Raw genomic sequence first — 102,545 nt, 5'->3', positions numbered from 1 at the left:
TTCGTGACCCCATGGACCAGAGCACACGAGGTACTCTTGTCTTCCACTGCCTCCCACAGTTTGGTCAAACTCATGCTGGTAGCTTCGAGAACACTGTCCAACCATCTCGTCCTCTGTCGTCCCCTTCTCCTTGCGCCCTCCATCTTGCACGGCATGGTTCATAGCTTCTCTGAGTTATTCAAGCTCCTTCGCCACAGCAAGGCAGTGATCCATGAAGGGGAGGCGGGAGGTAAATAAATACAATAATAACCTAGTGCTATGGGTTTTGTGATGGTAGTAAGTCCTTGGCTACAAAGGAGATTCCAGTTTAACATCAGGAAGAACTTTCTAACAGTAAGGGCTGTTTGGCAGTGGAACAGTCTCCCTTGGGAGGCTGTGGACTCTCCTTCTATGGAGGTTTCCAATCAGAGGTTGGATGGCCATGTGCTATGGATGCTTTAGTTGAGATTCCTGGCATTGCAGGGGGTTGGACTAGATGACCCCTGGGGTCCCTTCCAACCCTACGATTCTGTGGTTCTATACAATTAGGTAAAATGCCCCCGTGTAGCAGAAGGGCAGGGCGGGATGAGCTCTACTTGCCACTCCTGGAACTGCTTTTTGAGCTTATTACAGTGGTACCTCAGGTTACATATGCTTCAGGTTACAGACTCTGCTAACCCAGAAATAGTACCTCAGGTTAAGAACTTTGCTTCAGGATGAGAACAGAAATCATGCTCCGGTGGCGTGGCAGCAGCAGGAGGCCCCATTAGCTAAAGTGGTGCTTCAGGTTAAGACCGGACCTCTGGAACAAATTAAGTACTTAACCCGAGGTACTACTGTACTGGAATTTCCTTTTCTACACAACCATTAGAAAATCCCTATGATTCTAGCATCAGCAGGGGTTTAGGCCAGATTACCACTGAGGTAGTTGATTAGACCAGTGTTTCCCAACCACTGTTCCGCGGCACACTAGTGTGCCGCGAGATGTTGCCTGGTGTGCCGTGGGAAGAATTTTAAAATTTGAAAGATTTTTTTTTTTAAGTCAAATTTTCGATTGGGGCGCCGTCACTAGATGACCCCTGGGGTTCCCTCCCTCCCTCCCGCTCTGCGCCTCCCTCCTCCTCCTCCTCCTCCGGGGAGGCCCTTCCTGGCTCTCGGCCAAGGCTTGGCAGCTGCCACTCACTCACTTGCTCGCCCACCCGTCCCTCCATCCCTGCACCCGGCCTCTCCCCCTCCGTCCCCGGCGCGGGGGCTGCCGGGATCCATAGTCCCCTCGCCCTTGGGCTCCACGCCCGCGAGGGGTGCGCGAACTACGTTTCCCAGCGTGGCCTGGCGGGCCGGGCGTTTTGTTTGAAGCGCTCTTCTCCCGGCCATGGAATGAGCACAGCGGCGGCGGCCGGGCGGGCAGGGGCTCTTCCGCGCAGACCCCGCGCAGCCTGCCTGTGCCCCCGTGGAGATCGGGCGGCAGGATGGAGCCCAGGGATCCCCGCGGAGGCAGAGCGGCGGAGGCTGCCCCCCAGGTAGGGCTGCGTCGGGGGGGGGGGTTATTTTTGCAATGCTGCATCCGCGCCGGAGGGGACGCATCGGACCACGGGGAGACCCCTTGGCGGGCGTGCAAGGCAATGCATGCGTGCAGGCATTGCATGGAGTGCAGTGTAATGCAATGGCAACGCGGCGCCCTGCATGCATGCATGCAACTTCCACCGGCGCTCTGGACTTGGCAGGTGAGGGGGGTCCCCAGTGGGTGGCAGAGAGAGCCGGGAGGGCGAAGGGGAGCCGGGGGGGAGCAGCGCTGCTCCCCGAGCCGAGCCCGGGGGGAAACTTCGGCGTCGTTGCGCCGGGTGTTGGAAGCGGAGGCTGGCGGGGGCCCCTCACCTGCAAAACCTGGTCGCCTCTCATATATTTCGTGCATTGCATTCATCGCCCGCTTTCTCCTCCAAGGAGCTCCCAGGGGCGCGCGTGGTTCTCCCCGTGTTATCCTCGCAACAACAGCCCTGCGAGGTGGGTCAGGCGAGTGGCCCAAGGGAGCACCCAGGGATTGTCCTGGCCAGGTGGGGTGATTTGAACCCTGCTCTCTGCCCGGTCTTCGTCCTCATTTAGCCCCCACATGTGCATGACTGTGCATGACTGAGGTTTTCCCCCCTCGTCTTGGCTATGGTGTGAGTCTGTGCTGTTAATTAATGGGGTTCTGCCTTCGGAGAAGATGAGCCAGCCCTCAAGGAGGTGATTATGTAATTTGCTAGCAATTCATGTCCCTCCCGGCGTGACGCTGCGCGCTGACGTCACGGGGCTGTAATGGTGGTGTGCCTCGAGATTTTTTTCATGAAACAAGTGTGCCTTTGCCCAAAAAAGGTTGGGAAACACTGGATTAGACAAGTTCAAGGAAGTAAAGGCTACCATTGGCTACTAGCCATGAGGACTATGTTCTGCCTCCACAGTCAGAGGCTGTATGCTTCTGAATATCAGCTGCTGGAAACCACAGGAAAGGATAGTGCTCTTGAACTCGGGTCCTGCTTGCAGACTTACCATAGGTATTTGGTTCGCCACTGTGAGAACACGATGCTGGAGAAGATAGGCCACTGGCCTGATCCAGCAGGACTCTTCTTATGTTCCAACTCTACAATTCTATCAGATGATACTACGCCTGTTCTGTAGACACTGCCCAACAGTTGGCGAGTGAAACCTAAAGCTGGCAACCCCTGGAATAAGTGGACCATCATGAAACTCAAACACTTTTATTTTAAAAATCATGACATGGCACAGAAGACTTTGATCTAATCAATATCAGAAGTTGTTTCTCAGCTTTAAAAAATTACCTTGTGGGTCCCACCCCTTTCATATTTTGGTAACTAGGCAGAAGCATTTTAACAGGATTAATATTACATCTCGCTTCAGTTGCAAGCAAGATTGTTTAGATAATTGGTTTATTAAATAAAACACACCAAGAGCAGCTGTTTTCATTAAGCAGTTGAATTGCAATGCATTTCACACTCTGCAGTTCACCTATTGCCAAATACGTGTGAATGCACAATTAAAGCCATTCAATTTAATATCCATTTCCCCCAGAATTAATGCTAATTTATTCACTTTCCAGTTAATGTCTTGCATTAGAACAGATTGTTGTTCTTAACAGCTTAGCAAATCCCTCCTGGCATAGACTAGGAAAGGCTAGCTCACAGCATTCCAAGAGAATCTCAAAATGCTTAAGGCCCAATCCACTGGGTACTTCTCTCTCATTAAACTACATTGAATCAATAGCGCTAAACTACATATTAATTTAAGCAGGAATCTAATGAATATTAAGAGATGGAGCATGGCTCAGTGGCGGCACATTTTCTTTGCAAGCTGAATGCCCCAGATACAATCCCTGGCTTCTACAGATACAGCTGGCAGAGAAGCCTTCCTTGGAACCTTGGAGAGATGCTGCCGGTCAGTGTAGACAATACTAAGTTAGATGGACAAATGGTCTAACTTGGGAGAAGGCCACTTTCTATGGTTCCTATTGCTTTTGCATATGAAATTACTCCCAGATTGTGCTCGTTTTAGGCAGGGAAATCACTTCGTAAGCAAAGGAGCATGCATTGCACCAGTTTAGATCCAAATAGTTGTATTTTATTATTATTAAAGATTTTCTTGTTGTGTAATGTCTCTCGTATTTTTCCATGTAACATTTTTACAAATCATAGAATCATAGAGTTGGAAGAGACCACAAGGGCCATCAAGTCCAACCCCCTACCAAGCAGGAAACAATCAGTTTCATTTGTTGAGACATTGGGGGGGGGGAGGGGGGAAGATGGGGGGGTCGGGTGGTGATGTTTCTATTTTGCTTAATGTATGTAGGGTTTGGTGTCAGCGTTGCTCGTGCTGTTCATTTGTGTTTCTTTGGTGGCGAGAGAGGTTGGGGTTGGCCTAGGGTGTGGCTGTTCATTTGTGGTTGGCTGTGGTGGTCTTTGTTTTCGTGTGTGAGTGGGGTGGGCGGGTGTTTTGGATCAGATTAGCCATACTGATTTGTATGCTGTTGGTGGATTATTGTCATTGTCTTGTTGGGCTGTGTATGTGATAAAGGCATCTTCTTCTGTTTGTCCTCGTATCAGTTTCAGGTTATTGGTTAATTTTTCTAGTAGGGCTGTTTCCCATACTATTTGGTACCATTGGTCCATACTTACTCCTGACAGGTCTCTCCAGTGTCTGGTTACGGTGTTTCTGGCTGCTGAAAGTAGGTGGGTTATGAGTTCCCAAATAGTTGTAGTTGAGGAATTGTTGTTGTTGTTGTTTAGTCGTTTAGTCGTGTCCGACTCTTCGTGACCCCATGGACCCAGAGCACGCCAGGCTCTTCTGTCTTCCACTGCCTCCCGCAGTTTGGTCAAACTCATGCTGGTAGCTTTGAGAACACTGTCCAGCCATCTCGTCCTCTGTTGTCCCCTTCTCCTTGTGCCCTCCATCTTTCCCAACATCAGGGTCTTTTCCAGGGAGTCTTCTCTTCTCATGAGGTGGCCAAAGTATTGGAGCCTCAGCTTCACGATCTGTCCTTCCAGTGAACACTCAGGGCTGATTTCCTTAAGAATGGATAGGTTTGATCTTCTTACAGTAGTTGAGGAATAGATCATGTTAATCATGAATTTTGTTGGCATCCATCTCTCTACGGAGACAATGGAATGTGCCTCTGGGAGTGAAGTCAAACTGCTGCCTTGGCAGCACTGAAATGACCTCCCGGGAGGACAAGCCTGAGCAGTGTCTGTGGAGGTCCAAGACCCCCCTCTTGGCCTCGCTGATGTGGTCCAAAGAAAAGCGGAACAATCCGGTTTGGCACCAGCTTGGCTGCAGGAGTTGCTGGAAGGAAGCGTACAAGGCACTGTCCAACCGTTTTACAGATTCCACTTGTGTGCAGCTTGCTCCTTAGCCTTTTCTTCTCCAGAATACAGTGGTACCTCGGGTTAAGTACTTAATTCGTTCCGGAGGTCCGTTCTTAACCTGAAACTGTTCTTAACCTGAGGTTACCACTTTAGCTAATGGGGCCTCCTGCTGCTGCTGTGCTGCCAGAGCACAATTTCTGTTCTCGTCCTGAAGCAAAGTTCTTAACCCAAGGTACTATTTCTGGGTTAGCGGAGTCTGTAACCTGAAGCGTCTATAACCCGAAGCATCTGTAACCCGAGGTACCACTGTATATCCTGCAAGGCTGTCGAGGTTTAGGACTAGAGTTTTCCTTCTACCTTCCCAGGCTGAGCAGCTTCATCTGCCCCACATACTATACATAAAGTAACTGCAATCCTATGCACGTTACTCAGAGGTCTCAATGAGGATTACTCTCTAGCAATCGGGCTTAAAAACCTGCAGCCAACGAGTTGCGGATTGCAATTCCACGCGCGTTTACCGGAGAGGAAGCGCCCCAGCAATCAGCGGGGATTCACTGCCGAGTATACGCGAGTAGATTCGGAAATCGAACCCCGCACTTTCACCTGCAAAGCGGATGAAAGCGAGCAGCAGAAGTGAAAGCGACCCCTCCTTTCTTTCTGGCTGGCGGAAGACGTTCCCCTCTCCTTGGCCCAAGCGGAAAGGCGGCGCCTCCTCTCCCGCAGCGCGTCGCTCGATCAGCTGACGGCCCCCATCTCCAAAAGGCCCGAAGCGAGGGCGAAGGATCAGCCATGGCCGGGCAGCCGCAAGCCGAGGGGGCACTTCGGAAGGCGCTAGAGGATCACCTGCACAGCCTGGGCATCCAAGCACTGGCCGTGGAGCACCCCGAGGTGAGGGGAGTGCGCGGATCGCGGGCGCACGTGGAGGGGGAAGAGGCAGGGAAGAGCAGTTGCCACGTGGCTGGCTCAGATTAGCAGCCTCCTGGTGCTTATGCGTCCTGGCCAAAGCGGGTGTTTGGAGGAGAGGCGTGGAGAAAATCGGTATAAAGTTTTTCTCCCTGTTTCATAGGACGAGTGGGCACCCAACCAAGCTGACTGTTGGACGATCCAGGGCAGATGAAATAACAACTTCACGCAACGCAGAGTTTTAACTATGCAGAACTCCCGCAGGGCCAGCAACCTGGATAGAGTTAAGAAATTGGAGAAATCCAGGGAGGCGGCGGCTAACATTGCCTGCTGACCAGGATACCTATGCCCTGCTTCCAAGATCAGAGGCAGAAACCAAGGGCGGGGAGAGTGCTGTTGTTTCCCACATTTGGTTGGCCACTGAGAGCAGGATTCTGGACCAGGTGGGTCTTGGCCGGATCCAGTAGGTTATGACTACAGTCTGATGTGGATGTCCTGCTCGGAGCATTTTTCTTACAATACTCTCCATTATCAAGTTTACAGCTCCAAAGCAATAAAACCATTGTAGACACATTAGGATAGAACAGCTCTAAGTCGTCATGGCCTTGAGAAAGAAAATGGCACTCTGGACACGCTCAGAGGGGCTTAATTTCTAATGTGACAATTATTATTATTATTATTATTATTATTCCTTTAACAAGAACTAGCTAGGAATTCAGTAGGGTAAACATGATTTTGTGTTTTGTTGGCAGGGGAGAAATAATGCAATTAATTATGTTACACTTACTGATGCAATCTTACACATGTTCTACCCCAAAGTAAACTGCACTGAGTTCAATAGGGTTTACTCCCAGCCAAGTGTTTAGTGTTTAATATTAGTTAAGATCGTAATAGCCTGCAGGATCAGGCCTATGGCCTATCTAACCTAGCAATCCTGTTCTCACAAGGACCAACCAGGTTGAAGACAGGAGTGTGATAGGAAGTATTTTACTTATGTGAAAACTGCATTATAACACCTTTGCCATCACATGAGAAAAAACCAAGCAACCCCATAGTCTGAGATATAGAGTTAATAAAACAGGGTGATTTCTGTGCATTATCAAACGTGGGTCCAAGAAACGAGGAATCCTACTAGCCACTTGAGAACATTGACCACACTGCAACTACAGTGTTAGTTAGAACTAGTTGCAGCTTCTAACATGAAACTGATATAAGGGGAAATCGGGTCGATTGCTCTGGAGCTCTTCACACCCTCCCTCCCCATCCCTTGGATAAACCTGGGTGTGACTAGTTGCTGGACAGTGACCCACATGGAACGCATCCTGATATAGTCCCTTTTCCTTGCTGAAAATGATCTCGAGCTCAGGCTCAGAAGGCATATTTCTGGATTTAAACTACAGTGGTACCTCAGGTTAAGAACGTAATTTGTTCTGGAGGTCTCTTCTTAACCTGAAACTGTTCTTAACCTGAGACACCACTTTAACTAATGGGGCCTCTCGCTGCCGCACGATTTCTGTTCTCATCCTGCAGCAAAGTTCTTAACCTGAGGTACTATTTCTGGGTTAGCGGAGTCTGTAACCTGAAGCGTCTGTAACCAGAGGTACCACTGTAGTCAGTCTTGTTCCTGTATAGAAAGCCTGTGGAAACATTCCGCTTAGGAGTTCTCCTGTATGCACTATGTTGGAATGAGCAAGATTTTTGCAGTCATTGCATTGGGGTTTGCGCATGAGTCATTCTGTGAATTGTGGCTTATGTGTAATTTGAAAAGCTCGGCCAGTGGATTGTGCAAGGAATAGCCAAACTATTTCAATGATCTCTTTTAGGTGTTCACAGTTGAAGAAATGATGCCTTACGTCCAGCATCTGAAAGGAGCACACAGCAAAAACCTTTTCCTTAAAGATAAGAAGAAAAAAGTGTTCTGGCTGGTGACGGTCCTGCACGACAGGCAAATCAATTTAAATGACTTGGCAAAGAAACTAGGCGTCGGGAGCGGGAATCTTCGTTTTGCTGACGAAGCGGCCATGCTTGATAAGCTGAAAGTTGGCCAGGGGTGTGCAACGCCCCTAGCTCTTTTCTGTGACCAGGGAGATGTGAAGTTTGTGTTGGATTCTGGCTTTCTGGAAGGAGGCCACGACATGTTGTATTTTCACCCAATGACAAATGCAGCAACTATGGGACTACATCCAGATGACTTTCTAAGATTCCTGAAGTCCACAGGACATGAGCCTACAATTGTACATTTTGATGAAAGTGACAAGTAGCTTTACACCACCATTTTATATGTAAAATCATGTCATGAAAATTTAAAGATGCTAGCAATCCGTTAATTTTATTTGTATAGTTTTTTCAAAATTTTAGTAGTTTATCTTTAGTTGGGAAGTTACTACCGGTTTCATGATGTATTTGGTAATGATAATCCACACCACACTTTTAAAGCGCACTTATATAGTCATGGCTATCCCCCCCGCAAAGAATCTTGTGAACTGTAGTGTACCCCTCTCTCAAAGCTATAATTGTCAGCACCCTTTGTTGTTGTTTAGTCGTGTCCGACTCTTCGTGACCCCATGGACCAGAGCACGCCAGGCACTCCTGTCTTCCACTGCCTCCCACACTATGGTCAAACTCATGCTGGTAGCTTCGAGAACACTGTCCAACCATCTCATCCTCTGTCGTCCCCTTCTCATTGTGCTCTCAATCTTTCCCAACATCAGGGTCTTTTCCAGGGAGAAAACCTCTTCTCATGAGGTGGCCAAGGTATTGGAGCCTCAGCTTCAGGATCTGTCCTTCCATTCCAGTGAGCACTCAGGGCTGATTTCCTTAAGAATGGATACGTTTGATCTTCTTGCAGTCCATGGGACTCTCAAGAGTCTCCTCCAGCACCATCATTCAAAAGCATCAATTCTTCGGCGATCAGCCTTCTTTATGGTCCAGCTCTCACTTCCAGCACCCTTAACAAGCCTTAAACACAGATCCCAGGATTCTTGGGAGGCAGAGTTTGGACAGGTAAGCCATGGCTGTTAAAGTGGTAAAGGAGTGCTTCAAGTTTGTGGTGTGGATGTGACCATTGTTATTTCCAGCCACATCAGTCTATGTGAGTGGCTGTGATTCGGTGGTAAGACCACACGTTTGAAATATAGAATGTCTCTGATTCAGTACCTAAAATATCCACCCTTTGTGGCAACCAATACAATTTACGCAATTCCAAATACAACCACATTTACTTAATCGTTTGCCGCTCAGGTACGATGGGTGGTGGCTATAAGCAACAAACATGATTTTATTACCATTTTCCAGATACAGAGTCCTTTAGTTCCAACTCTATGCTCAGGAAGGACCAAATAAAAGCATCTTTGAAAAAGGCAAATAAAGAGAGAGGGAAAGTTGAGTTATTTGGCTTGGAATTTTAATAACATAATTAAGTCGTGTACAATGGCAAACATTACAAAACTCCTTAATAGGTATAAGAAAGGAAAACTACAGCTTTAAATAACAGCTTCTGTAAAACAGTGTTTAAACAGTTTGTGTCGCACCCAGGTGCTCCCTCCTTTTAAGGCAGTTCCATTCTTAACAATGCTTGAGCTACACACACACACTCACACATACACACAACAGTTCACACCATTGCTGGAGCTGCTCAGTCTCTCAGAACACAAAACATTTTAAGAAACAATGCATTCTGGAAAAGGCGATTGTAGCCTTGGCAACTGCAGCAGCAGAGCGGAAATTAAAACATTTCATTGTATTACAACACATTTCCAGCTTCCACTTTCCAGCTGCTGGATATCGATTTGTGCAGTGAAAAAGCCCTTGCATTTAGTTTTAAAGGTGCTGGGATTTAAACAGATGGCGAAGTGACACATTAATTTCTGACACTGTCACAGACTTTATAAAGTTTTTTAAAAAGTTAATTATTTTTAGAAATGGGGTAGACGGCAATGAAAATTGAGATTAAGTGGGAGGACCATTTCAGTTTTCTTTCCGATTCATAAGTGGTGGAATCTAGAGAGATCAGGGAGCCAGGTTATACTCCTCAATGTGCTCTGGGAAGGGAAGCTAAAAATATACAGGGCTTTGGTTCTGCATAAAATCCAGGCACTGTTTTCTGTTAAGCTGTTAGCAGAAAACCATCTGGCTTTATACAAAACAAATTACTAGGCTTGTTGAGAAAGAGCTAGAGAAGCAAAATGTTTGCAGCTCGTGAGCCTCTTCCTCTGCAAAATATCAATGAATTAAGTTTTGTTAAGGGAAGATTGTATTTCGGTCTTAAAACTTTGAATTATGCTATTAAAAACAAAAACAACCACCAACAAAACCTTACACATAGTGCTAACTCCAGCCTATTGCCAAAACAGGTAAATCATAAAAGGCATGATGTTGCGTTCACTTTGCCTGTGCAAGTGTTGTGAAAATAAAGCAACGCTCTTGCGCAACTCCCTTTGACTTCAAGGGAGGCCTGCATGCACAAGAGGAGTTCCAGGTAGATGAGAGTCAGTCTCTAGCTGATATAATTGCCTGTAGAAAGGTAGAGTGCATGTGAAACAAATCATTAAGCCAAAGCACACAGGAATATGAAACAAGTGCAAAGCTCAAAAAGGTGCAAATCTTAAGAAAATAGGTATGGTCAATCAGCGGGTTGGTAAATGCATGAAAAACACAATTGTTCCCGAAAGCTTGAGAGTCTAAACAAAGCAACAGAAGCTTAGGATCAGTTCATAAAAAAAACAAGCTGATCTACAAAGCTAGCTAATCACCATCTCCATGTACACCCACATTTAGAAACATCAATGTTCCCAGATATTAAAATCATCCTTTTAAAAGATTCCGTATCTTCAGAGGGGAAGAGACTGGTGACACAAGACAGGGTGGCACAACCCGCTACTGAACAAAATTACTGATGTGTTTTATGTGATTTTCATATGCCTAGTATCCATCCTCTTCTGTTTTCCTCTTCAAGGGGAGTTTACCGTTCACTCATTTTATTTTAATTTTATTCTGACAAAATCATAGTCAAGGATGCATGGTAATATCTGAAAGGCCATGGACTCAGAAATTACCAATTATGGCCACAATCCTACCATCCCATGCAGAGGGTAGGAAGTACATACAGCTTTTAGGCTGAAGAGACTCTCCATACACACTAGCTGTATGCTGTCTGTAATTTATCATTATTTATTACAAGTATTTATAATATGCATCCCCCTCCAGGGTTGAAAGATGAACAGCCTGAACCAAAATGAAACCGTAAGATTAAAACCGCACAGAACAAAATAAAAAGCCTGGACATTAGATGCCCTGCTTGGTGTGTGTGTGTGCGCGTGTGTGTGCGCGCGTGCGTGCGTGCCTTCATCCAGTTACATGCTTGCTGTTCAGGAACACACCTGACACAGCCATGGGGGGAATTCTGAATGTTTGCTGCTCTCAGGGCAGGACTGGAATGATGAGCTGCTCTGCCTATCTGGCCCCTGCTGTGTTTCATTTGCACCTTGCTGTTTCAGTTGCCAGTGGGGGAGACAGAACCTATTCTTACATTACAAATAACATTAGTAATCATTTGCAAGAAGCCTGATGGCTGTAATAAACGTTTGCAAGGCTGTACAAAATGCTTTCTTTTAAAAAAATGTTTGATATTAACATAGGGAGCGCTGGTCCCAGCCCAACAGGAGTTTACTAGCTTGGTCTTCACAAACATAGCACCCTCCAGATGTTTTGGATTAAAACGCTCTATTGAATCATAGAATTGTAGAGCTGGAAGGGACCACGAGGGTCATCTAGTCCAACCCCCGCAAAGCAGGAAACTTTTGCCCAACATGGGGCTTGAACCCACAACCCTGAGATGAAGCAGACCCAGCCAGCAGCCATGTTGGCTGGGACTGATAGGAGTTGTAGACCAAAACATCTGGTGGGCCCCAGATTAGCAAGGGATGGGCTTTTAGATATAGTACAACTCCTTGCAAATAGTTTGGCTGAGATGAAAATAAAGCGTGGTGAGGTTTAAGGATGCCCATGTGCATAAATATTAGCAAGGTTGAATGAACCCAATGAGGTTAAATGGTTAAAATGTGATATATTGTCATGGAAATATTAATACATTTAGTGACTCGTAAGAAAATAAACCTTTGAAATTTAATATAAACCAGGATAATTTCATGTACATTTCCCAGGATTAACCAAATCTATTTTCCTGTGCTCTTTGCAAGAGTTTTAAGACAAATGCATACAACAAATATTTTCAAAGTACCAACAGCATTAATAAATCTTAATTCATATACAATTATAAGGAACAAAAAGGTGGAAATATTAGTAAGAGACTTAATAAAAGGAATGGCTTCAAAATGCTTATCAGAACCTTGTTTACCTTCGTCTTCCCCCATAAACCTTCCTCCTAAACCATAATAGGCTAACAAAATCACAAATTAAAAAGCACAACTAAAAACACAAAATATTTAACTTAAAGACAGTTTTGTTCCAAAATTTGTATCTATTGAAAACAGAGATTGTTTTATTGGACATAGAAAGTTCCAGGAATATTAATTCCATTGTTTCCCTGCCCCCACCCCACCCCACCCCACCCCAATTGTATTGTTTTGCAAAATAACTTGTTGCCTTGAAAACTCATGGAACAAATAAAATCATGTCGAGTGTGGATTAAAGTGTTTAGCTAAGTTTTCAGGTACCTAAACAATTTTTTCTTGCTATTTGCACCAAAATAACCAGCAGTCTCATTTTACAAAGAGCAACATCATGCAAATTAAGCAAACCAATAAAATAAGCTTGAGGGGTTCATTTTTGTACCTGTATTTACAACAAATTCCACAATATACTACAGCCTTCTCCTCTTTCAGATTTACAGAACTAAATATTGCTAATTATTAGCAGAAGCAGTAAGCAGTTGATGACTGGGGTTCATAAAGGAATGAAGAAAAAAAAAAGCAACTGAGTTCCTGGAGCAAATCTTGAGGCCATACAACCCTTGGTCGTTAGAGAGGTTAAAGCTGTCCTTTATTCAGTAGATCTTAACAGTGCAATGTGCAATAAATTCCTTCTTTAAAAAAATTCAGCAGGAGACACCAGCACAGCTCCTTGATTCAAGGAAAGAAGATGCATATTTCTTGATTGTTCTATTCATGTAGGCCTGTAAAAACCTTCAACTATTTTTAAAAACACAACATGATTCCTATAGCCGGATGCCTTGTTACTTCAGTAATAAAGGCTTCACACTGAGATACTGAAGGACACTTTTCTCTCTGTGTTCAAGTGAAAAGTAGAAAGAGAAGTAAACGTAAGAAAAGCTTAAAAAGATACAGAAGAGATATAAAAAAGTAAAGTGACTACAAGAACTAGGAGGACACAATAGAAATGGTTTAAGCAATGATAAAGAAGAAGGGAGACAGAATGCCAAGAGTAAAATATTATATAATGGCATCTGGGCACCACTGTTATAACTGCAAGCCTATGCATTATTACCCAGAAACAAGTCCCATTATTTTCAATAGGACTTACTCCCATGTAAATGTGTATAGGATTGCAGCCTTTCAATTCCTTTAGCTATGCTCTTACAGTACATGCATACTATACAGGGCTGTGCATGTGCTGGAAGTCTCCGTGATTGACAGAGAAGAAAGCACAAGTGGTGCTACTTGGGGTAGAACTCAAGTTTCATAAGAATTCATGGTTGTTTTTTAAAGACAGGGTTTCAAGTCCTTAGGACTGCAAAGATATGCTTGAAAACAAGTTTTTCAGGAGCTGGAGGGGTGGGGGCTGAACAACATTCCCAATGTACACAAAGGGCCAGGGATACTTCTGTGCCCTCAACATAACTGAAATAAATCATGCAAAATAGTAAAAATGACAGTTAAATAAAATCAGAAGCATTGCGCTTAATTTATTTAATTCGCAGAATCCAGAACCACAAAACTTAAACTGTTTCTGGGTGTAATTTAAAAAAAAATCTGTTTCTATAGCGTCTGCATGGCTCTGATCATTCTAAAATGGGTATTATTGTAACCTCAAAATGGATATGCTTGAGAAAATGACCAGTATAAAAATGAGCAGTATAATACAGCTGGCTCTTCAGAGGAAGTTCACATAAAGGTTACACTGGCACAGGATTGGACAGGAGTCCCCAAATGAACAACGCAATGTCATTTTTTGGATAGTGATTTGCTACTATACACTGTGATTTATTATTGGAGACATATATGAGAAAAGCAAGGTGGATTTAGAAGACTGGACACTCCTTGCCTGGGTAGATAAGTAAGTGTCACATGCTGGCTTAGCTTGAATACAGTAAGCAAGAGCCATTTAATGCAAGCGGTACTGACAACTGTTAATGCAAATTGCACTTGTTTTCATTTATAAATGTTAGTTTTTTACTCCTCTGTAAATGAAAGCAATCTCATTTACATGTTGGGCAGAAAACTCACCACTTGGCCCACATCTCATGTAGTGGGGGTAATAGAATTAGGAGCTTTGTTGCTCCCTAGACCTGCTTTTTGAATTTCTGTTTTCTGGTTTAGCTTCCACATCTGCAGAAGAAAAGCATTTTGTGTTACTTGTTCAGCAGGGGAGGAAATCACCTGATGTTGCAACATATACTGTTAGGTACTACTGACCAAAAGTTCACAAAAATGGAGAGGAACAAAAAGGGAAGGTAGGAACACAACTGGAGGCTCTACAACTGTATTCTGTCTAATAGACTGCAGTAACAAGAACATGTATGGAACTGTGCAGCAAAACATGTGCATTTGATTTATGCATCCTACCAATAAAGTCTGCAAAGCAGCAAATTATCCTTGCATGCAATAAAATGGAACATGCAAAATCAAATTATCTGAAATTAGCTATTTGCTTAGAAAAGTAAGCCTTCAAGCAAGCAAGCCTTTCCTTGCAAGCAAAACAACTGTCCCAATTCACAGAACAATTAATCAAGTGTCTCATGCTTCTCTTGGGATGCTGGACCTGTATTTAATTCTCTGACTTAGGGTCAATTCATGCAATTTTAAAAAAAAGTGTACTGAAAGGCCCGTGTACAGAATCAACTATATAATTCCTTTGTCACTCATTCAATTCCAAACACACCTACTAGGAAGTAAGTCCCATCAAACAAAGTAGGTCCACTTATAAAAGGAGAATGATGTCACAGTTAAGTTAGGTGAGAAAGCACAATGCCAGTATCTGCTTCCTGGTCTGCAAGATCAGACTTGACCACCAGTAACACAATGGACAGAACAGTGTTGTATTGTCTGTGTGGGTTTTGGGACTTAAGACATCAGGTTGTGTTGCCAAAATAGCCTGTCCTCACAATGTTACTCAGAGCTGGGACGAGTGATTCTGACACACCTGCCTGGTGGAGTACTACCAAGGGAACCTTGCCAAGGCAGAGATTTTGCTCAACACTAAAGGGTTGGGGATGACCTACTGCTACCCCCAAAAATCAGAAAATTTGCCCTCTGCACTATAAGCATCTGCTTGGAAGCAGTGAAAGCACCCATAGAGGCATATAAACAAAACCACATCAAATGCAAAATTGAAGACAGAAAGAGCAGCACTGAAGAAAAGAGCTGAATATAGAATTAAAGAAAAAGCAGAAGGCAGGTTTAGTTCATACTTTCCTCAGGGGGGAAAAGCAAAACAAATTCTCACAAATACCAGTGCTGGAGCAGTCAGGAAGGTACTGAGCAGAGAGGGGCCAAGCCCCTTGAATTCCACACCGTCAGGGCAATGGGCTGGTTTCTGACCAAAACATTTATCGGCTAGCCCTAACTGGTAGTGAATTTGCACTTACTGGAACAGACCCTATATGTGGGACTGCACAGAGAGCACAAAAGAAGCAGCAAGAGGTTATCAGCCAGCATTCACAGGACATTTTGTCAGTTGTGACAAGATTTTTTAGAAAAGTTATATCTGTGAAGGACTTTTTCCCCTGACTCTTCCTCAAACATCACTGAATTCTTCATGTATCACAAATGTAAATAATTAAGACAAAATGGAATTAAAGTAGCTTGCATAAAATACAATACAGTTTAAAGGTGTAATTTAGTTATTTGCTCCTCTTGTCTTTTTAAGATGGGGGCAAAAAAAGCGCAAGTCTTTTGGTCCCTGGGGGTGGCCAGATAGCTGAGAACTAAGTGAATTCTTCCTGTAGCATTCTGATTTTGCTGCTCCTGGGAGTAAAGTAGCAATCTTCAGTCTCTAAATAGGATGCCAATCAAAATTAGGAAAGGCATTTTTCATTTTCCCAGAAACCTATTTTTCCTAATGCAAGTTTTAAACACATCTCACTTATTATAATAACTTCTACTTTCCTAAAAACAAACAGATGGATACTGAAGATCCAAAGAACCATAAAACTTTTTTGCGTGCAAAGGGGCTTCGTGCTTATTTTCATGAACAACGGTCCACCACACCACATGGCAAATCACTACTGAAGGTGAGGGAACTCTCAGAGATGGATTGTGTGATGTGGCATGGGGGGTGTTCCTGCTGTTCAAAGAAGAAGAAATTCCAAATAGTTGTGCCCAAGCTTAAAGCATGCTGAAAGTAGCCTATGCTTTTACCTGAAGGACCTGTGGATTCTTATTCACTGAACGATTTTGGAATTTAACCCACAATAACTCTTAGCTTTCAAACAAGCTCATGTTCCATTAGGGTTTATTGCAACTATGAAAATTGGTTTAGATGCACCATGTTCTGGTCACAAGACTCTCAAGTAGTTCTGTAGTCCAAAATGCATTTAAGCTTGTATTTCTTGAATAGTTAATCAATATAGGAAGCTGTCTTGCACAAAGCAAGATCTATCTAGCTCATTGTTGCCTGTATTGATTAGCAGCAGCTCTCCAGGATTTCACATGGGAGTTGTTCCCCACCCTACTTGGAGAGCCCAGAAGCTCCCTCACCCACAGGCTGTATTGCTTACTATTTTAGAAAATGAAGCATCTTGGGGAAGGGCAAAAAAGAAGGAAAAATAAAATAAAATCAGGGTTCTTTAAATCCAACTTTTTCTATGGCATGGAATTCTACTTTCTCAAAGAAAGTTGTCAACCCAAGACCTTGGACATGTCTAAAGCAGCATTTTGGACCATCAAGCCAATTAAAAAAAAACATTTTGTGCATCATTTTCTAATTAACTATCACATCCCTGAACGAAAATAAGAATACCGTAATACCAGTTTATTTTTTATTTTAATACACTGTAAAAATCCATTAAAAGCTATATAATAAAGATTCAGATAAAGCTCTATCGACGAGACAACACCATGACCATGTAAATACATCAAGCATGGGACGGGAAAAGCACATAAAAGGGAAAGATGAAGAGGGTCAACTTTTCCAACGAAACTACATTTAGTTATGTATCATTAAACAGGAAAGGCCCACTGTTTAGGCTTCCAAACCTTGATGTTTTATCAGCATGAATGGTACACATTCAGTGTGCAAACTATAGTCACTATTTCGAGAATGGCTCATTTATTAAGTAGAATTTGTATACGTCCAAAGTAAAAAGCTAGAGGTCAGAGGGGCCTCCTGCATTTTTTCACCAGCAAAACAGGAAAAGGACACTGATACAAAAAGGCCCCAATCCAGCTAAAGCTTGTCAAAGCTAAGATGTACCGTATTTTTCGCTCTATAACACGCAGATTTTTTCTCCTAAAAAGGAAGGGGAAATGTCTGTGCGTGTTATGGAGCGAATGTGTGGTCTCTGGAGCCGAAAAATAAGGCAAAAATCAAACCGCGCTTCAGGGAGAAGGGAGCTCCGTGAGACAGGAAGCTGCTGCTTTCCTGCATTCTGCCTCAGGGTCTTACTGCCCGCCCTCTCTGTTTCCTTGCTGTGTTTGCTCAAACGGAACAAAGAGCAGGGGAAGCCCCTCCCCTCCAGGCAAGTAGAGAGGAAAAGCAGAGCGTCCCTCTAATTCCTCTCCCTGCTCCGGAGGGAACAATGTTTGTGAAGGGAAGAGAGATTACAGGTTCGGCTTAAAATTCTGATTTGACTTCCTGCTTTTTGTTTTTGGAGACACACAGCATTCAAATATGCTTTCTTCCATTTAAAAGGATGAAATCCTTAAACAGTGGCTGGCTTGTGTGGGTGGGTGGGGGGAAACTTTTGCCTTCCTTTCCTCACGTTATAGCCCTCTCCTGCATTCTTAGCCTTCTGTGTTTTTCCTTCCCTCCCCACTTAAAATGTGGTTACAAAGCATGGATCCACAGGGATCCTCAGGATCTTTGCATTGGGTCACCCCAAATTCACCATCAGAGCACACAGCATGTCCATGGCTACAGCCTGCCCCCCCCCCAAATCACACACCCATTGTTGCCTGGGGCTGCAATGGTGCAAAAACGTGGTTACAAAGCATGGATCCACATGGATCCTCAGGATCTTTGCATTGGGTCAGCCAAAATTCACCATCAGAGCACATAGTATGTCCATGGCTACAGCCTGCCCCCCCCCAAAAAAAATCACGCACCCACTGTTGCCTGGGGCTGCAATGGTGCAAAAACGTGGTTACAAAGCATGGATCCACAGGGATTCTCAGGATTTTTGCATTGGGTCACCCCAAATTCACCATCAGATCACATGTCTGTGGCCACAGCATGAAGCACAAAAATGATACGTCCACTGTTTCATTCAGAATATTTTTTCCCTTGTTTTCCTCCTCTAAAAACGATGTGCGTGTTATGGTCAGGTGCGTGTTATAGAGCGAAAAATACGGTAATTCCAAACACACCTACTAGGAAGTAAGTCAAAAGTGGGGCTTACTTCCAAGTAAACATGAATATAACTGATCTGTAAGCCACTAGGCAATGAGACTTGAGTCAGTTACAACCGAGTTGGTTCCATTAATTTTACATCAGTCACAACCAGCTTTAGTTGAATTGAGTCCAAAATGTATAATCTACATGATAATGTGGACTCTGAAAGGAAGAAAAACTGAATGTACTGTTGCTGAAAGTTACCTGTTTTTTTGTGCTGTTTCTGGCACAGCACCATGCAACTGGTTAGCATGCATCCAGTAATGTATAGAAAATAAAATATTTATAACAAATAGAAAATAAAGTACAGTTAGCTTTTATTATTAAGGCTTTTAAAAGGCATGCAGAAATTATACAGTGCAGTTAATGTTTCATGCAAGCTTTGGCATGGTTACAATTGTACATTCATTCACATGCTAAGGGGGTAAGGTGAATTCTCCATCTCCATTTCGAGAAAAACTATGTACACCTAGTTACTATCATGGCTAGTAAATTTAAATATAGTCTAAATCTATTAACATTAACAAGAACATCCACAATGTGTAGCAGAGATTTACTTAATATTATATATGTTTATCATACACAACCATATTCATACCAAACAGTCTGAGTATCTTCAGAAACGGGTGATGGTATTTTACTATCACTAGCATTTGAATGGGTAAGTGGTGTAGATTCACCACTATTCTGATTCATCTCTACATTTCTGCCATCAGATGATTTCTGATTCTCAGAAGGTAGTTTGTGATCATTCTGTGGAGATTTCACAGATGAATCAAATGTCTTATCAGTTGTCTTTGATACAGGCATTTGGGGCAGTCCACTAACATTGCTGACTAATTCGGTGTTGAGTGCCAAAAATGGCCTGGACAAACGGACTGCAGACAACTTACCTATAATGCTTGTTGATGTGCCCATTTTCTCATTGTACACATTACTACAAGAAAATGTTTTAGTAATACAATTTGTCTTGCCTGTTCTTGAACTCCTAGGCATTTCTGATTTACATGTAGAATTATCTAGCGTGGCTATCCTACCCAAGTCATTTTCTGACGAGGTAACTGAAGGAAAAGGGGGATAATGAAAAACAGAGGAGTGTTGTTGGGGATTGTACTCACTAGAAGCTGATGGGACGCTTCTGTCACCTGTAGGTGGAGTTGGATCAATTGATACTGGCTGCCTAGTGTCCTTAGACAAAAAATCATGGATGCTTGTCCTCCGAGTAGTTCCTTCTGCAGTCGAAATCACACTGCTTGCACGAGGTAAAGTCGCATAAGGATTACAATCTTTTGATTGTCGTTGTGATTGTACGCTTTCTTTAACAGACCTGGCCCTTCCTTTAGTGCCTGCTGTAAGTGTTTTTGAAGAGTTTGCAAAGTGGGCATCTTCCATTCTACGCGAGCTGGGCCTTGTAAGGTGTCCTTGTTTAGCTGACTTTCCATCAGAGAACTCCATTGTGTTTTTCACACTCTGTGATCTGGCAATACCACCGCTGCCTGATGACTGTTTTCTTAATTTATCTCTTCCGACTAATTCAGCATTTTCAGAAAAAAATTTCATCACTTCATCCAAAAGATTATCTTGGCTTGAGGACTTGAGCTGCAAAAGGTAGATATCCAAATAAGTTAATTCGTTATCTGCTGCTTTGTTTCTTAATGTTTCTGCAAGAGAGTGTTTCATACTTCGACAGAACAAACATGCATAACCATGACGCAGTTCAAAATAATTGAAATCGTTGATACATATGGTATCACCCAGGTTTAGTACTTTTATCAATATGCTACTAGACTAAGTTTACTCAAGAATGGAAAAGCCACAATTTCTTTTTTCAATTTTAAATGCATAAACTTACTGAAAATAAACATTCCTACCTTGACATTTTGATTTCTGTGAATATTTCCATTTATTTTAACATTTACGCAAATATCACTTCTCCTCCAACATCAAAAGGCTCAACCAATGATGATCATTTCACTTTCAGATCTATCCCATAACTTTCTCACTGACTGATTAAAAAACTTCCTTAGCAATCTGAACATCATGTACAGGAGTGCCTAAGCCTGAAATCATTGTGTGGACTTCCGGATTTGGAACTCCCAGTTGGGAGTCCTTGGAAAAGATCCAAGATATAAGAAAAGAACAAGACCGCCTTTCCTTTTTAAGGCTCATTTAAGAACCAATCACCTAAAGACAAATGCACCTTATTTCAGACGGATTGTGGCATTTGAGCAGTCGCCAGGCCAAAAAGTTATACTGTTATTAATAAATAGCTGAGAAAATGAGTGCGTCTGTTTCAAAACAGTGGAAAAGACAATAAATTAGTTGTATACCCATATTATCTATCTTTGAAAAAGCTATTTTATGTGAGACCAGACAGACAAGAATTAAATTATCCAATTTAAAAAATAAACACCAAAATCACATTATTATTTAAATTAAGTACATTATTTTATTCCAAGGTTATTTATTCCAAGGTTATTTTAATGCTTTAGAACTTGGCATCAGCATACAGCCACTTGTTTCCTTGACACAGAAATATAATGTGCTGGAAGACACTGTTCAATCATGATGGGAAATACACACTGGAGATTTTGGGGTGGGTGGGTGAAAATGCTATAGTCAGATGTTGTTGTTTAGTCGTTTAGTCGTGTCCGACTCTTCGTGACCCCATGGACCAGAGCACGCCAGGCACTTCTGTCCTCCACTGCCTCCCGCAGATAGTCAGATAGCTCTTCAATTAAGTCTTTATCTCCTCAGTGCAAAGTATGTGGTTAAGACACAGTCCAAAGCATTTCACAAGCAATGCAGATTAAAGTCGAGAATAAAAGTGTAACTTTTGAGTTGTTTTGGCTATGGTACTGTCTGAAGATAAATGTAACCTGACAAGGGTGTTGGAAAAATTCTTTAGAGCTTGCAAATACCCATCCCATTGCTCTTTGGATCACATACTGCAGCAGACCTGACAACAATTTTGTATAGTACTATTGACTCACTATTGGGGTCACAAAGAGTCAGACACGACTAAACAACAATATTGACTCACACTTTATAGTTTTGTGTTCAGAGAACGAGCACCCACACTCTGTCTAAAAAAAATTATAAGTTAGCTCATTCACTCCTGAAAGACTTTGCTCTACAGGAGATTTGCTCTTTTCTCAGAATAGGTTCATTTTTTTCTTTCCCTGTCTCATAATGTTACTTAAATTCCTACCCTAGGTGTCAATTAATTTTCCTAACCAACTTAATTCTGAATTCTGGCCTTTACAAATGTAAAGTCACCACCAGATTTTCTTGTGCAACCTAAAAAATGTGCTAAGTTTTGCAGCTTTATGTTTTGCCAAGTGATATTAAGTAGCTTTTCAACGTACCTCACCCGAAGTCCCTTTATTACTTTCTTCCAAGAACTGCTGCAGAGTAACCACTTCACTTCCAGGGGAGTCCGTTTTAATTCTGTGCGTTCCTTGTCTATCCATTGTTTCTGACATTTTAGGATGGAGCATGGGGCTAGACCTGGCATGGCTTTTCAAATACTGGATGGGACTGCTGCTGCTGCTGGACCATGCGTCATGCTCATGAAGCAGGCTAAATTCTCCACTGCTGTGGCTTTGTGGCCTGCTTTGGTTAGTAACTGTGCCTGCTTTAGGGATAAACAGTATTGTCATCTTTATTATGCACGCTACATTGTATTTAAACATTAACAATGCATTATTGGATGTTTTTCCTTTGAAGAGACATTTGTCATAAGGTACTAAAAAACCTATGGGGAAGCCATACGAGAAATAAAGGTTAGTTCCCTTGCCTTACTTATTAAGGTTCTTCAATGTGACATGGCATCTTTCCAATTAAACACCTCCACCACCTAATAACTTTGAATGTTTAATCTTTCTCAACAAAATGAGATCCCAGACATTAAATATGACCCAGTTCAGCTACAAAGTTGACATCCGCTACTATTTATGACATATGGCAAAAGGTAAAAATATAAAAGATGGAATGCAAATAATTTATTTTCAGACTGATCAAGAAATACCCTTTGAGAAAGGTTTCTTAAAAATGCATTCCGTCAAATGCCTGTATCAGTTTGTCATGACTTGGAGGAGAAACATCCCATTTTGCACAGAATAAAGGTTGAAGAAATGCCAGTTCACGTTGTTTCCTTAAACAGATACAAATCAACCAACTGAAAGCTGCCCTTTGTGTTATTTTGAATTATTATTATTTTGAAGAAAAACAAGCAGCATACACTATCAATGCTACTGAACTACATCATGCATTACTGCAAGGAATTGTTTATACTGGAAAATCACAAACATTTTAGAAGACCTATCCATATTTCCCATTGAGCAGATACTATCTAGAAATACAGTGAAATGAATTAAATGAAGTTTAAGTAATTCCTTATAAGGCAGTGACTGCTAGAAATCTTCCAGTTTTGCCTTGCATACACATGTTTTACAACAGAAGAGGAAACAGACCATCCTGTCAGGTGTGTCTCAAAGCAGAGGACCAGAAAAAGCTGAGTGTATCACTTGTCCCTTTGGTTCTACTCATTTGCAACACAACAGCATGAATTCCTCTCTAGAACTATCCATGTATTTATTCTTCATTTGTAGGCAGTGGCACTTTCATCTGAAGAAAGCCAAAGAATAATGCCGATTCACATCTGATTCTAGAGGTCTTATTCCAAGACATTTGCCTGGCAATGAGTTTACTACAACATGGTTAGTAAAAATGGCCTATGTGTCTTCTGCCCAGAATGTAATTTGCTGTTATATTAGAAATGTTGGTTTTCTGTCTAATATGACATTTGTTTGCAGGTTAAAGAAGAATTTGAAAGCATTATTCCTTTTTTGTTTTATGTGAGCTGCAAGGCATTGTAATGTATCTGAATACACTACTACACTATATGGATGGATGAATATCTGCATTGTCCTGCATTAATTTACTTTTCCTAAATCAGACATGTGACCCACCTTATTCCAGAGCTTCATCTAAAAAGGAATGAAATGATGAAAGGAAAGGAAAACATGCCCTGAATTCTCTCCCTCCCTGCCCTGGAAATGTGAGGAATGAAGCAGATGTGTCAATTTGCCTGGAAGCATACCTTTGACTTCATGGAGTGAGGCATTATTATTGCTATTGCTAGTGGATGTTCTGCCACTATCAAGGCTGGCTGGTCTGGAAGCTAAATGGAAAAAAACCAGTAGATCGCATGAAGCACATACCATAGCAGATGACACTGCGCCTACTACATTCTGATCACAGAATGCTCTGAGGCAGGAAATCATGCACTACTGATATTGCACAAGCTGAACATGTCTCAAAGTGTGGATTCTGGCAGGTGGGAAAAGGTGGTGTCCCCAGGCAGCCCAAGACAGCACTTTAAGAAAGTACACTAGAAAAGCGAGCAGGTTAGCGAAAGAAGGAACAGAGAAACAAAATACATGTTTTGAATTGTATCAGGTTTATTGATGGGAATAACCAAGGTTTTAAAGACAAATGGCACCAACATGCAGAAATCAGGTTGCGGTTAAGGCACTTACAAAAGATTTTGACATGGAACTCTGCACGTTACAGAAATGTCACCGACAGGAAGAGAAAGAACATCTGCTCAGGAATGTTCTTTACTCCTAACCAAAGCAGGCGCAGAAGCAGTGTTAAAGGGTTTTAGAAACTGCACTACTGTGATTCAAATTTAACGGAAGTATTTTACAACTATGCCAAAATTTGATAGAGGAAAAATACATTTATTAATAAGATGAATTTTGAAAAGAAGATTTCATAAGCTGAAAGTTCTCACAATCGAACTCTAGAATACTCAGGACTGATGGAGAGGAGAGAAATTTGGGTCCTGTTCAGGTGCACTTCATACTGAATAGGTTTGTTCTGTTTAAGAGTGAAATCAGAGTGAAAGAAATGGAAAAGTTCCCATACAATCAGATGAGATGAGATGAGATGCAAGGAAAGAATACAAACATGCACACTTGCAACACAGGTCATTTTCTATTTCTGGATAAACTTTACTAGCATTTCCGTAATAGGTCTGCTACTCCTTTAAAGCACAAATCTTACCATGAATTCTTGATCCTGTACTAGAATCATCACTAATTCCTTGTGGACTTACATCTTCAAAAGATGTAGCATCTAAAGGGGAAACAAGCACAATTTTGTTGCAAAAACAGACCTTTGAATTTATCATCTCTAAAACACAAGAAATTTTTATGGCTCATTGATCCCCCAAAAGTTTACAAATACAACTAGTTTCCCCATCCTAATATTCCACAAGTCTGCAAATCAAATATTCCAGTTATTTGCTGGAAAAGAATGTGAAATATGGAGCACAAACAGTTTCCAATAACGCCACGGTTACTAACACAACCACACCACACCGTGAAAAGGTTCTACCTATACCTTTATTATTAAGCAACTGCTTGGATCTCAAGCCTGCAGCAGAGTTGACAGTTGCAAAGTTGATGGATGTAGTAGAGAAGGCCATAGATCCCAATTCTTTTCTCCTTTTACCCGTAGATATATCATCAGGACCCTCCAGATGCTCAGAACTACCTGTCCATTGTCCTCCTGCTAGGACCATGGACTGCACCAGGTCATTCATGGCTGGGATGCAAATGAAAGCAAATGAATCAGCATGGTTCAATGTTTTTGAAAAGTTTTATTTTGTACTGTAAAATGCTTCATTTACCTAAGCATCAAGGCATACTGAAAGCTACAGTCCGCAAGTTTCTACATGTTAAAACATGCAATTGGCTGAATGAATGAAAAGTGTTAAAAAGCCAAAGCCTCCTTGTACAGATGATTTTATTGCTTTTTATTAGCTACAACCGCCATGCTTGTGCTGGAGTGCTATACAATAAATAAATATATGTTAGAAGCTCTGATATGTTTCGCAATGAAAAATGGAATGAACAGGGAAAGATGAGCAGAAGTGCTAATACAAAGTCAGTGTTGGCAATGATAAGGGGTCCTTCAGTGCAGGTTTTTGCAGGAATAATATTTATTGCATGACAATAGAGGAAAGTATTTAAAATAAATGTGTCCTCTCCCAACTTTTTAAAGAGCATTTCACTGAAGAAATGACAAAGAATATCTGATTTCCCCACCCCACTCCTTCAACTTAGAATGGTAAAACATTTCTAAGGAATAACAGGTCACCATTTATTTTTTGTTTTTAAGCAAATGATTTTCTAGATTTGTACTGAGGTGTTTATAAAACTGATTACTAGGAGTGGAATTCAAAATGTGCAAATGCATTGAGTGCACTATATCTTTATATGTACACACATATAACACATATATGTTCATATAATTCCCAGAATGTGAACCTATAAATGTGTGTTCATTGTGTGTGTAGATAGATGTAAGCATATGATTACATATACATTTTTATACACCCCAAGAGTTATGTATATTGAGTGCCAAGGTGTTTAGAAACATTGCTTCAGCTCCTTGTATTATAGCAGGACTTGCACTTTGCAAAATAGGAAAAACAGCGCAGTCCACGGAAAGGTTAGTGAAAGTAGTAATAGAAGCCAGTGTAGCCATTTAAAAAGAAGCTGAACTGTCATAAAGTCTTACACATGGAGCGACGGTAGAAGGCCTTCATTTTGTCTTTTTCCTTCGGTCTGTTCCTCAAAAAGGGCAGTCTTTTCAGTGCAACCACTTTTATGTCATAGCATAAGGAAAAACGGAAACGGGAAGATGAAAGAAAAAGGGGAGAAGAACAGATGGAAGTTAAATGTTGAAACTAAGGACAGAAATGAATGCTTGAGTTTCCGCTAGGTGCACTTTATTTACTAAAAGCTATTAATCTCATGTTGCTGAATGGCAATGGATATGAAGCCTTCACTGTGGAACTATCCAAGGAAATACTGGAAACCATGCCTGAGGAATATAAGGAACTTTCACAGTTCACAACTATTGGATGTCTTAAAAACCAAGCAAAAAAAAAGATATAAAAAGAAGCCAAACCCAAACCCAGGCACAAAAATTATGGGCAAGGAGTCAAAAACCAGCAAGCAGGTTTCCTGAGATGGAAAGGTATACTGGAAAAAAAAAGTTCACTTGGTTTATCAAAGTATCTTTCAATAGGCACTACCTTCATTTCTTGCTACCAAGCAGTCATTGTATTTTTCACATTAATGACTTGTTTTAAATTGTATTAATGTGAACTCATCTTAGTTGATTTAACTTCCAAGAACAGCAGTATCTAACCTTTACCTCCTTTTACACACCATCTGAACATAGGATCAAGAAATTATTGGAATGGAGTGCAGAATACTGTAATATTCTGACTGATTACCACTTTAAATAAGAATTATTGGTTAAATGACATACCATACTGCTACTGGGGTGTGAAGTGGGGGAAGGCACCAAACAGAAAAATGACAGAACAAAGAAACAAACAGAACAGTGACAGTGCGGGAACATTAAAAATCAAACATGTAATAACTGCAGTGAGAATTTTAAATTGCATGTTACAGAAAGCTTTCACATGTTTGCTTGTGGCAGGGTTGAAACCCTATACAAGAAGACCTTGTAATAAAGCAAACATTTGCATTTCAATGTGGCATTATTACTAATCCAGTGCAAAAGATGTAAGCCATGAGTGTACATACAAGCCGTTCATCTCAGTCAAGGAGTCATCCAGTATTATCTATGTATGTTCATTCATGAATAAGTTCCACTGTGATCAATGGTGTTTACTTGCACTAAAACAAGCTGAATGAGAAGACACAGATTTTCACTTACACATGACCTGTTTCCTCATCTGTGTGCTGTGCACATGTGAAGGAGCATTGCCACAGCATGCTTAGTGCAGTGTCCTAGAAGGCATGCCACAGGCTTTCTTCTCTGCTAAACCAGTTGACACCTTGTGTAGCAACTACGGGTGGAAATACATGTTTTCAACAAACATGTATTCCAAAACCCTTCTTTGCAGAGATAGCATGAATGCATTGTATAATATGATAATCTATGTGCATATGGTTAAGCCTTCCAGTGAATGCCAATCCCACCCCCTGCAAACGCCTCTGAGGTGGTTCCTCTTCAGCCAAACCTATCCCACTCTTGATAACTGGCTAGGAGGGGTGATAATAGAAGCATTCAAAGATGTCCTAGAAGCAACTGGCTGGCTGAGGAGTTAAGTATAAGCCCAGCAGGGATCAGCAGTATAAAGGGAAACAAACATGTGATGGATATTCCATGCTTCCCCTGAAATGTGTAGCAAAGTATCATTTACAAGAGTAAAATATCAAATCAAAGTGTGTTACTATGGAAGGTTAACTTTTGTCACATTCAAATCTTTCTCCACAATTTTGGATAAAAACCTCACCTTTTCATTTTGTCTAAAAAGTAATGAAATGGAAACAGAGACTTGTGGCACCATAAAGAATAAAATATTTATTGTGGCATGAATCTCTGAGTCTTTAAAAGGTGCCACAACACTCTGTTGGTTTTGCTGCAACATACTGAAATGGTGCGCCCTGTGGAGGTGGAATAGAAGAATTTAAAATTTGTATACATATTTTGATTAAAAAAGGTTATCCGAGTTGTCTGAAAAAAGTTGCAAGAGAATTGTGGGAAGAGAAGGACTGCAAAAAGCACATAGAAAAAATATATTGGGCAAGTCAAAATAAATTCATATCTATTGAATACTCCTTCAGTTTTTATATCCAGGTTGTTCTCTTCCCTGTCCCTTCATCACGGAAGTAACTCCCACACATAGATTAGCTACTGCTGGTAGCCATCATGAGTGGACAGCTCTGATTCCCCTTGGCAGGAGTGCTTTCACAATATCTTATAAAGAGAAAAGGGTCTAACTCAAGTTAAAGGCATGATCTTGCAGCAAATATGTCGCTGGCACCCAAACCACTGGATGTAAATGTATTAGCTACATTTTCACAAAATATGCAAATAATATATTTCTTATTCATAACAAAATTCTACGGAAACTGATGCTGAAGAAATGGTCCACAAATACAAATGATCAAATAGGTTTCTCTGCGTGAGGAAATGCAAGTAAGTTATATGTGCTGATCAGATACAAGTAACACATCATAAAGTAAAATACAAATAATTTTGGACATATTTTCTAGTTCAGTAGCTACCTAATAATTACCAGTGAAAATATACTGAACACACACATAAACTGCAACCCACAAGTCAGTTATATAATAGCATCCAAATTCATGTGGGTCCATGGTCTTAAATAGAAATTCTGCTTTGTCTCTGGAACATAACTGATCCCAGTGCAAGAGGGAGGTTGAGCAATGAAATTTTTTCGTAACGACTGCACATTTACTGAGCATCAGGATACAAATTTGGAGGAATAAATTGATTAACTGAAGATGATCTGGGAAAAAGAAATGCAGCTCCCAGTGGATTTCCCAAGGGGATTTATCTCATGACAGAAAAAAGATTCCCTGCCGATCACAAACCTTTTGAAAGGAATAATTTAAGGAATACTTTTAAAGACTATTTAGCAATTCTTCAATACTTAGCAATTCTTCAGACCTAACTAGCCTTCCTACCTGATAATGCTAATGGTGGGTGGGGGGGGGGGATCGCCACACTTTCTCCTCCAAATATACCTGACATTTGCTGCAATGTTTAAAAGTATCCCATCAGAATGGAAATTATCTGTGCAGCAATTGAACAACACATGTCGATTACTCTAGATCACTAAGAGCAAACAATCTTCTAGATTGTGAAAGTAAAAATCTTTGTAGTTAGGAGGACAGCAATTGTGGACCAGATATCATGACAGGCAACTACTCAACTAATTTGGGACCTAAATTAAGATGTAAAACGCTAGGCTAGTACAAAGGCTGGTCAAAGTCTTCTCTTCCACAGAATTAGTTTCTCTCCTCTTTTACAGCAAATGTAATCTTCAATCATTAGTAGATCAGTAATGAATCAAAACTGCAAAAACAATTACTCAACTAAAGATTTAAGCATACTATGAAGCAGAACGTAATTTCTAATGTTTGTACAGAAATCTATATAATCAAAGCACACATCATGTGGGGTTTGATTCTTTTCCAGCCTGATCAAATGGAGGAATGTTTACATGTGCACATTTTGATACCATGTAAAAACATCAAAGACATTCATTAAAAAACAACAACACTGTGTCTGCTACTCGGTCATATTGTTCTAACAGATCTTATTTTCAAGATCCCCCAGAATAGGTTTAGGGGGCATGCAGTGCTTCTAGTACAAACGGACATAAATATCTCACTTAATGCTACACTGAATTCCATGTTGAATTCCACCGTAAATATTTGCTTTGATATGGCACTCAAAAACAAGAATATGATTACTTAAGGTTCAAAATTCTATTCCAAAGCAACGTTGGTACAATGAAATGCTGTTAACGATAAAGTGTCACACACCCTGTGTCAGCACAGCCTGGCATACCAGTGAATTGATAGCAGAATGTGATGAAAAGGTATGGGTTAAAAGGAGTGGGAGAAGAGCTATTACAGAGCTGGACCTCTTGCTTCAAGAGTATATATAATGGATGCAGGTACTCTCATGAACCTGCTGACCAGAGCTATGCATGACACTGAAGCTTTGCAAGGCAGATCGATACAGCACAGTCCCCCTTCCATGCAGTATGCCCATAAACATGCAGAAACAATCAATCAATTCATCAGCAGTATAAAGATGCTGATAAGGAAGCAGGTTACAGGGAACTCTTCACACGCCAAGAGTAGAAATGTAATAAGTGGATGAAAAGAAACAGTACAGAAAAGAGCAATGGTTATGGGTAAAGAAGGGGTGCCAATTTCACCTCTACGGTCAGCTCAGACCCAATTTTTCACTGTCAGTAAATATTGCACCCCTAAAAAACTTTAAAGAGCATTCCTCTGCTGTAGAGCTTGATTCTCCATTCTTGAGCCTACAGGAACATGAGCAAAATACTTTTAAGCAAACTTCCTCCATGGGTATTTTGAACCTTTTCACCGCATCAGGAAGTACTGCATGACACACTACCCCTTACAAAAATTAAGCAATTTACTCACTGCTGCTTTTCTTAGCCCCCACGGTCTGACCATCTTCCAGGGAATTTGAGCCCACCGAGGAACTATCTTGACTGTCCTGATGTGGCAGCTGAAGAAATCCTTCACTAGATTCTGAGCGGGTTGGTGTCAGAGTTAGAGACTTGAGGCGTTCTCGGTTAATATCCTTCTTTGATTTTATTAGTTTCCTCATTTTCAGAGTAATCCAATTACCTCTCCTTTTGGAGAAATGAAGAGGAATGCTATATTTAGAACAAATTCTTGCAAATTTTTCAAAACAATTAAGTTTCTTTCTTTAACTAACATATACTGGCACATTTCTGGCAAAGTAAGAGGGAGAGAAATATGTGGTCATACATTACCTCCTCGGAGGAGATGGTTCATAAAATTTATACTGATCCATAATCTTTTCTTCCAATTTCTCTTTTTGTCTTCTCAATTCATTTAGCTTGTCACTGTGAAGAAAAGGTAATCGACATGTTAGAAGGCATGTATGTTTCTAAAAGATGTTTTTCCTTTGTATCAATGTGCCTCAGGGACTTTTTAGGACATGTGTGTTTAAATGCAGTTTGCATTGCATCAGGGCAGTTCACATTAACATTTTGCCAGAACTCAAGTCACAATATTTTATTTTTAGGAAAATATGGGCACTATGTAGAATGAGAGGTGTTAGAATAAAGTGCTGGGCACATGACAGGATGTTTCATGTCACTCACAGGAACACAGGAAGCTGCCTTATACAACATCAGACCATTACGTCCGTGAAGCATGAGACTGACAGCAGCTCTCCAGGATATCCAGAGGAGATTCTCCTAGCCCTACCTGGAAAAACTAGGAAATGAACCTGGTACCTTCTGTATGTATTCTAACACTGAGCTACACCACTGTCTTCTCTCCATTACAGAAGGTCACACTCCCCTTATTTTAGACGGGAACACTGGACGTTTGCCGTGAAGGTTCCTTCTGGTTTGGTTGAATAACAGGTTAGGAAAGCAGGAGGAAGGCAGGGATTAAGTCACCTAGATTTCAGTTGTAGGTCTGGTGCTCTGAGATGCTTTCTCAGTTGTCTTGCTTGCTATAAAGCACAGGGAAATGTGATCTCAGGTGCCTAGGAAAGACTTACAAGCCAAGGATGGAAACGCTCCACCCCACATTAGGCCCAGCACAATCTGGAAGATGGTACTATAAGGGCCAGAGACTAGGAAAACTTTTCTCTATCCACTATCCCCATGCCATGTATGATTTTATAAATGTCTATTTTTCTCGCATTTTCTCGAACAGTCCCAAATCGTACAATCCTTCCTCACAGGGGCATTCCTCCATCCCTTTTATACCTTCAGCAAATGCATGCTGCAGCACAAATATCTTGAAGGATTGCTCCTTAAAAAAAACATGCCAACATAAGGAGGAAACAGGTGGCTTATAACTTCCCATAAGAAATCTCACTGCTCTTCTGATTCTAGCAGTTTAAGGAACAATAATTCAACATCATTCCACAGTAAACTTTATTTCACAAGGAACAATACTGATTAAAATCCAACTACGAATGAACATTTTCATCTGTTGTTAATGGAATACACTGATTAACATTTCCATGATTTATTTCTATTTGAACATCCAACTGTAGTTATGTTGGGTGCAACTAGTTCACCGTTTTTGATACCCACATATACTGCCTTTGTTCAACGTGGAACAGATCTTTGCTTTCCATATTCTGCTCTAATAACGTTCTGTTTTGCAGCATTAATGTCTGTATTTGATCCAACAGGTGTCTGTTTTCTTCTTCCAAATTTCCTTTTAGCTGGCTAAGCAACTGTTGAAATGTACAAAACACAGTATTTTAGTGTATGCAGTCTGCCCAACTTTCTGTTTATAAAGTACAAAAGAAAATGAAGTCAAGAAGACAAGTCAAATAGTAGAGACAGCTATTGCTCAGTCACCAGAGCATGAAGCTCTTAAATCTTGGGGTCATGGGTTCAAGCTCTGCTATATAGATAAAAGATTCCTGCATTACAGGAGGCTGGAGTAGATGACCCTCATGGTCCCTTCCAACTCTACAATTCTATGATTCTATTATCTGGTTTTTGTAAATAATTGTAAATTGCCTTTCTTCCAATTGAGGAGAGCAATCTGCAGCTTCTGTTAAGGTCCTAGCATCCTTTTAGCTTCTAACCAATGAATCCACTGTTCAAGCCAATAAGAAAGGGAGCAGAATAAGTCTGGCTCTCTTCAGGATATCTCATACCTCTTCCTTGAACCTTCAGCTTTTGTTTAAATGCAAAAATGTTATTCTCTCTTTATGTATGAAACAGACAGAAAGAAAACCATGAATTCAATATTTGGAATTATGGAGTAAGAATCAAACTTTTTGCTTTCATATCAATGAGTGCAAAGAGACTAGGTTGATTGATATAAGAGGATACATGCAGTCTTAAAGCAACTTTTCAGAACACCGCCACTAATTCCTTAATAAAATCACTAGAACAATTCCAGAATAAGCAGAACGACTGACCTAAGTTTGTTCCTAACATGATACAAAGACAGCTTCAAAACTATTAAGATATATTACTAAATTCAACTATTACAACCCTTACAGAAAACTCATAAAGATAAACACATTACTGCAGAAATCTAAAAAAGCCTCTTTTGTCATGAATAAACAGGGCTATAATAAAACATTACTGAAGAAATGCAAACTCATTACCTCACACTGATTATTCAGTTTTGTATACGTAATATCCAGCTGTTGGTATTGCTCTTTGAGTTTGGAAAATTCAGCTTCCAGCCTTGTTTGTTCCAGTTTAGAACTGTTCAGTAATGTTTTCAAATTCTTATGATCCATTTGGAGAATTTCATTTTCTTTCAAAAGCTGCGTATATGTATGATTCAATCTGTATTTAGAAATGGACAGAAAACAAAATTAAAGTAGGTTTTCACAAAATTAACAATTAAACAAGTGTCTGCACAGTTATATCATATGCTCACATTTAACTAAAGAGAGATTTACATTGTCATGTTTGTAGCAGTATCTTATAACCAATTTCTATGAGCATACTGTAGATTGTATTTTTCTTATTCTAACGTATTAAGGGTTTCTAACTTTCATGCATTGTGTTAAGATCAGGGTAAATGCAAAATATAGTTGGCACATTTAATAATACACTTTAATTCAGATAATTATTCATTAGCTTTGTTTTCTTACCTGTCATTTTCCTCACAAAGCTTTTTGTATTCCGCTGCTACTGTTTCATGCTTTTTGTTTTGCTGTAGCATCTTCTCTTGTTCTGCTTTGAGAACTTTTTCCAGTTCTTCTAATTGCACTTTTTGTTTCAGCAACTGATTGTATCTGTCAAATGGATTATATAATATTACTAATTTTATTCTCAAGTATTAATTACAAAAGGTTATTATGAATACAGCTTCCACTTTCAACACGGCTGTGATTATAAGGATTTAAGATCTAACATTTTAAATAATTCAATAATTATAAAATATCTGGATTTTCAGATTCAGCTGCAAACTGGTTATGACTGATATATTGAAATCACCTGTCTTCTAAGTCCTTATGTTCCACCTCAAGATTCTTGTGTGCTGACTTAAGGTTTCCATGTTTGGAAATTAGAGTTTCATATTCAGTAGCTTGCCGTTCATGAAGCTGTTCCAGTTTCTCATGATCTTTGATGAGTGAATCATATAGCGATCTGAGATCCTCACGTTCCTTGATTATGGACTCATTTTCATTTTCCAAGGTAGACTGCTGAATCAGCAATTGTGCATTCTGATTCATGAGAGATGTACTTTGCGAATTAATAGCAGAATTTTCTACCTACAATTGCCAAAGTGACATTGGGCAATCAATAACAAAGTACTTTGTGGTGTACTCATTCAAAATTAGCCTTGTACAGAATTAGCCAATTGAGGTCCTAGGTTAACAGGTTTTAAACCCTGTATCTCAGAGCAATTTCCCCAATCTCTTCGAAGAAATGCTGGAGATCAAACTGGGGCTTCGTGCATTCAATGCACTTCCAGTGCATAGCTCCGCAGTTTGCATCTGTATGCATATCCACTTAAAAGGATTAGGTAACAGGTGATACAGAAAACCTCTGACATAGACCCTGGAGAGCTGCCACTGCCAGTCAAAGTGGACAACACCCAGATATGTCTCCTGTCCTATGCTTCCTAAATCACCTCCAGACATGAGGATCAGCAAAGAAATACTTAAATTAGGCTTGTTTAGGTAAATACAGGAGTCCCCCCACTTAGGCACATTCTACTGAAGCGCAACTGCATATACGTATGGTGCTGGGAAACAATTAAATAGACTCATACCAGGAAATGGTGAGATAGAAGATACTTAGGGGTGCAGCAGGGCTTTGTTTCCGCTGCTCAGTCTCCCCGCCTAACAGCGGATATGTGGGGTAGCACAGCACCAGCTGCCACTATCGCATGTGTTTGCCAGCCTCCTGCCAACCCCATAGCTTCAATTCCAGTTGTGGATACAGTACTTTTGGTATGGATTGAAGAGAAAGCAGAGAGGTGTTTACAGGGTGCTCCCCACTTCATGTGATTTCACTTATGTGTGCAGGGGTGTAACGCCCGCCTAACTGGGGGGACGCCTGTACTGACCTGTTTTCTTTGTCAAACAGATTACAAATTCTACATCTAGTCTCACAGAGATTCTTCTGATCCTTTCCTATAGATTCTCCTCCTAAAAAAATTCACACCTGTTCTAGAATGCAAGAGGAACTAAATGGTTTTTTGTTAAGGTACCTAAATGTAACATAAGCAGGAAACTCAAAACGTCTGACTCCAGATACCAAGTTCTAATTAGGGTTGGGAAATAAGAGACATCTCTCTAACATGAAGAGATGGATTCATAGGGTTGTAGAACAAGAACCGCCCCCCCCATCTTGTAGTACTTAAGCCATACCACCACAAAAGAGATATATAGGGACTCAAAATGATACTGGCATGTGATCATCAAAGAAGTGAAAAAATGAAGTACAAAACAATAGTAATGGGAGCTATCCAAAGGAACTTCTTGGTTCTTGGAGGCAGATCTAGCCCAGGGAGCTAGGGAGTTACTACAGATGGGGCACTGCCCACCAGTCAAACCACTTATGTTCAAAATATAGGTTTTCCATGAGTGTCACAAGAATAGCTGCTGCTACTGCCATGTGAATAACAGCAAGGCTTTCACTTTGCGGTTGGGAGATAAATACAAATTTGTGAAAACAGAACCTGAAGCTTGGCATTCTGAGTTTGTAGCGTTGTATTTTGCTCCTGTAAGGAAACAGTCTGTCTCTGAAGCGCCACAATCTGAGCTTGCACATTATTGTTCTGCGTCTCAAGCTGCTTTAGTTGTGTTTTCAGGGCTTGCTTCTCTGCCTGCAGAGTTGCGTTCTTTAAAAAGGAACAAAATGTATTACATACATGCACCATTTAAATGAACAAAATATTGATTAAATTCAGACTTCTAATTTACGCCAAACAATCCAAAGTATGGAGACATTATTGCAGTCAGAAGAAATCACACAAAGCATGGGTTTGCTTTCTGATGAAAGTGGGTTTACTCAATGTGGTGTACCTATGTATGCGTGCAAGAGAGAAATAAGACAGGCAGAGAGGCATAATAAGTTATGCTGAAATCAACTACATTTATTTCCAATAAACGATATGTTCTTTGAAGCACAGTATTAGATCAGAGTACCCTAATTACTAGCCTATTCTTTTGTTATATCCGTGGCAACAAAATGTGGCTTACTATATACTACACAGGCTGACAATTAGGGTAAAATTATTAAAATAATCCAAATTATTACTTACATTTCTCTCAACTTCAATCAATCTATCTTTAACCTTTAAAAGTTCTCTAGTAGTTTCTTGGCTCTCTCGTTCCCATTTATTGACAGACAAACTTTCTTCATCAGTTTTTGACGAACAATTCTGTACCATTTTCTCTTCCTCTTGTCTTTGCTTGAGGGCCTCATAATTCTTTTTCACCTAAAGATCAATGAATTCAAGTTCAAATGTAAAATACTAAATCCTACTAAGTCCTAAGCATGCCAAGGCAACTTTATTATTATTATTTAATTAGAAAAAATGGCCTTGCCACAGCTGTTTTTCATTCACCAAAGGTTCCAACCTGTCTTTGATCCCCATAGGGAAAAAAGCAATAAGAGAGGCAGTTTCAGAGGGAAAGTATGGTTTGTGGAGGGGTTCAACACGCCTTCTTTCCTGCCCCAGCGCAGCTTAGATTACACCCCACCCCAGACTTTACAGGGATTTGGTGGCAACCCAATTGTTACTCTGATGTCTGTTGCTTAGTCTGGCCTTTTGAGGTAGACTAATGACAAGGAGAACATCTTTCTGAGGGACTGCTACTTTCACAGCTTTTTGCAAACATGCCTACCATTCAGTGTCTCAGGTGTAGTTTCATTCAGCTCAACTAACTGGCCCACTAGCCTCTACTCCACTTCACATTACACAAGGGCCACTTGAGCCCTTATACAGTGGTGCCTCGCAAGACAAAATTAATTCGTTCCGCAAGTTTTTTCTTCTTGCGAGTTTTTCATCTTGCGAAGCACGGTTTCCCATAGGAATGCATTGAAAATCAATTAATGCGTTCCTATGGAAACCGCTTGCCAGGCTGGCGGTGTGGAGAAGGGCTTTTCTCCCCACCGCAAGCCTTCAGGACAGGTACGGGAACAGAGGGGAAGGGGCGCAGCGCTTCTTCTCTGTTCCCAGGGCTTGCGGTGGGAGGAGGGTTTTTCCTCCCCACCGCCAACATTCAGAACAGCATTCTGAATGTTGGCGGTGGGAAGGAAAACCCTCCTCCCACCGCAAGTCTTCAGGACAGCCATCCGAAGGCTGGCGCGGGGAGAAGGGCTTTCCGCCCCACCGCCAGCCTTCGGAGCAGCCTTCCGAAGGCTGGCGCGGGGAGAAGGGCTTTCCGCCCCACCGCCAGTCTTCGGAGGAGCCTTCCGAAGGCTGGCGCGGGGAGAAGGGCTTTCCGCCCCACCGCCAGCCTTCGGAGGAGGTCCGAGGACAGTGGGGAAGACGCGCTGCACTTCCCCGCTGTCCCGGAGATTTCCCTATGGGCTTTCGTCTTGCGAAGGAAGCCCATAGGGAAATTCGTTTTGCGAAGCGCCTCCAAAACGGAAAACCCTTTCATCTAGCGGGTTTTCCGTCTTGCGAGGCGTTCGTCTTGCGGGGCACCACTGTACTGCAGTTCACTCACACTGAGGTCATCTTGAGGAGTACTGGTTGTTGTCCCCCATGCTACAAAGGCCTGACGGGCCCCAACCAGAAGTTCCATACTGCGGAACATTCTTCCAGCAGAGATTCAGCAGGAATCCTCATTTTGGACTTTGTGGCCTCTCTTTGGAGACTTTTGCACCAACAGGCCTATGCACTTGTTTTAAATTTTAATGATTCTAATCATTAGGGTTTATTATTTCAATCATTTTAATCATTGTTTTGTACTGCTTTTAATTTTGTATGTTTTTAGATTGCTGGTACACCACCCTGATACTTTAGGAGAGGGCATACACACACACACACACACACACACACACACTTTTATAGATAAATAAATGCTAGCAAAAATTAGCAAAACCACATGCTGCAGTCTCAAGTGGCAGCTGTTCAGAAAGGGGCTAAACATGAAGCTGAACAGCACTTTAATTACTGCTATCAGCAACACCTAAGATTTGCCAAGTCAAAAACCAAAATGTTTTCTGCATGGAAAGAACTGAATTGTTTTTAAACCAACATTTTTCATATATTTCTGTGAAGATAAATTGGTAATATATACACTGTTTTCACTAAGAAAGCAAGAGTATGATTCAGCATGTATTTTGCTTATCAAAAACAGCACTGTGCAGAAATCTTTCAAAAAAACTTTTGACAATATAAAAAAGATTTTTTCTAACACCTTTATAACTGTTAGAAACAATTAAAAGAAATTTTATGTCATTTATGCACCAACTGAAAACTAAGGTAATAGAAATATTCATTTTTTTTACAGTTTTAAGTTCCTGACGCAGTTGTTGATTTAAATTTGTTGATTCTTCTAATCGAGCTTCCAAAGCAGCAATTTTTTCTTCTTTTATTTCAAGTGACTTTTTCAACGTGGATTCTAATCTTGACTCCAGGAGCTTGTATTTGCTATTAATGAAAGAATTACAATAATGTTTTAATTATCAAGAAGAAGACAATCCCCTAAGAAAATATACAAGCTTCATCAAGGTGATAGCTTGACTGTTTTTCAATAAATCTGTGTGAGGACAGGACCACAGTTGACCCAACAGTCTGCTGTCTTCACTGCCTGTTGTTCTATTTATTTCATAAAATTTAGAAACCACTCAAATGTAAAAAAACAAACAAATCCAAAGAGAATAAAATAATCAGTTGAAACAATAAAAACAACTATTTAAAACATTCAAAATATAAAGTCTGCAGTGATCTAAAAAGAGACTGAAACATACAAGATTTTGTACAAATTCTTACACCTCATTAAACTGTTTAGACAGAAGTAGTTTTACTCTGTGGGTACTGACACAGTTCTCTTTCTAATTAATGCATTAGCACTATAGCACTTGTTCATCTGACCAATTTAAAATCTAAATTTGGCTACTATGGAGATTTAGGAAGCTGCCTACCACCATCTCCTGACCTCAAAGGCCATGACCTAATCCTTTTGCCACCACTTTCATCAAATGTATTTAATGGAGAATATTCAAGAAAATAATGCAAACTCTAAAGAAACAATTCCAGAAAGTGTACACATACAGAGGACAAAACTGAGATGTGTCACGCATGCTGATCTGGGTACACCTTTAGAGAACGGAAGATGTACATTTAATCATACTGAGAGTTCTGGCACATAATGCAGAATGCAAAGAGACTGAATTGCTGGTGAGCAGTCTTCATTCTGGCTACAGTCCAACAAAATCAAAGATAAAAAAATGAGCTTGATTACAACCCTCCACTACAAAGGACTGAACCACACAACCCTGGTTCTTCAAAACATAATGGGAGCAGAGAAGAGAAGGAATAAACATAGAGGTGCATGATGATTTCCTATATATACTCACAATGTGTGAACCTAACACTACAGTTGCTATTTCTAAAGTAGTACTTCCACTGCTCAATACAGCCAAAGTGACTGATGCTGTCCACATCTGATTTTACCCTTTGCTTTCTGCATTTTATTGCAAAGTTAAGTCTACAGCAACTCTTGTTTTCACATCAGTTGTATCTGTAGCCAAGTTCCCAACGTTTCATACATGTCCTCTGAATACTGGACTGTGGGAAATTTTTCTCCTGGCTTAAAGTGATGTAATGCTAAGAAAGCATGAAATAACATTGGCTCACATTAATGGAAACGCTGCACTCTGTTCATCCCTATGCTGCCAAGAGATAACAGAGGGTGTATGTGAGGAGGGATAGAAGGTCAACACACAGACTGAATGTAGTGCAAATCCGGGAATACTTACAAATATAGATGTGGCCAAGTACAGCAAAATTAGGTAAAGGTAAACAAGAGTTTTCATGGCATCATATATTTTGTCTGATCATTATCCATTCTGAGAATCAAACTATTTCACTCAGAAAGTAATTCGCTCTCCTATGGTCAAGGTCACATCCAGGTCAAGGTTATGTCCAACCTGGTGTGAGGACACAGATATACTGAGACAACTCCATGGCTGTCATTGAGACCATGAAGTCCTGAACTGGTCCATATGGGACAGTTTCACTATGGATAATAAAGTTTCCCCTACACCACCATGAAAACATTTTCCAACATCAAATCTGAGATAACCTCTGCCAGCTCAGTTAGGGAGACTTAATGCGGCAGGGTGGATGGTACAGTAAAAACATCCCTGCTCAGGCCCTCTGGCCCAACAACGCAAACAATCCCTCAAATCCAGACACAGTATGGATTGGTCTCCTGGTGAGAGCGATGGGGTTTCTATGCACAACTGCAACTTCCCTGCCCCATCCCTCTGACCTCAAATGGTGCTGCACTGAGTGTCCAGGTGAACATAGCTGGGTGAGCTTAGGGCCACCAACTTCATCTATCCAGGTGTCAGTCATACCTGCCAAGTTGGCTCCCTCACCCAGGATCAAATTGTGAATGGTTAATATTTTATTCTGAACAGACCTGGCATTTAGCAACACAGCACCAAGGGAGGGAGCTGGCTTACTAGCACCCCCAGATTCTGAAATACAGCGGGTGAAGCAGAAGGAGCCTGGGCTTTGATGTAACTAGCCCTCCTTCTCCTCCCTGTACAGTGGTACCTCGGGTTACATACGCTTTGGATTACATACGCTTCAGGTTACAGACTCTGCTAACCCAGAAATAGTACCTCGAGTTAAGAACTTTGCTTCAGGATGAGAACAGAAATTGTGCTCTGGCGGAGTGACAGCAGCAGGAGGCCACGTTAGCTAAAGCCTGATGTTGGGAAAGGTTGAGGGCACAAGGAGAAGGGGACGACAGAGGACGAGATGGTTGGACAGTGTTCTCGAAGCTACAAGTTAACAACAGTTTCAGGTTAAGAACGGACCTCCGGAATGAATTAAGTACTTAACCCGAGGTACCACTGTATACCTTTGTTCACCTCTATATCACCTCCTAAACATATTACCACCCTGTGCCACCTCTACAAAAGGACAGGAATACAGCAGAGGTTAATGTCAGGGGAACTCAAACTATGAGATACTTTTAAAATAAAAATATCAAATGTGACACACCTCAGCTCTCATCTGGGATAAAAACTCACCACTCCGTAGGCATGAAATTAATATTCTCTAACACACATTCTTTGGTCACCTCATGAGAAGAGAAGACTCCCTGGAAAAGACCCTGATGTTGGGAAAGGTTGAGGGCACAAGGAGAAGGGGACGACAGAGGACGAGGTGGTGGGACAGTGTTCTCGAAGCTACAAACATGAGTCTGACCAAACTGCGGGAGGCAGTGGAAGACAGGAGTGCCTGGCGTGCTCTGGTCCATGGGGTCACGAAGAGTCGGACACGACTAAACAACAACAACAACACACATTACTCTAGACCACCTTCAGCCTCTTACCCTGAAAACAGTCTAGAGAAAAACACAACACTGCCCCAAAAAGATAGAAATGAACAAACAATAGGTAAAGGTAAAGGTACCCCTGCCCGTACGGGCCAGTCGTGTCCGACTCTAGGGTTGTGCACCCATCTCACTTAAGAGGCCAGGGGCCAGCGCTGTCCGGAGACACTTCCGGGTCACGTGGCCAGCGTGACAAAGCTGCATCTGGCGAGCCAGCGCAGCACACAGAAACGCCGTCTACCTTCCCGCCAGTAAGTGGTCCCTATTTATCTACTTGCACCCAGGGGTGCTTTCGAACTACTAGGTTGGCAGGCACTGACCACATAAAACCCTGGCCAATAAAATTGATAAAAGGGGGTAAATTTTTGGTTCACACTGCTTCCCAAAGAAGTGTTCCCCTTTGGGGTGGCCCCTGCCAGCAGCATAACATGCTTCCTGCACCAGGCATGGGCATACAGCACTTTATCATGACTAGAACACACAAGCAGCCAGTCTGAGTGAAGGTAATTGAAACCACAAACTGCATCATATCCTGTAGACACCCACCATTCCAAAATCTGATGATAAACCGAGTTAACACCAAAAATCTACTCCTTCCATTGAAGCCTCTCACCACAATAAAAAAATTCCTTGTTTAACCTCTCTATTCAATCCTCTCTTTCTCTCTCACAAACATCTCCCTAAGCCAACATCACTGCCACTGAATTTGGTATTCCCACATCAAATCCATCACTCTGTAATAGAAATGAACCCCTTCCATGGGCACCAAACTAGCTTCCTTAAGTAGTTGTCAGGAGCTAATGACTGAAAACTAAGTAGAAATGAAACCTTCTAGGGTGGAAAAAAGCAATTAAAATTATTTTAAAGGGGGAAAGTATTGATAATTCACTGTGAAAAGCTTACATTGTCTCAACAGTATCCTGAAAGTAAGACTGGATACATACAATTATAATGCTGGCTTCCTCCCAAGATAGAAGATTCTGAATTTGCCACCATCATTATGTCAATCACTGCTAATAACAGACTACAGCGCCAGTCATTATTCTCAACTGAGTGGCATGCTGACAGGAGGGCTGGTCAGAAGCTGGAGTATTCTGCTTTTGTTAACACACATTTTCTCCAATTCCACAAGGAACAGGATGGAACACATGACCAAGTAAAGGAAACAGATGTTTGTATGCTATTAGCTTTATATTGGCAGATGGAGTAAGCTGAAGAGAGCCAAAAGCTCTTTCAGAGATACTGATTCCCCCCCCCCCCTGCTGATAGACTCAGGAATCTATTATAAAGGATGTATTAAATAACTGTTGGAGATAACTGTCTATACCAACTCTGCAAAGAGATGTTTACTCCTCTGATGACATACAGAATTTCTTACAACAAAATTGAAAGTGGAACCTGAAAGAAGTGCACACTGTTGTAGCTGTTCAGATACATTCAGGAGCATATCCTGTGAAAAACAGTTTTTGCAGAATGCCATAAGGAACTGCTCTCAACCTATTCCAAAGAGGCCTTAATATACTCACCTATCATCTGAACTCTGCTCATCATGCAAGAGGCGCTCCTTATTTAAACCTATCTTTTCAAGTTCATGCGTAAGCTTTTCTAAATCATTATTCATCTGCTGTGTCTTCAGTTTTTCATTCACCAAATCCTTTAAATAGATTTTTGAAAATGTGTTGAACGTATAATATTGCAATAATGCCATTTCTAGAGACTACAGCAGGAGACTCGGGCAATAGATTTTAAGGAAGTTGAAAGTGGCTTTAAGAGAGGTTTCCCTTTCAATGCTGAACACAAATATTTTTTTATCTCAGTTGTCTCCCATTAATTTTCTTTTTTTAGGTTTTTGAAAATTCTACAAAAATATGCCAAATCAGTTTGCCAGTTTTGAAATTAAAATGTAGATACATGCAATAAAGCTGTGATCCTTATTTCAAGCCACCTTCAGCTCTCTGAAAAAACTATATTTTGTCTCCATCCTATTCACACTTACTGCATAAACTTCTAGTTAATCAGCAATTATATTCCAAAAACAAATATGAATTCATTTCAAAGGTTTGCCTCCTTTATTTTTGCTGGGTATTTTGTAGTTAATATATACTTTTGTTTAAATTGGAAAACTCACTCTTCTCCAATTCCCCAACCGTATCCTCTTCTGTCCCAGTGGATTCCACATCCCTCAGAAGCAGCTTTGGGGAAGTGTTAGGTAGGTAGGTAGGTAGGTAGGAAAGATGAAGTGACCCAGTTTGCTTGGGCAGAAGTGTTTTCCCCTCACATTAAGCCATCATTGGATACAACCCACTAATTTTATATTAAGTTACTAAATCCAACAAGATAGTTCAAATGTTCAGTACATATGATCCTGAATAATAGAGCCATCGAGTGTTATAACAATTGCTTTCATGCTAGCTCCTTTCATTGAAATTGTCTTTCTTTATTCATTTGCTTTTTATGGAGTATCCAGATTGTCAAATGGTTGTATTCTGGTATTGTCGCTGTTCTACTCCTGCTCTTTTTTGCAATGAAACACAATCACAGCACCAGCCTGTTCAGTGTGGACAGCCAAAGTGCCATCACAGCTTTTAAGAACTAGTGTGCCTTCAATGAAAAGCTTCCTTCTTGCAGTTTCTTCCTCATTATTTCTTCATTTCAGTTTGTATGCAGCTGGAGGACTAGTTATCAATTAGCCCTTAATTAGTCAGCTTCTGGTGCCTGTGTAAATTACTGGTTTCCTTTCACTGTTTCATAGCAAAATGGCTATCATTTCAGTATAAAAAGTAAAGTGGGGGAGAATTATAGGAAACCAGGCTTGTCACCATGGAGAAGAGAAGCTGATTAATTAAGGACACACTCATTACTGCAAGGAGGAAGCCAATAACTAATGTTGCAGGGGACCTGCTTATGAATAAATATTAGAAAAGAAGCAATGAAGAGGGCAAGTGCTAGATATTATACACTCCACCTGTGCTACACAGAAACCATCATTTTAATTCTGCTGGAATTGTTTATTCCACAATGCCTCAAAAGTGCCAACAGGTCCCAGTGTGGAAGCAAAGGAAGTGCTGGCAACTGCTGCCTGCATTGCAGTGTGCGAGTCCATGGTATTCACACAGCTCAAATGCAAACATTTCTGCTTTGCTCATAACACAGGGAGCACAATAAGAAGTATGAACATCTTCTGTCACTATTTCTTCTTAATGTATGAGCAACTCAGAATCCACCAAGCTCATGAATAGTGTTTGAATAATATACAAATAAAACAAAAATACATTAAATTTGCATGAATTATTGCATGAAATTGACAGAATTTTCTGAATGTTACAGCTGCATTACCCTTTATAATTATAGTATATCATTCAGTAGGAAATATTACCTCCCGTAATGTGACAAGTGTTTTCTTGTCAATGGTGGCTCTTTTTACAAGCTCTTTATTTTCCTTTTCAATCTCTTTTAAACGAATAGAAGCTTCTTTACATATACCAATTTCCTTAACGAGTGACTTGTTCTCTTTTTCCAGATCACCAATTTTTACATTATTTTCTTCTAATGTGCTGTCCTTAATATCTGCTTGTTGTCGAAGCCTCTTGTTCTCTTTTTCCAGCTGTTTCTTATCTTTTTCTAGCTGAGAGGTCTCTTGTTCCAAAAGCTTGTTCTCTTTTTCTAATTTTTCTAAGCGTTTACTAGAGATTTTGAGTTCTTCCAGGTTTTTTTGTAAGGTTTGATTTTCCGTCTCTAGATCCTGTAGTTCACTTTCTAGATACTGAATCTTTTTGTTGGTGTTTTCTAGGGCTTTCTGCAGTCTTTGGTTTTCTGTATCCAAACCCTGATAACTTACTTCTAAGCGTTCGGTCTTCTTAAAAGAAGTTTTCATAAGATCCAGGCTCTTTTGAAGCTGTCCTTTCTCACTTTCCAGTTCTTTATTTTCTAGCTCTAACTGAGCCATCTTGATATTTGTACTTTTCAAAGTTTCAACTGTTCTTCTGAGCTCTAAATTCTCTTCATCAAGTTGTGTGTTCTCTTTCTCTAATGACTCTAATTGAAAGCTGAGATTTTTAAGACTATCTAGAGTCTTTTTCAGCTTTCTGTTTTCAGTGTCTAGACTTGAGTTCTCTTGTTCTAAGGAATCTATTTTTTCACATGTAATCTTTAAGTTGGTAATCTTTTTCTGTAATAGTTCGTTTTCTTTTTCAAGATGTTGAACTTCTTTCTCCAGTTCATCTGCTCTTTCTCCCTTCTCTTTATAATGCTCTAACTCTTTCTTCAGTTGCTTCTTTTCAAATTCTATCTTATTTAATTTACTGCTTGTCTCTTTAATAGATTCATGGAGAATTTTATTTTCCTTTTCAATATCTTTCACTCTTGCTTCAGCACTGATTTGTGAACGCTGTCTGAGGGAAGCCACTGTTCGATTCAAATGCTCATTCTCTTGTTCCAGGATTTTAATCTAAGTAATTGAAATGAAAGTTTATTTTTATTTTTTTACAATAATGTTTACTGAGTTTCATACAAATCTAACACATACTATAAAACAACTGAAAAAAATAAAAAACACATAAAACAAATAAAGCAAATGAAAACAGATATAACAACAAACACAAACAATACAAATTGATTAATTAATTAAACTTCCAATCTCATAAACATATTGCTTGACTTCCTCTAGTCCCTCCCATTTGAATTTCCTTGTAACTGAATGTAGCAGTTTTCCAATATCATTATTCAAAAACAATATTCCAATTATAGTCAAATTTCTTAACATTCTAAATCTCATTGATTTAATTAACTCCTAATTTAATCCTAGGCCTATTTGGTACTTTCAGGTAACTTCTAATTGAAATGAAAGCTTAAACCAGGCTAAAAATATTTTACATTAACAAAATTAGTTACAAAAAATATTTCAAGCGTTAAATAACACAAAAGTATTAAGTCAGTTTGAATCTTTGGTATGCTGTGAAGCAATCACAGAACTGCCTCACCTACAAACCTATTAAACCTAGATCTCATCCTATTTTGGGGCATCCGAGAGCAAGATGCTCTAGAATCTCACGGGGTTCTTCTTTAAGAATTCTGTCTGCTACGCCAACATATGGGGTTTCATTTAAAAGTACTGACTGAGGATGGAAAGCTAACATTTTGGTACCTGGACTTCTTTGAGCTCAAGATTATGAATGGTTGTATGACCCAAAGAACTAAAGTAGAATTGGAAAGGTTATGCCAAGGAGGAAGGCCTTAGTTAAGCACTTAAACTGCAAAGCCTCTCCTCCTTGCAGAGGGGAGGAGTTGTGAGGGGGAGCTGTTCCCCCCTTTGGCAGGGGGTGTTTTGGCCCCTGCCCAACCATCCCGGCTGCCGCGCCACGCCCCCGGGTAGCCAACGAACCAGGTGGAGGCTTGTGGGCAGGGTTTCGCCGCTCAAACGCGGCTGCAGCAGTGCAGCGCTTCCTGTCCATTGTGCTGCTACCCCATGGCACGACCCCCAGTGACATCAGGGGGAGCTTTCAGTTGTATTTGCATCAACAGGCTCCTCCCACTGGTGGTTAACCCTTGATAGACTCACCCCTCCCTGAGGGGGTGGAGTCACTCGCTGTGGTTTATCCAACGCCTAAGCCAATACCTCTCACATGCTGTAATCAATAAAGTTGTGGCCTTTTTTAGCCCATTAACCTTATATACCGTGCCCATGTGTCTTTCTTATCTTAAAGCGGGTGACGGATCCTTGAATCACAATTCCAATTCTACTTAACTCAGTAAGTCACAATGAATTCAACTAGACTTACCGTATTTTTCCCGTGTATAAGATGCCACCATGTACAACACGCCCCCTATTTTGGGGGACTCCAAATTAAGAAAACACCCCTCAGCACTACCCGTGTATAAGATGAGCCCAATTTTAAACCTAATTTTTTGGTTTAAAAAAATCCCTAGTCTTATACACGGAAAAATACAGAGCTTTGGGGTAAACAGGGTTGTAGCCAACTAAGTTTTGCTCAGAATAGAGCCACTGAAATTAAGGACTGTAAATTAAAAGAGCTTAGTAATGTCACTGTAGCTACTCCAAGTACGATTAGCATTGGAGACAATCCATTGTTAGGATTGCAATGTTAGAAAACACTAGGACTGAAAGAAATGCAGTACAGATGATTACTAAAGCATGAAGCTTCTCTGCCTGCTTAGATACTAGTGAAAAACATGGACATAGTCCACCCACAAGGCATTCTGACAAAGTGGAGGAATAGAAAAAGGTAAATAACATCTTTGAAAAAACATGAAAATGGTAGCAGGAAAAATTGACCATGATTACCATATCCTATAATATAACATATACAATTATTTTAAAATGTCAGTCTTGACCATCTAGAGAAAGTTATGGTTGACAAGCGGAAATCTTTGTCATTTTACCTGTCTCTCTGAGTTTTCTCTTAGAGTCTCAATAGTCTTTTCAAGTTGGGCTTTCTCTTTCATTAGATCTTTGCTAAGATTCTGACTATTCTGAAGACCTTGTTTCTCTTCAGAAAGTTCCTTCTCAAGTCCTTCCAGCTAGAGAGAGAAAAACAAAATAAAATTGATAAAATTTCACATTACAGTGTATAAGATATGCAGAAAGTTTTTAGCTATTATTTGTTTCTTAAGTCCGTATCCCCCAAAATGAAATTTTCCTATAAGAGAAATTAAAGACCAAGGACAACATACAGAAGTGTCCAGAATATCTGGTTTTTCAATACCTTTATTTCTGAAAATTTATGTAGCTTCTATTGAAAATATTGTTCTGCACAAGAATTTATACTGCATTTTGTAGAAGAGTGTTAAAATACATTGAACATCTTGTGGATTAAAACAGTTATTTGTATTAGAATCAAAAACACTTTAAATATAATAATAAATCATTATTTTGACAGCGATAAACTGCAGCAAGCCTTGGGCTTCTACATTCTCCTCCACCAGTGTGGCTGTGAAGTGTAGATCAGCAGCTTTCACATCTGTTTTTTGATTAGCCAGAGTTTAGCATTACATCCCAGCTCTACTGTAGGTTAATCTTAACTAAAATTTGTTGAAACAAGTCAGATTCATAACTGAAGGATTGAAGGCTGCTTGTTTCAACTAAACCATTGTTAGGATTAATCATTCTTTGTTGGGTGTAGAAGAAACAGGCAACTACAGTTAATAAAAAAATGGAAGGCTCCTGGTCTGCTGATTAGCACTGATAACCAGCCCCTTTTATGCTATTTGCAGGTGTGCTTTGATTCCAAACTGTGCCTTCAAAAGTGGTTGCTGTTTAGAAGCCTGGTTTGCCAAGGGAAACTTAAGAGTGTGTGTAACCCACCAAAACATTAATATACAGTTACAGCAAAATATACCGTATTTTTTGCTGTATAAGACGCACCAGACCACAAGACGCACCGAGTTTTGGGAGGAGGAAAACAAATATTCTGAATCTCAGAAGCCAGAACAGCAAGAGGGATCGCTGCACAGTGAAAGCAGCAATCCCTCTTGCTGTTCTGGCTTCTGGGATAGCTGCGCAGCCTGCATTCGCTCCATAAGACGCACACACATTCCCCCTTACTTTTTAGGAGGGAAAAAGTGAGTCTTATAGAGAAATAAATACGGTACTTGGATGAAATATTTCTAGGTAGCATAACACCACAAAATTTAAAAAGATGGGTTTAGAACAAAGCAGAATTTTTGTTTTCTTTATTTTGTATCAAAAGGCATTTGTCAATTGTGTTTCTTCATATTTTTTCTGTCCTATTCAAATTTTGAGAAAAGTTACCTGAAACAGGGCAGAAAAGGTCTAACTAATAAATAGGCCACATATTTAATATATATAATTTTGAAAAAGTATACAAAAAAAAAGTAAACCATTAACAGCTGCTTTATTTCAGAAAATGCTTGTCAAACTAATCAGTAAATCCTCTGGCTAAACATACACAGATAATATTAAACAAAACATTTGTTTAAAACGAGACCTAAGACAGGGAACCTACAATGAAGTTCATGATAGAAAGCTTACAGAAACTTTAACAGTCTAAGATGTTTTTAGAAACTCCATTTTTGATTTATTTGCTGGGATTTACCTTCTTCCTATTTTAAAAATACAATAAAAATGGTACCTTTTTACTTAGTCTTTGGTTTTCCTTTTCCATTTTCAGCATTTTTGAACTGCTGCCTTCTGCAGATCCCACTGCATTTTGCAACTCTTCCACAGTCTTTAGCAAACTTTGGTTTTCCATTTCTAGTTTCAGTAACCTACTTGATGTCAGTTCATTCACTTCATGACCAAGTGACTTTCGTGGCGCTGTGGGTTTGTTTTAAAAAAAATGGCAATGACTTAAGTTTCCCATCCATTATCTGTAGATATTTCTTATATGCAATTGACACTGCACCCTGGAATCATGTTGAAGCAAACCACACCACTCCCTATTTGATCGTGCTGCTGCCACACACCACTGAAGACATAAGATCCCATAAGATCCCATAATATCCCATAATTTAATGATCATTTGTCTACTGTCAACAAAACATGATGTGACATAATGGTGTGTTGCTGGCTTACAAACTTTTGTGTGTTTTAACTCTGGCTTGGAGTTACATGTGAATCCAACCAGCAACCTTCCTTAAACTACAGTGGTACCTCAGTTTAAGTACTTAGTTCGTTCCGGAAGTCTGTTCTTAACCTGAAACTGTTCTTAACCTGAAGCACCACTTTAGCTAATGGGGCCTCCTGCTGCTGCTGCGCCGCCGCTGCACGATTTCTGTTCTCATCCTGAAGCAAAGTTCTTAACCTGAAGCACTATTTCTGGGTTAGCGGAGTCTGTAACCTGAAGCGTATGTAACCCAAGGTACCACTCTATTATATATTTAGCTATCCCAGCCCAAACACCAAACTACGCCTATGGTTCACCTATTGTTGAGCCATATTACTTTGTTCACATGGCTACATCTTTGGGCCCATCCAAGAAGAACTGTTTACAGAATATCTGTTTACAGCATGTGGAGTATTTGCAATGTTCAGCTGCCTATTTCCCATATAAACAGAAGAAAATAAGAAAATGCAGAATTAAATCTTCATCTACCTTCAGAAAGTTCGGATGATCTGTTTATTTGTTCAAGTTCCCAGCCCAAATGCAGTGATTCATCCATACTTTGCTTCTGAGCCATTTCAAGTGTCATATTTTCCTCCATAAGTTCCTCAATTTTCTTCCGGTCCATATCACGTTCCTTAAACATTGTTTATATGGGGAAAAACTCTTTAAAAGTTCTTCTCAAAGTGCACAAACCTATTTCAGTAACAAAAATTTTGCAAAATGCTACTGACTTAATCTTTTTATGTTAAAGGATCTTGATCTAGTGTTAGCATTAGGGAAAAACTTATTTAAACTTATGCCGGTAGAGTGTGCATAAGCACTCCCTGCCCCCAACATTCTGCCCTCTTCCAGATACAAAAGGACCTGTGCGTTGGCAATCATGTGATTTTTTTAAAAAAAAATTCAAGCACAACATAGTATCATTAATAACTTTTTAAATTGTTTTAGTAAAGATGAGGTTAGTAGAATGGCGATATTTAAGTGGAAGAGCACAAACTTTGCATACAATAGGTCCCAGATTCAATCCCTGAAATCTCAAGGCTGGAAATCCTCTTGTCCAAAACTCTGGAGAGTACTAAGCTAGATAAACCAACTGCCTGATTCAATATAAAGCCAACATTCTGTGTTTGTTAACAAACCATGGCTTAGCAGATTCATAGAGTGACATTCAATGTCACGTGAGCAGGCTTTTGCTCATGCAGCAGGAGTCCAGAGTTAGGGGACTCTCCAGAGCAGATCTGGAACACACAGGTAGGAAGTCCCACTAAGCAAATAGGCAAATATCCCTGGATGTCACCTATAATAATTAATCCTGCATAATTCTGTTTTTAAAACCTACACATCTGATGTCTCATGTTGTATGCTCACCGTTTCCATATCATGAAGTTTTGCCTTTAACTGTAAGTTTTCCTTTTCCAATTCGTGCAGTTTATCAGAACGGGCTCGGGTTCCCTCCAACTGATCTTCCAACATTGTCTTTGTTTCTAGCAGTACTTGATTATCTTCTTTTAGCTCCTACAATAATCAGAAAGAAAACTGAAGCTGAGGATCACTGTGTCAAAGAACATAAAAATGGCATGAACTGAACCAAAGTGATAATTTGCTGAATTAGGCTTTTAACAGAGTTGTGTCACACACACAAAAGTTTGATGAAGTTACTGTTAGGATTCATTCCCAGTGTTGCAGTCATGGGATTGTTTTTATCACATGACAGTGTATGTTTTCATTCCACATTGTGGGAAGCAACAGAGACAGGATGTTTTTATTACTGTGTTTCCATGATGTAGGATTTTTGTCCTTTCTCTTCACTGTCTGATGCTGAAGAGGAAGGAGCTGAGTTACGATGCTCCAAGTGTGTATATGTAAATAAATGTAGTTTAGCCAAAGAGCTGCACAACTGAGTCGTAACGCTGACTGCCTATACTCTGCTGATCCTGAAGTGTGCTGATGCCTCTTGTTATCAGTCGCTGTGATGTTCGGGCTGGAAAAAGCTTTTGAATCTCCCGAACGAACAACCAGGAGGGAGAGAACATGCCAGTCAGGCATGTGTCTCTACTAGACTCCTACTCATGTGTAGGACCTCCTGACAGTTACAGCTACATCATTCTGACCCCTGAGCTAAAATTGTATTAATATTCAGAATCCACTTTGGAAGTCACAGAAGCAGATTCTAAATTCAAACACCAAGTCCTCTGCTTGAGGCATTATTAGGGTCCAGGGATTGTCCACTCATGGGGATGGTAGATGGTTGATGGAGAGACCCTGGGTATGTTGGTCTCCCAGGGTGAGAGGCTGGGAGGAGAAAGGAAAGATCTTAGGTGAGAGCTGGGAGGAGATATTTCATTATTTGGATAGTAAAGGTTAACATTTATATCAATTCTTAAGGAAATCAGCCCTGAGTGCTCAATGGAAGGACAGATCGTGAAGCTGAGGCTCCAATACTTTGGCTACCTCATGAGAAGAGAAGACTCCCTGGAAAAGACCCTGATGCTAAGAAAGATGGAGGGCACAAGGAGAAGGGGACGACAGAGGACGAGATGGTTGGACAGTGTTCTGGAAGCTACAAACATGAGTCTGACCAAACTGCGGGAGGCAGTGGAAGACAGGAGTGCCTGGCGTGCTCTGGTCCCTGGGGTCACTAAGAGTCAGACACGACTAAACGACTAAACAACAAAAGGTTAACAGCTATCTTTAAGAGAAGACTCCAATTCTATATGTACCTGTATGTCTTGGACTAGCTGGAGGCAGAGGAATGGTGGGAGGCACTGGCTGGGGAACCCCTGAGGGAAGGAGGCTTAGAGCCCGGGGACTGGTGGTGGGAATACAATGAAAAGTCAAAAGGAGAAACCTGGGAGGAGGTGGTGTTGGGAGTTCAAGAGGTAACACGCTTTAGTGAGCAGGGAGAGTCTGTGGCAGAGAGAAGTCCAGAATCAGAATCACAGGCAGAAGCAGGAAAGGAGGAGGGCCAAGAGGGAGAGACGAGTCAGCCAGTGAAAAAGCAATGGTTTCTCCCCGCCTTGCTGCAACAGACTCCCCTCCCCCTTGGTCTGAAGAGGCATGAAGCAGGAGGAACAAAGATAGGCCCGTAGGCGTAGTCTCAGATGCTTGGGAAGGACCTGGGGAGAGGAGGAGGCTTAGGCAGCTGTGGGAAGGCAGGGACCTCCAGTCTCCATAATTGCCTCATAGGGGCAAGACCTACCAAAGCGTTGTTGTGCGCATTAGGCCTGGCACTCCTGAGCAGGTCCTGTTTTTCTAGTAAAGAGTTAACTTCACTGACATCATATGATTTATGGCTGATTTGCTCCTGACCCTGTTTTTGATTTTTTTCCTACATTTCTATGTTTTATTGTATTATGAAAAATGGTAATAACAATCTTAAAAATAAATAAATCCAAACACCAAAATCCCAACAGTAAAAACAAACAAATAAACCTCCAGTACAGAAGGGTAGGATTAACTGACTGACGTGGACAAGTTTTGTGTGCCTGCATACAACCCCTCGTATGAAACCGCTTTGCTCCCGAATCATACAAGCAGGGAAAGAAACTAGGAAGTTGCAGTGAGTCACAGCTTTCCATTACGTGAAAACCAGGACTTAAAAACAACCAGATTCAGAAGCTACTAGCGAATAAAACCTTTAATTTTTAATGTTTGAATTTCAAGTCACCTCTACTCTAGCCTTGTAGAATTCAATATCGTGTAGCCTCTCCTTATACCGACTGACTTCGCTTTCAAGCTTGTCAACCCTGATTGCCTTCTCTCTGAGAGCATCAAGTTCATCACGGTACACCCTGGCAGAACGGGCATCTGAAAGCAAATTCATATTCTAGCAAACGAAACAAACATATTTAATTATTAATTATTTTGTAGAAGAAAACATTGACATTACAGATCTGCAGTGAGCAACACTGAGTTTTCATGCAAGATGGCAAAATTAAAGCTTGGAGAAAGACACTAAGCTATTCAAAATACTAAAGGCAATGAGAAGCAAAACACAAAATGCATTCAGATCCATGTACGAAATCTGCATGCGTTGCATGCAATTCAATCCTATGCATGTTTACATGGAAATAAGCATGACTTCAATGAGGTTTGCTTCAAAGTAATTGTGGAGAAAACTGAAGCCCCGATATATTATTAATCTCATTATTTAGCTGGAAATTCGCCTTCTCACTGAAATTTTGAAACAATTACTGTAACACGATTGCTAGTTTTACAGAAAAGGTGGTAATCAAATAATTATCTTAATCCCAGGATAACTGTGTTATTTCTTATATGTATATAAAAGTGTTGAGGCAATTTCAATGCTGTAATGTTCCTCTTCAAAGGAATTATTCCCTTGATGAGACTGAGTTGTCCATTGACCAGTTTCACAAACATGCTCTGCTTGCTTTAAGCTCAATTAAACTGTAGGAATCAAGTTATGTTTGATGACTTGTCATTAAAGTCTGATGAAGTCAGTAACAACTCATTATAAAAGTAATGCCAATTGTTTTTTCAACATGTCAGTTTTATTCTTCCATGTTTTTTGGAAACACTTTTCAACACAGGGTTCATACAATTTATAATATCATATTGGCCAAACATTTGAATGATCCTCAAGTAGAGCAGGAAAATACTGTATCCAAAAACACCAAAATATGGACTTGAGGCAGAACCCAGAGCTCCTTAGCACAAAAACCTATTTAATCCAGGGTCCTAGCTTGGAACATGACAACACATGTAATTAATTAAACTGATAAACACAAATAAATATACTTAATCTAAGCACAATGGCCTGAGAAGTTATCTTTCATTTCCAAACCTCTTGTTGCAGTCTTTTCAATTCAACTTCAATTTGTTCCAGTTCTTGTTTACAATCCAGTAACTGTTCAGTCTTCTCCTCACTAAAAATAAAATTATTTAATTGAAAACAGGAACTAAAGAAGAAAGGGACAGAACAAAATGAATAGACTTCCCCTTCATAGTTCACACCAGAATTTATACTTCAGATGCCCATAACCCCTGAAGAGTGCTTTTTGTTTGTCTTTCAAAAAAACCCAACCTCTCGATTCATCAACCATGAACAAGGAAGAGCTGGGAGTGTGCTTAACTCTCTGCACTCTAAGTCACTTCCCCCCAACCCCCACCAGCACATCACATGCATTTTTTAACTTGATGGGGGAGAGTGGTCTGGGTTGTTCTGAAGCAAAAACTGCAGGCAAGAAGGTCCCCTCCCTGCTTCTATGACTTTTCTTGACAATCCACTTTCCTTTAGTTTCAGTACTCCCTGTAGGTTTGCAGCTTAGTGAGTACAATTTATCTAACATCTTTCTCATGAACACAGGCTTGCTCTTTACCTGGGAATCACAGATTTCTTCAAAAGCTAACAGCATATCAAGTAAGACAGTGGTTCCCAATTAACTAGGATCCCCTGCTTTTGAAAATGTTGATATCTCTGTTATGTGAATGGTACCAACATACCCTCCAACATATCCCAGCACAAAACTATGGTGCACATTTTCTGGGCTGCACTCCTGTGAGAGAGCACAACGCCCAAAAATGCGTGTTTTGGGGCCCTGCGATCTCATGTGGTTTTGGGCACTGTGAAACAGTAAGTTTGGACAGTGTGTGTGTAAATGTATATACCATCCTATACCAGGAGGTCTCAAGGCGGTTCACAAAATAAAATCAAAATATAAAACCACAAAATAAATAATCAAACAAAAAACAAAAAACAGCAACACAATAAGCCCCCCTCCCCAGTTGACTAGTATGGGCCATGGTCTATGATTCTATGACCCCCTGGGTGGGTTACACTGGACCCCCTGGGGTCTGTAGATTACCAATTGGGAACCACTGCAATAAAGGATATTAGCTCTGCTTTTTTAAACCTAATAAAGAATTGTATAAAGCCTACAAGCATATATGAAATATCAAATGGATCAGATTGCCTACTTTTCAAACAGAAAAGTTTCACCTGCCAATTCCTTAAGCTTGAACTACTACTAAAAAGCAGGACTACAAAAGTTCATTAAAAAGCAGGCAAACCCTAGTCAACAGTCACGTCATATATGCTTTATTTTCAATGTCTAATGCTCAAAATGTCAATTATTATCCTCCGATCTACTTCTGCAAGGATGGGTAAATAAATGTTCTCTTCCTATCCTTATACACACTCAAAAGAATCCAAGTTTATTATGAATTTTTACAAGCCCAATGGAAATTTAATTCAAGCTTCATCAAAATGAAGATAAGATATCCAAATTATTAAATATTAGAAAATCACAGTCTAAATCTGACATTATATAAAAGATTCCGTGTACATAGGGTTAAATTTGAGAAAAATAACTTGCAAGAATACACACAAATATGTTTTTATAGTAATTGCTCTTTAAATCTCCATACATGTGGGGGTTTTTTTATGAAACATTTATCGCTGAAATAAAACAATTCCTTCCAGTAGCACCTTAAAGACCAACTAAGTTAGTTCTTGGTATGAGCTTTCGTGTGCATGCACACTTCTTCAGATACACACGAAAAGCTCATACCAAGCTCATACACGAAAGCTCATACCAAGAAAGCTCATACCAAGAACTAACTTAGTTGGTCTTTAAGGTGCTACTGGAAGGAATTTTTTTATTTTGACTATGGCAGACCAACACGGCTACCTATCTGTAATTTATCGCTGAAGCACTATAAGACCCTTCAGTCATCAACTTTGTTGTTTAGTCGTTTAGTCGTGTCCGACTCTTCGTGACACCATGGACCAGAGCACGCCAGGTACTCCTGTCTTCCACTGCCTCCTGCAGTTTGGTCAAACTCATGTTGGTAGCTTTGAAAACACTGTCCAACCATCTCGTCCTCTGTCGTCCCCTTCTCGTTGCTCCCTCCATCTTCCCCAACATCAGGGTCTTTTCCAGGGAATCTTCTCTTCTCATGAGGTGGCCAAAGTACTGGAGCCTCAGCTTCAGAATCTGTCCTTCCAATGAGCACTCAGGGCTGATTTCCTTCAGAATGGATAGGTTTGATCTTCTTGCAGTCCATGGGACTCTCAAGAGTCTCCTCCAGCACCATAATTCAAAAGCATCAATTCTTCGGCGATCAGCCTTCTTTATGGTCCAGCTCTCACTTCCATACATCACTACTGGGAAAACCATAGCTTTAACTATACGGACCTTTGTTGGCAAGGTGATGTCTCTGCTTTTTAAGATGCTTTTTAAGTCATCAACTAGACAAGAATAAAAGGCATTGGGACTGTAATCAGGGAACCCTCAGGAAAATCCTGGGATGTGGAATAGGAAGCTGCAGCGAGAGAAGAGAATCGCCAAAAATCTGGCAGAGACAGCTTGCCCAAGGTGTCTCTGCCCAATTTTTGGCAATCCTCACCAAATACTACAGTTCACAATCCTCAGAAAAGACTTTTCAATTAATGCAATAGGGAGGAGGTTCCATCATTGTGTGTTATGTTGTCTGTTATAAAAGTACTGCTCTCTTTCATTAAACAGGCTGTGCTGACCAGAACGAGCAAATGTTCAGTATAGGAACTTGAGGAAACTGAGTGTTACACATTTTAGGGGGGAGCAGAAAGACGTATTCAGGACTCTACTTGCATTCTGAATGGATGGGATGGGGAGTTGAAATAATATATATAAGTGTTTAAAAGAGCTGTGACTGAGATATGAAAAATGCAAGAGAGATAAAGAATTGAAAATACTGGTAAACGCTATTGCAGTTAGTAGAGAAAGCTGTAAATGGAACCAGAACATGAACTCTGAGAGGAAGGGACATAGATCAGAAGGTTATATCTATGTTCAATCCCAGGCATCTCCAGGTAGGCTGGAATTGTTTCCTGCCTGAAACCTTAGAGGCACTGCTAGTCAGACTACGCTGACTTGAGGGGTCAACATTCTGACTTGATATAAGGCAGTTTCCTAAAATAAGTACAGTGGTACCTTGGGTTACAAACACTTCGGGTTCTGGAGGTCCGTTCTTAACCTGAAACCGTTCTTAATCTGAGGTACCACTTTAGCTAATGGGGCCTCCCGCCACCACCGCATGATTTCTGTTCTCATCCTGAAGCAAAGTTCTTAACCCAAGGTACTATTTCTGGGTTAGCGGAATCTGTAACCTGAAGCATCTGTAACCCGAGGTACCACTGTATATCAGTTTCTTGTTGTATATGCAATTTTAAGTGCAATGTAATTTACAGGGTACAGTAGTACTAACTACTAAAAACAACTTAATCAATAAATTTAGCATTTTATTTGTAACTTTTTTTGTAAATAAATCCAACACACTGCAAACGTGGTAACATGCTCTCAGTGATGTCTATACTTCCAATTGTGTGCTTCAACTACAGTATAAAATGATTTGTTTTTAATTATACAGAATGCAGCAGTGTGCACTGTTTAGTCTATTAACTGCCAGTCAAATTAATAACAGCAATTTGCATTAATTTTCCTAGTGCAGCTGTTTACAGAATATCTTGAGTAAGCTCCCTTCAACAGACATGTAATAATCCACACATCAGAAAATGAGATCTGTTTCTCTTATATTCCAGTGTTCATGATGACTAAAATATATTACTTTGTGTATGCTGGTGGGGCGGAGAGAGAGTTGAAGTAAGATAACAATTAACTCTGTCAGTTTTAGACGATATAGTCAAAACTCTTTTGTAAGAATTACATCATTCTTAGTATACTTAGCAGGTATAGGCTATCCTGTAAATGTCCCAATATTATGTTTGTCCTCTATTGTATTATTTGATGAAAACCACCACTGGAACTCACCCAGACTATCACTGCTGCAGTCCAGTGCAAAATCAGTGATGAAACACACAACAATCAACCAAAGTGAATTCACTAACGTTATTAATATAATTAGATGGAATCTGAGCAACATCATGTGCTCACAACTGTTTCAGATAAGTACTTGATATATAATAAACTTTTGACTGGCAGTTGGGAAAGAAGTTCTATCCTGGATTACCCTGTTTTCTTAGTCATTCAGTCTCTAAATTTAAACGGGGTTGGAGTTGCCCAGTATGCGTTGAGCTTTTGCTAGTATCTTTGCAACTCTGTTCCATAACAAAACTTGAAGATGGTTGAATTAGTCTTGGTAACAGGTAATAATAAACCTTACAATTTATAGTATGTTTGAATTACTTCTCTCACACAATTATGGGGATGAATAACTGAGATTTTATATGGGTCTATTAAGGCCACTCACAGAGTTCATGGCTGGGCTACAATTCAAAACACCGGTCTGCAGTTCCTACAATGACAATTCAACACTAACTCTCAGATTTGAGTGCTATTGTCTTGGAAAACTCAATATACATGCTATAACCTGTTCAATGAATGGCAGGATAGGACTTTATCATTTGGGAGCAGGATCATAGTTGTCAAGCAGCCCAGTGTATGAGACAAAGCAAGTGAACACACATGCACGTGGCTGGATTCCAGAAAGCTCAGAAGGCATACCACTCAAAGGGGACACTCTGTTAATAGCCCAACTGAGTGGGGTGTCATCGAGCTGACCTCAGGCACTGGAATAAAGGCACACCCTCCCATTATTCAAATGGCAAAGTTCCCAGCACCATATGGCACACATCAGAAAATTAAATAGAAGGCCAGACAATTATAGAACAGCTGTTGGGCAACTTAGGTTAAAGCTGATAGAATAAGCAGAAATTTCTTCTAACACAACACCCTGATTTGAGGGATGTGGTGATAACACTTGTTTTTACGGATTTTTTAAAACCAAAAATAAAGTTATTTTAAAAGACTATTGTGGCATGATAATGGCAAACAAATGTATAGCCATCCAGTACAACTGTTGCTGAGTGCAAAACAACTTCATTAACCTAAGCTGACCCCACCAGGGGCTGTCACCTTCTGCCAGCTATCGTGCATTTGCCACATATTTTGCAAATAAATCCTTTACTTAGGAAAACTGACACAAAACCGATTTGTTTGCAGACTCAGAATTGAGTGTATAATATCCAAAGTTTAATCTTACTTAGAAGGCTTACTTCATTGTCAGTCACCAATAAGTATTCAATGTCTGGAAGAAAGGAGGTGACTGGTTCCAGGTTAGACCCTTGAAAATCCTAGCTGATAAAAATTGGCGGAAATACCCTAGAATTTGGTATAATAGACTTAGATAGTGGCTTCTGGCAGTAGATTTCAAAGTCAGTGGGATGGGGTAAATTTTAAAGCCTTCATTAGCCATAAACCAAAAAGTCCACAGTCACACCTCCAAGGAGAATCTAGAAGTGCAGGAAGCTTTGTCGCTTCATTACAAATCCCCAAAAGCTGCAGAGAAAGTAGAATAACTAATTTATTAGGATCAGCTGTCAACCATAAAACAACCATGGCAAGGATGGTGCTGTCATCCTGCTGTGACAAAAGTACCAGAGCTGTACTGCCCTAAATTCTTGTTTCTCTATACCACTGTTCATAGACATTTTCTGCCTCCAACTACCACCCCTTTAGGTAATTTTTTTTAAAGTGAGCTCCAGTTCAGAGCAGTCTCGTATTCTTATATTCAAGAAATGTTTTAAGGCCACACAGCTGGTCAGGATTGCCAAATTCTTCCCCTATGGAAGAGAAAGGGGAATGACAGACCAAATGCCAACTTAAAAACACCACCACCAACAACTTCTTACAAATTTGTCAGCTAACATTTACTCTTAACCTTTTGGGATAAGGCTGTTAAATTAGTAGCCATTTAGCATAACTCCAAAGGTCCAGTGTTCTCTACAGTCCAAAATCTCTCAAAAGAGCCTTTACAGGGGGTTGGACTAGATGACCCTCTGGGTCACTTCCATCTCTGTGATTCTACAATTCTATGACCTTTGAGTGGTAAGCCTGCCCTTGCTTAGAGATACTCCCTTAATCTAAAAGTTATTTACCCACAACAAAAGACAGCACAACAGGGATATATAAACATAGGGACCACATCCTGCAACAAACTCAGGTTCCAATGCTTTCCCCGAATCTACGCAGAAAAGCCTGTACTTCACACCACTTCACAAGCCATCACCAAAAGACTGAGGAACTTTTGATACTGACCTTCAGAAAAGAAAAATGATTGCAAGCCTGAATGTGTGTGCAAAGTGCTTGCATATCTTTTTATAAAAATACTGATCTCATCCAGAAATTCATTCCTGCAAAACCACCAATACACCATTGGAAAAGAGAGGAGCCAAATTGCAAAAATGCTTATATTTCTCTGCGTAAGCACAACAGAATTATGCTGCAGTTCTACATTCATATAACTGGAAGTCATATTGAAGTCACCAAGTGACTTATCATTCAAAATCTACACTTGTTTACTTGAAAGTTAAACTCAAACACCCTGACCCTAGGAGTATTGTAACTGAGATAAGACAGAAGGTGAATTTGGAAGTGCTTATAAGAATGTAAGATACTTTAAGCATTATTTTCCATCTTACCAACTATATGAACTGAAAATAGGCATGAACTGTTAACTAACCACATACACAAGTCTGATACACAACTACAGCAGCATGTATAACACAGATACTAATATAAAACCTCACTCAAGCTAAAAAGGCTATTTCTACACTACTTCCCCAAGGGCCCACAGTTTTTCATTACTTCACAGTATACTTACAGCTCTTGTCTAAGCCTTCTGATCTTTGCTTTGGCATCTGCTAGTTCCACTGATAAGTGCTGCCTACTTTCAGTGCGCTTCATGCCTGGAGATCCACAAGGTGATTGTGCTGCTGATGCATGAGGTAGAAAATGAAGAGAGTCTCGTTCTTCAGAGAGTTCTATGATAGTCTAAGATACAACATGAAATCTTTGATTACCACATAAGCATGTCAGAGCTGGAGCCAGGTGTAGGTCAGCAATTGGGGGGGGGGGGTCACCCGAGGCCAGGGCAGTTAAATTTTTATTTAAGGAAACAAACTACAGCTCACACCTACTGGTCTCAGCAACTCTTACTAGGTCTTGCCCCAATGAAGCAATTGCAAGGACTGAAGGCCTTCCCAATGTCCACCAGGACTTCTCCTCCCCAGGGTCTTTCCCATGCAAGCTCAGGCTGTGCCTGCACACACCCACTCTCTGTTCTGCCTGTTTCATTTCTCTTTGAGTTCAAGGAGAGCAGCTGGATGCAGCAGGAGGGGGAGACTCCCTGGATTCTTCAGCAGCTTGTCTCCACTCTGCCTCTTGGCCACCCTCTGCTCTCTGCCACAGATTCCGCCTGTTCACTAAACCCTGTCACCTCTCCTGCAGCTGAGACCTCCTCCTTCTTCTTCCAGTCTGCTCCTCCTCCCTCTGACCAATCATCATTGTCCCACTGCCAATCCCCTGAACCTGAGCCTTCTTCCCTGGGGGTTCCTTAAGGAATTCCCCAGCTGGTGCTCCCACTACTCCTCTGCATCCAGCCAGTCCATGACACTAGATAACTGATTTTCAATATTCTTGCCTCTGAGTCCATCAGTAGGTGTGTGTGAATTTAACCCATATTTTTCAAGGCCAAGATGCTCATCTGCCAATACCACTCAGTTTAGAGAACTAAGAAGACGACAATTAAAAATCATATTTCTGTATTCTAATGGCAGCAGTAATAGCAGGGGAAGAGTGCTACGTGAACTTCTGAGGAGTGCATCAGCACTCTGTTCATTCACTTAAAGCCATAGTTGGTTTTAAGCTATGGTTTAATGTGATGTGCAAACAGGTCAACCGTTGCTTTTAGCTGCCAGCTATTTTCAGCACTAAGGCAAAAGCTGGTAGTTGTTTTTAAAGAAGTGTAATATTAAAAATATAACCACTGAAAGGGGCCACGTGTACCTACACATCAACAAAATCTACAAATCTATCAAATTTCAGTATTGCAAATAGTTGAGCAGTTATACTCCCAGGCTTTTTTTCTAATTAACACACTTCTTTAATAACTAAAAATCCATTAGCAGAAAGGGAAAACTAGTATGACACATACCTCAGAATGTTCATCTCGTTCATCTATAAGCCTTTTTAAATGCAATGCCATATTTTTTAGGAGAGACTCAATACAGTCATGTGACAGAGCACTGTCATCCATCCACTGGAGATCAAACACATTTTCCTGATTATGAGTTACCTGCATATGATAAATAACAATAAAGTGAAAACTGTGCTATTTGAATAATAAGACTATGAAAAGATGTGCTAATAGAATGTAACCTAACGTGGAGCAAAAGATTTGAAGTCCACGTCAGCTTTAAGAAACAAAGATTCATAACCTTAAATACATTTTAAGGAACATTCTGAAATCCGTACCACTTAGTCCAAGAAAAATCCAGTGATTTGGGAATAGTTTCACATGGCTCATCCTTCAAGAATGAAGATATTGATTACAGCCTTAGCAGCATATCTTATTTTTAAATAATTTTATTTAGCACATTAAAACCAGCTCTGTTTAGAAGTAAAATTGCTGTAAACCACTTAGAGATTTTTTTCTATTAAGCAGTCTATAAATCAAATATATAAAAAAACTAATCCATTTTATTTTGAAAATGAAGGCTTCCTCAACTGCTATTCAGAGCTAGTGGTAGTTAACACAAATACTGCACAGATACCAACAACAATAACATCTCTTTAAACCATATCTGAATACCGTTAGCAGTCATGTATCTATCTAACATACCACCTTTATGGCTTTTTAAAGTTGAAACTAAAATTGACTCATGAACTTCTTCTCCCAAGACTTTTTTGCTCTTATCTTGTGCACACTCTTGTTCACTCTTTTTAAAATCACAATACAGATAAACTCTCAAATTCTTCAATTGGTTTGAATCTCCCTTCCCTAAAATTACTGAAATGCCATCTTGCATTATTTCATTATGATTAAAGTTGTTACCTAGGTAGGTACTTAGTATTAAAAGATGAGAAAGACTTGTTTCAGAAACATTTAAAATGTATTTTTTCTAATTTTACAGAGATTTACAGTGTGTTCTGTGTAGCATACTGGCTTCATAATCTGTAGTAACTATAATTTATATTCTTCTGAATAAAAAATAATCAAGATGGAAGGCTGCCTCCAAAATCCATATATAGAGAAGATTTTAATAGTAGAAAACCAGATAATACCTCTTGTATATGGGCAGCAACAGCAGCTCTTATATCAAAGTCTAAACTTTGAATTCTTTCAATGAATTCTTCTTTCTTCTGACACTAAAACACACATATTAACCAAAATTAACACTACATTGGTTAAACATAATAGCTCAAGAAAACCTAAAATGTTATCTGTTAGGCATATTGAAATATCTAAAGATTTCATTAACAATAAACTGAGTACCTAGACACAACAGTTACATTCAGACATCATACTAAACTATGTGAACAAGTCTAGCCTCCTCCTAGATTCACACACTTCCCTCTTTTCCTTCCTCCATGTGGTTGGAGGAATTCAAAAGCTTTTGCTTCCATTCTTGGTTAAACTACAGGACCTGAGCACAACAGCATTTTCCCCTCTCTCTGCATACAGAAGGTCCCAGTTTCAATTGCTGTCATATATCCAGTAGGAATGGAGAAGATTTCTGTCTGAACAACCTCTGCCAGTTTGGTTGAACCAGTACTCTGACTCAGTATAAAGCAGCTTGCTACCTTTAAGTGAATATCACGGGCAGTTGTATAACTGAGAGCTCACCTGAACTGCACATCCAAGGAGGAGTAGGAGCAGCTTTTTTACTTCTTCAGTGCCTTGCTCTGAAAATATTAGAAAAACAGCACACTGTGTACATCTTTAGATAATCATTATTTGTACGCTACCAACACCATTCTTTACTTTTTGGTTAGGACTAGCGCTCCTAGGTGCTATACTCCTTTCTGAAAAGAATAAGTACCCTTTTCGCTAGGAACCCATGATCACTTAGGGTGGCTAGTCTGATTTTAATGTGTTGAAGGGCTCTTTGTACAGGTCATCCAGGTAAACATACATGTGGATGGATCTCTTCCATGCAGAAGTGTGCTACCACTGCCACTATGAGTTTGATGCAGACCCTTAGGGCATGGGATGGTAATGCAATCCCTTGTAAGCAAAGTCAAGAATCAGGAAATTCTCAGTTCTAAACTTGTCTGTTATGAGCTCACGAGACAGTCTTAGGCAAGCTACTGCCTTTCATCCTTAGTCTTCCCCTGTTAATACTGATTTACCTTACAGGATTATCATAAATATGATAATGAATGGGAAGCCCTTTGAACACCTGAAAATTTGATGCAAATGTTGAGTTCTAAATATTTAATAATAAACTTAACACTGAATGTCTGTTTTAATCTGAATATACTACTTACCTGAAAAGGGATTTTTGCCAATTATCAAGATGTTTGGCAAAGGCATCATAATCAATTGTTGCAATGTCTCCTATAGAAATGAATGTAAAGATTTACAAGAGCTATGCGAAGGATGACCACACCATCCATAGGTTAACTAAAAACACAAATATACCTAGGCTGATTTAACATATACCTAGGCTACAATTCTTTATCTATACTTACCTAGGAGTAAGCCCCAATGACTTTAGTACGTAGGACTCCACTGTTTGAAGCGGATTTAGGGCAGTGTGACCATTTCTGCCTCACTGGGTACTGAGCCCTGGTGACAAAGCAGGGCAGTACAACTATGATCTAGTGAACTGCGCAGAACGGAAGGCGGGGACCATTTTTGGCCTTGCACAAGGCGCCACTTAAATTTGAAATACCAAAGTCCGTACCTGGTCTAAACCATATATAGGAGGCTGCACATATGTTTCTGATTCCAATTCAAAGTGCTACTTTCAACCTGCAAAACTCTATTCAGTCCAGGATCCCATTATCTAAGGGAATGTGTCATTAGACATGGATGTATCCAGTCCCTACTATCATCTTCTGATGCCCTTTGCTCTATGAAATGCACTCTCCAACACTTACATCCTTTCGGTGGCAGATTAAAACGTGCCTCTTATCCCAAGCATTTGAGAGAATACTATCATCATGCTTTCTGTGGGTTTTTTTTGGGGGGGCGGGGTACTGTTATTGTATACTTGGTGGTTGTTTTTAATTATGTATGTAAGCTGCCTAGAGACATTTTGTATTAGACAACAAATAAACTGAATTAATAATAATATCACTGATGTGGGAGGCTGTCTGATACATGCACTAAGCATTCCTCCAGGAACAATTTGTAACCTTATAATAATAAAAAACCTCAGAGCCACCTGACTAGTCTGCATTAGGTCCACCAGACACTCACAATAAACATGAAAAATGAACATTTGTTAACTTTAATGTGCATATAAGACTGAGACAAAAAATTTAAAACCCAGTGATTGCTCATTAAGTATGAAGTTAACAAATTAAAAACAGTATTATATTCAAGATATAATTGATAATAAAAGTAATTTCCTCCACTGATCAAGGTCTAGGAAAATTTAAAAATGCAGACTACAGACAGACAAGAATGCACTGTATCACAATCGTCAGGTCAACAAAGACTACAGATATAGTGCAAATTTGCTTCAACCCATGTACAGTATTGTCCTGGAATGAATTTTTTTTTAAAAAAGAAAACAAGTACAATTTATGTGTTCCATGAACAATCTCATGGAAGTTGACCTGTTCTAACTATACAGCCACCAGTGTGCAGCAGTGGTAATGAGCGAAAATCCTCAGTCTAGACAGTGTTGGTGTGTATTCCCTCTAACATCTGGAAACCTATCACAGCAGCTGCTAACACATACACAGATTTGGCAGCACAAGACTGTTTTTCTATATTACAGGGATTTTGCCATATGTTCAATAAAAATGTCCAAATTTATGTTCTGCATGATTAAGAGAGCTGCCCTCTTTTCTTTCAGCTGTTGTACAACATATTTTGACACAGTTATGAAGAAACTGATAATCTAATTCTCAAAGCAAGATAGGATTTTAAGTAGATAACAAAATGATATAACAACAGAACTGAATCTAAAGGATGCTGAAATGAATTTAATATAATGAATTTAAGTTTACATTTTCTATACACATAAAGCTGAGTCATTACTGGGAAACAAATCTAAGTTCCATAGTATAAAATACTGATCAGAAAAAGATGAGCTGATGGAAGTATTAGCTACATCCAAGCAATTAAGGATCAGACAGCATTTAAAATACATTCAGCTGGTTCCAGTAAGTCATACTCAAGGGTAGACCCTTGACAACAATGGACTCATTAGTCACGCCAATTAATTTCAATTGTTTTAGTCTGAGTATGACATAATAAAATATAACCCATTATACTGAAATTTTATAGTTCTACCAGAAAATACCAGAACATGAAGATACCAGAAAGGTAAAGTGTTCCTTCTGGATGAATCAACATTCTGACACTCCAATCACAACACTCCTGTCATGGAAATCAATTATTTTAACCTGCTCTGCCTTCTAAATTTTAGTATTGTATTTAGGATACTTTTCAACTCAAAAGAATGTTGTTTAGGTGCTTTGACAGAAATAAGAAATAATGGCCATCTATGACAAGTATACAAAAAGATGTGGACATGCACCCATCAATGGGGAGAGGGAAGACGCCCAAATTACTTACCACTCTTTCACAAAGAGATGCTCTTTGCACCTCTCAGCTGTTTTAATGGAAGTGAGGGTTGATATCCAATCCCGGCCAACAGGAAGGAGAAAAGCAGTCTCTCATTCACTGTGGATTTTTGAGCGGATATTTGTAGGGACCTTTCACGTCCACCAGTGTCTCCCATGGCACCCTCAGGCACTGTGTTAGTGATCCCTGGTTAAATGTGAATCAGCAGAATGCTAATGCACACAGCTTGCTTTGCTCCTCCCCAACTGTTGGCACACCATCAGAAAACAAGTCAATTTCTAGCTTCTCATGACATTCAAACCTGGGCTCATGGTTTGTTTGGATAGTAGCCAGGTTTGGATCTCTTGGCTTGTTTGCCGGCTGCAAGGCAGAAGGAGCATGGGTAGAGCAAAGCAAGCACTATTATTAGCTGCATGCACCAGCACAGTGAGTTCTTTGGGTAAACCACAGTTTACTTTTAATCATGTTTTAAAGTTACCTGCTAACTAGCTCACTGTCCACTTCAAATAGAGACATTCTGATTCATTATGGGTTTCTTAGAGGAAAGGAGAAGAACAGCAGCACAGCAAACCAAATTCACAATTTAGACAATTGTGTCCATATTAGCTTAGCTTTGTCCACAAAACACATCTTTACAAATGCTTTTTAAAAGAAAGAAAAATCACTTACCTGATAGTATGATTTTATTTGCTTCACCAAAATAGATAAATTTTGAATTCGAAGTGAGGCATCATTGTTGATTTTCTTATTTACTCTTTGACTAGATGCCTTAGGGTTGCTGAAATAAAACAAAAAAGTAAATGCAAGAAAGTTCATTTAGTTGAAATTCACAAGGGGAAATTTATGTGTCAGCTAAGGAGAAAGACCAGTTACTAGTTACTCAAATATAAGTCAGATTCACAAGCTTTTTGGTGGGGGGGAGGGCGCGCGATAATAATGCAAGCACTTGGATAGATTACTGTGCTCTCATATCTATAGAATCATAGAATCATAGAGTTGGAAGAGACCACAAGGGCCATCGAGTCCAACCCCCTGCCAAGCAGGAAACACCATCAGAGCACTCCTGACATATGGTTGTCAAGCCTCTGCTTAAAGACCTCCAAAGTAGGAGACTCCACCACACTCCTTGGCAGCAAATTCCACTGTCGAACAGCTCTTACTGTCAGGAAGTTCTTCCTAATGTTTAGGTGGAATCTTCTTTCTTGTAGTTTGGATCCATTGCTCCGTGTCCGCTTCTCCGGAGCAGCAGAAAACAACCTTTCTCCCTCCTCTATGTGACATCCTTTTATATATTTGAACATGGCTATCATATCACCCCTTAACCTCCTCTTCTCCAGGCTAAACATGCCCAGCTCCCTTAGCCGTTCCTCATAAGGCATCGTTTCCAGGCCTTTGACCATTTTGGTTGCCCTCCTCTGGACACGTTCCAGTTTGTCAGTGTCCTTCTTGAATTGTGGTGCCCAGAACTGGACACAGTACTCCAGGTGTGGTCTGACCAGAGCAGAATACAGTGGCACTATTACTTCCCTTGATCTAGATGCTATACTCCTATTGATGCAGCCCAGAATTGCATTGGCTTTTTTAGCTGCCGCGTCACACTGTTGGCTCATGTCAAGTTTGTGGTCAACCAAGACTCCTAGATCCTTTTCACATGTACTGCTCTCAAGCCAGGTGTCACCCATCTTGTATTTGTGCCTCTCATTTTTTTTGCCCAAGTGCAATACTTTACATTTCTCCCTGTTAAAATTCATCTTGTTTATTTTTGCCCAGTTCTCTAATCTGTCAAGGTCGTTTTGAAGTGTGATCCTGTCCTCTGGGGTGTTAGCCACCCCTCCCAGTTTGGTGTCATCTGCAAATTTGATCAGGATGCCCTTGAGTCCATCATCCAAGTCGTTGATAAAGATGTTGAATAAGACCGGGCCCAAGACAGAACCCTGTGGCACCCCACTAGTCACTCTATAGAACCTTCAATAATGGGAGCACTTTGTATATACAAACAAACAAGGCTAAGAACAAAGAAGGAAGGCCAGATAGACAATACTTGTGTTCTCAGATCCCTTATATGTGTCAGGAGTCCAGATAAAAATACTAGCTGAAAGCCTCAGTTCCATTGCTGTAACTAGGACTGCAAGGACAAAATGCTACACAAGCATAAGGATGGGGAATACTTCAGAATATGATTCACAGCTCTCATGTCTGGCATTCTAGTTAAGACCTCTTAGCAAAATACAGTCTGCCTAGCCTCCATTCATTCAGGGAGGCCAAGACCTATAACTCTTGCCACATTTGTGTATACAATCTGAGATATCCCATGATTATGTCAAGACGGCCAGGGATAACCCAAGCAAACTACTTTTTAATTAAAACTATGCCAGCCTCCAAATAAATATGGATATGAGAAACTCAATCCATTGATTGTGCTGAGAAGCCTGTCACTCAATCCCCACCTACCAGTTCCAATACCATAAATAAGGAATATGGTGCCCCTATTCCTTGTCCCAATCTCTGACCATCTGAGCAACCCCACATCCAAGTGTACTGGGATTCACTCCAATAATCTTTCATAGATTAGTTGGTTTTTCAATAAAAAAATTCCTTCCAGTAGCACCTTAAAGACCAACTAAGTTAGTTCTTGGTATGAGCTTTCGTGTGCATGCACACTTCTTCAGATACACTGAAACAGAAGTTGCCAGATCCTTCTATATAGTGAGAAGGTGGGGAGGGGTATTACTCAGAAGGGTGGTGGGAATGGGAAATTGGCAGATAGCTGAGATGAGCCTGTTGACGACTCTTAAGGACTGCAATAGGTCTTACAGGAAAAGGCAAGGGGTGAGAAGGTGAAAAATGGCTTAGTCATGTATAATGAGATAAGAATCCAATGTCTTTGTTCATACCAGGTCTCTCCATGGTTTTAAGTTTGGTAATGAGTTGCAATTCTCACTATATAGAAGGATCTGGCAACTTCTGTTTCAGTGTATCTGAAGAAGTGTGCATGCACACGAAAGCTCATACCAAGAACTAACTTAGTTGGTCTTTAAGGTGCTACTGGAAGGAATTTTTTTATTTTGACTATGGCAGACCAACACGGCTACCTATCTGTAATTGGTTTTTCAATGTTTGCTTTTTTTCTTAAGAGTAAAATTAACCCTTTCCTTAGCCTTTTACTTTTCATAAAGAATGCAGTCCCAACACCTTTCCCCCCAAATGTAAAATGTGTGACACTTAAAGTAACAGCTTCATAATGAGTCCCAGCATTTTTTTTTCTAAAACAAAAAGCACTGAGTGCATGCATTATGCATATGGGGAAAGAACCCTCATCCCAGTTTACCTTAAGTCCACTTCATGTGCAAAATTTGAATTGGTGCAAGATGAAGCAGCAGATGAGGAAGTAACAGAAGCAATTGATCTGATATGCTGCCCCTTGCATCAATTCACCTCTATGATTTTGGAAGCTCCTGGGCAAGAGGCTTGATAAGCAGGTACTCCAACAATCTCTTGCCCCAAGAGCTTCCAAAATCATAGCGCCAGCCTTGCCAAAAGTACTCAGCACAGAGGAGGCTGCCCACTACATCTGCATGATTAATGGCTCTAGCCTACTGGAGAACAATTCTGACATGTCTCTGCTTTGTGTGTAATTAGATCAATTGCTCCTGATAGAGATGCAGCAGAATTGGTTGCCCTCAGGGAAATGGGAACAAGCTACTCTATTGGCTTTTCTTTCTTTCAAACAGGAAGCACATTCAGAATAATTAACTCATGCAGAAACACAAGGGAAACCTCTACCAGTGGGTAGCTTTTGTTCTCACACATTCTTAAGAAGACTCTTTACTGGTTGTGAAACTGTGTGTGTCCAAAATTAACTCTGGAAAAAGACCTGTCAACTATAAGAAACATTACCACAGAGGGAGGAAAGGGTTCAAATGTAATAACCAAAAACATTAAAGCTCTAGAATTTAGGAAGCAGAAAAGAAGAGCCTCACATAATTTTTAAAGTGTATCTCCCTAGCTTTCACCCTCTTCCTCATAGCACTGTATTAAAATTAATCACAACATGGAAACAGCCATGAGATTCAGATTAACATTTCTTCTACTACAGTTTTCGTCTGATAGAGAACATTGCAATATTGTGATTACCCATTTTTTCAAACCCTGACTTTATAAAACAGAAGAACCAATACAAGATGCTATGTAGAACAAAAAAAAGGTGTTCATATAATTAGTATTTGGTGGAAATGCTCTCCAAGAGATAGTATTTATTAAACTTATTAATTTCTCCCAAAAAAATGTAACTCAAAAGCAACTTACAACATCAGCAAACCAATAATGCATACATTCAAACCAGCATAAAACTGGTATTATACTAAGAACCAGCACCTAGGTCTCCCGAATACATAGCTTCTATCTGTGTGTCACATACATAAACTAAAAATAATTGCATAAAATTTAATGGAATTCACTAACATAAGATATGGAGATCACCACTAATTTAGATGGGATTAGCAGACTTCACAGAGAATAAGCCTAACATCACCAGCTACTAGACATTATGCCTGTATGCTACTTTCATGATCAGATGAGTAGCTAGTGGGTAAGAAGAACAGGAGGCTAGTAACAGGTAGGTAGCCGTGTTGGTCTGCTGTAGTCGGGGGGGGGGGGGAATTCCTTCCAATAGCACCTTAAAGGTAAAGGGCCAGTCGTGTCCGACTCTGGGGTTGCGCGCCCATCTCTCTTAAGAGGCCGGGGGCCAGCGCTGTCCGGAGACACTTCCAAGTCACGTGGCCAGCGTGACAAGCTGCATCTGGCGAGCCTGCGCAGCACACGGAAACGCCGTTTACCTTCCCGCTAGCAAGCGGTCCCTATTATCTACTTGCACCCGGGGGTGCTTTCGAACTGCTAGGTTGGCAGGCGCTGGGACCGAAAGACGGGAGCGCACCCCGCCGCGGGGATTCGAACCGCCGACCTGACGATCGGCAAGTCCTAGGAGCTGAGGTTTTACCCACAGCGCCACCCGCGTCCCATAGCACCTTAGAGACCAACTAAGTTTGGTCGTGTGCATGCACACGAAAGCTCATACCAATAACAAACTTAGTTGATCTCTAAGGTGCTACTGGAAGGAGGCTAGTAGTTAGTAGTACCAACATGTTCTGGTTGTGGTTTGCTGCTGTGGGACATAGGGTACTGGATTACAGAGGCCTTTGTCTGATTCAGCAGTGGCAGACAACAAAACCAAATACCAGTAAGTATTTGGATACAAGTTGTAAATCGTATTGGCTTTTGGCAAAGCTTTTCAACCTAGAAATGCCTGTTTTAGATAGGATGAGATGGAGAGTCTTGATTCTGTAGTAATCAAAGTGTAAATGTAAAGGCAGCTACCATCTCAGCTGTTACTGATCAATTACAGCAGAAGGCCCAAGTCTTTGTAGCAGTAGCTACCGCTAGACAGAGGAAATAGCTTTTCTTGGCAGCGGTCAAGGAAGGATCTCACAGAAATTCTAGAAGCCAAGACATGCAGCTGAAGAAAACTCTTCCCATGAGTCTGGCAGATGTGAGTAGGAAGCAGCAATTATTTCTGATCCCAGTGGAAGGCCAACATAACTGAAATCTTAAAACCTGCAGAACTGCAAATAAATAATCAACACACTACCCAATAAGGCAGGAGGAAAAAAGAATTCAAAGTGCAGTACTGAACTTTATTTATTCTCTGCACCCTCTCATTTCGACAGTGGCCTCAGGCTTTTGAATCAGTTCCCAGCAGAGCTGTAGCAATTCACCCCTTTATTAACCTTCAGGAAAAATATAGGTCTCGTTTATTTAAGCAAACATTTGGGATCTAAGCTGCAGTTATATCATCTGACTTACTTCGAAATTGACTATTTTTTCTCTTTAAAAATTGTTAGCTGCCTCAAAGGGTGTCTTGCAAATGTTTTTAAGAAAGAAAGGTTTAGGCTGCAATTCTTCACTCATGGAACAAGCAGGGGCGCAGGGCGCAGTGGGGAGTGACACACACATGTAACCAAAAGAATTTTGAATATTTTTACCACCGACACCCAGCAGAGAAGGCAAGCAGGTTGTAAGTGGAAAAGCAGCCTGGTTCATGCCACCATACACACTGTTTCCCACCCCTAGTCACACACGTGTTGAGAATTGCTGCTTTTTAAATATTAAATTTATATACCACCCTTCATCAAAGGATCACAGGGCACTTTACAGTATAAAAACACAAAAATACATACTATAATAACCCCACACACAGTTAAAAGGTCGTAGTTTGTTTCATCAGCCAAAGGCCTAGGAGCAGAGGAATGTTTTCACCTAGCACCTAAGGTATGTATATGAAGGTGCCAGGCGAGTGTTCCCGGTGAGACCATTCCACAAACAGTGAGCCACTGCAGAAAAGGCCCCGTTCTCAGGACTAGATAATTCTCTGGACACCACCTGAGATCTGTAGATTTAAGCTGTAATCCTATACACAGTTAGGAGTAAGTCCCATTGAACTCAACAGGACATGCCTCTGAGTAGACATGTATGCAATTGCTCTGGTTCTCTGCAAGCATGTATTAGAATCAAGTTACAAAACCTACAGAGGTTCAAAGGGTTTGCTACTGATGAAGTATTCTTAGGGCAGTTCAGATCACCTTAAGGATGAGGAATAGCGGCAGAGGACTTCTTCCTCCTCAGCAGAAGAAACCCATTTGTCTAGTTCTCGGTTTTGTTTCCTCTTCCATTTGTTGGAGAAGCACTGCTTTAATTTTCAAGTAAATTATGTGATTTCTATATTGGCATTTCTCTTCCCCAGTGATGGGCACTGCATGTTGCTCCCCCCTCCCAATATTCAAGCTGTATATATGGAATACACTTGCTGCTGAATTATGAGAGGCTCTATCAGTATTGACATTCTACTGGTTTTTGAAGACTCACCTGTTTGCACAGACACTCTCTTGACTTAAATCTGTTTTTAATTACAATACTGTTTTAAAAAATCACTGCTTTTGATATAGTAGCAATGTCCAGGTAACACTATGTATATTCCTCTGAACTGCCATCTTAGAATTAGTAATTTTAGGATTAGCAAATGTGCATTATTCACACTATTAATTATTAATCAAGAGTGAAAATCTGAAAGTGGGACCCATGTTTCAGGTTATGAGTCATGTGTGCATCTGGACCAATTGAAAATCACAGTGGCTCTAGATGGCTGTTCTACTAAGCTATCGCTAATGGAGGAAGACTTAGAGGAGTAGGAAGACCTCGGCCTCCATACATCTTGGACTGCTTCTTGAGGTATGCTCTAGAGCAGGGTGGGGAAAACATATCTCAAAACAAACATAGTAACTTATTTGTGCTGTCCATTGATTTTAACAGTGTAATATGTGATGCTACTTTTTTAAAAAAAAAAACTTTTCAGTTCATAGTGTCAATATTAAAAAGCAGGATCATTGCTTCTGAAATATTTCCAGTACAAAAATAGACCTACACTTTATGGGATTACAGAAAAATATCTGCATGAGACAAACATAAGTTGCCAGTGGCAATATCGAAAGTCACACTATATATATTCTAAGGCAATGAATCCTACATATCTGAATAGCTCCTTTTGTAAGGTGGAAAATGAGAATGCTTCACTGGCAAATAGCCTAACAAAATAGGGCAAATTTGTCTAGAAGTCAATAGGCAGCCCAGCAGTAAAAGATAGCCTTAAGCAATTTTACATTTAAAAGCAACCTACATATGACAAGTTACATTAATTTCAACTGGAGGAGAAACAGACAAGAGCACCCACAATGATAATACATTAGTTCAAAAAGCATAGTAAATAGAGGGGAGTCTGTTATTCTCAAATGCTATCACCACTATAAACTACAGATTCAGACATCACATAATCAGGGATTAGGTATCTTTTTCATGCAACAAAATCTATCACAAATAAATATGAAGCCATTAAGCTATCAGATTTCTAAATCTAACCAGACAGCAAATCAGTTGTGTCTTCTCCTGCCATCTGTTCAATGACGGTACTTAATGATTAAACCAGACTCATTTATACTAAATTATTAATTTAAAAATATATATTTATACTATAGTACAAATACAACCTATATTAACCACACAATACATGATTTGCTTGCGAGACTGACATACGAACTACATCTATCATTCGAGAAACACTCTTGTGAAAATCTATCTCTAAGGCTGCAGGCCTAACCACACCACAGAGTAACTCACGGGAATCAATGGGGCAAAATTCTGAGTAGACATCATTAGAACTGCAGCTTAAATGTCTCAGAAGGTCACTAATTTCTACATATCAAAACCCTGAAAACTTTAATGGTTTCAACAATGCTTCATAATGTCTACAAAGATACATTTTCAAATTATTTTATACATGGTGAATACTAAAATCCAATACAGTAAACTGATCATACTGAATATGTTCAGATATAGCTGTAACATCTTTCCCTCTTCAGACTCTAACTATGACTTTCAAAATAAAAAAATTCCTTCCAGTAGCACCTTAAAGACCAACTAAGTTAGTTCTTGGTATGAGCTTTCGTGTGCATGCACACTTCTTCAGATACCTGAAGAAGTCTGAAGAATCTGAAGAAGTGTGCATGCACACGAAAGCTCATACCAAGAACTAACTTAGTTGGTCTTTAAGGTGCTACTGGAAGGAATTTTTTTATTTTGACTATGGCAGACCAACACGGCTACCTATCTATGACTTTCAAGTACTGGTACAAAAGGGCAGGGCTTTTTCTATTTGGAACTCAGGGAAGTGTTCATGGTGAGTTCAAGTACCTATTTTTCTAGAAAAATAGCACTGCTAAAGGGCACACCGAAACTTTACGTTTATTGTAAGGAGGAATACATAACTGCAAAGTATTTATTTGGCAGTGAAACTCTTGACCTAAAAGACTTTTGCCTAAAAGAGATAGGCTTTCAGTATCTCTGAAGGACTGCTTTTTGAAAGTATTAGTGAAATGAATGTGAAACTTGGCCAATTTTTGTCACTATGTTTTTATAATGTCCCATATTTTCCGGCATGCCCCCGTTTGCCAAACTAATGGTATGTCAATATCTACTCAAAAGGAAGAGTTTGTCTAACTTCCTGTTTTATATTTAATTGATATATTTAATTGATGCTTTTTCAACAACTTACATAACCATTACCTCGCCTACCCACCAACGCTTCTTCTCCAAATCACCCTGGTTTGACAAGGAATGTAAAGTCCTAAGAAGGCGAATTAGGAAAATGGTCAGAATCATCAAATTTTCCAACGACCCCCAAACCCGTGCAGAGCTTCTAGTTACTAAAAGGACATACAGAAACATGATTCATTGCAAGAAACAGCAACACATCCTTGAGGCTTGGTCCACTCTTCGTTCAGCTGTAGAGAGGCATGACTCCCGCTCCTTTTGGCGCTTAGTTAGGCCTTCGGCACCACCCAATTCAGCTATCCTGATTTCCGCTGACGAATGGATCGCTTATTATTCGGCCAGTTTCGCTTCTCCAAATAATCTTACAGATCACCTTCAATCCCCGTCGGACCTCTGTTCCCGTTCTCCTAGCTCCACCTCCTCAGTAAATTTTACCTCAACCCGCATCTTCAACATCATAATGTCCATGCGTAGGAATAAGGCCCCCGGCCCAGACATGGTCCCGTTGGACCTTTTCCTGACTGATCCTCTTTGGTGGAGTGAACAGCTGACTTCTGTATTCACCGCTATCTCCTCCGCCTTAGACATCCCCGACTCCTGGAGAGAAGCTACAATAGTCCCGATTTTCAAAGGCGGCCAGCCAAACATCCCTAGGAACTATCGCCCCATCAGCTTACTATCTATTCCGGGGAAAATATTTGCCGCTGTCTTACTGGAAGAACTTCTTTCATGGGTCCATGAGAGAAACATTCTACCGCCAGAACAGATTGGCTTCCGGAAGTCAGCATCAACCATGGACCACTGTCTAACTCTTTATCACCTTGCCAGTAAATACACTGCACCAAGGCAAGGCCACCTGTTTGCCGCTTTCATGGACCTGGAGGCCGCCTTTGATTCCATTCCTAGACAGAGATTATGGTCCAAACTTGCCCATTTGGGAATTGATCCACACCTCCTTTCCCTAATTATTTCCCTTTATTCAAACACCACAGCTCGCGTTCGAATTGGTCCCAACGGCTACCTTACCACCCCATTCCCAACGGCCAGGGGCGTCCGACAAGGTTGTCTCTTGGCCCCTTTACTGTTTAATCTTTATCTTCATGATGCCCTTTCCCCTTTGAAGCTAGCAACTAAGTACCCTCCTCACTTAGCAGGCCACCCCGTTGCTTCCCTTTTCTATGCGGATGATGCCGTCATCTTATCCAGAACAGCTGCGGACCTAGCAAATGCAGTTAATGCATTTATCGCCTATTGTAAGGCGGAAGCTCTTAATATTAATTATAAAAAATCGAAAGTTCTCCACTTCACTCGTTCCCGCAAACTCAAGCTGGAGCCGCTTAAGATCACAGGTGGCTACTTAGAAAAGGTAAAAGCCTTTAAATATCTAGGCTTAATATTTACTTATAATCTCTCCTGGACCACCCATCTACAATCTGCCTCTCTTGCTGCAACTACAACCTCTAATGCCATTGTCCGATTTTATCACCAGAAGGGCGGCAAACACCTTCCAGCAGCAATTCAAATGTTTAATGCCAAAGTTGTCCCTAAACTATTATATGGCTGCGAAGTATGGACTACAGCAATATCAGGTAACTTGGATCGCCCACTTCACATGTTTCTGAGATCTCTTTCCGGCGTCCCAAGATGTGTCTCAGGTGCAGCCTTACGTCTTGAGTTCGCCCAGCCCTCAATTGTAAAACGAGCATGGAGTCGAGCCATTTCCTACAGCTCCCACCTACTACCATCGGATGCTCGAATTAGAGGTGGTTTCTCCAATCTGATCCTAAGAGATATTCATAATTCTCCTTGGAAAACTACAATTAATCTCAAATTCCGCTCTCTTCTCAATTTGAACCGCAAAACTGTTTTTAATTTAGAGTGTATAAGCCCGGCAGCCCTACCTCTAATCAAAAAGAAGCTGCAGCAACTTGACTTCTCTAACACAGCTTCCCATGCAAGAGGGCCGTGTTCAGGCTTAGCCCTAGCTATTCCACCCCCGGAAGGGATCCCTCTATACTGCTTTACAATTCCTTCGGAGGCTAAACGAAGGGCCTTTACCTGTGCCCGTCTCAACTGTTTTCCTACAGCAGTTCTGTCGGGTCGTTACTCCAGAGTTCCCAGCGCAAATAGAACATGCTCCTGCAATGACACGGCTCTGGAGACTATGGAACATGTAATGCTCTTCTGTCCCAATTGGACAGATGAAAGATCTCGGTTCCTAACTCCTCTCGTGAACAAGCTTCATCTCCCAATCCAGCCTTGGATAGTGTCCCTTCTTCTGCAGGATTCTGACCGTTGGATTACCGAGATGACAGCTAATTTCCTGCTTAGTGTGATGAAGAGGAAAGCGGCACCAACTCCTTCCTCAATACCACAGATGTAGTCGATACGCCACACAATCAAACCTGTTTTTTGTATTCTCTGTCACTCAATGTTTTAAATCTCCCGTTACCTTTGTTATCCCCATTTTCTCAAAGTATTCGCCCAGAACGGCATACACTTTTATCTCCCCACCCCTATTTTATGTTGTTATTTCTATGTATATTATGCTATGGCCGCATGGCTAATGCAATAAAATCATTATATATTTTGTGAACATGACACATACTTTGTCAATTTTTGAAAGCCTAAAATGGACTACATGCACAAAATCCATTTCAGCACTTGTCTGTACTGGAAAAGGATTCCACACTGGGTCTATACTGGTATGTTGTAACTTATCTATTAAATTGTTCTGGTTTGCAAACTGTAAGCAGTGGCAGGTGGAATAAATGAAGGCTGTACTTGATAATTTGAAAACTATCAGTAAAGCATTCCAATCAGCAATTTCAATTATAATGAGTATTATAAGATTCAAACATAGTGGTATAGTTATCAGATTTAACTTTTTTAAAAGAGAGGAAGCTAATATGGCTCTGTGACATTTCGTTTATTGGAATGTTATACAGCTATTTCACGCAGGAATAAAGGAAAATTGACAGCCTTCTGTAGATAGTTCTATGAGGTTGTGGATTTAGAACCTTAGAAGTAAAATATTTCTGTATGGAATAAAATGTCTTTTTAGAAAACCAACAAAAATGACTTCAAATCTGAGTAGTTTTGTACTAGAAAGTCACAAATATTCTGAATATCTAAAATAAGCACTCTTATGAGATAGCTGGCTATGGCTATTGTTTAACAGAGCTAGTGACAAGATAATGCTTGTGACAATTGATCACATATATATTAGTTCACAATTCATTCTAATAGTATATTTGCCCATGCAGGAAAGTATGGGTGATCCTGTGATTAAGATGCCAAAGTTGAAAGCAAACATAATGTCACGCATCGCTAACTGTTAATACTGAGGAAATCTGTGAGCTGAAACAGAGCCTGTCTATGTTCACACTGATGTGTTAAGGATATGTGCCAAGTTTCTCATTCACAGTTATGCTTGAATGGGTGACACCATCCTCTTCCCTTAAGCAACTGTTCATGATACAAGCTACCTCATCACAAGCTCAGTTTTAAGAAATATTATTCCACTAGACCATAGCTGTCAATTTTTCCCTTTTCTTGTGAGGAATCCTATTCGGAATAAGGGAATTTCCCTTAAAAAAAAGGGGGGAAAGTTTACAGCTACGCCACTAGACACATACAAGAAAGCCATTCCTTTATAAACAGTACTTCAAAGAAAAATGTTAAATCATTATTATTGCACTGCGCTTAGGTTTTCTAAGAGGAAAAAGTACCGTAATTCAAAAAAAGGCTTTTATTTTCCATAAACAAGAACAAAGAAAAATTAAAGGTAGCAAGAAAAATGGTTCTATAAAAGGTTTTGACTATCAACATTTCCTTTCACTAAATAAAGTCCAGAGTGCTACTAGAGTGCATCTGCTCAGGTACTTCCTGTTTGATGTCTCAGCATTAAGTCATAAATACAGGAAGAGAATGAAAAAGAAAGCATGATTTGGCAGGGGAAAGTCTCCACTCAAAGTTTGCTGTGTGCAATTCCCCATCAGGGTGCTGATATGGAGCAGGGGAGAAAGATTAGTGCTATGTGACCATGAGGTCCATGTGGGGGCTGCATGCTGAAATACAAAATCAGACTTTCAAGACAAGCTTCAGCTATATGTGCCTCTTTTATATCAGGATAAAAAAAAATCTTATCTTCTGAAGTAGCACTCACATCAGTAGTACTACCTGGGGCTGCTGGGAGCTGTGGTCTAGATCAGTTGAAGACACCAGATTGGTGAAAACTGATAATCGGACCGACTTCTGGCTGAGATGAGAAAATCTAAGTTTGTGTGTTATAAAGATTATTGTGTTCGACAGAAAACTGCATATCTGATTACCAAACAGAATTTTATGTTGCTTTGATGCATTCAGACTTAGAGCAGGGCTTTTAGTATGGCTGCATCTGTTTTGTGGCACTCATCCATTGTCTCCCGATACAAATGGATGCCAACCAACCTGATTCCTTGCAAAATACAACACTATCTGCATTTTGTGGAAACAACTGAATACATTTTTTGTTCCAACAGGCTTTCCCAGCTGAATGAATGGGTCTCTGTTATGGTCTCTCTCTCTCTCTCTCTCTCTCTCTCTCTCTCTGTACACACACTATATATCTGTATCTATATCAATATATATTTGGTGTGCGTTGTTTTCAACTGTGTTTTTGCTGTTTTTATTGTACATTGTCCTGCAATGCATTGTGGGGGCAATAATAATTCACCCTCCCACAGAAACCTTAAGGGTAAAAAGCTTTTGAAGGACAAAATTTACTACTTTTTTCCTATACCCTTATTTTCTGCACCAGGCTACACCAAATATATTATTAACTGTGGATACAGTTACTGTCACAGACTATCCAGTATTATGGATCAAAAGAATAAAAAGGGGGAAAGACCAAAGAAAATTTATCTTATACATCAACCCACAAAGTAAATCGGGATTTTTAAATAAAAAGATGAAAATCAGAGAATAAAGGAGGACATAAAACTAGGAAAGACAGAATGATCTGAGGATCATTTGTAGACAAAAGAAATAGAAATGATCTTAGAATTACTGATAACAAAAAATGGCTAAGAAAGAAGATTGTGCGATCTTGGAAGACAAATCAGAAATTTAACTCCAGGAAGTATTTTTTTACATTAATTTAAACAGCTGTGTCCTCATAGCAGCACAAACTGTGAAAACAGTTGCACTATTGTTACATTTTAGTTTAACTACTACATGTGCTCCTTTATATACTGAAACAAACTTGTTTTATTTACTACGTTCAAGCAAAAACAAACATGTATTTTGTCAGGCATCCCAGGAGCAAATCATTGCCAAGTGGACACAATAAACCCACTTACAACATTTTCAAATGACATAAATAGCCACAAGCTTTTTTTTTAAAGTGCATATATTTTCGCTTTTAAGGCATAATTATGAACAGTTAAGAGGATGCATTAAAATATAGTCACTTAAATTCAATGTGTGTACAGCGGTCTTTAAAATTAAAAATACTGCTTCCTTCATCCCAGTTGACAAATTCTGAAATGTGAATTGAAGAAACAAACTGATACAAATAATTCATCTTTTGCTCAGAAACCATAAGTGCAAACTTCACTGCTATCCATTTATTTTGTTTAAAATATTTTCCTCCGTAACATTAGAGCCAAAATAGATGTCATGGCAGCAATGCCATTTGTTTACATATGGATTTTTTCTGATCAAGAGAAAGAAAGAAAGAAAGAAAGAAAGAAAGAAAGAAAGAAAGAGAGAGAGAGAGAGAGAGAGAGAGAGAGGTGTTGGGAAGGTGTAAGGCCACAATCCTTCCCTCATGTCTATGATTGAAAGAGGATTATGATAGCACATAAATTTCTCTCTACTGGCAGAAAGGAGTGCTGTTATGTTGGAGGCCTCAAGGTACAGTACACCCAAACAAGCAGTAAGCTGCTGCCAGCTGTTCAGCATGAAAAAACCCTAAAATGCCAGCAGCTTTACATTCACTGAGTAAAGTTTTGTGAGTCTGATCCTCTGGTTCCTCAGCTATACCAGCTTGAAGCTGGCATAGCAAGAAAAAAAGGGGGGAGGCATGCCCCCACCTCCCTCAACACTTTCTTGCCCTTGACAGTAGACGCCTGCAAGGCTTCAGCTGACCTTCCCAGACCCTAGCCCAAGATTAGGATTGCTCTGTTATTTTAAATAGGAAAAAGGACACATAGATAAGGAGTCTAGACCTACCCCCTCCTGTAGCTTCCCTCATCAGCTCAGGGCTTCCAGGGCACACTTTCTACACATTTTATGAATCTGCCCAAATCTCCAGGGGTTTCAGAATCAGGTTATCAATAAAACCCAACAGATCACAGCCTATCAGTTGATATCAAACACCTTATAGAGAATCTGGTAATAGCAGCTAGAAGACGTATTCTCCAACACTGGAAATTAACAGAACCTTCCACTACAACAGAATTGTTATTTTAAAATAATAGAAATTGCAGTATATATAAAACTTGTGTTTCCCCCTCAGGGTTCAGCAAAAGGTGCAAGAAAATAAATTTAAAGGAATGGTTTTTACTTCTCTTGAAAGGTTTTGTTTCCATAACTGATAATGTCCAACCTTGTGTCTTTTTTACAATGCTATAATTTAAAATAATATGGCCATGACTATATCCTGCTTATACTTATATTTCTATCTGTTTTGTAGCTTATGTTTGCATCATTTATTGCTTAAATTGTTTGAAGTTTTATTCTGTAACCACCAGACTGGTGTGGGGGGGTAGGAATCTTACTTAGGAAAAAAATGCAGTCAGTGCCTCACTTAATATGAGCCTTCAACACAACTGACCTAGTTATGGGCCCTGGAATGAATATATAAAGTTGCCCTAACAATGACCTACAATGGGAAACGTAGACAACTGAAGGGAACATGGCATAACAGAAATAAAATCTGTGCTGCTGGAACAGAAAAGCCTTACTGAACAACTGAATGGGGAAATGATATTTTAAACAGATGCTTTGGACTGTTTGTTAACAGCCATTATATTCAAATCAATAAACACTTGAGGAAGACATTTGTAAAAGATCCAATGTCTTCAGTCCCTCCACACAACAAATAAGCTATCACATCATTATTGTAGCCATTTCTTTCAAGTTATAGCAAGTATTATTAAAGTGATTTAAAATACCTTAGTTTCAGTAATACAGTGGTACCTCTAGTTATGAACTCAATTCATTCCAGAGGCCCGTTCTTAACCTGAAACTGTTCTTAACTAGAGGCGTGCTTTCGCTAATGGGGTCTCTTGCTGCTGCTGCGCCGCCGGCACATGATTTCCGTTCTCATCCTGAGGCAAAGTTCTCAACTCGAGGTAACTTTTCCAGGTTAGCGGAGTTTGTAACTCGAGGTACAACTTGAGGGCAATAAGCATCATGAACAAATGTCCATTTCTGTGGTGGCCCCCGATTTTGGAACCCCCTTCCTACTGAAGTGCAAATGGCTTCACCTCTGGCAGGAGTATATGCAACAGGGAATAGGAGGGACACGGGTGGCGCTGTGGGTTAAACCATAGTCTAGGACTTGCTGATCAGAAGGTCAGCGGTTTGAATCCCCGCGATGGGGTGAGCTCCCGTTGCTCGGTCCCTGCTCCTGCCAACCTAGCAGTTCAAAAGCACCTCAAAGTGCAAGTAGCTAAATAGGTACCGCTCCGGCAGGAAAGTAAACAGCGTTTCTGTGCGCTGCTCTGGTTCACCAGAAGCGGCTTAGTCATGCTGGCCACATGACCCGGAAGCTGTACGCCGGCTCCCTTGGCCAATGAAGTGAGATGAGCGCCGCAACCCCAGAGTCGGTCACGACTGGACCTAATGGTCAGGGGTCTCCTTACTTTTTACACATCTTCTTTTGCTGCTGTGCTGATTAATTTCATTTTGAAACAAATATGGAATCCACAATTATTCTGATCCATTGATTTCAATGGGACTATGCAGAGTATGACTTAGCTGAATATCACCTATAGTTAGCCCTAGCTGCTTTCATGTGCAAAGGGGCAGGGATTAGCTAATAAAAATCTCCATCAAAAGATGCTACCTTTTCATACCTTGCATACCAAAATATATTCACCAGCAACCCTATTGCCCCCGAGTACTTCAAGGACCAAGCATCCTCCAACAGCTCTCATCTATTTTCCTACATCCCATGCCTTGCCTTACAAAATAGCTGTTCCCAACATCCTGCTGGAATAAGCCTCTCCACATCCAAACTTCCTGCTTCACAGGTCAGAAATCATCACCGTCTATTTAGTCCCTTCACCACTGGCTGCAAATTCTGGTAAACAGTACTCTTTCTTTGATATCAGCATACACCGATGCCAAAATCCAGCTTTCTCCCAATTGAAAAGTAGAGAGTTTGAAGACTGGGACATTCACAGGGAAACCAAAATGCTTGTTTACAAAGCTATTGTACTACCAACTACCTTATTGAATGCTTCTGAAACATGAACCACCTATAAACGCCATCTCCAACTCCTTGAAAGATTCCATCAATGGTGTCTCCAAAATTTTTTACACATCACGTGGGAAGACAGGTGAACTAATGCTGGTGTACTGGAAGAAGCAAAGATCACCAGTGTTGAAGCAATAATTCTTCAACATGAACTTGGTTGGGTTGGTCATGTTGTTTGGATGCCTGATGATCATCTTCCAAAACAACTACTCTGTTCAAAACTTAAAAATGGGAAGTGTAATGCTGGTGGTCAACAAAAGAGGTTTAAAGACTCTCTCAAGGCAAATCTTTTTTAAAATGTAGTATAAACACCGACAACTGGGAAACACTGGCCTGTGAGCGCTCCAATTGGAGAACACCCTTACCAAAGGTGTCATGGACTTTGAAGATGCTCAAACTCAGGACGAAAGGGAGAAACGTGCTAAGAGGAAGGCGTGTTTGGCAAACCCTCACCGTCATCAACTCCCACCCGGAAACCTATGTCCCCACTGTGGAAGGATGTATGGATCCATAATTGGCCTCCACAGTCACTTACAGACTCACCGTTAAGACCATGTTCATGGAAGACTATCTCACTCGGCCACGAGCGATCGCCAAAGTAGTAGTAGTAGTAGTAGTAGTAGTATTTTTATTGTTTCTAAAAACTTCCAGATTTCTTCATGCTTTTAAGCAGAGCCAGCCCCTCTGATCCCGGGGTGGCTGAATGCAATAAAGGAGGGGATGTAGCTGGAAGATCCTGCAGCTGATGCTTTATTTGTGAAACTGAATTGATTGTGAGTATTGTTCATCACAGCACAGCACAGTGAGTCCTCTCTCTCATGAGAAATGCTCAAGTCCTGATTTGCAAAAGCTGATAAAGCTACTTGAAAGAAGAGACCCATTTTATTGGACTGGCTTTCACAAGGAATTTGGAAGAGTTTTGAATTTCAGAGAAAGGTTACATTTAGTTACCAAAGTCTATTCATGGCATGGTAGTGAAGTGAGAATCTGTGTAGGACTGGAAAGTACACTGACAAGCTTCTTTTGATACTGGAGCCTATGAAAGTAGCTCCTATACATGATCTGACCTAAATATAGAAAAGCTGTTGATTAGGAGCACCTATCCCATTATCATTAATATCTTCTGCAGAGGCCCTTTTCCATGTCTTCTACCACCAGATATGAAAATCATCAATTCTCAACAGTGGTACCCCAGTTCTGGAATTATCATTAGGTTTTCCCTTGAAAGAACTGTCGGCATAAGCAGCATGATCCTTATCAGTTCAGGACCCTAGACAATGGAGTGTGCCTCCAGGGATGAAGTCAAACTGTGTTGTTTTTGCTGCATTAGGAACACTGAAGTGACTTCTCCGGGGTGCAAGCCTGGGCAGAATATGTGGAGGTTCCGAGCTGCCCACATGACAAAACACCGCACCCACCCCCTGGCCTGATGTGGTCCTAAGGAAATCAGAGCATACAATTGGTACCAGCTAGGCTGCAAAAGTTGCCAGAATGAGGCGTACAAGGGCCATCCAACCGTCTTAGGGACTCCACTCTAGATTTGTGTAAGGTTTATTCCTTAGCCTTTTCTTTGGTCCCTCAAAGCAGCGGAGGTTTGGGGGTCAGAGTTTTCCTTTTCCTAGATGGGCTACCTCCCCAGTTTGAAGATCCCCATCTGTCCCTTATTTCCCTCTACAACATGTGCAGAAACTGGCTTATTGACCTTTGGACCCACTATTGGTCTCATTCATTCAATCCGCTACAGCCTGTCTTTGCATGCAGGAGAATGCATGGGGCATAGTGGTGCTTTAACCCTTTACCTTGCTAGGGTCCTGAACCAAAGCAGCCACCCACTCCCCATGCCTGGGGAAAAAAATTCCTAAGAAAATTGTAGGCATGGGGAGTCCTCTATTATTTCAGGGGGACAAAAGGTTCATGTCCACTACACTGTAGTCCCAGGTCTATATCCACACCACCACCTTTCTGTTTTTGGGGGTGAGAAGTTTGTACTCAAGGTCAAACTATAAGTAAACCTCATGTGCAGTCTTGTCCTAAATCTTAAAATGATTTGTTAACTGTGGTTGGCATCCATCTGTCTTCGGAGACAGTGGAGAAGTGTGCCTTTGGGGGTGAAGTCAAACTGTTGAAGAATTACAGCGTCTGTTGTGGCTATCCTCCCATGTTATCTCTGCTCTCTCAGCCTTTTTTGTGGTCCAAAGGAAAGAAGAGCAATATGTTTTGCACTAGCTTGGCTACAGGAGTTGCTGGAAGATAACTAAGGGTTTCCTAAATTGTTATGCCGTTCAGATTCAGTGGAAAACTTGGACCACAGCCTAGGTAAGAAACAATCAACTGTAGTAGTGGAATATGCAATTTATGATGCCTCCCAGCTAATTATTAACAACAACAACAACAACAACAACAACAACAACAAACAACAACAACAACATTTGTACCCTGTCCATCTGACTGGGTTGCCCCAATCATACAGCAACTATGAAGCAGCACTTCACCCTCTGCCCGTCTTAAAAGTGTCCCACTTAACATTGAGTGAGTGAACCCTCTCCTGGTATAGAACCAACATAGAGAGAATGCTGAATCAAACATCTTGAGGTTCTTCATTTTAGTTTGCCAATTGGTTTGTTAAAAGGCCCTGTGGTTAAAGGGTGTGGTGGTTGATGCTCCAAGTAGCAGACCAATAAGTCTCTGCCCCATGCTCATAGTGGTCTATAGGAAACTCATTTGTATCCAGTGACAGAATCAGTGTGGCCATGAGCTAGCCCCTTTCAGAATTTATTGATATGTCATAGTCTGAAAGGGAATTGTAAAGCTTTTGTAGACTCCTGATTAAAATATTTGCTACCCTCCCAATACCAATTCAGAGTTTGTGCTAATTTAATTGACCTTGGGATAAAATGTACCCAATCTAGATCATCTATATAGCAGTGTTATTTCATAGTTGCTGTATGATTGTTAATTAGCTGGGGTCACATTGTGAAGGAGAAGAAATTGGTGCCAAAGGAGCAGCAGAGAGAAGCATTTTGCATCTCTCCTTAAATCAGGGCTTTTTGTCAGAAAATGTCTGCACATGAGCACTTGGTACAGCTGTACTCTAAATGTGATATCCAAGTCAAGTTGTATGTGACCGACTTTTTTGCAAATCAGCTAGCAAACTGAATTATCATTACCCCAAGCAACTCTGCTTAAATGGTATCAAAAATAAGCTGCCTTTATTCAGACACAATGGTAGCAGAAGAGAGCATTTTCTATCACTGACATTGTTATAGTACAGGTGTGGCATGATGAGTCAGATGCAGACAACTTCTCTGCCACTCTTTGTTGTCTCCCTTGATACTCCAGTGCCAAAAACCTCCACTGTAAATAAGAGAAGACTACAAGTGTTTTTCTGGGCACTATTTTCTCAACAGCCTCAGTCAACCTCCAATCCACATCAGGTCATCAATCAGCATCAACTTTACCTTTGCCTGTCCCATCCCAAACGCATCACTATGCCTAAGCATTCTGGAAGCTAGCTAGGTCCATAACTCTCAGGAATGAAATCCTAGTGGCACACCACCCTGAGTACCAAGAGTAATCTAAATCTTCATAAAATGATGGTAAAACTACAAAGCAGTTTAAACAAGGTTCGGTTGTGCCCAAGCTACTATAAGTCACGGTAGAGAGATTTCAACAAAAGTACACACTATTCCATATAAGAAGAAAGAATTTCCATCTCTACCAAAGGATCATCTCCAATTCTCCACTGCACCAACAGCAAAGAAATGAGTACATTACAAGGCTCTTAGTCTTTAGAATGACATCCTAAATTCTATTATGTTTCTGACTATACTGAAAGTCATCATCCAGCTATACAGCTTTATTAAAGAACAAAAAATTGTAATCTCTGGCTTCAAGTAATCATATTCATTGAACTTTCATGTCAGTGAAGTCTGACTTCATACTAGACTTTTTAATACATAGCCAATATTAACTGCATGCATCCTTAATTTGTGAACCCTTTGAATGTTACTTAAATCAGAAGGTTTTAACAACAGTACTTGTTGCTGCTCATATCTTTCACAGATGTTGATTCATGCATGATGATTTCCACATGTTGAATCACTAGCTTATGAGCAACAGCTCTTGGGCAAACAAAGTACAATAGACTACACAGGACTAAAACATTTTTGCTCCCAATTCAGGATGTGGAAATGTTACTTTTAGGTTTAGTCCTGTGTAGTCTAAAAATGTTTTAGCAGCAAGTTGTAAGCCATTTCATTAGTGGCAGTCATCTCTCATCAAAAACTGGGGAAACCTCTTGTGGCAATGTTCATCTCAAAGGAAACATGCTGCTTCTGGGAGTGCCCTATTTCTTATTAAACTACATTTAATTTTCTACAACTTTATTCGTTAAGATATCTCACCACTGAAAAATAGAATGAATATATGGCTCTTCCATCCATATTAGTGATACAAAAATTAACATCACTTAGCCATAAATTAAGGTTTAAAATATGAATCCATTTCTGCTGGGTTTTCCAATATTAATTCAAACTGGGGACAGACTAGCCTTTGTAATGATCACTACAAAATGATGCCATTGAACCAAAATACTACCCTCAACAGATTTCCCTCAAACTTTTGTTCTGAGCTGTGTTTCTGAAGTATATTACAACACAGATTAATTAAGTGCAGCTTTCATTTAAACAAACTGCTGAAATCAATGGGGTTTCCTTCTCAAGTAAAATTAAGATCAGTTTGCAAGCACTATTGCATTTCTCAGACCAGATGCAGTACTTAACCCTTTACTGGACCGAATCCTGTGTTACTTCTGCCTAGCAATTTTGCATCTCCCCACTTCTGCTGAATTCTTGTGGATATACAACTGCCAGGAAACAGCTGCACACAGAAGCAGTACAAACAATTGGGAATATGTTAAGGCACTGAACTATGTTCCCAAGTAAGCAGAAAAAGTGACCACAAGACATAAATGCATTCTTAGACCAAATGCTAAAAGTGGCATACAGAAGACACCAAATCATACAATAAAACAACTTACATTTGAAGCATGACTTCATTCAAGAAAACTCCATCCACAAGTGCAACATATTCGTCCAAGTTTGTTGGATTTCCTCCAGCTAACGGTCCAAATGTCTTAACCTATAACAGAATTATCACAATGACATACTTCGTCTTGGTCTCTACCGTAGGAAATTATACACATACATACACACACATTTGAAATCTCTGCAACTGAATAGTGAATTAATGCTTACCCACGTAACAAGAGGGCTGGATATGAAGACCTCCAAAAGAGGTGTGAAAATCTCGTTTTCCATCTTAAGAGCTTTGTTAAAAAAGACAACAAATCAGGATTTTCCAAAAATAAAGAAAAGCAAAACAAAACCAGAAGCCAGTATGAGGTTCCTTCCGTTGCAGTAATTCCGTAAAATGCTCCACGAGTTCAGGAAGAATACGTCCAAGCTAGTTCCCCCGATAAAATTCAAAAAGTAGCCAGGGCAGCGACGACAACAGGGTTTTCATTATGCCCCTCGTCCAGAAAAGGAGCGGTCGCGAGGCCATCGACGTTCATTTTCAGGGATCCCCCCCCAAAAAAAACCCCTCCCCCGACGCTTCCTACGGATGTATGTCTTCGACTTCACTCTCTTTCTTCCTCTTCTGCCCGTGCTTTAAGAGGAAGGAGAAAGAAAGGAGGCGACCCTACGAAAGAGCCCTACATCAGCCAGCCGCACAACAGCAACACCCCCCCCAGCCCCTTTTCTCCCCCCGGGGCTGCCGCCGCACCAGCAAGCGAGGCTGCAAAGACATGCAAATCCCAAGGAAAACTACCTCGACCCAGTTTCGCTCCCGTGCATGTGTGTGACAAGGGAGGGGGGCCCAGAAATCTCTCCTTCCAAGCCACCACCCCACTTTCCAAGTCCCCCCTTTTCTCAAGCGAGCATGCACAGAAAACCCCTCCCCGCTCCGCAAGCCAGGCTCGTTTCCCTCCCCATGCAGACGAGGAGGGCGCCGGCTCCTTCAGCCAAGGTTGGTTTGGGGTGGGGGGTGCAAGGGAAGGAAGGAAGGTTGTTTTTCCACCCCCCGTGGGGAGGCAGCTTTCCTCAGGGGGCGACACCTCTCTATCCAAAAGAGGTAGAGATGGATATGTAAGGGGGGACCCCACCCCACCCCGTTGCCTGGCCCCTCAGCGCTCGCCTTTCACATCTCCCGCCTACCTACCCCCCCCCAAAAAGAAGGCTGCTCTGGTCTGCAGCCTCTCCTTTCCACGGGCTTCCCCCCCCCAGTGACTCACCCACCACCTCACTCCCTTCCCCGCTCCCCCCCCCCTCAGCCAGCTGCCTCCTCAGCTTCCTCTCTCCCTCCCCATTTCCCACCCTCTTTTTCCTACTCCTCTTTTTCCCCTCTATCTCTTGCTGGTCCCAGTTGCAGCAACGCCCCCCCCCCAAAAAAAAATTCCACACACACTTCTAGGGACTAATTCCCCCTTCCCCCCGCCCGCTCTCCTGCCTTTCGCCCCTCAGTAACGGCTAAACGACCCTTCAGCCCAGCAGCCGCATCACTCGCGGCTCGCGCGCGCGCTCTCTCTCTCTCCACACCCACCTAGCCCCCCCCCCTTTCGCCGGCACACGCCTGCCTGCCTCCTCTCCTTCCCCGCTAACGGAGAAGAAACCAGAGGGAAGGAGAGAGAGAGATCCTTCCGCAGCGCAGCAGAGGCAAGGGGACGCCGCGCACTTTTTTTTTGGTATACTGTATATGCATGTATGTAATCTCTCTCTCCCTCACGGTTCTGGATTTATCCCTCCGCCTTACTGGGACTGGTAGAGAAGGGGTGGGGGGGGGAGTTAAGGAAAGGGGAGGAGAGGGAGAAAACCGCTGCATGGCGCGCGCGCGCACGCGCCCGGCAGCCGCTGCAGTAACGGGCGGCGAGAGCGCGCCCCAGAGCGCCTTGTGGAAAGGAAGGGAGGGCGCGATGTCTTTCTGAGGTGGGGAGGGGGGTTGTTATTATTATTTTTCATACATATCTATGTCTATATAATATATCTATATCCTATATTTTCCTGAGGGGGGATATTATATATAATATTTAAATATTTAAATATTGCCCAGACACCCCGACTCTTACACGGGAAGACACCCGAAGACACCAAAACCTGCATATATATATATATATACACACACAGAGAGAGAGAGAAGAAATAGTATATAATCTATGTCTAATCTAATAGTATACTAGATATTAGTATGTTATATTAGTATATTATATCTAATCTAATAGTATATAATCTATATCTAATCTAGATTAGATATATCTATATCTAATCTATATCTATATACTATTAGATATAGATTATATATCTATATTAGAATATTCTAATATTTATATCAATATTCTATTTTTTCTGGAGGGGTGTATGTGTACATATGTGTGTGTGTGTGTATATATATCTTATATATATCTTATATATATCTTATATGACATGCCATCTGGTCAGGAATTGGGTGTGCACTTAAAGAGACTGAGGCTGAATTGCCTGCGAATGCTCGTGAATGGGGGAGGTGTTTAAATATTGAACTCCCCCCCCCCATTTCATGCATTCACTTGCAGGCCAAAGATCCGTGTGAATCATTACCACTGGCACGAGAGAACCCCCATGTGGTGGGGGAGGGAAGTGGCGGGGTCTTGAGAATTTCCCCCATGTGGCAAGAATTGGGAGAGAGGGAGAAGATTGTCTTTTTCTCTTCCTAATTCCCACCCCACCCCTGCAATAATTTTCTTGGAAAGGATTAGTTCCATTTGTGAACGCTTCCCCCCCCCACGTCCCCACCCCAAGAAGGAACATGAATTTGTTTCAAGATAACACCGAAAAATAATCAAGGTCAGAGACCCTCCCCAAATACATAAACTTTAACCTTCCGTGTGCACAACATGCTATAGCGTTCTTGGAAGACCCGGAAATATGGACCTGTTGACTGGGGCATGGTTTATACACTTCAATTATAGGTGCTCATCTAGTTTTAAGTACAGACCCAGAAGATTGATATATCTCGCATTCCAGGTAAAATATATATTGTGTGCATTTCACATCAAGAAAAAGCAGGCAGGGGAGTGGATGTAGCTCTCATTCAAGGTTATTATATATATATATGTGTGTGTGTGTGTGTGTGTGTGTGTGTGTGTGTGTGGTGTGTTTCACATCAAGAAACAGCAGCTATGCAGATAAAGGGGTGGAGCAATGCAGATGAGCTCTGGCTCTCTTCTCATTGTTTCCATTAAATTCTATGGAGCAGAGTGAAATGGGCTGCATGTATAAGACATGGTTGAAAGAGAATGCAAAGATTGAGGTCACAGCTGTGGGTGTAGCCAGGATTTATCTTTGGGGGGGGGAGAAACAGGCTTTATGGGGGGGCAGAACTGAGTTATCTGCAGTGCAATTGGTCAGTCAGTTAAGTATTTTTGGATATTTACTTGATTGGGAGGGGGGAACAGCTGCTTTTTATCTGGAGATAATAGCACCTTAGGAAAAGAAGAAAAGGGTTAGACCTCCCCTCTTCATGTGTTGTGGTATCCCCAGAATTAAGGGTCCTGCACATGCTACTTAAAACCCCCCAGATGTGTTGACTAATTATGTTTAGTTTAGCCTCAAGCTTCTGGACATTCAGAAATTTCATCTGGACCTGCTACATTTACACCTGAATGGCAGCCCTCACCAAAGTTCAGATTTTCATTACAGCTTAGACATTTCTGCATCTGTATTCCTGTCATAAGTTTTGCATAAGAAGTACAGAGGAGAAACAAGGTTGCTGCAGAAAAGTAAAGGAAATCAAGTGAATTGATTGCCTGCGTGTTTGGCATTATTAAACTCCCAAGCGCTGCAGTAACCCAGGGGATTTAATGTACTTAATAGTCACGAGTGCTTATATGCTGTATTGATAAAGAAGTTTACAAAATCTCACATGAGAATAAAGCCCCGGTTCTTTCACAAATGAGAGGAGTGAAATTCTAACTTAGTAGTGTCCCCCCCCCCATATTACTTTTATGTAGTGTACTTCAAATTCAAGTAGCTTTAGAATTATGCAGTAGAAACTAATGGTTGGTTCAGAAGGAAACATTTGGGAGAGGGAAAATTCCAAGTAGGGTCAAATAGCTAAACAGATTATGCTTTTAACCCAAATATCTGGATGATGTATATGTCCTAATTCTTTGAGATTAGGTAGAAAAATCCCTTTCACCAACCTCTTCTGTTATCCACAAAACAAGAGAAAATCATTTTTGTGAAAGAGAAAAGAATAAATTACAGGTTGTAGGAAAACTAGCCTTTCAAATCAAATTTCGTAGAAATTAGAATTAGTGGTATCTAGATCATCATAAATATGATGGATTTGTCAGCAAAAATAAGATGTTATCTTTCCAGTTTTAATCAAATGTGGATCTTGCCCAAGACAGATCATCTTTCCCTCCTTCCCAGCAAATCAGATCTTTGTGGAAGGGTTTAATTACTGGTCTCCAGATGAAATTATGGCTGGGTGGGGGTAGAAGAGGAGCCTGGGTAATCTTGTACTAGAGCAAAGGTCTCATGACACATGAGTAAAACCACTGCCAATAAACTTCTAGCTCTTGAAGGCAACTACAAAAGCCTTTTTTGTAAAGCCTGAATATTTATCTGCTAAGCTTCTGTGTAGAATATAACCCTGTGAACAAATATTATCAAGCTTCTGTGTCTGTGGCTCATCAGCGTAGTCTTTCATCAAGTAGCAATGACTTCAGCATTGGTCATTTCCTGGTTTTTAAAGATATACCAGGGGTGGTGGTTGTTGTTTAGTCATTTAGTTGTGTCCGGATCTTCATGACCCCATGGACCAGAGCACGCCAGGCACTCCTGTCTTCCACTGCCTCCCGCAGTTTGGTCAAACTCATGTTGGTAGCTTTGAGAACACTGTCCAACCATCTCGTCCTCTGTCGTCCCCTTCTCCTTGTGCCCTCAATCTTTCCCAACATCAGGGTCTTTTCTAGGGAGTCTTCTCTTCTCATGATGTGGGGGTAAATCTTGCTAATAGGAACATCAGATCAAGAGGCAGTTATAAAAAAATGTCCATACACAGGGCTTGTTTTCAGCTCTCAAAACCTCAAGATTATTGTGCAACTTTTCCCATTCTGTGATGTTTGTGAATACTGTATCTCTAATACATTCTCAAGGTGTGCTGATTGTAGCAATTGATGCTAATTGATAATTTAAGTCTCCAGAAGATTGCTAGAAGTTATTGAAACTATTGTTTTGTATTTGGTTGCCATAACTTGAGTCCAAAAGAAGGTGGAACTGTCCCATCCTTAAACTGAACCAGGCAAAATAGCCTGGCTGGGACACAGCTGAGAATGGGTTAAACATGCTCTTTCCTCCCCAAACTTGCAGTCATGCCCCTGAATATCTCTTTTCCTTTCTCCCATATATTATTGTAATTCACTCTGCATATCACTCTGGGACTGGCTATCATGGCTATCTATTACTGGCAGCAATACTGCAGGGGCGGAATGTGTCTGTTGTGTGGATGGAGTCCTTTCAACATCCATAGCAGGCATTTTTCTCACTGTTTAATAAAATCTCTTTGGAGGCAAATAAAAGTGCAAGCCAAATCATTTGCTTTTGGCAATTTGCATTTCATGGCAGGATGCAATTGCAAGAGAACTCAGCTTGTACAGGACTCAGAATGGATTCTACCTAATTCGAATAAGAGAGTTGAATACCACAGGTCAATCAACGCAGTCTCCTAATATAAAGCAGGATTAAACAGTGCTGACTTTAATCTTTTTATTTGTTATCTTTTAATTGGGTGTTTTGTCGTGCTGACTTTGAATTGTCCTAGACATAGGGTGGGTCAGAAATCAAAGCCTGGGAGTTGAGAACCATGGAACTAGCTCCATGAGTCTAAGAGGGTTTTAGACTTGTTTTCCTCTTAAATGAATTCCACACCCACTTGCCATATGGCAAGCTGCTTTTGAAACTGGAAGGAGATTGTGATGTGGAATCTGGATTAGCTGTTCAAAGAGAAATAAGTAAAAAAAAAAAAGTTACTTGGCTAATGCAAGCCCTCAATGCAGGTCTTTGGCTACCAGCCAAAACTAATTAAAAAGCTTAAAACCTTCCCAAAAGATGCTTATCTGTTTTTTTTCCTCCCTAAAGAAAAGTGACAGGACTGTTTTCCTAAACTTTTCAGATATAATGTAGCAGCTTTTTGCAACTTTTATTTACCTGTACAGAGCCTCTCATCTGCTCTCTGATAAACAAGGGAAGAGTTTCAATTAGGGAGGCATGTTTGCATACAAATTTCTTTATAAGCCTGTAGATTTGGGATTGCACTTCATGCATCAAATAAAGAGTATTGTGGACCAGAATATTATTTATTATGCCATAATAAATTTCTGTGTTTGTAAAGTGCCGCAAGACAATAGCTACAATCATATACAGTGGTACCTCGGGTTAAGTACTTAATTCGTTCCGGAGGTCTGTACTTAACCTGAAACTGTTCTTAACCTGAAGACCACTTTAGCTAATGGGGCCTCCTGCTGCTGCCGCACTGCCGGAGCACAATTTCTGTTTCTATCCTGAAGCAAAGTTCTTAACATGAAGCACTATTTCTGGGTTAGCAGAGTCTGTAACCTGAAGTGAATGTAACCTGAAGCGTATGTAACCCAAGGTACCACTGTACATCTGAGAGTAAGCCTCATGAAGAACAATCAAACTCTATTCTGAGTAGACAGCCTTAGAACGGTGCAGTTCGTTCTTTTCACATCACCATTTTACTGGGTGTGGGGGAAGTCCCATATTGTGTACACTGTAGGCTGTGTACTGTACTGGATTTCGAGCTGTAAAATCCAGTATAGATAATGAAACCTTACGTTTGCCCATTTAATGACACAATAGATAAGACATCAGCTGCCAAAATAAATAACAATTTTTATTATACGGTTGCAGACCATATTTTTTAGAGGGCGTAATCTCTACCTTCAAGATTGAGGATGAAACTGTAGCTCCAGATTGCATCAGCAGAAGTGAGGCAGTGAGGACTATGCTTTGGATTGGGTAGGACAAAGCCATTTGGCTCCTTCCTAGAAATGTCTCCTTCAGCAGCCATTCCACTTAGTTGCAATGTAAGGGAGAAAGAAGACAACAAGTTCTGCCCTCAGTGAATTGTCTGGAACTACCATTTGGATCCTGTGCTCCCAGGACAGGCTTCATTAGCAGTGAGGCCCATTGGCTTGGAAGTCACCAAGTAACTTTTGGATACTTTCTGTCCAGAACTGCCTCCATTAGTGATCATTCTACCTGGTTAAATAAAGTGCATCAAATGTTTGTTTTTTTTCTTTTAGCATTGTTATTCATTGTTTATATTTATTAGTCGTAAAGTTTTAAGTGTGTATATTTGCAGGCAAAATAATTCTATTTGTTAACTGGAGACATCGTGCCAAACTCTGCTTGTACTTGGCATAGTTTAGAACTGAAGCCATGGTTTCAGTTTTCAAACGTACAGGCTAACTCTAGTCTCCATCCCCCTATTTTCTAAATTTTGAGGCCCCCAGAATAGGGGGCGTCTTATACATGGGGGCATCCTATAGACGGAAAAGTACAGTATATTTCATGAAACATAACACCTGAGCAAAACAAATTCAAGTTAGCTCAGGATTCCCTTTTTTAAAAAAAGGCCAATTATGTGATAAAAAGTTTAATTCTAAACCAGCCACTGTTTATCAAAAGTAATAATTTTCCTTTAGAAATTATGCAGGTAGTTTTTTTCTGTTGAGTTTGCCTGCCATCATCAATACTTTAAAGTTAGCCTTGGCAGGCATACACCCTGCGATGTCACAGTGGAAAAAGTCTGTTGATCTCACCAGAAACATACAGAAAGAGGCTGTGTTTCTCCCTCCTAATGTTTCTACAGTAAATTGCCTCTGACATATGTTCCAGGGGAATACGAAATTTGTCTGCAGTGGAGGGACGTTCAGAGTTCTGCTAGCAGAGGACTGTTATCGAGAATAAAGAAAACTTCATTTTATTCCCCTCACCTCTCTGGTACAGTTGAAGGACCAGAAAGTTTTTAAAAAACTAGCAGTCCATGAACAGGGCCCTTTCTGGCAATATCAGAACTTTGGACACAGGTCTTATCTATTTTCTCTCTCTTCCGCATATCCAAAACAAAGGAGGTTTAAAAAACCACAATTTTCCTTTCTGTAGTCAAACAACTATGTACACACAGCAGGCAGGCAAGGCTGGAACTGCAGCTATTCCTAGGACAAAAAAGTAGAAGATGCAAAGTCCTGCATTGGGTTCAGGAAGAGAGGGTGTTCTCCTCTCCAGACGTCCTTTTTATTGAGCTTTCATGATTGAGCTTTCATGATGATATGTGTTCATGATGATATCACGGAGGTTATACACAACCCCACTTGATTATCCAGAATGTGTGCTACTTTATGATACCATTTCAAGCCATCCCTCCACACACACAAACACTGTTTTTCAGCATGATGCATCATATTTATTGGTGGATATCAGTTCACTTCATTTGTGCTCCACTTTTCATCCAAGTTGGGCTCCCAAAGTAAACTTACAATTAAAATCCACAAAAAGGGATTTTTTGCACTTGGGCAGATTTGAGGGTAAACCATACACAGCACGGGTCTGCCTTTGTGGCTCGTTGGAAGTTGAAACTGCTTCACATGTACTACTACGTTGTCATCTTTATGAGGATATACGTTTGACTTTTATTACACCTGTTCTGCAAAAGTCCAGGAAAGAATCGGAGCACCATAGTTTAAAACTTCTGCTAGAGGACAAGAATCCCAAGACTACATTAAATGTAGCCAAATTCTGTGCGTCTGCAATTAATCGCAGGAAGCAAGTGGTTTCCCATAATGACCAAACCCCTAAATGATAATTACAGGGGGCACGCTAATAATTAATTTTAATTTTTTATATTTAAATCCTTGTTATATTCAAATTGTCCTCTGTATTTCTGATATGATCTGTGATATTGTGTGTGTTGATGCTGGTCTGTGACCATATTAATAAATTCATTCATTCATTCATTCATTCATTCATTCATCCACAAAAAGGTATGCATTATTAGGAAAAAGTGGAGGTCCTTATGGTCTCTATAACTGATGAAATAGACTGAGTTCCAGGCTCTTCCTTCTATCACGAACCTGGTACTTTCCAGATGTTTTGGGCTGCAATTCCCATCAGCCTGCCTCAACCAGCACAGGTTGGCAAAGGCTACTTTAGGAACCGAAAGAAGGAACTACAAACAGATGTAAGTGGGCTGGCTGAAAGTACAGATGCCAACCCACTGAAGCAGGATATGAGGTAGGGATGGAAATAATTGTATAGTGCTATTTTAGAGAGATTTTTTTTAAAATGCAATTTTGGGAGAAGAAAGTGCATACGTATAGAAAATGGGGAACAAGAAATTAAATAGCCAAATAATTTGAGAGAGCTGTTCTGAATGGATGCTGTGCTTGTCTGAAATGGCAAACCCCATATACATGGTGCCTGGGGGAGATTTATGCAGCCAAACGTAACTGCTTTATTGCGAGTAAGAAAAGGGTTAAGGGCCACAGAATTATTAATAGAAAGAGAAGACTCAGGTTGGTCATGATAACCCCTAACCTTTTGGGAGGGAGGAAACAAGGGTTGTTTCCTATTCCTCCCTCCCAGTCTCTCTCTCTCTCCCTCCTTTTTGAACCGTGTAATTGAGCAGACGTCTGAGGCTATAACCAAGAATACCTTGCCTGTGTTGTCTCTGCTGTTGCCTAGAGCGATGCATGAGTGAGACCTCTGACTATTGTAAGTAAAGCATTTAAACTTACTTAAGTTTGTTATCTATTCATCCCAAGAAGGGTAGAGGCAGGAGAGCACAAGTGTTGAGTGCTTAATATGGGGACATTTAAAGGTATAACGCTGTGCTGGTCCCGGGGGGGGGGGGTACTGTGTGGCGTGGTCTGAGTCCGGTCCTGGGTCGAGGGTCTGGAGGCTGTCTGTCAAGGGTGAAGCGGGGTCCAAGGCAAGGAGCCGTGCATGGTCAGGAACTCCGGAAGAGCAGGTCAGGGTGCTGGCAGGAACAGGTTTCCAGCGATGTTGCTCCCATAACCTGGGACTGGGCTGACTAGCCTTTATCTCCTCTGGGGCCTAGGGCGGTCCCGGCCCACAGGTGACTCGCCTCTCCTGGCCTTAAGGTGAGCGCTCCTCCTGAGAAAACTTAGTTCCCTCCGCCTCTCTGCCCTGAGCCTCTGCAGCTCAGGAGAGGCTGGAGGGTTACTGGACCCAGAGGCAACCTCACCTTCCCCTGACAGGGCTGGGAGAGGAGCACCTGCAGGCAACGGGGGTCCTCAATCACCTCCGGAGCCAGAGCGGATTCATCTGGTGTCTGCTCCTGAGGATCCGGCACAGGTGCGGGCCTTCAGTTTCAAGCCCCTGCCCCGGCTCAGCCGGCCCTGGAGGCGGGGACTCCTGTGCAGGCTGGGATTCTTCAGGTTCAGCCTCTGAACCAGATTCCCAGGCCATCACAAACGCCCTGTATTTCCTGCACTTTGCAAACGTTGCAGGCATTTCTGTTTTAAAATCTGCTAGGAGTTCTTTTGACTAGAGACTGTCAAGCCCCACACTTTTTTTGTATTCAGGCAGTCAGCTGTTTCTTTTTCTTTTGTAGTTTCCCCCCACATGTGGGCATTCGCCAGTTATTTCCTAACAGTGCTATCAATTCCCATCAGCTTCACCTAGCATAGGCCATTGTCTCAGGGATTATGGGAGTCGTAGTCCAACAACAGATGAAGGGCACCTTGTTGGCTGCCCCTCACTTAGAGCATCTTCCTCTAGCCAGGCATCTTCCAGATGTTTTGAACCACCACTCCCATCAGACCCAGCACAACACAGTTTATGGCAGGGCAGCACTGCCAAAAATGCAATACAATATAAGATGCTGGGTGTAAGACCTGAAAAATATGCGTGGTTTCAAAGGCTAGAAAGATATATCACACAGCTCCCTTGGTGAAGCAGATGCCCTTATAGTAAGTATGGCCCAGATCTTTCATAAAGGATCACCTGTGCTTGCACATTGTGAAATTTGCATTGTGACATCTTTGAGAAGAAAAGGAATGGGCCATTGCCTTCTGCTGCCTTAGTAACTGATTTGCGGCACAGGGCTAACAAGGCAAGACGGTGACTCTAGATTTATTTGAATCTGCAGTTACTCTAAGGAATTCTGTCTCTGTTTAAACCGTCATCCTGAAACACAAAAGCCTTAATTGCTGCTGAATGCTGCTCCTTTCTTGGCAGGGGCAGGCAGAAGAGATCTCATTACTCCGTTGCTATCACAGGTACTCAGAGGCTTTTGACAAAGTCCCCCATGATATGGTTGCGGAGAAACTGGTAAAATGTGGGCTGGGTGAGGTAACTACTAGGTGGGTTTGTAGCTGATTGACAGACCCAACCCAAAGGATGCTTGCTAATGGTTCTTCATTGCTGTTCAATGAATGTCTTTTTAAACAGCTTGGATGAAGGAATCGATGCTAAAGTTCTGGTTTGCATTTGAACCCCTCCGGCAAAATCCTCACAGTCTGTGGGTGGCCATACGCTACCCAGATATGCAGAATGTGGACAAGTCTTTTCAGTTTATTGCTGATTTTAATCTTTTTGATTTTTTTTATACCAGTGTTATTGTTTTACTCCTATTGTAAAACTTTAGTGTTTTTTGTTTGTTTGTTTACAGTCGAGCAATGTATAAATAAACCAGAGATAAATTAAATATTCTGTACTTTCCTACCAATAGGACTATTAATGTTTTAATAAGGCGGCAGTCTGTAGTCTATAAGTGCAACTCCTTCCAGGCTGGTTGCTTTCCTGCTCCCAATTGCACCCCACCCCCAGGTCCCAGCTGCTTTTCCTGACACAAGGTTCTACTCTGGAGGCGAGAAATGTTAATTGAGTGTTTCACAACTGAAATAATACACAGGTCCCCGCTCCCTCCACTGTCTAAAGGTCTCCACTTTCCCTACTGTAAGACCATTAAGTCCAGGGTCTAAAATTACATAGTAGGGCAAAGAGAAGCTTTGAAAAAGGTGGATTAAATTGGGATATGGCACGGGGTGGGGTGGTGGAGAGAATTAAATAC

The 102,545-nt window shown here is 40.7% G+C and overlaps 2 protein-coding genes across 5 annotated transcripts; one reads left to right on the top strand and one right to left on the bottom strand.

The window, feature by feature from the left end:
• Positions 1-5,226: 5,226 nt before the first annotated feature.
• Positions 5,227-8,062, top strand: LOC309529611 (prolyl-tRNA synthetase associated domain-containing protein 1-like). The gene is made up of 2 exons (XM_082218008.1): positions 5,227-5,720; positions 7,559-8,062. Exons 1-2 carry the CDS (start codon positions 5,622-5,624, stop codon positions 7,994-7,996), a joined length of 537 nt encoding a protein of 178 aa, XP_082074134.1. The 5' UTR covers positions 5,227-5,621; the 3' UTR covers positions 7,997-8,062.
• A 1,059-nt stretch (positions 8,063-9,121) lies between these two features.
• Positions 9,122-91,645, bottom strand: CCDC88A (coiled-coil domain containing 88A). Of its 4 annotated transcripts, XM_082217187.1 has the most exons (33): positions 90,644-91,643; positions 90,427-90,527; positions 68,432-68,540; positions 65,488-65,557; positions 64,844-64,902; positions 64,282-64,365; positions 63,152-63,292; positions 61,820-61,989; positions 55,002-55,083; positions 53,865-54,023; positions 51,566-51,712; positions 50,687-50,831; positions 49,724-49,908; positions 48,015-48,152; positions 44,992-46,062; positions 43,142-43,269; positions 38,551-38,692; positions 36,350-36,526; positions 35,765-35,926; positions 34,072-34,349; positions 33,726-33,869; positions 33,228-33,414; positions 32,191-32,336; positions 30,886-30,978; positions 30,527-30,741; positions 26,076-26,159; positions 24,894-25,097; positions 24,555-24,626; positions 23,587-23,667; positions 21,851-22,119; positions 19,601-20,081; positions 14,159-14,260; positions 9,122-12,979 (listed from the first exon to the last, which is right to left on the bottom strand). In XM_082217187.1, exons 1-32 carry the CDS (start codon positions 90,704-90,706, stop codon positions 14,196-14,198), a joined length of 5,652 nt encoding a protein of 1,883 aa, XP_082073313.1. In that variant the 5' UTR covers positions 90,707-91,643; the 3' UTR covers positions 9,122-12,979; positions 14,159-14,195. The 4 variants fall into 4 exon arrangements, with proteins under 4 accessions (XP_082073313.1, XP_082073311.1, XP_082073312.1 ...); XM_082217185.1 differs by lacking the exons at positions 9,122-12,979; positions 14,159-14,260 and having other exon boundaries at positions 18,783-20,081; positions 90,644-91,644; XM_082217186.1 differs by lacking the exons at positions 9,122-12,979; positions 14,159-14,260; positions 23,587-23,667 and having other exon boundaries at positions 18,783-20,081; positions 90,644-91,644.
• Positions 91,646-102,545: the final 10,900 nt, after the last annotated feature.

The sequence above is a fragment of the Podarcis vaucheri genome (assembly GCF_965113315.1).
Source record: "Podarcis vaucheri genome assembly, chromosome: 3".
NCBI lineage: Eukaryota > Metazoa > Chordata > Lepidosauria > Squamata > Lacertidae > Podarcis > Podarcis vaucheri.
Note: the sequence above shows the minus strand (reverse complement) of the source record. Positions and strands in the feature narration are given on the sequence as shown.

Coding starts and splice junctions, on each gene's coding strand:
- LOC309529611 (XM_082218008.1), top strand. CDS start 5,622: ATGGCCGGGCAGCCGCAAGCCGAGGGGGCACTTCGGAAGGCGCTAGAG. Junction 5,721..7,558: donor TGGCCGTGGAGCACCCCGAG/GTGAGGGGAGTG, acceptor GATCTCTTTTAG/GTGTTCACAGTTGAAGAAAT.
- CCDC88A (XM_082217185.1), bottom strand. CDS start 90,706: ATGGAAAACGAGATTTTCACACCTCTTTTGGAGGTCTTCATATCCAGC. Junction 61,990..63,151: donor AACGAGATGAACATTCTGAG/GTATGTGTCATA, acceptor GTTGTATCTTAG/ACTATCATAGAACTCTCTGA. Junction 55,084..61,819: donor AGAAGGCTTAGACAAGAGCT/GTAAGTATACTG, acceptor TTTTATTTTTAG/TGAGGAGAAGACTGAACAGT.